Source organism: Salvelinus namaycush, chromosome 41, assembly GCF_016432855.1.
Source record: "Salvelinus namaycush isolate Seneca chromosome 41, SaNama_1.0, whole genome shotgun sequence".
Taxonomy (NCBI): Eukaryota; Metazoa; Chordata; class Actinopteri; order Salmoniformes; family Salmonidae; genus Salvelinus; species Salvelinus namaycush.
In genome coordinates, this window is record NC_052347.1 from 8,929,716 (window position 1) to 9,044,903 (window position 115,188).

General features: G+C 43.8%; 2 protein-coding genes across 2 annotated transcripts; both read left to right on the forward strand.

The window, feature by feature from the left end:
• Positions 1 to 8,477: 8,477 nt before the first annotated feature.
• Positions 8,478 to 76,165, forward strand: LOC120033985 (myoferlin-like). The gene is made up of 52 exons (XM_038980386.1): positions 8,478 to 8,608; positions 12,727 to 12,782; positions 13,135 to 13,226; positions 25,501 to 25,609; positions 26,317 to 26,413; positions 27,939 to 28,105; positions 28,650 to 28,778; positions 29,308 to 29,370; positions 36,112 to 36,142; positions 36,260 to 36,375; positions 38,141 to 38,267; positions 38,654 to 38,757; positions 38,871 to 38,939; positions 39,043 to 39,086; positions 39,283 to 39,365; positions 40,572 to 40,696; positions 41,940 to 42,053; positions 42,521 to 42,698; positions 43,683 to 43,807; positions 43,913 to 44,022; positions 44,441 to 44,633; positions 44,895 to 45,050; positions 46,227 to 46,358; positions 46,498 to 46,661; positions 48,360 to 48,474; positions 49,308 to 49,410; positions 49,704 to 49,843; positions 50,256 to 50,420; positions 52,028 to 52,115; positions 52,541 to 52,618; positions 52,927 to 53,108; positions 56,030 to 56,188; positions 58,023 to 58,124; positions 58,314 to 58,475; positions 59,830 to 59,992; positions 60,155 to 60,225; positions 60,463 to 60,477; positions 60,590 to 60,688; positions 62,215 to 62,343; positions 62,630 to 62,785; positions 63,039 to 63,130; positions 63,413 to 63,583; positions 65,216 to 65,364; positions 65,671 to 65,810; positions 66,320 to 66,408; positions 70,612 to 70,707; positions 71,377 to 71,518; positions 71,855 to 71,954; positions 72,243 to 72,436; positions 73,333 to 73,442; positions 73,651 to 73,798; positions 74,157 to 76,165. Exons 1-52 carry the CDS (start codon positions 8,521 to 8,523, stop codon positions 74,193 to 74,195), a joined length of 6,069 nt encoding a protein of 2,022 aa, XP_038836314.1. The 5' UTR covers positions 8,478 to 8,520; the 3' UTR covers positions 74,196 to 76,165.
• A 14,276-nt stretch (positions 76,166 to 90,441) lies between these two features.
• On the forward strand, positions 90,442 to 100,925 carry LOC120034062 (putative E3 ubiquitin-protein ligase UNKL). Its single transcript, XM_038980480.1, has 16 exons — positions 90,442 to 90,512; positions 91,332 to 91,541; positions 94,326 to 94,502; positions 95,465 to 95,598; positions 96,268 to 96,403; positions 96,501 to 96,618; positions 96,749 to 96,833; positions 96,923 to 97,083; positions 97,553 to 97,741; positions 98,295 to 98,348; positions 98,988 to 99,165; positions 99,271 to 99,360; positions 99,465 to 99,698; positions 99,862 to 100,055; positions 100,174 to 100,431; positions 100,603 to 100,925. Exons 1-16 carry the CDS (start codon positions 90,448 to 90,450, stop codon positions 100,756 to 100,758), a joined length of 2,439 nt encoding a protein of 812 aa, XP_038836408.1. The 5' UTR covers positions 90,442 to 90,447; the 3' UTR covers positions 100,759 to 100,925.
• The last annotated feature ends 14,263 nt before the right edge of the window (positions 100,926 to 115,188 follow it).

Genomic DNA, 115,188 nt, shown 5'->3' on the forward strand with positions numbered 1-115,188 from the left:
TTTTTGCCTAAGTACTTTACACCAGATAAGCCTATCACGTACATGCCCTTATGCCAATCATCAGTCAAAAAGAGGGTGTCTTGTCCTGCTCTTTAAATCAGCTTCTGCATTCATCCCAGTCATCCCACCGAATCCCACCGTACCTTCTCTGCTGTGCAATCCGGTTTCCGAGCTGGTCACGGGTGCACCTCAGCCACGCTCAAGGTATTAACCGATATCATAACCGGCATCGATAACAGACAGTACTGTGCAGCCGTATTCATCGACCTGGCCAAGGCTTTCGAATCACCGCATTCTTATCGGCAGACTCAACAGCCTTGGCTTCTCAAATGACTGCTTCGCCTGGTTCACCAACTACTTCTCAGATAGAGTTCAGTGTGTCAAATTGGAGGGCCGGTTGTCCGGCCCTCTGGCAGTCTCCATGGGGGTACCACAGGGTTCAATTCTCGGGCCGACTCTTTTCTCTGTATATATCAACGATGTCGCTCTTGCTGCGGGTGATTTCCTGATCCACCTCTACGCAGACGACACCATTCTGTATACATCTGGCCCTTCTTTGGACACTGTGTTAACTAGCCTGCAAACGAGCTTCAATGCCATACAACACTCTTTCCGTGACTTCCAACTGCTCTTAAACGCTAGTAAAACTAAATGCATGCTTTTAACCGATCGCTGCCCGCACCCGCCCGCCCGACAAGCATCACTACTCCGGACGGTTCTGACTTAGAATATGTGGACAACTACAAATACCTAGGTGTCTGGCTAGACTGTAAACTCTCCTTCCAGACTCATATTAAACATCTCCAATCCAAAATCAAATCTAGAATCGGCTTCCTATTTCGCAACAAAGCCTCCTTCACTCACACCGCCAAACATCCCCTCGTAAAACAGACTATCCTACTGATCCTCGACTTCGGTGATGTCATTTACAAAATAGCCTCCAACCCTCTACTCAGCAAACTGGATGCAGTCTATCACAGTGCCATCTGTTTTGTCACCAAAGCCCCACACACCACCCACCACTGCGACCTGTATGCTCTCGTTGGCTGGCCCTCGCTACATATTCGTCGCCAGACCCACTGGCTCTAGGTCATTATAAGTCTTTGCTAGGTAAAGCTCCGCCTTATCTCAGTTCACTGGTCACGATAACAACACCCACCCGTAGCACACGTTCCAGCAGGTATATCTCACAGATCATCCCCAAAGCCAACACCTCCTTTGGCCGCCTTTCCTTCCAGTTCTCTGCTGCCAATGACTGGAACAAATTGCAAAAATCGCTGAAGTTGGATCCTTATATCTCCCTCACTAACTTTAAGCATCAGCTATCTGAGCAGCTAACCGATCGCTGCAGCTGTACACAGCCCATCTGTAAATAGCCCAACCAATCTACCTAGCTCATCCCCATATTGTATTTATTTACTTTTTTGCACACCAGTATTTCTACTTGCACATCATCATCTGCACATCTATCACTCCAGTGTTAATTTGCTCAATTGTAAATGGGCTATTTATTGCCTTACCTCCTCACGCCATTTGCACACACTGTATATAGACTTTTTGTCTATTGTGTTCTTGACTGTACGTTTGTTTATTCCATGTGTAACTCTGTTGTTGTTTGTGTGCACTGCTGTGCTTTATCTTGGCCAGGTCGCAGTTGTAAATGAGAACTTGTTCTCAACTGGCCTACCTGGTTAAATAAATGTGAAATAAAATAAAAATCCGAAACAGAGCATTGGGGTTGACATCAATGTGTGCGCAATTACAAAAGGTATTTAATTGGTTAGGTTTCCCTCTCGAAAATTACAATTGAACGTAGGCCCTACACATACAGTAAGTGAACACATTTTAGAGCAGATAGTGTTAACAAACTGTAGCATATCCTACCTGTGTTTAGTGTCAATCAAAGCAGATAAGGCCTAGTTGTGCGTGCTGTTGAGTTGTGGCCGCATGAGAGAAACGAGACCATTCGCACAATCATCAGTGGCGTAGCGCAGTTTCGGGGGCCCCCTGCAAGAGAAGAGAGAAACACGTGCAGTTGTATAGGTAATCTCATGTTTTACCAGTGGCGATTCTAGCATGGAAATCTTGGTGGGGAAAACTCAACTCAACACGACACAACAGTAAACAATACATTAATTGCACTATAACGATAATGATAATTGCATTACAATGACAAACGGTGCCCACAAACTGTTAAAACCTACATAAAGTTGTCCGAACTGCAGAGCTTTCTTTTCAGCACCATGGAGTGAATCCTTACCACTGCTACACCTGGCTATCAGCGGAGCCTTGTCTGGCAGTGAAACAGTTCATTCAGCCTCATTTACTGCCTTTAAAAAAACATAGCTGATATGACTGACTTGCTTAACAAGTGTGGTTTCTACTGAAATCTCATTAGAAATGAAGTGTGTTTTTTGTCTTACAGTAACGTTTTACTATGCTATTATATTTGGTTCTGATATGTACAATACTATGATTTGTGATCTTGCAGACATTGATTCAGTGTAACGGCTGTCCTCGCTGACAGAAGGAGAGGACCAAAACGCAGAGTGGTTAGTGTTCATTATTTACTGAAAGTCAACAAAACACTTCAAAATACAAAACAACCAACAAACGTGACAAAACCGAAACAGTCCTGTGTGGCACAAAACCTGACACAGGAACAAACACCCACAAAACACACGTGAAACCCAGGCTGCCTAAGTATGATTCTCAATCAGGGACAACGATTGACAGCTGCCTCTGATTGAGAATCATACCCGGCCGAACACAAACATCCCAACATAGAAAATCACACATAGACAAACCTACCCAACTCACGCCCTGACCAACTAAATAAATACAAGACAAAAGAAAACAGGTCAGGAACGTGACATAACCCCCCCCTTAAGGTGCGAACTCCGGGCGCACCAGCATAAACTCTAGGGGAGGGTCTGGGTGGGCGTCTGTCCACGGTGGCGGCTCTGGCGCTGGTCGTGGTCCCCACCCCACCATAGTCAATCCCCTCCTCCGTAGCCTCCTCCAAATTAACCCCACTAGATTAAGGGGCAGCACCGGACTGAGGGGCAGCACCGGACTGAGGGGCAGCACCGGACTGAGGGGCAGCACCGGAATGAGGGGCAGCACCGGACTGAGGGGCAGCACCGGACTGAGGGGCAGCACCGGACTGAGGGACGGATCCTGGCTGGCTGGCTCTGGCGGATCCTGGCTGGCTGGCTCTGGCGGATCCTGGCTGGCTGGCTCTGGCGGATCCTGGCTGGCTGGCGGCCCTGGCGGATCCTGGCTGGCAGGCGGCCCTGGCGGATCCTGGCTGGCTGGCGGCCCTGGCGGATCCTGGCTGGCTGGCGGCCCTGGCGGATCCTGGCTGGCTGGCGGCCCTGGCGGATCCTGGCTGGACGGCGGCCCTGGCGGATCCTGGCTGGACGGCTCTGGCTGGTCCTGGCTGGACGGCTCTGGCTGGTCCTGGCTGGACGGCTCTGGCTGGTCCTGGCTGGACGGCTCTGGCTGCTCCTGTCTGGCGGAAGGCTCTGGCTGCTCCTGTCTGGCGGAAGGCTCTGGCTGCTCCTGTCTGGCGGAAGGCTCTGGCTGCTCCTGTCTGGCGGAAGGCTCTGGCTGCTCCTGTCTGGCGGAAGGCTCTGGCTGCTCCTGTCTGGCGGAAGGCTCTGGCTGCTCCTGTCTGGCGGAAGGCTCTGGCTGCTCCTGTCTGGCGGAAGGCTCTGGCTGCTCCTGTCTGGCGGAAGGCTCTGGCTGCTCCTGTCTGGCGGAAGGCTCTAGCTGCTCCTGTCTGGCGGAAGGCTCTAGCTGCTCCTGTCTGGCGGAAGGCTCTAGCTGCTCCTCTCTGGCGGAAGGCTCTAGCTGCTCCTCTCTGGCGGAAGGCTCTAGCTGCTCCTGTCTGGCGGAAGGCTCTAGCGGCTCCTGTCTGGCGGAAGGCTCTAGCGGCTCCTGTCTGGCGGAAGGCTCTAGCGGCTCCTGTCTGGCGGAAGGCTCTAGCGGCTCCTGTCTGGCGGAAGGCTCTAGCGGCTCCTGTCTGGCGGAAGGCTCTAGCGGCTCCTGTCTGGCGGAAGGCTCTAGCGGCTCCTGTCTGACGGAAGGCTCTAGCGGCTCCTGTCTGGCGGAAGGCTCTAGCGGCTCCTGTCTGGCAGACGGCTCTGAAGGCTCAGGACAGACGGGCGGCTTTGAAGGCTCAGTACAGACGGGCGGCTTTGAAGGCTCAGTACAGACGGGCGGCTTTGAAGGCTCAGTACAGACGGGCGGCTTTGAAGGCTCAGTACAGACGGGCAGCTCTGACGGCTCGAGACAGACGGACAGCGCTGGGCAGGCAGGCAGCTCAGACAGCGCTGGGCAGGCAGGCAGCTCAGACAGCGCTGGGCAGGCAGGCAGCTCAGACAGCGCTGGGCAGGCAGGCAGCTCAGACAGCGCTGGGCAGGCAGGCAGCTCAGACAGCGCTGGGCAGGCAGGCAGCTCAGACACTGGCTGCGCTGGAGAGGAGGAAGGCTCTGACAGCGCTGGACAGGTGGGAGCAACTGGAGAGAGAAGACGGAGAGACAGCCTGGTGCGGGGGGCTGCCACCGGAGGACTGGTACGTGGAGGTGGCACCGGAAAAACCGGACCGTGAAGGAGGACACGTGCTCTTGAGCACCGAGCACCGAGCCCACCCAACCTTACCTGGTTGAATGGCCCCCGTAGCCCTGCCAGTGCGGCGAGGTGGAATAGCCCGCACTGGGCTATGCTGGCGAACCGGGGACACCATTTGTAAGGCTGGTGCCATGTACGCCGGCCCGAGGAGACGCACTGGAGGCCAGATGCGTTGGGCCGGCTTCATGACACCCGGCTCGATTCCCAACCTAGCCCGGCCAGTGCGGCAAGGTGGAATAGCCCGCACTGGACTAAGCACGCGTACTGGGGACACCGTGCGCTTTACCGCATAACATGGTGTCTGACCATTACGACGCCCTCTCACTCCACGGTAAGCACGGGGAGTTGGCTCAGGTATCCTACCCGGCTTTGCCACACTCCGCGTGTGCCCCCCCCAATAAATTTTTGGGTCTGACTCTCGGGATTCCGTGCTAGCCGCGTACCTTCATACCGCCGGTTCCTCTCTCCGGTTGCCTCTGCTCTCCTCGCTGCCTCCAGCTGTTCCCATGGGAGGCGATCCTTTCCAGCCAGGATCTCCTCCCATGTGTAGCATCCCTTGCCGTCCAAGACGTCTTCCCATGTCCATTCCTGTGTCTGTCTCTGCTGCTGTCGCTGCCCTTTTCCACTCCGCTTGGTCCTTTGGTGGTGGGTGTTTCTGTAACAGCTGTCCTCGCTGACAGAAGGAGAGGACCAAAACGCAGAGTGGTTAGTGTTCATTATTTACTGAAAGTCAACAAAACACTTCAAAATACAAAACAACCAAGACAAAACCGAAACAGTCCTGTGTGGCACAAAACCTGACACAGGAACAAACACCCACGAAACCCAGGCTGCCTAAGTATGATTCTCAATCAGGGACAACGATTGACAGCTGCCTCTGATTGAGAATCATACCCGGCTGAACACAAACATCCCAACATAGAAAATCACACATAGACAAACCCACCCAACTCACCCCTGACCAACTAAATAAATACAAGAAAAAGAAAACAGGTCAGGAACGTGACATTCAGCATTGATCTCACTTTATTAAACAAGCACCTTTCCTCAGAGTAGCCTGTTCTCTAGGAGTAGAGCAGAGACTGCGTAAAGTAGAAGCTTCGGGGCCTTTAGCTGTCAGGAAGAAGGGTAGAGTAAAAGTCGAATCCACAGTAGGGTGACAATATGTTCCGGGACAGTCCTACATTTTGGCCCTTTGTCCCGCAACCAAACAATCATGTCCCGCATTTAATAAAACAATTCTAACACCACTTATTTACAAAAAAGTTGATTTATTACGTATTCCAGTTAGGCATTCAAATCTGTCTCTTTTGCAGCAGAGAGGAAGAGGCGAAGCAAGAGGATTCAATCGCCAAAATATGTCCAAAATAAGCCCAACGTGTTTCTTTGTGCTTATTTTGGACCTAAGGGGACAACGACTCCCATTGTTAGGACGCATACATGGGCATCTCGTCATTATATACTGATCTCTGTTTGCAGTCACGTTGCTCTTTAGACAAGATATACATAAAATAGATGTGGTACTGATGATGTTAAACACTTCTCCGATCCTTGTTGAGATCTGATATTCTGCGCAGCGCAAGGTGATGTCATATCGTCAAACCAATCACTTTTATAAAATCCTTTCGGGTCTAAATTCCAGCTAAACTTGGAGGGGACAGTTAAAAAAGCATGCGTCTGACAAAACGCTACAAAAGTAAATAAATAGCCGTATTTGAAAATATATATATTTTATAGGCTCTCCATGCTCATTAGTTGCTCATCTAACATATTCGCTGCTACCTCACTCAATCCGGTTGTCAAAGTCTCCCTTATTAACTGTCTTACATTCCCTGAGACCAACCAGAAATGTTTCCTTGGCCAAGTATTCCCAGATTTTCCCAAAACAGACAAACATTTGCTCTCTCATTTCTGCATGACCAAATTTTGCGTAAAACAAAGGAGTAGGCTATAGGCGCGCTACAGTTAGCTTGTGTGGTGAAGTGCGAGGGTGTTTTTTGTGTGTGTGGTGTGTGTGTGTGAAGTGAGACTTCCTATCACGAATGCCATTGGCTCCAGCCAGGGTTTCTGGTGGTCCCACCTTTGAAAAAAAATCTGTTTTAAAGCTCAGGTCACCTGACCTCTGTTTAATTTACAGGTCAGGTGTATTCAGGATTCTCTTAAAGTTGAATACAAACTAAAAACTTGATGACTTGGTTTGAAGTTACTGTGAGATTATTTTGGCATGGAATTTAGAGTATGCTTTTGCATAGGTTTTAGGTTAGAAAATGTTACTAATAATGGTCTAACCATAGGATGGATTGCAGTTTCTCCTTATCCATAAGGAACCAACATGTAAATATAAGGACTGTAAAAAGTCCTGCCTAGAGGTAGCTCTCCAAGGGGTTTGGCCAACGCTGGTCTATGTTTCCCAAATACTGGGGGTTTGAATATGTTCATGTGACATTTGACATTCTACAAATTATCCCACATTTAAGAAAAATCTAATGAAAATCAATCAGGTGGTTGAGGCTGATTTACAAAACCTTGCCATCATCTTACTCTACATAGGCAAGATATTTTGCAATTATGCCTACCGTTTCTGCCTAATAGCTTGTGCACAATACTAAAATGACAAATCAGGGTATTTGAGGCAGGGGCATTGCAATGTTGCCTATTCTTATTTTATGACTTAGACGACAGTGAGCTCCAAAGGTATTGGGACTGTGACACTTTCTTGTTGTTGTTTTGTCTCTGTACTCCAGTACACAATGACTATGAAGTTAAAGTCCAGACTGTCAGCTTTAATTTGAGGGTATTTTCATCCATGTCGGGTGAACCGTTTAGAAAGGACAGCACTTTTTGTACATAGTCCCACATTGATTAAATCAAGCTTGTGAGTCTACGAACTTGTTGGATGTATTTGCTGTTTGTTTTGGTAGTTACAGATTATTTTATTCCCAATAGAAATGTATGGTAAATAATTGATTGTGTCATTTTGGAGTCGAATAAAGGTTAAAAATAAACATAAAAATAATAAATATCATACCCTCAGGACATGCTAACCTCTCACCGTTATGATATTTGTACGTCTGTAACTTTCTCACTCATCATTATTCATGATTCATTCAGGACTATCCGACTATCTGTAAAACGTGTCACTGTCCCAATTCTTTTGGAGCTCACTCACTGTCCATAAATGCTTACAAAAGTGCAAAGCCCTCATTTAATTATTTTTTTCTTCGTTTTTTCCAAATACACATATCAGAATATCAGATTTCAAATAGCCGAATTAAACCAGCAAAATTACTTAGATGTGAAATAATAAAAGTATAGTAATAGCAGTATTGCTGTGATAAGGTTGGTCAAGAGACTTCTTTTTTTAAAGGAAAATCGCCGCGGTCACCTTAGGGTACCACACTTACCGTTGTTCAACCCCATCACCTCTGGGTGGCGCTGCGGTGTAGGCTACATTTGAACCACGGTAGACTGTAAAAAGCTGTTACAGATGCATGTAAATCACTCAACGTATGCTATGACGACTTGTAGCCTTTTTTGAGTAGCCTATAGTCAAACAATATTTTGACAACGTCAAGTTTGTTTATAAACTCATAACAATATCACAAGTAGTAGAAGTAGATGTAACAAGTAGGACGGCTAGTAACCTAACAGATTCTGACTATAGCCTACACGACGTGATGGAATACTTTTTAACACACATCCATAATATTTTTTTCCATTCTGACTCATACAGTGGATAGCCAAATAATTCGGGACTTCACTCCTCCTCTAACTAAGGGAGCATTTCCTCTGTTACAATGACCGCTGGGGAAGAGACGCCTTGGTAGAGGATCATGCTGTGATTCATAAGGGAGTTATAATACAGACTTTAAAAACTCTGTAATAATGTTGCGCGTCGTAGTGGAATCAGCCAAAGGCATCCCCAAAAAGAAACTCGGAAACCCAGATCCCATAGCAGCGGTAGTGTTCAAAGGTGAGTTATTGTTTTGTTGCCTCTTGCTGTGGCATTTAGCCTACATTTTCTCTTTGGTTTCAATGCCTTGATTGTTGGCTATTCTTGAGAAGTTCAAAACATCTGGATCAAAGACGTTCTCCAAATGTAGGCTAATATAAATCAAAGATGAAGACATGCAGAGTTGCTTTCAGGTTGTAGCCTACTGTTTAGTTAGGGTACTTTATAGTTCTCTTTATTTTAAAGGCACATTATCCTTTCTGCCCATTGCTGTCAATGTTGGGTTAGCTGAACCATTTTCTGTCTATCATTTATTCTTTGAACCAACAACTGCAAGATTCCACAATAAGATGATATTCTGATGGATTTTGTAGTCACCAAACATTTAACATGTTCAATAAACACAAACATGATGATCTTTGTATTCAAATTGGAGATACTGCATCATTAACTGTGAGCATGTAAAGGCACAAAACTACTATGAATTGCATTGAAGGTACAACAATGGTACTGTGCATTGGTTCTGAGATACCCGAACCTCATTTTGCCTGCTTTAAGGCAATGAGTCACATTAAATAATGTTGCCTCTATTGTGTTACACAGAGGGAAAACATATTCCCTTATAAGGGGTTGGAATCACCCATTCTCCCCTGTCATCAACAGCTCTGCAGCTGGGTCAATGTGCTTCATTTTTGCATGGATATTTTAGGATAAGAGTCAGTCCAAGATGCACATTCAACTTTTATGGTTCAATATGTTGCCACTGTAAGTTGGCTCACTATGTTACCAGCCCCAGGGATGTTGTAGTTATTACCCATTTTAAAACTACCTGTATATGTTAAAGGCCCAGTGCAGTTAAAAACGTGATATACCTGTGTTTTATATATATTTCCATTATGAGGGTGGAAATTGAAATTGTGAAAATTATGATAATGCCCTTTTAGTATAAGAGCTGTTTGAAAAGAACGCCGAAAATTTCAGCCTGTTTTGGTGGGATGGAAATTTTGGCCTACCTGGTGACATCACCAGGCAGTAAATTAGTTAAGAGACCAATAAGAAACAAACCTCTCTGCCAATAACAGCTAGTTTTCCCCTCCCCACTTAGGCCACTCCTAAACAGTCCTAGCAAAATGATTGATTGAGAACTTTGCATTTTTGCAAAGAAGCAATTTTTGTTTATTTTTGACCATTTAATTAAAAACAATCACAGTAACGTAATTGTTACCCAGAAAGGATTTGATATTGAAATAAAAACGTCTGCATTGGACCCAGAGAAATATATTCTACCCATACATATACTCCCGAGTGGTACAGCTGTCCGCTACGGGTCCGCGGTCAAACGACCACCCCTCATCACTGTCAAACGCTCCCTAAAACACTTCTGCGAGCAGGCCTTTCTAATCGACCTGGCCCGGGTACCCTGGAAGGATATTGACCTCATCCCGTCAGTTGAGGATGCCTGGTCATTCTTTAAAAGTTACTTCCTCACCATATTAGACAAGCATGCTCCGTTCAAAAAATGCAGAACTAAGAACAGATATAGCCCTTGGTTCACTCCAGACCTGACTGCCATCGACCAGCACAAAAACATCCTGTGGCGAACTGCAATAGCATCGAAGAGCCCCCGCGATATGCAACTGTTCAGGGAAGTCAGGAACCAATACACGCAGTCAGTCAGGAAAGCAAAGGCCAGCTTTTTCAAGCAGAAATTTGCATCCTGTAGCTCTAACTCCAAAAAGTTCTGGGATACTGTAAAGTCCATGGAGAACAAGAGCACCTCCTCCCAGCTGCCCACTGCACTGAGGCTAGGTAACACGGTCACCACCGATAAATCCGTGATAATCGAAAACTTCAACAAGCATTTCTCAATGGCTGGCCATGCCTTCCTCCTGGCGACTCCAACCTTGGCCAACAGCCCCGCCCCCCCCGCTGCTACTCGCCCAAGCCTCCCCAGCTTCTCCTTTACCCATATCCAGATAGCAGATGTTCTGAAAGAGCTGGAAAACCTGGACCCATACAAATCAGCTGGGCTTGACAATCTGGACCCCCTATTTCTGAAACTGTCTGCCGCCATTGTCGCACCCCCTATTACCAGCCTGTTCAACCTCTCCTTCGTATCATCTGAGATCCCCAAGGATTGGAAAGCTGCCGCGGTCATCTCCCTCTTCAAAGGGGGAGACACCCTGGACCCAAACTGTTACAGACCTATATCCATCCTGCCCTGCCTATCTAAGGTCTTCGAAAGCCAAGTCAACAAACAGATCACTGACCATCTCGAATCCCACCGTACCTTCTCCGCTGTGCAATCCGGTTTCCGAGCCGGTCACGGGTGCACCTCAGCCACGCTCAAGGTACTAAACGATATCATAACCGCCATCGATAAAAGACATTACTGTGCAGCCGTCTTCATCGACCTGGCCAAGGCTTTCGACTCTGTCAATCACCATATTCTTATCGGCAGACTCAGTAGCCTCGGTTTTTCTAATGACTGCCTTGCCTGGTTCACCAACTACTTTGCAGACAGAGTTCAGTGTGTCAAATCGGAGGGCATGTTGTCCGGTCCTCTGGCAGTCTCTATGGGGGTACCACAGGGTTCAATTCTCGGGCCGACTCTTTTCTCTGTATATATCAATGATGTTGCTCTTGCTGCGGGCGATTCCCTGATCCACCTCTACGCAGACGACACCATTCTGTATACTTCTGGCCCTTCCTTGGACACTGTGCTATCTAACCTCCAAACGAGCTTCAATGCCATACAACACTCCTTCCGTGGCCTCCAACTGCTCTTAAACGCTAGTAAAAACCAAATGCATGCTTTTCAACCGTTCGCTGCCTGCACCCGCACGCCCGACTAGCATCACCACCCTGGACGGTTCCGACCTAGAATATGTGGACATCTATAAGTACCTAGGTGTCTGGCTAGATTGCAAACTCTCCTTCCAGACTCATATCAAACATCTCCAATCCAAAATCAAATCTAGAGTCGGCTTTCTATTTCGCAACAAAGCCTCCTTCACTCACGCCGCCAAACTTACCCTAGTAAAACTGACTATCCTACCGATCCTCGACTTCGGCGATGTCATCTACAAAATAGCTTCCAATACTCTACTCAGCAAACTGGATGCAGTTTATCACAGTGCCATCCGTTTTGTTACTAAAGCACCTTATACGACCCACCACTGCGACCTGTATGCCCTAGTCGGCTGGCCCTCGCTACATGTTCGTCGTCAGACCCACTGGCTCCAGGTCATCTACAAGGCTATGCTAGGTAAAGTGCCGCCTTATCTCAGTTCACTGGTCACGATGGCTACACCCACCCGTAGCACGCGCTCCAGCAGGTGTATCTCACTGATCATCCCTAAAGCCAAAACCTCATTTGGACGCCTTTCCTTCCAGTTCTCTGCTGCCTGCGACTGGAACGAATTGCAAAAATCTCTGAAGTTGGAGACTTTTATCTCCCTCAACAACTTTAAACATCTGCTATCCGAGCAGCTAACCGATCGCTGCAGCTGTACATAGTCCATCGGTATATAGCCCACCTAATTTACTTACCTCACCCCCCATACTGCTTTTATTTATTTACTTTTCTGCTCTTTTGCACACCAGTATCTCTACTTGCACATGATCATCTGATGATTTATCACTCCAGTGTTAATCTGCTAAATTGTAATTATTCGATTTATTGCCTACCTCCTCATGCCTTTTGCACACATTGTATATAGATTCTCTTTTTTTCTACCATGTTATTGACTTGTTTATTGTTTACTCAATGTGTAACTCTGTGTTGTTGTCTGTTCACACTGCTATGCTTTATCTTGGCCAGGTTGCAGTTGCAAATGAGAACTTGTTCTCAACTAGCCTACCTGGTTAAATAAAGGTGAAATTAAAAAAAATAATTAAAAATAAGGCACTGCATGTCAATGCTTGAGGTGTCATTACAGACACCCTGGTTTGATTCCCAAGCTGTGTCACAACCGGCCGTGATTGGGAGTCCCGTAGGGCGGTGCACAATTGGCCAAGTGTCGGCCGTCATTGTAAATAAGAATTTGTTCTTAACTGACTTGCCTAGTTATATGAAGGGTTCATATAAAAACGTATATTCCATGTTTTAATCTTGCCACTTTGTGTAAACACTACAGGTGAAAAGAAGAAAACTAAGGCAATTGATAGTGAACTCAATCCCGTGTGGAATGAAGTAAGTATAAATATTTACATTACATTCCATCCTCTCTCTGGCAGTCTCTGGGAATGTTGAAAAAGGCCTCGAGAGGAATGTATTATGTGGAGGAGGGCCTCGAGAGGAATGTATTATGTGGAGGAGGGTATGAGAATGAATTAGGGAATGAGGCTAATATTTTGTCCGCTGTGCTTAATGTTTGTTGATGACTCAACATGGAGTAGTTATTTTTAGATAGAGGAATGATAACTGTTAACACTTCCCCTTTGATTTAAAACATTTGCAGCCCCCTCCATGTTTCATAGTTTCATAATTTAACTAACATTGGCAAAGTTGTGTTTTTATGAACTAACTCAATTTGTGGTTGCAGGTGCTTGAGTTCGACCTAAAGGGCTCCCCATTGGATGCCTCCTCCTTTTTGGACGTGATTGTGAAAGACTATGAGACTATTGGCAAAGACAAGTACGTACCTGGCATGTATCTACTGTATATGTCTCAAATGTTTTGTGAGAGAACGCACATCACACACACACGCACACACACCTCCTGCTAATCGGACACTGCTAGTGCTGCTAGGGAGGAGGAGGAACATGGTGTTTTACTCAGTTTGACCTCTGTCATTTCTCAGTCAAAGTGCCCCTCCATTAGTATGTGAACCTGGTCATTACAATACAGTGTCTGGTAAGCACAGGTTATACAGAGAGTGACTTAAAGGGAAAGTTCAAACCCTGAGGCCAGTGCTGAGTTTAAACTGAGTTGTAAAAAACTAGAGTAAGCACTTCTGCGGAGGGAGATCCATAATGTTCATTAAGGTCAAATCTTCAGGTTACTTGCGTAACCCCGGGTTGTCTGATAATATGAGTGAGCTATCTTACATATGGGGCATGCCCTTTGGGGCGAGATCATAAGGAAGCTCCAATCACACAACATCTGCCTTAAACAGACAGGAGGCGTGGCGAATAGTGGGCAACCCCACTTATTATAATGCGCCAAGTCCCGTACTCTAGCTCATTATCAGACATATGTTTTCCTCCTTATGCATATTGAGATACCCCAATCATATTATCAGAGAACAGGGGTTACGCAAGTAACCTTAAGATTTGACCTTAAGGAAGATTATGGATCTCTGACTGCAGAAGTGCTTACCCTAGTGCTTTTTCAAATACTTTTTTCGTTATCTCAAATATGGGTATCTCACATATAGTCAACTCCTATAGCGCTCATGTGCTCTCCGAAGCTAGATAGTCTTGACATAATCATCCCTCAGAGGCCCCAACACAGCACCGTATATGTCAGCGAGGGCGCAGTGACGTCTAGTTCGTAAATCCTCATAAACGTATGAGGGGTAGCCCAACATGCCGCATTGCACCGTCTGTTATGCAGATGAATGAGGACCCAAAAGCGACTTAACAAAAACAGAGTCTTTATTCCAAACATAAACAAAACGGTACTCCTGGATATATCTTAGATGACACCTGCTCACACGCAGCATCTGATGAAGGCAAAAACACGACAGGGCGGAACCAGGACACGGAACAGCAAACATCAAACAAAGATCCGACAAGGACAGAAGCGGAAAACAGAGGGAGAAATAGGAACTCTAATCAGAGGGCAAAATAGGGGACAGGTGTGAAAGATTAAATGAGGTAGTTAGGAGAATGAGGAACAGCTGGGAGCAGGAACGGAACGATAGAGAGAGAGCGAGAGAGGAAGAGAGGGAGGGGAAGAGAGAGGGAAAGAACCTACTAAGACCAGCAGAGGGAGACAAATGGAAGGGAAGCACAGGGACAAGACATGATAATCAAAAGACAAAACATGACAGTACCCCCCCACTCACCGAGCGCCTCCTGGCGCACTCGAGGAGGAACCCTGGCGGCAACGGAGGAAATCATTAATCAACGAACGGTCCAGCACGTCCCGAGATGGAACCCAACTCCTCTCCTCAGGACCGTAACCCTCCCAATCCACTAAGTACTGGTGACCACGTCCCCGAGAACGCATGTCCATGATCTTCCGTACCTTGTAAATAGGTGCGCCCTCGACAAGGACGGGAGGGGGGGAGGGAAGACGAACGGGAGCGCGAAGAAAAGGCTTGACACAAGAGACATGGAAGACAGGGTGGACGCGACGAAGATGTCGCGGAAGAAGCAGTCGCACAGCGACAGGATTGACGACCTGAGAGACACGGAACGGACCAATGAACCGCGGAGTCAACTTGCGAGAAGCTGTCGTAAGGGGAAGGTTACGAGTGGAAAGCCACACTCTCTGACCGCGACAATACCTAGGACTCTTAATCCTACGTTTATTGGCGGCTCTCACAGTCTGCGCCCTGTAACGGCAAAGTGCAGACCTGACCCTCCTCCAAGTGCGCTCACAACGTTGGACAAAAGCCTGAGCGGAGGGAACGCTGGACTCGGCGAGCTGGGACGAGAACAGAGGAGGCTGGTAACCAAGACTACTCTGAAACGGAGATAGCCCTGTAGCAGACGAAGGAAGCGAGTTGTGAGCGTACTCAGCCCAGGGGAGCTGTTCTGCCCAAGACGCAGGGTTTCGAAACGAAAGGCTGCGTAAAATGCGACCAATCGACTGATTGGCCCTTTCTGCTTGACCGTTAGACTGGGGATGAAACCCGGAAGAGAGACTGACGGAAGCACCGATCAAACGACAGAACTCCCTCCAAAACTGTGACGTGAATTGCGGACCTCTGTCTGAAACGGCGTCTAACGGGAGGCCATGAATTCTGAACACATTCTCAATGATGATTTGTGCCGTCTCCTTAGCGGAAGGAAGCTTAGCGAGGGGAATGAAATGTGCCGCCTTAGAGAACCTATCGATAACCGTAAGAATCACAGTCTTCCCCGCAGACGAAGGCAGACCGGTAATAAAGTCTAAGGCGATGTGAGACCATGGTCGAGAAGGAATGGGAAGCGGTCTGAGACGACCGGCAGGAGGAGAGTTACCTGACTTAGTCTGCGCGCAGTCCGAACAAGCAGCCACGAAACGGCGCGTGTCCCGCTCCTGAGTAGGCCACCAAAACCGCTGGCGAATAGAAGCAAGCGTACCCCGAACACCGGGGTGGCCAGCTAACTTGGCAGAATGAGCCCACTGAAGAACAGCCAGACGAGTAGGGACAGGAACAAACAGAAGGTTACTAGGACAAGCGCGCGGCGACGCAGTGTGAGTGAGCGCTTGCTTTACCTGTCTCTCAATTCCCCAGACAGTCAACCCGACAACACGCCCTTCAGGGAGAATCCCCTCGGGGTCGGTAGAAACCACAGAAGAACTAAAGAGACGGGATAAGGCATCAGGCTTGGTGTTCTTATTCCCCGGGCGATAGGAAATCACGAACTCGAAACGAGCGAAAAACAACGCCCAACGAGCTTGACGTGCATTAAGTCGTTTGGCAGAACGGATGTACTCAAGGTTCTTATGGTCAGTCCAAACGACAAAAGGAACGGTCGCCCCCTCCAACCACTGTCGCCATTCGCCTATGGCTAAGCGGATAGCGAGCAGTTCGCGGTTACCCACATCATAGTTGCGTTCCGATGGCGACAGGCGATGAGAAAAGTAAGCGCAAGGATGAACCTTATCGTCAGACTGGAAGCGCTGGGACAGAATGGCTCCCACGCCCACCTCTGAAGCGTCAACCTCGACAATAAATTGTTTAGTGACGTCAGGAGTAACAAGGATAGGAGCGGATGTAAAACGCTTCTTGAGGAGATCAAAAGCTCCCTGGGCGGAACCGGACCACTTAAAGCAAGTCTTGACAGAAGTCAGAGCTGTGAGAGGGGCAGCCACTTGACCGAAATTACGAATGAAACGCCGATAGAAATTAGCGAAACCGAGAAAGCGCTGCAACTCGACACGTGACTTAGGGACGGGCCAATCGCTGACAGCCTGGACCTTAGCGGGATCCATCTGAATGCCTTCAGCGGAAATAACAGAACCAAGAAAAGTGACAGAGGAGACATGAAAGGCGCACTTCTCAGCCTTCACGTAGAGACAATTCTCTAAAAGGCGCTGGAGTACACGTCGAACGTGCTGAACATGAATCTCGAGTGACGGTGAAAAAATCAGGATATCGTCAAGGTAAACGAAAACAAAGATGTTCAGCATGTCTCTCAGTACATCATTGACTAATGCCTGAAAGACCGCTGGAGCATTAGAGAGACCGAACGGCAGAACCCGGTATTCAAAATGCCCTAACGGAGTGTTAAACGCCGTTTTCCACTCGTCCCCCTCTCTGATGCGTACGAGATGGTAAGCGTTACGAAGGTCCAACTTAGTAAAGAACCTGGCTCCCTGCAGCATCTCGAAGGCTGACGACATAAGGGGAAGCGGATAACGATTCTTAACCGTTATGTCATTCAGCCCTCGATAATCCACGCAGGGGCGCAGAGTACCGTCCTTCTTCTTAACAAAGAAAAACCCCGCTCCGGCGGGAGAGGAAGAAGGCACCACGGTACCGGCGTTGAGAGAAACAGACAGATAATCCTCGAGAGCCTTACGTTCGGGAGCCGACAGAGAGTAAAGTCTACCCCGAGGGGGAGTGGTCCCCGGAAGGAGATCAATACAACAATCATACGACCGGTGAGGAGGAAGGGAGCTGGCTCTGGACCGACTGAAGACCGTGCGCAGATCATGATATTCCTCCGGCACTCCTGTCAAGTCACCAGGTTCCTCCTGAGTAGAGGGGACAGAAGACACAGGAGGGATAGCAGACATTAAACACTTCACATGACAAGAAACGTTCCAGGATAGGATAGAATTACTAGACCAATTAATAGAAGGATTATGACATACTAGCCAGGGATGACCCAAAACAACAGGTGTAAAAGGTGAACGAAAAATCTAAAAGGAAATGGTCTCACTGTGGTTACCAGATACTGTGAGGGTTAAAGGTAGTGTCTCACATCTGATACTGGGGAGAAGACTACCATCTAAGGCGAACATGGGCGTGGGCTTCCCTAACTGTCTGAGAGGAATGTCATGTTTCCGAGCCCATGCTTCGTCCATAAAACAACCCTCAGCCCCAGAGTCTATCAAGGCACTGCAGGAAGCAGCCGAACCGGTCCAGCGTAGATGGACCGACAAGGTAGTACAGGATCTTGATGGAGAGACCTGAGTAGTAGCGCTCACCAGTAGCCCTCCGCTTACTGATGAGCTCTGGCCTTTTACTGGACATGACATGACAAAATGTCCAGCAGAACCGCAATAGAGACAAAGGCGGTTGGTGATTCTCCGTTCCCTCTCCTTAGTCGAGATGCGAATACCTCCCAGCTGCATGGGCTCAGTCTCTGAGCTGATGGGAGAAGATGGTTGAGATGCGGAGAGGGGAAACACCGTTAACGCGAGCTCTCTTCCACGAGCTCGGTGACGAAGATCTACCCGTCGTTCTATGCGGATGGCGAGTGCAATCAAAGAGTCCACGCTGGAAGGAACCTCCCGGGAGAGAATCTCATCCTTAACCTCAGCGTGAAGTCCCTCCAGAAAACGAGCGAGCAACGCCGGCTCGTTCCAGTCACTGGATGCAGCAAGAGTGCGAAACTCTATAGAGTAATCCGTTATGGATCGATCACCTTGACATAGGGAAGCCAGGACCCTGGAAGCCTCCTTCCCAAAAACTGAACGATCAAAAACCCGTATCATCTCCTCTTTAAAGCTCTGATAATCGTTAGTACACTCAGCCCTTGCCTCCCAGATAGCTGTGCCCCACTCCCGAGCCCGACCAGTAAGGAGTGATATGACGTAGGCGATCCGAGCTCTCTCTCGTGAGTATGTGTTGGGCTGGAGAGAAAACACAATATCACACTGGGTCAGAAAGGAGCGGCACTCAGTGGGTTGCCCAGAGTAACATGGTGGGTTATTAACCCTAGGTTCCGAAGACTCGGAAGACCAGGAAGTAACAGGTGGCACGAGACGAAGACTCTGAAACTGTCCTGAGAGGTTGGAAACCTGAGCGGCCAGGGTCTCAACGGCATGACGAGCAGCAGACAATTCCTGCTCGTGTCTGCCGAGCATTGCTCCCTGGATCTCGATGGCAGTGTTGCGAGAATCCGTAGTCGCTGGGTCCATACTGGTCGGATCTTTCTGTTATGCAGATGAATGAGGACCCAAAAGCGACTTAACAAAAACAGAGTCTTTATTCCAAACATAAACAAAACGGTACTCCTGGATATATCTTAGATGACACCTGCTCACACGCAGCATCTGATGAAGGCAAAAACACGACAGGGCGGAACCAGGACACGGAACAGCAAACATCAAACAAAGATCCGACAAGGACAGAAGCGGAAAACAGAGGGAGAAATAGGAACTCTAATCAGAGGGCAAAATAGGGGACAGGTGTGAAAGATTAAATGAGGTAGTTAGGAGAATGAGGAACAGCTGGGAGCAGGAACGGAACGATAGAGAGAGAGCGAGAGAGGAAGAGAGGGAGGGGAAGAGAGAGGGAAAGAACCTACTAAGACCAGCAGAGGGAGACAAATGGAAGGGAAGCACAGGGACAAGACATGATAATCAAAAGACAAAACATGACACCGTCACCTCTTGCTAGTTCAAAAAACAGCGGGCAGTGTGTGTCTTTGCGCATGCGTAGAGATCTATGGATGTTTGTCCGTATTTTTCCACCACACTTGAGCCACCACTTCGGGATGGAGTCTCCAGTCCCCCATACAGGGGGTTCCCTCTGGACTACAAGTCCGTTCCGGACATGAGTCACATGTAAAGAGTGATGTGCGCTGCTCCACAGAATCATTTTCTGGGCTGGTCTGCACAAACACAGAGATCAGGTGCCACCTTGGTGATTGATGTATGCCACTACAGTCGTTTGTCCATTCTGACCAGGATGTGACAATTCCGAAGAAAAGGCAGAAAATGCTTTAGTGCAAGGAGCACTGTAAGCAACTCAAGGTAATTTATGTGAGCATGACGTAGTTGTGGGGACTACAATCCATTCAATGCTCTCCCCTCACCCTGTGAGAGATGCGTCTGTTATCACTACTTTCCTCACAGACTACCTCTAGGGGAATACCCTTGGTGAAAATCGAGGGGTCCCGTCAGTGGCGGAGAGACGCTATGCTTGGTGAGGACTCCGTTATCCTCCGATGGAGGTGACTAAGGTAACACAGGCATAGGGCAGACACCCAGCACTGAAAATATCTCATCCTCAATAGTCCCAACAGAACTATTGAGATGGTGGAGGCCATCAACCCCAACATACAGAGACACGTCTTGAGTGTGACCATATGACCCCATTGGAACATGGAGAGACATGATTCACCCGAAGCAACATGATTCGCCCGTCTGATAGTGCGGCCTGGAAAGAGATAGAATTCAGAACTACGCCTAGATATTCTGTTCTCTATGTGGGCACTAAACAGCTGTTTATCTGATTCATCCTGAAGTCTACAAGGGCAGCTGTCTCTCACTGCCTGCTTCTGTTAATGGGAGCAGAGCAGGTAGTGGTCTATGTACGTGGAGATCCTGTATCCTCTGCATCTCAGGGGAGTTAGGGCCACCTCCACACACTTGCTGAATGTCCGAGGGGTTAGTGATATCCTGAAGGGAACTGCGAGATACTCGAAACCCTGATAGGCAAACTTGAGAAATCTCCTATGTGCTGGCAGAATGCTTATGTGAAAATGCTGCAAATTGACTCGTGAACCAATCGCCTCGACTCGACAATCAAAGCAAGACAGCACTTTGTGTGTAAGCATATGGAATGTGAACTTTTTCAGATAGCTGTTGAGGATCTGTTGGTCCAAGATGGGGCGCTGGAGAATGGATGAAAATAAATGTTCCGTCTTGCCAGGGAGAGACGTGTCGGTGAGGGAGGCACAGTGTTCGGGGTGGAGGTGGTTAGCGAGAGATTGTTCCACTGCTCCTCCATACCTTGCATGTCCATGGCAGTGAAAGTCCCTCGGTGGGACCTTACTGGAAAGGGGTTTGTCCCAGTTGTGTTTAGCCTCCACCAAGCATGCTGGGATCATGGGGACACGCTGTCTCCCAGGGACGGTACGGGATGAGAGTCTCTTCCCATCGAACCAGTCTCTTTCGCCGTTTTCGCACAAATGGATTAGCCTGTACTGCAGGCTGGGAGAGGAGGGCCCTCCACTCAGGGTGCTGGAAGGTCTTGAGGCCTGAGCCTTGGGGTCTTCTTCCCCTTCCTCATCCTCATTGCAGAAGAGTCACACAATACTGTTGTCCTCCTCATCATAAACCCCTATACCTCCTTTCCCTGCTGCTAGCTTGTCGAACAGAGACTGGATATCTGGGGGGAGACCACCCATAACCTTGGCCCAGCTCGGGGTTGTTGGGCTGCTTCTTCGCCCGAAGGCTGGGAGGAAGAGGAGCCTCAAGGGGGGCTGCTCTGCACACCCTCCAGCTGAGGCTGGACTCCGGCAACTCCTTGCAATGCTCGCAGGGTCTGGGTTAGCAAGAGCCGCCAGAACATGCTCCAGTCCCAAGCAGGCAACACAGATAGGATGTGTGTCCTTCACTGACATCATGGACCCACACAGGCATGGGTGAGCCTGTTGGGGAACAGGAGGCCAGCTGGGTACACACTGTGAAGGGGTAGTAGTATCCATAGCTCTGGATAGTGGAGGGTTAAAGGCTATGCATGTACTGGCCGATGCTTAGCTGTGTAGCAAGTCCTGACATTAGCTAGCTAGCTTTCACCCCGTGGGCTATTAGCCTAGCTTTTGCTAACATGTTGCTAGCTGAAGACAAAGTGGATAGCATTCATTTTTGATGAGCTAGCTGGTTAGCTTTACCTTGCAGCGTGGGCTAACTGGGTAGAAAGGGCTAGTTGAATGAGCTATCTCTAAGCTTGTGCTGACCGACATTTAGCTGTGAAGCTAGTCCTGGTGTTAGCTAGCTAGCATTCACCTTGTGGCCTAATAGTCTAGCTATTGCTAGTGTAACGGATGTGAAATGGCTAGCTAGTTAGCGGGTACGCGCTAATAGCGTTTCAATCGGTTACGTCACTTGCTCTGAGACTTGAAGCAGAGCCGCGGCTTTTGTGGAGCGATGGGTGACGACGCTTCGTGGGTGTCAGTTGTTGATGTGTGCAGAGGGTCCCTGGTTCGCGCCCGGGTCGGGGCGAGGGGACGGTCTAAAGTTATACTGTTACATTGATGCTGTTGACCCGGATCACTGGTTGCTGCGGAAAAGGAGGAGGTCGAAAGGGGGGTGAGTGTAACGGATGTGAAATGGCTAGCTAGTTAGCGGGTACGCGCTAATAGCGTTTCAATTGGTTACGTCACTTGCTCTGAGACTTGAAGTAGGGTTTCCCCTTGCTCTGCAAGGGCCGCGGCCTTTGTGGAGCGATGGGTAACGATGCTTCGTAGGCGACCGTTGTTGATGTGTGCAGAAGGTCCCTGGTTCGCGCCCGTGTCGGGGCGAGGGGACGGTTTAAAGTTAAACTGTTACACTAGCACACTGCTGAAGAAAAAGCGTGTGGTGTATGAGCTAGCTAGGTTAGCTTTGCCTTGCACCGTGGGATATCCCCTTTTAAAAAAGATTGCCGTTGTGAAACTACAGTAAAAGTGCAGTAACTGCAGTCGACTGTGATATTTCAGACGCAGTAATTGCAGAATAAATGCAGAATAAATGCAGTGTACTGCAGTTAGTAAAAAAAACTTATTTTGGATGCAGATTTGCAACATACTGCAGTTATACTGCACTCTAACTGCAGTTATACTGCAGTGTATTGCATTTATACTGTACTCTGACTGCAAACTTTTTTTGTAAGGGACTGAATCTCAAAATTCTAATTTTTCCCTTCCACCGTGGTGGGAATTAGCAGCACGAAGCAGGTACTGCTAAGTGGGCAAGTGGGGCAAAAGTTAGCCATGTTAGTTTTGACTGGAGACTGAGAAGAACCCAAATTTTCCTTTCGGTAAAAGTACTTAACACTCTATACGAGAAGCAGTATCCTATCCTCAGTGGCGAGTTCACAATTAAGTCGGAAAACAATGAGACAAGTCGTGCTGAGGAGAGTGTAGAGAGAGCTTGTGATCTCCGTAAGGAAGAAAACGATAATGAGCTAGCGGGCGGGACGTAGCGTCTTATAATAGGTTGTGTGATTAGAGTGTCCTTGTGATCCCGTCCCGAAGGGCTTACCCCATACGTGAGATACAGAAAGAAGTATTTGAAAGAGAACTTAGTTGATCTACAATTACATAAAAAAGCTCAAGTTTTTCCATTGCAATGGGCCACATAACGTTTACAGGAACTCCTCTTGCCATGACAACATGTGTTGAGGAAAATTGTGTTACGCAGAGCTTCCATGATTACCACGTTGGTAAGTGAAAAGTGAGGGGGAATTTGAAGTAGCACAACCCCTTACAGCTCCTCTACCACACCCTGTACCTGCCTCCGTGTTCAGACTCGCTGTGCTATGTGAGGAGGATTTGTCTCTCTATGATGAAACAGTTTTCTCTCTCCAAAAGGCTATTGTTTCACCATGAGCACAAATCACTTCAAACTCAATAGATTCAAAATGGCCTCTCATGTGTCTTCTCTATATCAAGAGAAACAGGTATCAAAATGCTTTTTACTTCACATATTAGTGATTTTAGATTGATGAAACATATCTAAGCTCTATTGATGCTTCATTGTTGTTCCATCTCCATTGTGACATTTTTAAGTCACGTAATGAGCAGCCTCTATTTAGCAACATGCTTTTCACCACTTCTCAGCAGGAACTCTAATCTAGATGTTGAGGGGGAGAGAGAAAGCAGGCTATGGTAATGAGAGTGACTTACGTCTTTGATCTTCTATAATGTCTGGGGGGGGGGGGGGGGGGGGGGGGGGGGGCACTGGCAGAGTCCAGACTCAAACACAAGCAAACTTACAGAGCTTGCACAGGCTTGTCACTGGCAGATGGGTGGTTGATCTTGAGTATGTTTGAGAATCCTTGGCAGATGTGTGTGTGTATATGGGTGAGGTTGACTCATTCAGTATAAACACACACTCAATAAGGGGGGGGGGGGTGTTTTGGATATAAGGACATCTCCTAGTGACCACCATATACAATCATTTGTCCTGTTGAGGCATTTCGAATCCTCCATATCCAACGTCAGAATTCTAAAAAGTCCAAAATGATATACAAACATGGATACATACAGTATGTTTTTTCTGCCAGACACTAGACAGTAAACTATAGCCTGCTCTTGCCAACTCCATTACTCATTGTCAATCCAAACATGGCATGACATTGAGTGACAAGGAGTTGACATGATAGCATAAATAGACTGGCACAGTTAGCAGCAGGGCCTTTGATATCAGCAAAAGAAAGAACTCCATATTATGCTGTATTATTTAACTTCATGGTGTGGAACTGCTTTAGACTCATAAAAGAGGAACTAGCCACTACCCAGTGCATAAATATAGCCAACTAGTGTGCTGGCAGGTAGTGTGTGTTCCATATCATTTCAACTCATTTCCTCAGGGGGAAAATATTCAAAAATGGGTATTTTGCATGTGTCTGCTCGCCTATGAAAAGTCAAGTGCCAACTAACTGAGTGAAGAAAAAATGTGAAAAGTGTAAAATTCCAAGAGGAATAAAAACAAAAGACTCAAAGAGCATTCCTCTCTCAGCTTCAGAGTAGCCTGCTTCCAATGCCAAGGCGTGATCTCTACCGCTGACCCTGTAGTTCAACTTCATTTCCAGGATGTGTTTTAATGCATGATTGTTTATCTTTCTGTGTGTGATGACAAATTACTTCAACACTGAGGTGACATAGCCAAGAGGGGAGAGGCATGACAACATCCCACCTTCCTCTCTCTCTCTCTCTCTCCTCCCCCACCCTCTTCTCTCTCCCTCTCTCTCCCCTTCTCCCGTCTGTCTCACTCTCTCTTTCTCCTGTCTCTCTCCTCCCCTCAGCCTGATATACAAGGCCAGACTACAGGCATGCCTGTGGTAGATGCTAATTGCTCCCAGCGGCTAGTCTTTCCTCGTCCTCCCTTTCATGATTCTTTGCCCTCGTCTGTGGGATCGAGTGTTGTTCCTCACTACAGAGCACATATGACATTTTTCCCAGTGTTCTCCGGGGAAGGCTCTAATGATTGCCAAAATAAGCTAGGCTGATGTTTATCATTGTGACAGCTCATGAAGATCACTCAGTTACAGGAAAGTCGTCTTCTCGCCACCATCCTATCACTTTTCTTTCTTGAGTCCCTCCAGTCCAGTACAAGCAAAGTGCCTCAATGGTATCAACAATATGTTGACATATACACACTTCTTTAACTTGTGGCTGCATGGAACAGTGGTGGCTATGTATACATAACAGGAATAACTGATATTAAGCAATGCAACGTGACTCTTAATCATGGTTGATTGCGTAATAAAGAACCCTTGGTACCTTCCTAGTTAGTCCTCAGTTCCCCCGTAAGGGACTTTCATCAGATCTGTGTGGCAAATATAACTGCTCTATAGGACTTGTTGCTAGGTTTGTCAATTCTGAAAGAAGTACAAATGAGAACTGGATACTGCCTGTGATTAGTCAAAAAAACAAATATATTCATACATATAAAATGACATACATCATTGTACACAAACAACAGAGGAAATCTACACCTCTTTATGCAGTAGACCAGCAAGCAAAATACATACATTTGTTTAAGTGATCTGTGTATGATATTATTATGTTACTGTATGCGTTTACGCAAGAAAGATTCATATCACATAAATACAGTAGGTGCTCATTACCTTTTACCTGTATTCCAGATTTATTGGCTCAGCTAAGATCGCTCTCCTAGACCTGGCTCATGGTCACACCAAGTCCCTCCCAGCAAAGAACCTGTCCCTGGTCAATGAGAAGAAACAGGACACTGGGGTGAGTTTCTCTATGGCTACACACTTGATTCACAAAGAATGAACAGCTTCAAGAATGAACAAGATTTATAAACATGAATAAGCATTTATAATTGGCTTATTCTTAACAGTAAATGAAGTGTAACCAATAATACACTTTATTGTAGTGACATTGTCAAGAGGTTCGGTGCTTTTGGCTTAACGGCTAATGTGTTGGGTTGACAATCGCTGGACCCGGGTTCGAGTCCTGGTCAGAACAAACACACAAATTCCCTACATTGGTGTAAGAGGTGGGATGGCGCCCATAAGGTCATCGGAAAGGCGTGTACACATGAAGAACTTGGAATAAAGAAGCTTGGGGAAATGTTCTCTTGAAGGGAGGGGCTAGTGTAGCGAATATTTCGCTACACTCGCATTAACATCTGCTAACCATGTGTATGTGACCAATAAAATTTGATTTGATTGGAGTAGCGACCTCAACCCAACACCTAGGGGCCTCGTCAAGAGGTTCGGGTCTCTTGGCGTAACTGCTAAGGTGTTGGGTTGACAGTTGCTGGACCCAGGCCTGAATCCCAGTCAGAACTACTCCATGCATATAATAACTAGGTTAAAACTTCTTGATCATTGGCCATATCATGTCAATGTAAAATAATGTAAGTTAAAGTTGTCAGTACATTGAGACATTGTCTTCAAGCAGCATGTTGACAATTAATCCCATCTGTTTTTTAGGCGACCATTAATTTGATGATAGGTTATGAGCCGCCAGCTAACACAACTCCTAACCCTAACAATCAAACTGATGAAGACCAGTCATATGGGGACACAGGTCAGTTTAACATAACAAATATGTGGCACACCATCTTTTGTTTTGATTAAGCAAAATGGTGTCCTTCTCTCATGAGATCGTTCCAATGTCTTTGTTATGCCGGTAATGTAAATCAACTCTTATACATGTAGTTTGGGAAAAGTATGCAGCTATCGCAGTGGTATATTTGGGTTTGGTATTGCAGTGGTAGCCTGGTTCCCAGATTTGTTTGTGTGTTAGCCAACTCCTCTGTTGTTCAATGTCATGTAACGAGCATAAAGTACAAACAGATGTGGTAGCCAGGGTTGTGTTCATTAGGGCACACAACAGGAAACGTTTGAAAACGGAAAACAAAAGCTTGCATTTCAGGTAGTCCCTACTTGTTTCAGAGTTTTTTTTCTCACCATTTGGTCTCTAATGAATGCAACCCAGAACCAGGCTAATGAGGTGATGTTGTGGTTTTAGGCTTTGGTTGGTAGGAAGTATTGGAGTGGTACTGGCTTGTCTGGTTTCATTACACAAGTGAAAGGCTGCTTGCTGTTTATGGAAATGGAGGATGCAAATTGAAAAGAAAAACAACACTCACAGCCTTTTGCAGACTCTGCCACAAGGAAAGACAATCAATAGAACATACTTTGTAGTACGTTCCATCTGTGGCTCGCTTTTGGAGTCAGGTCCAGGAATGGTTGTTATGTCATAATATCAGGTTACAGATGGACCTGCAAACTGTATTGTTAGGTGATCTGAAAAACCACGATCAGTCAATGGGAAATATAATTTTACTCCTGGGTAAAGTATTTATTTTTGGGGCAATATTGTTAGAAATGTTACAAATAGGGAGGTTCAGGACTCATAAGACATCATAGGAAAATGGATGGATATATTGCAAAAGGAAATAGCAAAATGCCATTATACTGGGAAAGATGGGTGAATCTGTGGACATCGGAGGGTTGGAGTTCAGATTGAATGGTGGATTGGCGCTGTGGGTAAAAATCCAGCACTTGAAGAAAGAGGAAATTAGGGATATGTCTGTGTGTCTAATTCTTTAACTACAGGCACTGTAGATGTGAGTGAAAATAGCTGTAAGTAGCAGTAGAAGCAATGTTGTCTGTTAATTTACTCGAATCAGGGTAGGGATGGTAGCGTATATATTTTTTAAAATATACACATGACACAAGTACTCTCAGCAGACAATATGCTGAACACAGGTCACCTGGACCAGAAGTCCCCACAAGAATAGTAAACTAAAATGTTTTTACCAACTGGGGACATTTTGTTGGTCCCCACAAGGTCAGATTCTACTTCTATAGGGTTTAGGGTTTAGGTTAGAATTAGGTTTAGGGTTAGGAGCTAGGGTTAGTTTTAGGGTTATGGTTAGGAGCTAGGGTTAGGTTTAGGGTTAAGGTTAGGGTACAGGTCAGGGTTAGGTTTAGGTTTAGGGTTAGGGCAAATAGTATTTTGAATGGGACTGAATTGTGTGTCCCCACAAGGTTAGTTGTACAAGACTGTGTGTGTGTGTGTGTGTGTGTGTGTTCTGGCTTCCCAGGTGGGGGTGAGGAAGGGGAGGATGGGGAGGAGGGATCCCTTGGGGGTCAGGTGGGGACCCCTGGAGTTCCACCCACACCTGGCCAGCCTGGTAACCCCAACCAGAGGCCTGTCCGGACCAGCCGCAAGAGACACCGGGCCCTGGCCAACAAGCCGCAGGACTTCCAGGTAGAGTACATAGCTTGCACATGAAGTGCATGTCAAAAGTTTAAAGTATCCTCCCCTCCTCATCTCTCTTCCTTCATTTGCACTGATCTGAAACCACAGGAGAGATGAAAGCAGTATGGTGGATGGTGGCTTTCACCCTCCAGTTCTTTCAGATCAGTGGGAGAGAAGATGAGCAAAGGACTATTGAGATGCAGCCCTGGATGGTAGTGTGGGGCCCTGTTTAAATACTTATGAAATGTGTCCTTCATCCCATTTTATCTTACTTGAGGTAATCACTCATCTGTATAGGTGTGAGAGGTGACAGCAATATGATAACTATGCATTCATCACTCCAATCACGAACAGATCAGTGATTGCCTCAAGGAAGGAAGGAAAAAAGGAAGGAGATGTGCATTTTGTAGTAGAACAGCACCCGCGGGTTCTCTTTGACCTCTCCTATTATTGACTAATTAAATTTAAAAAAGGCATAATTAAGGAATTTTGTGTTTGTTGAAGTCACTCAGTGTTAGTTAAACTCTCTTACACTGTTGTCTTCAATGACCAGATTCGTGTTCGAGTTATCGAGGGCCGACAGTTGCCGGGAAACAACGTCAAACCGGTTGTCAAAGTGAATGTGTGCGGACAGACCCACAGAACCAGGATCAGACGAGGAAACAATCCCTTCTTTGATGAGGTAATCTCTTCATAACTCTATGGTTTTAAACTGCCCTTACACTCCAAAATCAAAACCCCTAGGGCAAAGTTACACTTCTCTGATTGCACTGAAGGGAATCTTTGTTTCAGTATTTCATCTTTTGATTGACTGTCTTTTTCACCTCTTTAAACGCTTGTCTATTTGACACCTGCTCCTCTTTTATCTTGTCCTGCTGATCCCTCTCTCAATGCACTCCTCCTTCTCCTGCTTCAGTGAGTTCCATTCGGATCTTCTCTCTCTGCAACAGTGATGTGTTTGAGTAAATCTAAAACGGAATCCTCCGTTAGATACATTATCAATCACCCTTGACCTCTCACATGCATTTTCTCAACCTTTCCTAGTCAATTACTATACAATTGCGACCGTATGTCTGTATGAATTTCCTTCAAAATCAAGAGTATAGAAAGCTATGGAAAATGGTCATGGTTATGCCTAACTCTCTACTATGTAGCTAAAAAAACTATGAAAATACTGTATATATCAACATATTTATAAACCCTCTCCACAGATGTTCTTCTTCAATGTCAACATGCTGCCTTCAGAGCTTTTAGACGACTATATCAGTATTCGGGTAAGTACAACACTCCCTCTCAGGCTGAGTATTGTCTATATACAGTGTGTTCACGAGTTCGGCTTCTCTCCATCTGACGATCATGTCAGAAGAGGTAGTAGTTGGAGTATGGTAAGAGGGTTTTGGCATGGATGGTGGACGGGGAGGCTAGGATCGGGGTTGGTAGCTATCCTCCCTGCAGGATCAGCCCCCAGTCATGGACTGAGGTTGTGCTGAGCCTGCTGGCAGTGCCAACTCACGGCTGTAAGCCAAGGTTGTGTGAGCATGGATCTGATGAACATGCAGGAAGGTGTTGAGCTGGCCCACCATTGTGCAGGAAGCCTGGAGGTGATGGCGAGGCCAGACCCTTGTCGGTGATCGGGTTGGTAGCTGCCCCCCCAGAAGGATCAGCCCCGAGCCATAAGCCAAGGTTGTGCTGCCCCCCCCCCCCCCCCCCCCCCCCCCCCCCCGCCCTTATACAAGAGTGAGAAAGACTTTCTGACAACGAGGTCGCTACTGGTACAAGTCTGAGTCACCACTGGTCAGAGTGGAGTCGGTGCGTGAAGACACTGCATGGGAGAAAAGATGGGCACCCGTGGGTGGCTCAGACCCATCCTGGGGTGTGCGAAGCATGTGGTGAAGGACATGTGATGGAGTACAGTGGAAGCCGGAGGCTCTGTTGCGTCTCTGCGCGAACACGTGTGGGAAAGTCCATGTGATGGATGTATGGTGGAAGCGGGAGGCTCTTTCTATCTCGCCGTGGCAAGACGCTGTGGGGAAGACCATTTGATGACCTTACAGTGACAGCAAGAGGCTCTGTTCCATCTGGGTCTGAGTAGTAGGCTGTGAGAAGGGAACCTGGTGTTGTGGAGTGCAGGGAGGAAGTTCAGGAGGTCCAGAGTTTAGCCCAGGTGAGGTGCCAGAGCTCCAGGAGGGCGCCAAGTTGAACTGAGCAAGTTGCACTTCGGTGAATAAGCTTTGTCACCTACTCGACCTGGTTGAAGTACTTGCTGTAGACGTGCTCTAGAGTGGAGCACATTGAGTGTCAGATGGTGTGTTTAGCACAGAGGAGGCGACATGAGCCAAAGGGAATGGAAGGGGTGAGAAGGTAGTGTAAGGAATGCCCAGCCCCTGATCGTGTACCAAGGTTGTGCTGATCCCCCTTCCTGGTAGGGCCAACCCTCCGTTGTTGACTAGGTTTGACTGGACTTCCCAGTGCAGGGAAAGGCCCTGGTCATGGACCAAAGTGTGATCTGGACTGTCCATTATAGGGAAAGATAGAAATGGCGAGAGAGAGATGGTAGTTGTTCTCTTATGGCAGTTCTTCCAGGAGCCGGTGAATATCCTCCAAGTCTTTAGCCAGGTAGTTCTTTGGAGCTAGGTCTGTAGCTTTAGCATCATCTTGATCTGAGGTTACCTTCGTGACAGTGGGCTTATTTTCCAAGTCTTGGTGCATCTTTCAATGGATTACCATGTTGGTCGAATGAGTGTTTTGAAACTTGCACGAAGGGTTAAAGTTGGTTGCCCCCAAAAGGAATGCTGCCCTTGATGGGAATAACACTCTAGGGAGTGAGAAGGCTAGCAAGCCCAGGAGTTGTTGAGTGGCGGCCACCATGACTGGCCAAGAGTGCATGCAGAAGCTAGTCCCGGCTAGTAAGGGTCGGGTGGGGTAGGGATTTGGGCACAGAGCAGTTGTGGGAAGTCACACGAAGGGTTAAAGTTGGTTGCCCCCAAAAGGAATGCTGCCCTTGATGGGAATAACACTCTGGGGAGTGAGAAGGCTAGCAAGCCCAGGAGTTGTTGAGTGGCGGCCACCATGACTGGCCAAGAGTGCATGCAGCAAGCTAGTCCTGGCTAGTAGGGGTCGGGTGGGGTAGGGATTTGAGCACAGAGCAGTTGTAGGAAGGCACAGGGGAAGCAAACCTGAACAGGTCATGAGGGAGCCACGTCAACCTGAGCAGGTCAAGAGGGAGCCACGTCAACCTGAGCAGGTCAAGAGGGAGCCACGTCAACCTGAGCAGGTCAAGAGGGAGCCACGTCAACCTGAGCAGGTCAAGAGGGAGCCACGTCAACCTGAGCAAGTCAAGAGGGAGCCACGTCAACCTGAGCAGGTCAAGAGGGAGCCACGTCAACCTGAGCAGGTCAAGAGGGAGCCACGTCAACCTGAGCAGGTCAAGAGGGAGCCACGTCAACCTGAGCAGGTCAAGAGGGAGCCACGTCAACCTGAGCAGGTCAAGAGGGAGCCACGTCAACCTGAGCAGATCAAGAGGGAGCCACGTCAACCTGAGCAGGTCAAGAGGGAGCCACGTCGTCGTCACTCTGAGAACTGGAGGTGGGTTGAAGGATGGCAAGGCAACTAGGACGAGGGTAGACCACCCCCAGCCCGGTGTAAAGAACTCCATGGTTCAGGCGGATGAGGGATACAGGTCCCAGGTGCCGGAATGGCGCATCTGGAAAAGCCGGAAATGCCGGGAAGGCAAGAGAGGCCGCAAGATGGCGGGAAGGGCGCGGTGGAGGTGTGAGGTGCACTGTGGAGGCAACAGTTCCAGATGTGGATTAGATGTGTTGTCTGAAGCTTAAAGCTCTCCTCCTGAAACGATGTCATCAACTAGGATTAATATAAAACATGTCCTGAATGCCTACATACACTCACATGCACATACATAGAGACAGACAGACAGAACGAGAGAGACGCACATGTATGTACACACCAGAGGAGGCTGGTGGAAGGAGCGATTGGAGTATGGGCTCATTGCAATGGCTGGAATGAAATAATTTGAATGTAGTCAAACATGTGGTTTCCATATGGTTGATGTTTTTGATACTGTTCCATTAATTCCATTCCAGTCTTTAGAATGAACCCGTCCTCCTATAGCTCCTCCCACCAGCTTCCTCTGGCACACACACACAAGCACGCACACATTTACACACACATGCACACATTCACACACGCACACGCGTCATCTGCTCCAAGATCCTCCACTTGATCTATATGGTGTGTATCTGACTGTTGGGAGGTCATCCAGAGTATGGTTTAAATAGAATGATATACACTGAGTCTACAAAACATTAAGAACACCTTCCTAATATTGAGTTGCACCCTCTTTTGCCCTCAGAACAGCCTCAATTCGTTGGGGCATGGAATCTAGGTGTCGAAAGCTTTCCACAGGGATGCTGGCCCATGTCGACTCCAAAGCTTCCCACAGTTGTGTTAAGATAGGCTAGAGTGTTAGAGTGTTGGGCTAGTAACCAAAAGGTTGCAAGTTCAAATCCCTGAGCTGACAAGGTACAAATCTGTCATTCTGCCCCTGAACAAGGCAGTTAACCCACTGTTCCTAGGCTGTCATTGAACATAAGAATTATTTCTTAACTGACTTACCTAGTTAAGTAAAGGTAGAAAAAGAAACAAAAGATGGCTGGATGTCTTTTGGGTGGTGGACTATTCTTGATACACATGGGAAACTGTTGAGCATGAAAAACCCAACAGTGTCACAGTTCTTGATACAAACCGGTGCGCCTGGCACCCACTATTAAACCCCTTTCAAAGGCACTTTTGTCTTTCCCATTCACCCTCAATCTACGTCTCAATTGTCTGAAGGCTTAAAAATCCTCCTTCAACCTGTCTCCTCCCCTTCATCTACACTGATTGAAGTGGATTTAACAAGTGACATCAAAAAGGGATCATAACTTTAACCTGGATTCACCCGGTCAGTCTGTTAGTCTATGTCACTTCTGTGTTGTCTCCGTACTGCTGTACTTTTTGTTGCTACTTGGCTACCTGCCAAACTTTTTAACTATTTTATCAAACTCTGTATTTAACAAATGTACCAATGTCTTAGTTTTGTATTCACACAACTTTTTATTTGAACTTTTTCACCCCGGATGCTTTATTTGGACATAGATCTGCATTACCTCCTCCGGCCGAAAAAAGACAGGAGAACCATTGCCTTTTGGTGAGATTAGCCAAGTTGCAAGCTCGGCTTCAGATGCAATCGTTAGGCAAGGGCAATTTAAGTGTAGGAAATCACTGATCATAACCTTGATGTGATTGGCCTGACTGAAACATGGCTCAAGCCTGGTGAATTTATTGTGTTAAATGAGGCCACTCATCCTGGTTACACTAGTGACCATATCCCCTGCGTATCCGGGAAAGGCGGTGGTGTTGCTAACACTTACAACAGAACATTTCAATTTACAAAAAAAAATGGCTGCACTTTCTTCGTTTGAGCTTCTAGTCATGAAATCTATGCAGCCCACTCAATCCCGTTGTATAGCTACTGTTTACAGGCCCCCTGTGGCATATAAACTTCGGTTAGTGCTAAATACGTCTGCTACAATCTTGACTAGATCCCCAAAATTTGATTATATTAGTCCAGTGCTAGCCTCTCTACACTGGCTTCCTATTAAGACTACGGCTGATTTCAAGGTTTTACTGCTAACCTACAAAGCATTACATGGTCTTGCTCCTACCTATCTCTCTGATTTGGTTCTGCCGTACATACCTACACGTACGCTACGGTCACAAGACGCAGACCTCCTTATTGTCCCTAGAATTTCTAAACAAACAGCTGGAGGCAGGGCTTTCTCCTATAGAGCTCCATTTTTATGGAAAGGTCTGCCTATCCATGTGAGAGACGCCGACTTGGTCTCGATCTTTAAGTCCTTACTAAAGACTCATCGCTTCAGTAGGTCCTATGATTGAGTGTAGTCTGGCCCAGGGTTGCGAAGGTGAATGACAAGGCACTGGAGTAACAAACCGCCCTTGCTGTCTCTGCCTGGCTGGCTCCTCTCTCTCCACTGTCTCTGACCCTATTACGGGGGCTGAGTCACTGGCTTACTAATGCTCTTCCATGCCATCCCTATGATGGGTGCATCATGTTGTGCCAGGCTTATTCTGCTAGACTTGACTTGAGTGGGTTGAGTCACTGAAGTGATCTTCCTCTTGCTGGTCTTGCGCCACTTCGGGCTCATGCGGTGGAGGAGATCTTCGTGGGCTATAATCAGCCTTGTCTCAGGGTAGTAAGTTGGTGGTGTGTTGAATTCCCTCTAGTGGTGTGGGGGCTGTGCTTTGTGGGGGTTATATCCTGCCTGGTTGGCCCTGTCTGGTATTGTTGGACAGTGCCACAGTGTCCCCCCCCCCCCCCCCCCCCGTCTCAGCCTCCAGTATCTATGCTGCAACAGAGTGTGCCGGGTGGCTAGGGTCAGTCTGTCCTATCTGGTGAAATTCTCCTGTCTTATCTGGTGTCCTGTGTGAACTTAAGTATGCCCGCCCCACTACCTGTTGTTTTTGACCCGCTTTCTCCCTCCCTCCCTCCCTCTCTCTTTCTTTCGCTCTCTCTACTGCTTCTGCTGTCTTGACCTTTGAATGCTCGGCTATGAAATGCCAACTGACATTTACTCCTGAGGTGCTGACCTGTTGCACCCTCTACAGCCACTGTGATTATTATTTGACCCTGCTGGTCATCTATGAACGTTTGAACATCTTGAAGAACAATCTGACCTTAATGGCCATGTACTATTATAATCTCCACCCGACATAGCCAGAAGAGGGCTGGCCACCACTCAGAGCCTGGTTCCTCTCTAGGTTTCTTCCTAGGTTCCTGCCTTTTCTAGGGAGTTATTCCTAGCCAGTGTGCTTCTACATCTGCATTGCTTGCTGTTTGGGCTTTTAGGCTGGGTTTCTGTAAAAGCACTTTGTGACATCTGCTGATGTAAAAAGGACTTTATAAATACATTTGATTTGATGTCATGGAAAGAGCAGGTGTTCTTAATGTTTTGAACACTCAGTGTAAATCAATCATTTTAAAACTCCTTGATTGTGGTAAACTATGAAGCAGTTTAGAACTAAGGGCTGGGTTTGTTTCAACATCACTAATCCTCTATCTCTGTCTGTCTATGTCTGTCTGTCTGTCTGTCTGTCTGTCTGTCTGTCTGTCTGTCTGTCTGTCTGTCTGTCTGTCTGTCTGTCTGTCTGTCTGTCTGTCTGTCTGTCTGTCTGTCTGTCTGTCTGTCTGTCTGTCTGTCTGTCTGTCTGTCTGTCTGTCTGTCTGTCTGTCTGTCTGTCTGTCTGTCTGTCTGTCTGTCTGTCTGTCTGTCTCTCTCTCTCTCTCTCTCTCTCTCTCTCTCTCTCTCTCTCTCTCTCTCTCTCTCTCTCTCTCTCTCTCTCTCTCTCTCTCTCTCTCTCTCTCTCTCTCTCTCTCTCTCTCTCTCTCTCTCTCTCTCTCTCTCTCTCTCTCTCTCTCTCTCTCTCTCTCTCTCTCTCTCTCTCTCTCTCTCTCTCTCTCTCTCTCTCTCTCTCTCTCTCTCTCTCTCTCTCTCTCTCTCTCTCAGGTCTATGATTCCTACTCCCTCAGAGCAGACAGTCTAATGGGGGAGTTCAAGGTGACATATACATTTAAATATCCTTACATCCTAATTTACAAAAAGGGCATTTCATTTAGTTATTTACAGAGCAATACATCAATTACATCCAATCTATTATGTTTGCCTTTCATAACAATTACAGAAAACATTGGATAAATCACAGGAATCCTTTGTTCAAACATGGATTGGCTACAATGCACACTACCACACTGTGTTTATACAGTATTGAATATATTACTGTTATCATCCTTCCAGGCAATAACCTCAATATCTGTATTTGGTTGATATTTAATTGAGTTGTCAACAAATATGCATTTTTATTAAAATAAAAGTAAAATGGTTGAAATCTGGTTAAAATCAGATGTGTAGTGTAACCAGACTTTATTTTTATTTTAACAGTTGGATGTTGGGTACATATATGACGAACCTGGTAAGTTCATCTTTACAAAAGAGTGACACAGGAAACAAACTATTATCTTGATCTTCAATTATCTTCAAAGACATCCTTTGTCTGTGTCTGGAATGTGTATATTCTTATGGTCAACAGCCCACGCCATAATGAGGAAGTGGCTTCTCCTGAGTGACCCTGATGACTCTAGCTCGGGGGCCAAAGGTTACCTGAAGGTCAGCCTGGTCATCGTGGGGACAGGAGACGAGCCACCGGTACGACTGCTGTGTCACTATGCTATGTCACCACACACCTCACCTGTCTTTCTCTACATTCTCTACCATTGTACTTAATGTAATATTGATTATATAGTTTATAAACTCAGCAAAAAAATAAACGTCCTCTCACTGTTAACTGTGTTTATTTTCAGCAAACTTAACATGTCTAAATATTTGAATGAACATAACAAGATTCAACAACTGAGATATAAACTGAACAAGTTCCACAGACATGTGACTAACAGTCAGTATCTGGTGTGGCCACCAGCTGCATTAAGTACTGCAGTGCATTTCCTCCTCATGGACTGCACCAGATTTGCCAGTTCTTGCTGTGAGATGTTACCCCACTCTTCCACCAAGGCACCTGCAAGTTCCCGGACATTTCTGGGGGGAATGGCCCTAGCCCTCACCCTCCGATCCAACAGGTCCCAGACGTGCTCGATGGGATTGAGATCCAGGCTCTTCGCTGGCCATGGCAGAACACTGACATTCCTGTCTTGCAGGAAATCACGCACAGAATGAGCAGTATGGCTGGTGGCATTGTCATGCTGGAGGGTCATGTCAGGATGAGCCTGCAGGAAGGGTACCACATGAGGGAGGAGGATGTCTTCCCTGTGATGCACAGTGTTGAGATTGCCTGCAATGACGACAAGCTCAGTCCGATGATGCTGTGACACACCGCCCCAGACCATAGGGGAACCTCCACCTTCAAATCGATCCCGCTCCAGAGCAAAGGCCCCTGTGTAACGCTCATTCCTTCGATGATAAACGTGAATCCGACCATCACCCCTGGTGAGACAAAACCGCGACTCATCAGTGAAGAGCACTTTTTGCCAGTCCTGTCTGGTCTAGCGATGGTGGGTTTGTGCCCGTAGGCGACGTTGTTGCTGGTGATGTCTGGTGAGGACCTGCCTTACAACAGGCCTACAAGCCCTCAGTCCAGCCTCTCTCAGCCTATTGCGGACAGTCTGAGCACTGATGGAGGGATTGTGTGTTCCTGGTGTAACTCGGGAAGTTGTTGTTGCCATCCTGATACCTGTCCCGCAAGTGTGATGTTCGGATGTACCGATCCTGTGCAGGTGTTGTTACACGTGGTCTGCCACTGCGAGGACGATCAGCTGGCCGTCCTATCTCCCTGTAGCACTGTCTTAGGCGTCTCACAGTACGTACATTGCAATTTATTGCCCTGGCCACATCTGCAGTCCTCATGCCTCCTTGCAGCATGCCTAAGGCACGTTCACGCAGATGAGCAGGGACCCTGGGCATCATTCTTTTGGTGTTTTTCAGAGTCAGTAGAAAGGCCTCTTTAGTGTCCTATGTTTTCATAACTGTGACCTTAATTGCCTACCATCTGTAAGCTGTTAGTGTCTTAACGACCGTTCCACAAGTGCATGTTCATGAATTGTTTATGGTTCATTGAACAAGCATGGGAAACAGTGTTTAAACCCTTTACAATGAAGATCTGGGAAGTTATTTGGATTTTTACGAATTATCTTTGAAAGACAGGGTCCTGAAAAAGGGAGGTTTATTTTTTTGCTAAGTTTAGTAGAATGTGTATACAATATCAAAATGTTATACAACTACATACAACATACCATATTTCATCAAGGCTCTCCCCTCCCCTCCTCTCCTCTCCTCTCCTCTCCTCTCCTCTCCTCTCCTCTCCTCTCCTCTCCTCTCCTCTCCTCTCCTCTCCTCTCCTCTCCTCTCCTCTCCTCTCCTCTCCTCTCCTCTCCTCTCCTCTCCTTTCCTGTGTGTTCAGACTGAGAAGAGAGAGCGGAACGAGGAGCAAGATGACATAGAGACTAATCTGTTGGTGCCGGCTGGGGTAACACTCAGATTGGTCACTCTCAACCTGAAGGTGTACCGTGCAGAGGACATGCCTCAGAGTACGTGTATATTCCTTCTTCCTCCATCAGCAGCAAAGTATCATTTAGTCCAGTCCAAAAACAACCTCTTGCCCCTGTCCTTATCCCTAAACCTCTTGTTTCTTCCACCTATCACTTGCCCCTTACCCCCTACCCCATTGGGTATGCATATTTCTAGGTAAAGGAAACGTGTAAGCAATATGGCAGAAGTTAGTATGAACAGCCAACACCATATTGATTGCACGTATCTGCAAACACCAAGTGGTTAAGTGTTCTTTTTGAATCTGGAAATGTATTTAAAGTAATCCAACATTGTTATCAGTGGGCCTATTCTTTCAAAACGTTGACTGAACGTCTGTTATATTCTATGTGGGTGTATGTTAATATCCTTTCACTCCGTCTTACAGTGGATGATGCGTTTGTACAGACTGTGAAACAAGTATTTGGAGGGGAAGGCGATAAGAAAAACTTAGTTGATCCATTTCTGGAGGTCAGCTTCGCTGGCAGGAAGGTAAAGCTCAGAACTCCTAGAATGCAAGAGAAAGACAAAACGCAAGTCGTTAGGCAAATATTTTCAGATCTTTGGTTAGATGTTGCTTAATGATGACATTGCTTTGGTTTCAGCTGTGCACCAAAATTATTGAGAAAAATGCCAATCCTGAGTGGAACCAGCTGATCAACCTTCAGGTCAAGGTATGAACTAGCTCTCTCGTATTACATGTAGTACACCACAACACAATTGGATGATATGAATGGACGCCAGACAAACACAACATGCTCTCATTTCCCTCTTTAGTTCCCATCCATGTGTGAAAGCATCAAGTTGACTATATTCGACTGGTAAGACTTTGGTTATCTTCCCTGGAAGACAGATACAGTACATGTTTGGATTTTCAAACAATTGTTATAATGGTTTACTGTGTATTACACTATCCCCATTCATGTATACCTTCACTTTTAAATTCTGCTACTTTGAGTTTGAAAACATGGATCTCGTTTGAACGTTTATTAACAACGTATTGAACTTTTCACACAGGGATCGTCTGACCAGGAATGATGTGATAGGAACCACATTTCTAAATCTGACCAAAATAGCCTCATCTGGTGGTGAGATTGAAGGTATGGTATCGCTCTTTCTCACTCTCTCTCACTGTTTGTGTGTGTGTGTGAGTGTGTGTGTGTGTGTGTGTGTGTGTGTGAGTGAGTGTTCCCTGTCTCATCCACATTGCATCTGTCCCTTCAAACAGATACACCTGCAGAAAATTGCACCAATCTGTCATCTGAAGGTAAAGAACCATCATCTTTTTGTATAAAGCCTCCCTATAGGGTGGCAGGTAGCCTAGCGGTTAGAGTCTTGGGCCAGTAACCGAAAGGTCCCTTGTTGAATACCAGAGCTGACAAGGTGAAACATCTGTCTATGTGCCTTTGAGCAAGGCACGTAATCCTAATTTGCTCCAGGGGTGCCTTACTGCTATGGCTGACCCTATAAAACAACACATTTCACTGCACCGATCTGGTGTGTGACAATAAAATGTTTTATTTCTATTGCTTTTGTCAAACAGGGACAGCATTTGTAAATACTAAAGTTTGACTACAGTTGTAGCATAGGCACCAGACCACGTTGTATTACCATGTAAAAAAACAAACAAAAAAAACGGGGGGATATAACGGAAAAACAGCTTCTATCTCCACACCATCAGATTGTTAAATAGTCACCCCTAGCCGGCCTCTGCCCAGTAGCCTGCCCTGAACTTAATCACTGTTACTAGCCGGCTACCACTCTGTACTCTAGCCTGCACCTTAGAGACTGCTGGCCTACTGTATGTACATAGTCATTGAACACTGGTCACTTGAACACTGTTTTACTCACTTCATATGTATATACTGTATTCTAGTCAAGGCTCATCCTATATAACTACTGCTGTACACACCTTTTCTATTCATATACTGTCCATACTGTCTATACACACCATTATATACATACATACATACAGTATATACAGTATATTTATATTCCAGACTCATTCTGATATTTCTAAATGTCTTTCTTTAAATTGTTTTGGATTTGTCTGTATTGTTTTGTATTGTTAGATATTACTGCACTGTTGGAGCTAGAAACATAAGCATTTCACTGCTTCTTCGATAACTTCTGCAAATTATGTGTACGCGACCAATAACGTTTGACTTGGTTTGTTAACACTATCGCTCAGTCTGGTCGCCAGGCTAATTACACTGTACTTGGCAATGGACTGGAGTAAATATTACATTAATTCAAAATATCTGTAGCAAACCATTTCACAAAGAGAACCTGCCTTTTTATTACAGTGAACAGTGGGGAGGCGGAGGTGGGTTTCCTCCCAGCGTTTGGGCCTTGCTACCTAAACCTGTACGGCAGTCCCAGGGAGTTCACTGGCCTCCCAGACCCGTACGAGGAACTCAACTTTGGCAAGGTAAGACCATCCCTGGGGTTGAGGACAAGTGCTTCTGCTCTGGCAGGATGTTTTGTTATTCCTTTTTCTTATTGTAAATATTTGCATATCTAACATGCACTTCTCTCTCACAGAAACATGTCATTATTAAGATTCAGAACTCAAATTGGTGTAGAAAATCAGCTCTTGTAGTCGAGAAAACTATGAAGCATTTACCCAGGGTTTATTCAATAGTGACCTGTGCAGGGGTGTAACGGTTGTCCTCTTCCTCTTCGTCCGAAGAGGAGGAGTAGGGATTGGACCAAAGCGCAGCGTTGTTATATGACATAATGATATTTATTAAAGTAAAAACGAAACACGAAAATACTTCAACAAACTACAAAACAAATAAACGATGTAGACAGACCTGAACTAGAGAACTTACATAAACACGAAGAACGCATGAACAGGTACAGACTACACAAACAAACGAACGAACAAACGAAACAGTCCCGTGTGGTGCACAGACACAAACACGGAAGACAACCACCCACAAACAAACAGTGTGAACAACCTACCTTAATATGGTTCTCAATCAGAGGAAACGTAAAACACCTGTCCCTGATTGAGAACCATATCAGGCTAAATGACAATGAACCTAAACATAGAAACACATAACATAGAATGCCCACCCCAACTCAAGCCCTGACCAACTAAACACATACAAAAACAAGAGAAAACAGGTCAGGAACGTGACAAGGGGAAACCTTTTCTGGACGCAGCCAGCATTGGACTCTCTTAGACAAAAATACATTTTAGCTTATATAGGCAAGGAACATCTGGTTTAGATCAGGCTTCTCTTTTCTGCTGAGTTTCTTGGCAAGCGTATCTAATCTATAAAACATACAGGTGTCCAATTTATATATACCCCCCCTTCAATGTATAACACATGTGGGATTGCCACATTTCATACTTCGATTCCTCAAATCCAGATAGTCCGGTTCTAGTTCCACTTGGATAATAGCTTTAAAGCACACAGTACAGTTGTCTAACACAATTGTCATACATTTTTCCTTCACAAAAATAAATATTTTTTCTCAAGTTATTTCCTGTGTTGATAGGAACATCTTGTGTAGCAACACGATTACAGTATCACTGTGTTGTCTCTGTCTGTCTGTCTGTCTGTCTGTCTGTCTGTCTGTCTGTCTGTCTGTCTGTCTGTCTGTCTGTCTGTCTGTCTGTCTGTCTGTGTCTGTCTGTCTGTCTGTCTGTGTCTGTCTGTCAGGGTGAAGGGGTGGCCTACAGGGGCAGAGTCCTCATCGAGCTCTCCACTCAGCTGGAGGGCAAAGCTGACAGGAAGCTGGACGACATCTCCAGTGATGACATCCTGGTGGCCCAGGTACACAGAGAGGGTGGGACCCTGTCATAGCTGGGATATTGTTGCTTCATGTATTAATAAAGGTCTGAAACAGGGTTGGTGTCAATTCCAATTGAAGGCAGTCAATTTAAAAAGTAATTTGAAATTCCAGTTCAATCATTTAAAAAAGGGCATCTATTTTACATGACTTCTCAATAAACTGGAAGGTAGAAGCTATTTACTTCAAAAGTAATTCAAATTACTTCCGGAATTGACTTCCTTCAATTCGAATTGACCCCGACCCTGGTACGAAACTTGCAAAACTTAGAGAAGAACTGATGAGAAATGGATACAGAGAAAGCTAGAAGGGAAAAGTTTACTCTCCATCCAGATGTCTTGTGTGTAGACCAGTGTTTCCAAATCCAATTTTGATTTAGTCAGGCAATAACGCACCTTTAATGAATGTACACTGGAATTAAGCACCCCTGACCTCTTGTTTGTGCTTTCAGAAGTACCAGCGGAGGAGGAAGTTCTCGCTGTGTGCTGTGTTCCACAGCTCCTGCATGCTCCAGGAGCCCGGTGAGCCAATCCAGTTCGAGGTCAGCATCGGTAACTACGGCAACAAGCTGGACTCCACCTGCATGCCGCTGGCATCCACAACCCAATACAGCTGTGCTGTGTTTGACGGTGAGAAAACCTAGACTACACCAGTGTTCTTCAATCCTGATGGGTAGCCTCCTGGTGTGCTAGCTATTGTTCCAGCCCAGTGCCAACACATTAGACCTTGATTAGACCTGATATCTGAATGTTTACAAAATCTAGCTTTTTTAACAACCATGCTTCGGGAGCATGTGTTTATTTAGCTGTCAATTCTAAAGGCACAAGGCAGACAAACTATACACAGTCATGCATATAAAAACTGGAAAACATACAGGGCCTTCAGAAGGTATTGAAACCCTTTGACTTCTTCCACATTTTGTTACTTTACAACCTTATTCTAAAATGGATGAAATAAAGCAAATTCCTCAGCAATCTACACACAGTACCCCATAATGACAAAGCGAAAACAGGTTTTTAGGAATGTTTGCCTGTTTATTAAAAAAAATGAAAAAGGAAATATCACATTTACATAAGTATTCAGAACCTTTACTCAGTACTTTGCTGAAGCACCTTTGTCAGCGATTACAGCCTTGAGGCTTCTTGGGTAGGACACTACAAGGTTGGCTTAGCTGTATTTGGGGAGTTTTTCCCATTCTTCTCTGCAGATCCTCTCAAGCTCTGTCAGGTTGGAAGGGGAGTGTTGCTATTACAGCTATTTTCAGATCTCTTCAGGGATGTTCGATCGGGTTCAAGTCCGGGCTCTGGCTGGGGCACTCAAGGACATTCAGAAACCTGTTTTTGCTTTGTCATTATGGGGTATTGTGTGTAGATTGATGAGGGAAAAAAACAATTTAATCAATGTTAGAATAAGGCTGTAACCAAACAAAATGTGGGAAAAGTAAAGGGGTCTGAATACTTTCCGAGGGCACCATTCATGCCTATCAAAACTGCATTGCTGTTCCCAATGCAGTAGAGACATCCCTATACAGCAGGATTAAATTGTCAAGTTGTACAGTTATATACCACTCTGCAGCTTGACCTGGATATGACTTAGTTCTGTTTCTCCTGTAGGTAACCACTACTATTACCTGCCCTGGGCTGACACCAAACCTGTTGTCATCCTCACATCCTTCTGGGAAGACATTAGCCACCGATTGGATTCAGTCAACATCATCCTCTACATCGCAGATAGACTGGTGAGAAACACTTCCAACAAATCGACCAATCTAATAATCAATCAACCAATCATGGGATAATTCTCAGTTGTTGCAACTTTATTATTTTGCTGTCATTTCTTCCAGGAATCCAACCTCACTTCTTTGAGAACAGCCATCCTTGCCAAAGCCTCAGAGGTGCGCTTGGCTGAGATCTGGCTCAAACTCATCAACCACATGATTGAGGATCTGAGCAAGTAAGACATTCATCGATCGTATCTCAGCTTATGATTGTTTCTTGCTAGGTTCTGTTAGCTTCCTTCTAACTTATCCTAGCTTCATGCTAGATTCAGATCACTTCATGATATGTTCTGATAACTTAATGCTTGGTTGTGATAATTTCATGCTAGGTTCTGGTAGCTTTGTGCTTGGTTGTGATAGCTTCACCCTAGCTTCACATTCGTTAGTTAATGTGAGGTTGTGATAGTTTCATGCTAGGTTGTGATAGCTTCATGATACGTTTTGATAGATGAACACTAGCTTCTGATAGCTTAATGCTAGGTTTTGATTGCTTAATTAATGCTAGGTTCTTATAGCGTCATATAGGTTCTTAACGCTTTAAAGCTTCTGATAGCTTGAGTGTAGTCTCTGTAGCCTCATTATAGCTTCTGATAGCTTTCAGGTACCAGAGCTTGAGGGCAGGCCCAACCTGACGGCGCTGGACGTCCAGATTAAGAAGCTGCGTGATTCGGCGGTGGCCAGCATCAGAGAGATGGCCAAACACTTGAAGGAGGAGGCCACTGACGTTATAGCCACTCTGACAGACATCGAGGACTGGCTGGAGAGACTGAAACAGCTTGCAGAGGAGGTCAGGAGCAACAAGACATTGACATTCTCACAACATTCAGGGTTCAATAGCACATTGAATATTGGAATGTCCTTAAAGTAAGGGCGTGCCCTTATTTTGAGGGTGCCATGACTTGTTATGGGAGTGCCAACCCCACTCAATTTGAACCAGCTTGTGAATTGAATTGTCTCTCTCTCTCTCTTCTACTGTCAACGGAAAACTCTCTCTCTCCCCATCTCTTAATAATCTCTCTTTCATACCTGTCTTTCACTCTTCCCTCAGCCCCAGAACAGTATGCCTGACGTGGTGATCTGGATGCTGCGTGGAGAGAGGAGGGTGGCGTACGCCCGTCTCCCAGCCAATCAGATCCTCTACTCCACCTACAGTGAGCAGGCCTGTGGAAAATACTGTGGCAGGACCCAGACCATCTTCATGCAGGTACTAGGATGGAGAACAGACTGATACTAGTGATAATAGTAGTAGTAGTAGTAAGTGTAGCAGTAAGATAATGGTAGGGAAATTCTATGGCAGGACCCATACAATCTTAATGCAGGTATTATGATGGAGAACAGAGACTTCTGATCATGCTACTACTATTATCACAAGTATTAGTAATATTAGTGCTAATAGGTAGTAGTACTTGTTTAAGTAGTAGTAGTAGTAGTAGTATTAGTAGTGGTATAATTAAGCAATAAAGCCCAAGGGGGTGTGGTATATTGCCAATATACCATGGTTAAGGGGTGTATATATATATATAAATAAATAGGATTTTTCTTCTTTTTTTTTGCAGTAAAAAAAAGTATTAATTTAGGTATTCTGTACCCAAGTATTCACACAAAAAAAAAAAAAATAGACGTGATCATGTCTCAATGTAATCAAGGTATAAAAGTATTATTTTCAAATACAATCTCTTTTTGGAATTAGTTGTGGTCAATTTGCAGTGTTCAAATTATGTTCCGGCTCCCAACCATCCGATCCGACAAAAATCAGCCTGCTGCTGAATCTAATTGCCAACCCCTGGAATAGTGGTATGATAATAGTACAGGAGTACTGCAGCAGGACCAAGACAGTCTTCATGCAGTTACTAAGGTGTACAGAGAGTTAAAACTGATGCCACAGACATTGTTAGTGGATATTGAAACGAAACTGGTTGAAATGACGTCATTATAATCAGAAACTGATGTCTTTTCAAGTAGTTTTTCTCAGATTTGGCTGCTGGGAAGAGGCTCATAATCAATCAGTTTTGTGTCAATGTCCAATGACAATGTCTGTCAGAGTGCGAAGAGAGGAAAAGTCCAGGGGGCTGATCTGTTTAAACGCAGGTGCGTTGGTTTAAACCTCAGATATGGCATAAATATTCGGAGATAACATGCAGTTAGCTACTTGGCGTTTTCATAGGTGATGTACAGTAGGGTTGGATGATACACTGGTATTCGGTATATACGGTATATTTCGAAATAACCCAGGTAGGATTTTCAATACCGTCAATATAATTTAAACATTAGCCGGTTAGCTAAGGGTAGCTAACGCCGATTAGTGCTAGATATGAAAATCTGTATACCGCTCAACCCCGATGTATAGTATTTACTTTTGTTGTTTGTTTGTTTCGGCCAGTACCCCATGGACAAAAACAAAGGTGTGAAGATCCCTGTCCAGCTCCGTGTCAACATGTGGCTGGGCCTCTCTGCCCACGAGAAGAAGTACAACAGCTTCTCAGAGGGAACCTTCAGTGTGTTCGCAGAAATGGTATTCTTGTTATTCACATGGGTTTTGTGGCAATGCTTTGTTTTACAGTCCTAAAGTTGGTATTTTAGCTGGTCTTTACTATGCTGATGAACCTCTTTTCCCTCACCCCCTCGTTCTCGCTCTCCCTCTTCACCCTCAGTATGAGAACCAGGCCCAGGTGTTTGGGAAGTGGGGCACCACAGGGTTGGTGTGCCGGCATAAGTTCTCTGACGTGACGGGGAAGGTGAAGCTGAAACAGGAGCGCTTCATGCCCCCCAGGGCGTGGGAGTGGGAAGGCGAGTGGTTCGTCGACCCCGAGAGAGGGTGAGAGTGACCTGTTGGCATGCTTAAACACACCCACGAACACATACACACTCATACTCACTCACTCACACACTCATACTTATACTCATATCCACACACACTCACACAAACTAACTCACAAACACACACACACACACACACACACACACACACACACACACACAACACAGAGAAGTTTGTGGACCCTGATAGATGGTGAGCGGGAGATCTATAAATAACTGAATTTAAGTAGAAACTTCCTGTTTTCATTGTTTGTTTTCAGTAGTTTACATTTCAGTTGGACTACCCCACCCACACAAATCTAGCTTGGTCTGGCATTGCCTGTGCTTGTGGTTAGGGAATCATCCTCTTTCCGTCTCTATAGATGTGCAGGGAGTCATAGTACTGTGAGTACTCAGTACACAATAGTCCCACTTCCACCTCATCCACCCCTCCTAAGTCCTCATTGTTTGCCTCTGAGTCAGCAGTGCGCAACACCAGCCCCCTCATAGTACTCCTATAGAAACACTTCCCCAGACAGTCATCTCATTGATTTGGTTCATTTGACCTTTCCCCAGACAGTTACCTCATTGATTATGTTGATTTGACCTTTCCCCAGACAGTTACCTCATTGATTTGGTCGATTTGACCTTTCCCCAGACACAGTTACCTCATTGATTTGGTCGATTTGACCTTTCCCCAGACACAGTTACCTCATTGATTTGGTTGATTTGATCTTTTTCAAGACATTTCTTCAGTGGTTCTGTAATCCCACCTTCTTTCCACTAGAGGTGAGCATTCCTGGTCTTAGCTCCAGCTGACAGTACTCTATAGGTTAGTGGGATCAAGCCCGCTATTTGTGATGTGTATGTCTGTGTTTGGTTTTACTATCCTTGTGGGGACCAGAAGTTGTGGTGGTTAATTTCTTTACTTCAAATGAGGAGAGACACACTTATCACACAAGTCAGAGTTATACTTAAACTACATCTTTAATAGTGAGAGCTTTGCAATAGCGATGGCTTGTCGACGAATCACCATCTCTAATGTTCCGTTGAGAGCGGCGAGACAAAAGTACAAAGGTCTTTTATAGCCAAGATACACTCCTTTCAACCTACATGACGAACAACAGATATATAGAATGGGTCACAAGGTTAAGATTTGTATGAAAGATATCTATAATACATAGCAGACAGCATCTGCTGTGTCAACAGTTGTCATTGTATAGACCAGTGTCTGGCCCTCTGACTCCAAACTGGAACCATCTCTCTCTGGTACGGTATCGAACAGAAACATTAACTCATGCTCTGGAATGCTCTTTAGGTTTTATCACCCAAAAGACATCGTAAATCTCCTCTGTCAGTGTCATCACCCAGAGGCCCATCCTCAGTAGAACACACACACAATAGCTATAAGAATACTCTATTCTGTCGAATAAAACAACCATTTGATGCAATAAAGTATTATAACAAAATCTTGCAATTTTTCTCCTCACAGAGATAGTAAAACCAGGAACATTTTGACAAGTGGGGACATTTCGCCGATCCCCACAAGGAAAAAGGCTATCTTAGGCTTATAGGTTAGGTTTAGGGTTAGGGTTAGGTTTAGGAGTTAGGGTTAGGGTTTGGGTTAGGGGTTAAGGAAAATAGGATTTTGAATGGGAATGAATTGTTTGGTCCCCACAAGGATAGTCAAACAAACGTGTGTGTCTGTGTGATTCAGCCTGCTAACAGAAGCAGACGCGGGGCACACAGAGTTCACAGACGAGGTCTTCCAGAACGAGACACGTTTCATTGGCGGGGAGTGGAAGCCTGCTGCCGACCCCTTCACAGACGTGGTGAGACAGAGCAACACACACAGACACACACACTGTTGCTAGAGACAACCCTGTCGCCTGTACTCAGACCCCTCTATCTACAAGAGGGAATAGATATGTAACACTGAGAAGTAAAGCTGAGACCCCTCAGTGTCACATTAATTCTCCTTTTAGGATGAAATTGTATGTTCTCTTTTTCTTACAAAAAGAGGCCAACGAAACTGAAGCCATTTCGTCTGTTTCCCTTGCAATTTGATTAGACTACGTAGCGACAGGTGCTCTTCCCTGGATTCATTTTATGCACATATCACTCACTGTCACTGTCATGTTTCCACTTTTTGTCTCTCCTTGTCATGCTAAGAATTGTATCTAAAAATAAAATAAAAGTTGTTTCTTAACAACAGTATTTATAGTTGTTCTTAAAATTCTGCATATTGAACGTTGAAATGGCCAAATGTCCAGACTGTTTGGCATATGACACCGAGTACAAGGAATGAAAACAGGTCTGGATTTCAGGCTAAGCTGCGTAGCCTTGATGTTTTCAAACTGTGACGCTTATTGTTTTGATGTCGGGGAGTTTACACAGCCAGCTACCTTTTTCCACGATGGTGCTTGTTTCAGTGAATCCCATAAATATAGAGGCTTAGTTAAATACTTGATAGGAGACTAGAAACCAATGTGAATCAATCCCTCCCCACACAGAATACCCAGATGGGAAAATAGAGTGCTACTTCCCTACTTTTATAAACAGTGTCTCTGTATTGTTTTGATGTTGTATGTGGTATCATTGTCACATGTTGATATACAGCCATTGTGTAATGTTGGAAGTGACTGACTGTGACTGTTCTGTGTAGAATGGGCAGAAGAGCCAGAGTCCAGGGGAGATAGAGTGTCCTGCTGGCTGGACGTGGGAGGATGACTGGAGCTTCGACAGCAACAGGGCTGTGGATGAGAAAGGTAAAGAAGCAGTGGAATTATTCTCCTTCATATCCATAACCCAGATGCTAACACTGGGATTGATTTTATGGTGTACTGCTGTATACTTGTTTCAATCAAACAATCAATATTGTTTAAGGATTAAATTATCATATGTAGAACAATATGGCACTGTATAGTATACAATTTAATTGATACACCTCTTCTGTACTGTATTTTGACTTTACCTATTATAACCAATATGATACTACAGTATAAAGCTGAATGTCCTCTGACTCTGTATACTGTTTGTCACTGTGTGTGTTGTGTACCAGGTTGGGAGTATGGCGTCACTATTCCCCCCGATGACAAGCCCAAGTCCTGGGGAGCAGCAGAGAAGATGTACCACATCCACCGCAGGAAGAGACTCTTACGACCACGCAGGAAAATAGCAGACACTAAAGCAGCACCTGAGGTGAGCGGAGGAGGAAGAAGAGAAGCGGAGGGAGGAGGAGGAGGAGGAAGGGGAGGGGAGGGAGGGAGAAGGAAGAGGAGGAGGAAATGAATGAGGAGAAGGAAGAGGAGGAGAAGGAAGATGGGGAGGTAAGGGAGGAAGAGCAGGAAGAGGAGGAGGGTAAGAGGAAGAGGAGGGGAAGGAGGAAGAGAAGGAAGAGGAAAATGAGGAAGAGGAGAAGGAAGAGGAAGGGGAAGGAGGAGGAGAAGAAGGGAAAGGAGGATGGAGGAGAAGGAAGTGGTTATAGAAGAAGAGAGGAGGAAAATGTTTAGTGTGCAGGGTAGAGTGGAAGCATGTGTGTCTGTATGTCAATTTCAAGGGCTAAAGTTCTAGTTCTTACACACTGTCCACTGCCTCTCCGTTGACTCTACAGAGGCGGGATCCCGGCGAAGGCTGGGAATACTCGTCCTTGATTGGCTGGAAGTTCCACAGGAAGGAGCGTTCGTCTGACACATTCCGCCGTCGCCGCTGGAGACGCAAGATGGCTCCGTCAGATGGAATAGGAGCGTCAGCCATCTTCAAACTGGAGGGGGCGCTGGTCAGTAACGTCTTCTGAGTTCAAAAACAATTGACTACACAGGAAGGCTAGACTTAAACTAGACTCATACCACACATCAAAGTACATCAAAAGTGCTTCATTTTACAAATGTTGTTTTTTTCACTCGCAGAAGATGGACTATCAATCATCATTTTTATAAGTGTTGCTCTCTCCCAGCTGTGTGACTGTGTTGGAGAGAAATAAAATACTACTTTAGCTACAAAGTGTTAGGTTCTAGTTAAAGAGAGTAAAAAACTCACGCACGCTTATTCAAGTTTATTATTCACCCACTGGGTCATACAGCTGCATAAGACAAGGAACATATTCACACAAGCACTGGTATTTAACCATTTCTCCTATGCTGAGTCCCTTGTTACACATCTGAACAGCCAATACACCTCTGTTGCTATCAAGAAGATTAGTAATATATGTTCTTCCTCACTTCATCTAACCAGACCTCTGTCCCAAAGGACTCACTCCTCCCCAACTCACGGCTGTCATGTTGACTTGTACCAGACTATGTCTCTTCTCCCATAGGATCCCTGATGGCTAACAATAACATATCCTGACAGAATGTAAACGTTATACATTCCCCTCTCTCCCTCAGTGACATGAATAAGTGTATTTCATATCTAAAAGTCAGAACCCATCAAAAGGCTTTGGGAAACCCAGTCCATGATAATACAATGGAATTTGGCCAAGTGCCTTTTAGTGTGTTATCTTGATTATAATATCCTCTCAGCATTCTCCTCCATCTGCCCCTTCCTGCCCAGTGATCCTGGTTGGCAAAGCACTCAAAAGGCACAGATTAGACCAGAGTTGACTCATGCCCTATTTATTTAAAATCAAATCAAATCAAATTTTATTCACAGTGTTGTGCTATTTGTGCTGCTGTACCATCATGGGCCCAATCCAGAAACAAACCCAAACCCCTAGTCCCTGGACACTTATGGAGATTCAAGAGGATTGGATAGATTTAAGCAATATCGTTATAGCTCCAGCAGGGTCCAATAGTCTAAAATCTTGTGTCTAGGGGGTAGGATCTAGGGTTAATTTTTCTGGGACTGGGCCGTGGTTGTGTTGGTTGTGTTATTATGTCCTGATGTCATGTCATGATGAGCTTAATCAATGCACATATTTTCCTAATGGATGATCATAATAAAGTAATAACTATTAAATAAAGACAAATGTATTCAGGCGGCAGGTAGCCTAGTGGTTAGAGCGTTGGACTAGTAACCGAAGGGTTGCAAGATTGAATCCCCGAGCTGACAAGGTAAAAATCTGTTGTTCAGCCCCTGAACCCACTGTTCCTAGGCTGTCATTGAAAATAAGAATTTGTTCTTAACTGACTTGCCTAGTTAAATAAAGGTAAAATAAAATAAAAATTCAACATTCACCACTCTGGAATTACCTGTCTCTCTAATGAAGGCATTGCTAGCCCTGTTCTGAACTGGTCTCTCTGGCTGCGTTTACACAGGCAGCCCAATTCTGATCTTTTTCCCACTTATTGGCAAAAGAGCTGATCTGATTGGTCAAAAGACCAATTAGTGGGAAAAGATCAGACTGGGGGTGTCTTTGTAAACACAGCCTCTGTGTTTTGTCTACAGGGGGTAGATGTTGATGAGAAGGCCAGTAAGAAGGACGCAGCCAGACTGTTTGGTGCCAACACACCCACCGTTTCCTGTAACTTTGACCGTGAGTAACATTGACCCATGCCAGTTGATTGCAGACACTGATTAAGTGATTAAGGCTCTGGCCACACAGAGGTAGATGAAAGAGTATGAAAAACACATATGCATTGGTCACAGTCCGGTTTGTCCATCAAAAAAGTGAACTAATTTACACATTTTGCATACGAGTTGCATACTTAACAAGATGGACAACATCCGCATTTTTGTTGATAGATATACATTCATCATCTCCTTTGTTCGTGAAGGTATGCCTCCACTAGAAAAAACACTGGGCCAAATGTTGTTGTTTTTTTACGGAGAATCTCTGTCTGGCCGCAGCCTAAATGTTGATTTCTCCTCAGATTCCTCCACTCCACTGCTCTTCCTCTCAGGAAGTCTGGGACCACACTTTGCAGATTACATTAAATCACTATCACTCTCTCTCTTCAGGGTCGTATATGTACCATCTGAGGGTGTATGTCTATCAGGCCAGGAATCTCATCGCCATGGACAGGGACAGCTTCTCAGGTGAGGAACATCATAAAATGTAGATAAATGGATAGCTCACTTTTTTTTTCTTCAACTTACCAAGCGGGTTGTTACATCCAAACCATTTGTTTGTTAGCTAGTTATTGAGCACCGTCCACAATCTCCTGGCTAGCACTTTAAGCAATGATAGTGGGAAAAGACTGGGTTGCTTCCACTAACATTGCATGCGGAAAGAGAGAGTTGGAGGTGGAAGCGTAACCCGATCCTCACAGCAGTTGTAATTGAACCACTAGCTGATTAAATCCGTTTTATCAATACAATGACTGTGCTCTGGTCTCCTGCTTCAGATCCCTACGCCCATGTGTCCTTCCTCCATGTGAGTAAGACCACAGAGGTCATCAGGGCCACTCTGAACCCCACCTGGGACCAGACCCTCATCTTTAATGACATCGAGATCTATGGAGACCCCCAGACCATTGCACACAACCCCCCCAATGTGGTGCTGGAGCTCTACGACAGTGACCAGGTGGTATGTACCCTATCCTACCCTCACTTACCCTACCAGTTGTAGTGTGTTAGCAATACTTAGTGGTGCAATACCAGCCGAGCACTGTACATACATGTGATACACTTATGTACATGTATGTGGTCAATGTGTGCGACCACCACTAAGTACATTTCAATGAATCCTGTGAGTCCAAGTCAAGTCAATACATTACACCCGTCAATTTCCATCCACTGCCTGTTCACCTGGACTTATTCACCTGTGCCCTGATAAAACTTCTTAAGGATCGGCATTCAGTCAACGGGACAGTTGTAAATCATGCAGCACGTTATGTCAAGATCGCAGATTTTAGAGAAACAACAAATGTCGGTACATAAAAGTGTCTTTTATCGGCTGAAAGCTTAAATTATTGTTAATATAACTGCACTGTCCAATTTACGGTAGCTATTACTGCGAAAAAATGCCATGCTATTGTTTGAGGAGAGCTCCTAACAGCAAAAACTTTTTCCACCGCGATAGGTTTGATAAATTCACCTCTGAAGGTGACATGTGTACTTAAAACCTGATGAGGATAGAGGGCGCTATTTACACTTTGGGGAAAAAACGTGCCCAATTTAAACGGCCTCGTACTCTATTCTTGCTCGTACAATATGCATATTATTATTACTATTGGATAGAAAACACTCTCTAGTTTCTAAAACCGTTTGAATTTTGTCTGTGAGTAAAACAGAACTCATTTGGCAGCACACTTTCTGACCAGGAAGTGGAAAGTCTGAAAATTATGCTCTGTTCAAGGGCCTGCCTATAAATGGGCATGACACGTATGAGTATACATGCACGTCATACACCTTCCCCTAGATGTCAAGAGGACGTGAGAGAAGAAAGGAAGTGTTTATCTTGGTCTGAGGTGGAATAAATCATCTTGGCACGACGAGTCATTCATTTTTTTTTTTCTGGAGAGCGCGCAGATGGACCTGGAATTGCCTTTTGAAAAGCCGTCGTTATAGGCGAATACTTTCTCCGGCTTTGATTTTATTTGATACATGTCACAATATCATCGTAAAGTATGTTTTTTCAATATAGTTTTAATAGATTATTGAAATTTTTTCGGGACGTTAGGCGTGTTGCGTTGTCTGTGTTTGTTGACGATGGGGAGCTTCGCGCCACTTGGCCAGTGTGCTGGCTAAATCAAGAGGGAAAAACGATGTTCTAAATCCAAACAACGACTGTTCTGGACAAAGGACCCCTTGTCCAACATTCTGATGGAAGATCAGCAAAAGTAGGACCCATTTTGTGATGCTATTTCATATATGTGTCGAACTGTGTACTAGTAGTTTTGCGCCCAGGTTTTGGCCACTCCTCGCTATAACATAAGCCTTATGTCGTAATGAAGATATTTTTTGAATTCTAACACTGCGATTGCATTAAGAACTAGTGTTACTATCATTTCCTATACAACATGTATTTTTTTGTAATGTTTATGAATTGCTATTTGGTCAGAATAGGTGAGAGTCTAATAGAAATATCCGCACATTCTGGGAAATAGAAGCTACGTTAGCATAATGGATAACCACTGATTTCAGCTCTAAATATGCACATTTTCGAACAAAACATAAGTGTATGTATAACCTGATGTTATAGGACTGTCATCTGAGGAAGGTTTATGAAGGTTAGTGAAAATTGATATCTTTTGCTGGTTTATTCGCTAACGCTAACGTGCCTATTGCTATCGCTAACGTGCCTTGATGAATGAATGCGGTTGTGTGTAGGCTATTGTAGTAAGCTAATATAATGCTATATTGTGTTTTCGCTGTAAAACACTTAAACAATCTGAAATATTGGCTGGATTCACAAGATGCTTGTCTTTCATTTCTGTACACGATGCATTTTTCAGAAATGTTTTATGATGAGTATTTAGGTATTCCACGTTGGTCTCTATATTTACTCTGGCTGCTTCGGTGCTATTGTTGACGGTAGCTGTGATGGTAGCTGCAATGTAAAACTGATTTATAGCTCAAATATGCACATTTTTCGAACAAAACATAGATTTATTGTGTAACATGTTATAAGACTGTCATCTGATGAAGTTGTTTCTTGGTTAGTTTGGTTGGTTCTTGGTTAGTTAGGTTGGCTTTGTGCATGCTACCTGTGCTGTGAAAAATGTCTGTCCTTCTTTGTATTTGGTGGTGAGCTAACATAAATATATGTGGTGTTTTCGCTGTAAAACATTTAAAAAATCGGACATGTTGACTGGATTCACAAGATGTGTATCTTTCATTTGCTGTATTGGACTTGTTAATGTGTGAAAGTTAAATATTTCTAAAAAATACTTTTTGAATTTCGCGCTCTGCCTTTTCAGTGGAATGTGGGAGGAGTTCCGCTAGCGGAACGCTGGGGCTAGACAGGTTAAATCAGAGCAAGATTTCAGAATGTATCATCCAAAGGGTCCCAGAGATAACATGAAGTGTCGTTTTGTTAGATAGAAATCCTTTTTCATATCCTAAAAAGGTCCATATAGCATGCACGATCGATTTTGTATTTCTACACGTTCAATTTGCAAAGAAAGGAATCTGTGAAAATCTCATCCTAAACGTTGTAAGTATTGTAAGTATATATTGTAAGTTCAAGAATATTTCGGTACCATTGTTTTTGACTAGTGCAAGCAGTTGATACTTATCTAGCTATCTGTTATTATTTTTCTTTTAAGCATGTATGTTGGAAGCATCTTCGTCCTTGTAGACAAAAAATAACTGTTGTGTTTGTGTTTTTCTTTACTGTTACTCTTGTACTATTAGCTAATTATTTTTTAAGGTTTTACTTGAAATTATCTGGATATGTGGTTGTTTTGCCTACTTTAGTTGAATGCACTGAGTGCAAGTGTCTGCTAAATGTACTAAAATGTAAATGTAGATGCTACATATCCCTGTGCTGTGTCCGACTCTCAGGGTAAAGACGAGGCCATGGGTCGCTGTACGTGTCCCCCTGTGGTGAAGCTGAACCTCGGCACAGTGGTCTCCCCCAAACTGCTGTGGTTCCCCGTCACCAAGAAAGGCCGCAGCGCAGGAGAGATGCTGGTGGCTGCCGAGCTATTGCTGAAAGACAAGGTAAAGTACTACCCAGCTAGCACAAAATGTTCTGAGAACCGTATGTTTCTTAGAGCTTGGTGAAAGCTTCGTGATCCTATGGTTATTTTGCATAAAACCTTCCCGTAACTTTCTGGGAATGGTGCTGGATAGTGGCTTGGTCTTGGAACATTCTCAGCACATTTAAGGAACCTGACAAAAAACGTTATTTTCTTGGTATTTCATTACTTTAACAGAACGTTTCCAAAAGTTAAAAGATGGTTACATTCAATTAAAATGCTGGTAATGTTCTAGGAACGTTCTCCAATTTGTTTGACATTGGGAATGTTCTGCAATATTTCCGAGAACGTTAAGAAACAACATTCTTCTGTGGGAATTTCAGTACTTCAGAATAACTTTTCTTACAGGTTTCCTCATGGTTCTATTTAAAGTCATGTTGTCAAATTGTTCGGAGAACATTAACGAAACGTTTGTTTGCAACGCTCAGAGAAAGTTTTTAGAATGTATGTTAAAAACATATACATTCCATTCTTCTCAGCATCAACAAAACTCTCTCTATCCTCTGTCTTGTTAAGTGTGTTCAGGTGTGTTGGCTATGCCCACTAATTGGCCACACCTGATCTTAATGTGTACTTGTTTCCTTTGAAATGGGGTCTGTTTGTAGACTAAAATTAACACCTTTGTATGAATTAAAAATAATATGGCATGCTAGCTCCAACCTGGTGGTGCAGTGGGCTAATTCCATGGATAGAGAACAGAAGCTCATAGGTTTGCATCTCACTGATGCTGTGCCACAATAAATGCATGATTAATGCCTAAGCAAATTCATTTTCATGTGTCCTATCTGTGCTTGGAGTTCAAAACAGTTAACCCAAACTAAGCTAGCAGTTTTATTAAAAGTCTCAGAAGGTTTTTTAATTGTCTTCAAATAACCTAGAATTTCTATTCTCTGAAAGTTTAGAAAACCTGCCAGGGAAACTTTCAGAGAACCATAATAAAACATTCTCAGAACCTCCCTGCAACTTAAGAATGTGCGTTCCCAGAACAGGTGAAATTTTCACTTACGTTCTAAGAACGTGGCTTCTCTTATGGCTTCTCTACCAGAACACATGTGAAACCAAAAAAAGTACGTTCCCACAACTTCCAATGAAGCAAATACTTCCCCGGATCTGTCCTCTTCTTTAAAGTGGTACTGCAACTTCCCTTCAAACTCAGTGTACTGTATAACAGTTCTCTCCGTGAGATATACTATTAATATCAGGGACTGGAAGGAAGAGACAAATGCTCTCGATGTCAACAAAGTGACTGAATGAACGTGACATAAATGTACTATATTTGAGTGGTATTTACTGGTATTTTAACTGTACACCATATGTACTGTAGATTTGTAGGTGATACTTAACTAGTTTGGTCTCAGATATGTTTGTGTTTGACATTGACAATGACCATAGGAGCTATCAAGACAACACAAACAGATCTAGGACCAGGCTAATCTTTAAAGCTGAAATCCACGAAAGGCGTCACTGGTCGCCTCGCAGGTTGACATTTGTTGTCCTGGAGGCAGAACTGAGCAATTTCCCCTTAGATAGGAAAGGGAAACTTCCAATGAAGCAAATATGCTAGCTGGGTAGTGCCCAGTGTTGCAGTGTTGTTACGGTGAAAGTTGCTCCTAACCAAAGATTTCTCTACCCCTAACCTCACGTGCTAGGCGGGTGAAAAATATCTGACTGTGTGTCAGTGGTTGGTGCAACTTCCACCAACTCCAGTCCAGGTCGAGTTACTGTAGAGCACTTTTTTTGTGAAAATCACGATATAAAATACATTTAATTGATTGATTGATGTGTATTACTTTTAGGCCAATGAGAGTGACTTGCCCCTGGTGCCCCCCAGACGAGGAGCAACACTCTACATGGTTCCCCAGGGAATCAGGCCTGTCGTACAGCTTACCGCCATCGAGGTGAGGCCTCAGGCAGCCCGCAACACCATCACACACACACACACACACACACACACACACAACTACACCTTCGTGCACATGAAGACACACACACATTCTCCTCTGTGTGCCCGCGTGCGCCCGCGCGTGTGTGTGTGTACATGCACACTCGTGCTTATGTGTATGCGGTGTGTGTGTGTTGTGTCCTAGGTCTTAGCCTGGGGTCTGAGGAACATGAAGACCTACCAGTTGGCCACAGTCACCTCTCCCAGTCTCATGGTGGAGTGTGGGGGGGAGGTCGTCCAGACGGCCGTCATCAAGAACATCAAGAAGAACCCCAACTTCCCCGGATCTGTCCTCTTCTTTAAAGTGGTACTGCAACTTCCCTTCAAACTCAGTGTACTGTATAACAGTTCTCTCCATGAGATATACTATTAATATCAGGGACTGGAAGGAAGAGACAAATGCTCTCGATGTCAACAAAGTGACTGAATGAACGTGACATAAATGTACTATATTTGAGTGGTATTTACTGGTATTTTAACTGTACACCATATGTACTGTCGATTTGTAGGTGATACTTAACTAGTTTGGTCTCAGATATGTTTGTGTTTGACATTGACAGTGACCATAGGAGCTATCAAGACAACACAAACAGATCTAGGACCAGGCTAATCTTTAAAGCTGAAATCCACGAAAGGCGTCACTGGTCGCCTCGCAGGTTGACGTTTATTGTCCTGGAGGCAGAACTGAGCAATTTCCCCTTAGATAGGAAAGGGAAATGCATAGTCAGTTGTACAACTGAATGCATTCAACTGAAATGTGTCTTCTGCATTTATTCCAACCCCTCTGAATCAGAGAGGTGCGGAGGGCTGCCTTAATTGACATCCACGTCTTCAGCGCCTGGGGAACAGTGGATTAAGTGCCTTGCTCAGGGGCAGAACGACAGATTTTTACCTTGTCAGCTCAGGGATTCGATCCAGCAACCTTTCGGCAAGCTGCAAAGTCAAAATTGGCTCTATTGTAAAAATTCATGAAAACTAAAATGAGCTTTTTGGTCTTAATTTAAGGTTAGGGTTAGGCATTAGGGTTAGCAGTGTGGTTAATGTTAAGGTTAGGTTTAAAATGAGATTTTATGACTGTGACTGTGCCAGCTAGTGACCACGCTGCAGAGCTGCCTCCAGAAAATTATTAATGACAAAAAATGCTAACCTGCGGTCTCCCCAGGCCCCTGTTAATGTTTTTGTAACAGAGGAGATGAGCATCCATCATCATGGTAAAAAAAAAATTCTAGTACATACTCTGATGTTCTATCATTCCTGCAATGATGTCAGAACCAAGTAAACAGCGTTCGTTGTTGGAAATAACGTCTTTGTTGTTGTAATATCTCAAACGGACGTGGAAGTATCACCACTACAGATTCCAGCCTGAAGGACCCCAATTATTGATGCATTTTCCATCCCAATAAATAATTACTTAGGTTGAAATGTTTGACAACCATTAAGATAAACCAGTTTAAATGTCTCTGCATTTAAGCTGATTGATTATGCTTTCTGTTTAATTGATTGATTGTCTTTGATTTGATCCTATAGTTCATGCACTAACTGTAAGTCGCTAAGACCGTCTGCTCAATGTCTAATATGGATATGTAAAATGTTGTTTCTGTATCACTGTGTAACACTGTGAGTTGTCTGAGCCAGGTTAACCCTAACCCCCCTCCCCCCAGCTCCTACCCAAAGAGGAGATGTACACCCCTCCCATCGTTCTGAAGGTGATCGACCACCGGCCGTTCGGCAGGAAGCCCATTGTGGGCCAGTGTACCCTCTCCCTGGAGGAGTTCCGCTGTGACCCTTACGTCACCAATGCTGAGGTGGCCATGTCTTCCAAAGGTACACACATACAAACAGAACCACGTATGCACGCACACAAATACGCATGAACGTATGCACGAATGTGCACACAGATACACACAACATTGCTAAAGTACTGTACTGTATGTGTCACATCTATTTACTACCCCATTTCTTTTCTGTTGTGTATTATTGTAATAGTGGCCATGATGGCAGCAACTCAAGGAGACATCATCATTAACATGGAGGATAGGCCCATCCTTAATACTGAGGTAGCTACTGTAAAACTTAAAAAGGACTTTACAGTAGTAGCTTGTGTTGTGTTGTTTTATCAGAAATGTACCAGCACTGTAGCCTGGGTGCCATGCTGTTTCTGCTGTCTTGTAAAAATAGCTTGGCATGATAATGAGTGACAAAGAGTTGACAAGATGGTACAAACAGATCTGGGATCAGGCTAATGTGTTGTGTGGTTACACATTCTGATGATTGTATTCTGTTTTTCTTCTTAGCTCCACAAAGAGAAGGTGAGATTTTTCCTTTTGTGAATACATATGATCAAGGATGGAAAGAATCAAGGATTTGACAGAGTCAAAATGTGCTGTTATTGAGGCTTATTTGAGTCTGCCTGTTTTGCAGGAGGAGGAGGCAGTTGACTGGTGGAGTAAGTTCTATGCCTCTGTGGGAGAGCACGAGAAGTGTGGGCCGTACCTCAAAAAAGGATACGACACCCTAAAGGTACAGTGAGAACGTTCTACCACTTCTGTCTCCATGACTGAAAGGTTTGAGTTGACCTGTTTTTTTTTTGGAAATCTCTTTTGTCTTACAATGGTCACAAGGACTGTTCATAGGACTTTTCCATCAATATTTAACACCCACCTGGGTTTTACACGACAACCAGTATAATGGTGATGCTGTGAGAAATGTGTGTTTTCTTATATGTATGATGGTGTGAATTGTGTGTATCGCCTCAGGTGTATCAGGATTGTACATACAGTCAGGTCCCAAATTATTGACACCCTTGATAAAGATTAGCAATAAAGACTGTATAAAATTCATAATACAAGTGCTGTATTGTATGCTCAAAGATATTGCTCAATTATATTATTTTATACTAATACAATTGATCAGAGAAAGAGATTTTGTTAACAATAGACCTTAGACCATTCCTCCATACAGAATATTTCCAGATCCTTGATATCCTTCCTCTACGCTTATGGACTGCCCTCTTCAAGTCAAACCACAGGTTTTCAATGGCGTTCAAGTCTGGAGACTGAAATGGCCATTGTAAAATGTTGATTTTGTGGCCAATTAAACATTTCTTTGTGGATTTTGATGTGTGCTTGGGGTTATTGTCTTGCTAGAAGATTTACTTGCAGCCAAATTTCAGCCTCCTGGCAGAGGAAACCAGGTTTTTGGCTAAAATATCCTGGTACTTGGTAAAGTTCATGATGCCGTTGACCTTAACAAGGGTCCCAGGACCAGTGGAAACAAAATAGCCACATAACATCAAAGATCCACCACCATATATTACGGTAGCTATAAGGTTATTTTCTGCATATGCATCCTTCTTTCGATTCCAAATCCACCACTGGTGTACATGGCCAAAGAGCTCTATTTTCATGCCATCTGACCATAGCACCGCCTGGAGTTTGCTAAATGGTATTGGCACTTGGATTGGAACCGGTGCTATGGTCAGATGACATGAAAATAGAGCTCTTTGGCCACAAAATCATCATCTTGCTATGGCCATCTCAGTCTCCGGTCTTGAACCCCATTGAAAACCTGTGGTTTGACTTGAAGAGGGCAGTCCATAAGCGTAGAGGAAGGACATCAAGGATCTGGAAAGATTCTGTATGGAGGAATGGTCTAAGATCCCTCCCAATGTGTTCTCCAATGGCTTAGTGTTGTTATCCTCGCAAGGGGAGGGTGCTGGAGTATTGAAAACGGGTGCCAATAATTTTGACCCCTATCTTTTTTAGATTTTTTGTTATTACTTGTTTAACAATGTCTCTTTCCCTGAGCAATTGTATTATAATAAATAACAATATAGCTCAGTGTTTGTATTATTTATTTTATACTGGGTTTTTTTGTTAACTTTATCGAGGGAGCCAATCATTTTGATTTGTGTGGGTGTGTGTATGTGTGTGTCTGTGTATCTGTGTGTGTCTTAAGGTGTTTCAGGTTGCGTGATGTGTGTTTGTCCTCAACATATTAAGGTATGTGTCCTCATGTGTATAACAGTGTGATGTGTGTTTTCTCAGGTGTATGAAGGGGAGCTGGAGGAGGTCCCAGATTTCCGAGGGCTGACAGATTTCTGTAAAACGTTCCGACTGCAGCGGGGGAAGACTGAGGATGAGGACGACGACCCCTCAGTGGTCGGAGAGTTCAAGGTGATCGCAGACCTCTTTTTCTTTTAGGAATGTATGATCCTTCATGCATACAATTCATCCTGTTAAGATATATTTTCAAGGGAGTTCTGTCCAGAGCCTGTTTTCAATAACAAGGAGACATGGACTAAAGCCCTGCACATACAGCTGGTCGGGGGGAAAACAACGTTACATAGAACCAATGATAAAACGTCCTTATTTTCTCCACTTTGTATGTGAACCCAGCCTAAGTATTGACACCTAGCCTGACTTTTGACCCCTGACCCTGCTGGTGTCTCCTGTGCTGTAGGGCTCGTTCCGGGTGTACCCCCTATCTGATGACCCAGGGGTGCCAGCCCCACCACGCCAGTTCAGAGAGCTGCCTGAGAGCGGGTTGCAGGAGTGCCTGGTCAGGATCTACGTGGTGCGATGCATGGACCTGCAGCCTAAAGACAACAACGGCATGGTGAGTGGACGCCAAACACAGTCTAACAGACTCTACACACCGAGAACACTTCCGACGCCATCCTGGATCAGGCGTATGTCAAAAGCTGAATTAATTTCAACTTTCAGCTGAGCGTTTTTGCAGCGCATATACATAAGTTTGCCCCTCCCCCTCACCAACCAACAGTTCTCATTAAAATACATGACTTATATAGCCTTTTCTCACACAAACACCATACAATATTTCAACATTTGTGTTTGTTTTTGGTTTTTAGTGTGACCCTTACATCAAGATCTCTTTGGGGAAGAAAACAAAAGATGACAGGGATGACTACAAACCAAACACCCTCAATCCAGAGTTTGGCAGGTAAACATTTTTATTTAACCTTATTTAACTAGGCAAGTCAGTTAAGAACAAATTCTTATTTTACAATGATGGCCTACAGGAGTAGTTTTAACTAAAACCTTCACTTACAGAAAACTGTCAAAATGCCACTGAAACTGTTGAATGAATGAAGGACTTAATGAATGGATGGATGGATGAATGAGTTATTTTGAAATGTATAAAGTTGTTTCAGCCAAGTGAAATCAATAATACACACAGAAGTGCACCTGACCAAGTTAACCTCATCTCTTCCTCTTGTGTCAGGATGTTTGAGATGTCCTGTTTCCTCCCTCAAGACAAAGACCTGAAGATAGCCGTGTACGACTATGACTTGCTCAGCCGAGATGAGAAAGTGGGAGAGACGGTCATTGACCTGGAGAACAGACTCCTCTCTCGCTTCGGCGCCTACTGTGGCCTGCCACAGTCCTACTGCATGTGAGTGTACATGTGTGCGTGTGTCTGTCTGTCTGCACGACTGTCAGTTATAAAGGTCTCTCATTCCAACTTTCCCACTGTGTCTCTGATCTGTTGAATTTATGATTCATGACTTTTAATTGCCTGTAGTTGCCCAACTTTTATTCTGGCCTAATCCAGCCCCCACTAGAGAATGCTATTGTATTACACTATCGTTCAAAAGTTTGGCGTCACTTCGAAATGTCCTTGTTTCTGAAAGAAAAGCAAATGTTTTTGTCCATTAAAATAACATGAAATTGATCAGAAATACAGTGTAGACATTGTTAATGTTGTAAATGACTATTGTAGCTGGAAACGGCAGATTTTTTATGGAATATCTACATAGGCGTACAGAGGCCCATTATCAGCAACCATCACTCCTGTGTTCCAATGGCACATTGTGTTAGCTAATCCAAGTTTATCATTTTAAAAAGGCTAATTGATCATTAGAAAACCCTTTTGCAATTATGTTAGCACAGCTGAAAACTGTTGTGCTGATTAAAGAAGCAATAAAACTGGCCTTCTTTAGACTAGTTAAGGCTGGGGCCTCCCACTCCTCTTTCTATTCTGGTTAGAGCCAGTTTGTGCTTTTCAGTGAAGGGAGTAGTACACAGCATTGTACGAGATCTTCAGTTACTTGGCAATTACTTGCATGGAATAGCCTTCATTTCTCAGAACAAGAATAGACTGAGGAGTTTCTGTCACACCCTGGCCTTTGTTATATTGATTTTCTTTATTAGTTTAGTTAGGTCCGGGTGTGACATGGGGGATGTTTGTGTGTTTTGTCTAGTTTAGGGTGTGTGTATTGTTTAGGGGGGTTTTGTAGAAATGTATGGGGTTGTGTTCAGTGTAGGTGTTTAGGAAAGTCTATGGTTGCCTGGTTTGGTTCTCAATCAGAGACAGCTGTTTATTGTTGTCTCTGATTGGGAGCCATATTTAAGGCAGCCATAGACAATTACCCACAAACACCTAAAGCCTATGTTCTATGTTGCATGTGTGCACTTAGTTCGTTTTAGCTTCACAATCGTTTGTTTTTGTTCGTTTAGTAAGTGTTTGTTTTTCTTCATTAAAAGAAGATGTATTTTTTCCACGCTGCGCCTTGGTCCACTCATTCGTCTCATAACGATCGTGACAGTTTCAGAAGAAAGTTCTTTGTTTCTGGCCATTTTGAGCCTGTAATCGAACCCACAAATGCTGATGCTCCAGATACTCAACTAGTCTAAAGAAGGCAAGTTTTATTGCTTCTTTAATCAGTACAACAGTTATCAGCTGTGCTAACATAATTGCAAAAGGGTTTTCTAATGATCCATTAGCCTTTTAAAATTATAAACTTGGATTAGCTAACACAACGTGCCATTGGAACACAGGAGTGATGGTTGCTGATAATGGGCCTCTGTACACCTATGTAGATATTCCATAAAAAATCTGCTGTTTCCAGCTACAATAGTCATTTACAACATTAACAATGTCTACACTGTATTTCTGATCAATTTGATGTTATTTTAATGGACAGAAAATGTGCTTTTCTTTCAAAAACAAGGACATTTCTAAGTGACCCCAAACTTTTGAACGGTGGTGTATACGATATAACAATTATATAACATTACAAAACAGCTCAGGGACCAACCAGTGGAGGGATCAGCTGAAGCCCTCCCAGATCCTGGAGAACCTGGCCAGACTGAGAGGGATCCCTTCACCCCGCACCTCTGCTGACAGCAGCACTCTCTCCTTCGAGGGGAGAGACTACAGCCTGCAGGACTTTGGTACAGAACACCACTAAGTAGCAAACCACACGTTGTTAACTTGAGGGATCACTTTAGACCTCCATGTAAACCATCCATTTCAATGGGAGATTTGCCCAATAAGTTAGTATTCAACCATCTGAGGTACATACAGTTCTATTAGAGGAGTTCCACAGATAAAGCAGAAAGAATATTACTTCTTTAAAAAAAAAAAAATACATTTGGCATTTGGCGTTTTACTTCAACCACAACATAGTGAATGTGTTAGTCATCAGAACGTCAATCCAAACTTCTGTCTCCTGACTGAGTTGTGTGTCCTGTCGCTAGAGGCCAACAAAGTCATCCACCAGCACCTGGGTCCAGCCAGGGAGAGGATGGCCCTGCATGTCCTCAGTAAACAGGGTCTGGTGCCAGAGCATGTGGAAACCAGGACTCTCTACAGTACTTACCAACCTACACTGTCCCAGGTTAGTACCTTTTCCCCTTTTTCCTGATAACATGTTTTAATAGCCTTCATTGTAAGCCATTGTAAATGTTTATAAGTGCTTCATAAAGTTTATAAGCATGTCAAAAAATGCATTTAGAAATAATGAAATGCTTATAGTTTATAATAGTCATTATAAAGTGTTTCCTTATTGCCCTCATGAAACGTCCAAACATTGTACTGCATTATCAGGCCACATTATCCAAGAAAAAAAGAATAAATGTCTACATGAAGTGTTTGTTTGTTGTGTGACAACATGACATTGTCTAGAGCAGTGCTTCTCAAAGCTCTCCTCGGGGACCCCCAGACGTTTCACCATTTTGTTGTAGCTCTGAACTAGCACACCTGATTCAAGCAGTAAGGGCTGGATGTTGATGTTGACAAGTTGAATCAGCTTTGCTAGCTCTGGGGGGTCCCCAAGGAGAGATTTGAGAAAGGCTGGTCTAGAGAATACTTACCAATTGTATTGGCTCTCACTCTCCCCATCGTTAGGGAAAGATTCAGATGTGGGTGGACATCTTCCCCAAGAGCCTGGGTTTACTGGGACCTCCCTGCCACATTACTCCACGCCAAGCCAAGAAGTGAGGGCCTTTATTACATTCATTAAAAAATAAAGACCCTGCACAGTCAAAATCCTATTTTTCATATTTGGATGAAACCAGATCAAAGTAGGATGACCAAAGTATGAGAATGACTGGTGCTGGTACATTAATGAAGTTTGATCATACACTTACTGGCTTCCTCCTCTGTGTTAAAAACTTGAACTCAGGAGGCGGGGTTAATTGAGGCTTTATGTGACTGTCACGGTTGTCGTAAGAACTGGACCAAGGCGCAGCGTACGTAGAGTTCCACATCTTTATTTCCAAGTGAAACTTCCGCAAAACACAAACAATAAACGAACCAAGAATCGTGACTAAGTGGTGCACAAACACAAAACAAACAATCAATATCCCACAAAACACAGGTGGGGAAATAGCTACCTAAATATGATCCCCAATCAGAGGCAACGATAAACAGCTGCCTCTAATTGGGAACCACATTAGCACCAACATAGAAATTAATATACTAGATCACCCCCTAGTCACGCCCTGACCTACTACACCATAGAGAACCAAGGGCTCTCTATGGTCAGGGTGTGACATCACATACATTTTTATTCACCTCCTTTTAATAGACCAATGGTAACGTCTTATTCTCTTACCTAATTTAAATAAGTACCACCTTGCAACCATCATCGCGGAGGGGAGCAGTTTACATAGCTAGCTAGCTAGTCTATTGGTGCCAAAATTTGACTGCAGGGTGTCAGCAAATATAATTACTGTTTTCCCCTATTTATCTACAGCAACGTTACTTACAGGTTTCCTCTTTCATTTGTGTCTGGTGTTAGCTAGTTAATGGCTAGCTAGGTCATCAGCTAGCATGGGGAAAAAAGGTGGAATGGTCGTTCAAAACTCCTACGCAGTTGTCATGTCAACACATCTGTCAGTGCTGCTGCGAACTGCAACAGAAGAGGCATGCCAAATAGGAGATGTGACTTGTAAAACAATTACTTGGTCCTAAGTAAGTCTCAAGTCTTAGCACTCAAGTCCCAAGTCAAGTCCCAAGTCAAGACAGGCAAGTCCGAGTCAAGTCTCAAGTCCTAAACGTTGAGTTTCGAGTCCTAAACAAGTCATAATGTGCTCTTCACCAAATGTAATACCATTTCATATTTTTAACAAGAGTAATAGTTAGTATATTACATTTACGCAACTCATGAATGCTTTAAAAAAATATGAATTTATTGCTTTCCAAATAAACCTTATATTTCCATGGCGATCGACTATCGAGGATCACTATGGGGCGCAATCGGGCGATGTAGGCTTGTACACAATCGCCCAACCTTAACACATACACACACACCCTCTCTGTGTATGGTTACAGTAGACTTACGTATGTCAATGGTTTTAGGAACAGCAGTTACATCAGGCAGGATTTAGGCTACCAACTGCCTAGCCAGTTGAAGCTCAATCTTGGGTGCAATGATCACGTTCCCGCACTGACTGACTGTGTGGAGGCTCATTGATTTAACGTTACATTAGCCTACATGCTACACTAGCAAAGTTATAAATTATATAGCTGTCGGCTATATTAGCCACGACTTACCGTTCTTTGTGCAGCTTCAAATGTCGAACAAAGTTGGAAGTTGTTGCGCCTCCGTCTGTAATTTTCTTCCCACATGTTTTGGAAGTTGCAATCCGTTTTTTGTTGATACAGCATAGTCTTTATATCTGAAAATAATAATTTGGGGTATCGTCTTTCCAAGGGCTTCATCTGAATTTACCCACCAACGTTCCTCTCCACTGCCCCGCACAACTTTTTCTCAGCTGGCACAATTTGATTGGCTGCTGTCCGATTCAAACTGTAATCCGTTAAATGAAGAGTTGATGCGCTGCACACATTTTTTTATAGCATCATTTTTAATATTTGGGCTTGGGGAAGTTATCAAGTAAGTTCGAGTCAAAGGGCTCAAGTTAAGTCACGAGTTATTGGTGTCAAAGTCGAGTTGCAAGTCATCATATTTGTGACTCGAGTCTGATTCGAGTCCAAGTCATGTGACTCGAGTCCACACCTCTGCAAGATAATAATTGATAGTCATGGTTTATGAACATGGTCTCGCAGTCAAGGTGCCTTCGGGAGGTATTCAGACCCCTTTACTTTTTCTACATTTTGTTACGTTACAGCCTTGTTCTAAAATGTATTTAATAAAACAAACTATTTCCTTAGCAATCTACATACAATACCCGATAAGGACAAAGCCAAAACAGGTATTACATTTTTTGGGCAAATGTATTAAAAATAAAAAAACAGATACTTATTTACATAAGTATTCTGACCACTTGCTATGAGACTTGATATTGAGCTCAGGTGCATCCTATTTCCATTGATCATCCTTGAGATGTTTCTACAACTTGATTGGAGTCCACCTGTGGTAAATTCAATTGATTGGACATGATTTGGAAAGGCATGTCAGAGCAAAAACCAAGCCATGAGGTCCAAGGAATTGTCCATAGAGCTCTGACACAGGACTGTGTCGAGGCACAGATCTGGGGAAGGGTACCAAAACATTTCTGCAACATTGAAGGTCCCTAAGAACACAGTGGTCTCCATCATTCTTAAATGGAAGAAGTTTGGAACCACAAAGACTCTTCCTAGAGCTGGACTCGGTCAGGGAGGTGGTCACTGACAGAGCTCTAGAGTTCCTCTGTGGAGATTGGAGAACCTTCCAGAAGGACAACCATCTCTGCAGCACTCCACCAATCAGGCCTTTATGGTAGAGTGGCCAGACAGAAGCCACTCCTCAGTAAAAGGCACATGGCAGCCCGTTTGGGAGTTTGCCAAAAGGCACCTAAAGACTCTCAGACCATGAGAAACAAGATTCTCTGTTCTGATGAAACCAAGTTTGAACTCTTTGGCCTGAATGCCAAGCGTCACGTCTGGAGGAAACCTGGCACCATCCCTACGGTGAAGCATGGTGGTGGCAGCATCATGCTGTGGGGATGTTTTTCTGCGGCAGGGTCTGAGAGACTAGTCAGGATCGAGGCAAAGATGAACGGAGTAAAGTAAAGAGAGATCCTTGAAGAAAAGCGCTCAGGACCTCAGATTGGGGCGACGGTTCACCTTCCAACAGGACAACGAGCCTAAGCACACAGCCAAGACAATGCAGGATTGGCTTCGGGACAAGTCTCTGAATGTCTTTGAGTGGCCCAGCCAGAGCCCGGAGTTCAACCCGATCTAACATCTCTGGAGAGACCTGAAAATAGCTGTGTACCAACGCTCCCCATCCAACCTGACAGAGCTTGAGAGGATCTGCAGAGAAGAATGTGAGAAACTCCCCAAATACAGGTGTGCCAAGCTTGTAGCATCATCCCAAGAAGACACAAGGCTGTAGTTGCTGCCAAAAGTGCTTCAACAAAGTACTCAGTAAAGGGTCTGAATACTTAGTTAAATGTGATATTTCTGTTTTTTATTTGTAATAAATTAGCAAAAACTTCAACAACAAAAAAGTATTTGTCATTATGGGTTATTGGGGGGTATTATCAATTTTAGAACAAGGCTGTAACCTAACAAAAAGTGAAGGGGTCTGAATACTTTCCGAAGGTACTGTTTATATATATATATATATATTCTATGAGGTGTACCCAGACCTCACCCCGTCCAGTTTCAAATGAAATATGAACTATATAGCTAGCTTGATAAATCAGTGCTGACAATTCCATCTTGGCTAGCTAACTCAATTATACAGGCATCATTATGTATATATATTGATGCTGTTACAATAACCAAACAGTTGGAAAAACAAATCATTTGTGAAACCATCATGTGATGTATGACAGGATTGGATGTTGCATACAACTTCAATGCTGTTTGAGTTGCTTGGATGATCTCACTGCAACACTGCTCACTGTGTCCAAGTTTCATGACATAGGTGTTTCAAAGAACTGTCAGTCAAGGTGAGCTCCCTATCCACTCCGGCTATTAGCTCTCCACCCACTCAGCCTGTCTTTTCACCATTACTGATCGTTAGACACGAGAGAACATATATTTTGGCTATTTTAAATGGGAATCAGGATGACTGTGCGTGAATTGTGTCAATCTCATAGACTGTCAGTTCTTGCATTCTCAGCTCTGCTTATGAATTTGCGTAGTTACATCCCCATCTCATACCTTTACATTTACCAAAGAAAGTGGCAGTGTTAGGTTGTTTATTGAAATTGAGCCTTTAAGTGTATGATATTTTTCAACAGGTACTTCATGCGGGCTATCGTCTGGAACACCACTGATGTCATACTAGATGAGACCAGCATCACCGGAGAGAGTATGAGTGACATTTACGTCAAAGGGTACGGCAGAGCATGATTGGCTACTCAATGGTACAGTATTGAGTGATTGGCTACTCATACGGATCATACTGTATTACTGATCAAGCTAGGGTTGTAAACCCTACATTTTAAGTGTGCAAAAAAGAAGTGAAAACAATGTGCACAGCTGTCCATCTACTTTAGATCTAGGTGCTGGTTCTAGCAGGAAAACCTAGGTGTCCAAAACAAATGTAAAAAAATACACACAAGTAAAGACACAACCAACTTTGACTTCATAATTATGTTGAAATGTTTTCATTGCAGAGTGCATGAGAGTGTACCCCATTGCCGACTCGACTGGTGGCGTACACAACAGTAAACAGGGAATTGATAGAGAAATAATGATGTATGGTTGATCGAGTTAATAGGCGCTAGAACAGTGGTGTCAAACTCATTTTGCCCTGAAGGCCACATATGAGGTCTGGAGGGACGCACTGAATATTTGTTATATTTCCTTGCCGTCAAAATTAGCAAAAAATAGTGCTCTATCCATTGTTTGGGAATTTGTGATGCTCCCTGACTGTCTAGCTTTCATTTTGGTGATTATAAGCGAGCTGGAAACAGTCAAGAAACTGTATGAATGTAGGCCCATTATCATTACTACACTGTTTCAATTTGGTTTTAGTCATTTTAAAGTATATTTATTTACAGATGGATGCCTGGTATGGAACAGGACAAGCAGAAGACAGACGTCCATTACAGATCCCTGGATGGTGACGGCAACTTCAATTGGCGATTCGTCTTTGGCTTTGACTACCTGCCCGCAGAGCAACTGTGTCTCGTTTCCAGGAAAGTGCGTTTGAAGAGATTTATTGTATTATTTATTGCCTTTATTTGACTATAATAATGATATACCCCATTTAGCAGACACTTTTATCCAAAGCGATTTAGTCAAGTGTGTTGTGCATACATTTAATGTATGGGTGGTACCAGGAATCAAACCCACTATTCTGGTGTTGCAAGTGCCATGCCCTACCAACTGAGCTAACACATTCTCTTTTACAGTTACGACCTAAAGTGAAGCATTTTGACAAATTAAGTTGACCGTAAACAATAGTTTCAGAAATGTATATGTTGGGCAGATGTTGAGCTCCAGACTTCCAAATGTGTTTGTTTGGTTTGTTGTCAGGAGCATTTTTGGAATCTGGACCAAACCGAGTTTCGGACCCCCCCAAAGTTGATCGTCCAGATTTGGGACAATGACAAATTCTCACTGGATGACTACCTGGGTAAGATACATTTATTTCCTCTGATCTAAACTAACTGATACAAAGTGTTTCTCTTTTTCTCATCACCGGATGTCTCCAAAAATCTGACTGACTGACTGGTTAACTCATTGAATTAATTTATGTTTATTGTCCATCAAAACAATAACAAGAAACATCCATCAGCATCTGAAAACCAATCTTCAACCCAGGTCTGCAGTACATAACATATAATGGTGAATAGGAAATGTGGGAAGGAAACAGTGATATAAAGGGATTGCTAATGCAGTTTGTGTTGTATTTGGGACACAGGCACAGTCGAGCTGGACCTGCTTCATCTGATCCCCCCTGCCAAGACCCCTGAGAAATGCAGTCTGAAAATGTTACCAGGGGTTACAGGCTCCACACCTTCCAAACAACCAACGCCCAACTCTCTGTTCTCCCAGAAGTCTGTGCGGGGCTGGTGGCCCTGTATGATTGAGCAGGACGGGAAGCACATCCTGGGTGTAAGTCCTGTTGTAGTGAAACTGAGAGAAAAAATAGCAAATTCTAAGTTAATTTTCCCATTTTGCCATGAATACAGAAAATATTTCAATTCTGCCATGGGGCAGAGAGAATATTTTGCAGTTTTCAAGCTAATTTACCACAATTCTAAACAAAATTTTGCCATGTTCATACGATACCTGGATTAGAGCGACTAACAAAATTGTAATTTAGCAGACGTTTTTTAACCAGAGCGACTTACAGGAGCTCAACTCAAGGGCATGTCAGATTTTTCGCCTAGTCAGCTCTGGTATTTGAAACAGCGACCTTTCGGATACTGGCCACTCTCTTAACCGCTAGACTACCTTTGTGCCCCCAAAATCAATGGAGGAACACAACCAAATTAAAAAATTGCACCTTGTGTTTTCTACTATTTTAATTCACAACGTAAGTTGAGACCCTGACACCGACCTAGCGTCCGCTTATGTTGATTATCGGTAGGGCCGGCCCTGTGGACAACACACACACATGGACAGGACGCACCACACACACCAACCTTTCCCTTTGGGAATTTACTGTAACTGTGGTATGTGGTTGTCATACCTAGCTACCTTAAGATGAAGGAAAGCCTCTCTGGATAAGACTAAGATGTAAATGTAAAATAAGTTAATACAGATTTCCTCAAAATAAATTCTTATGGTGGATCATGTGTCATTGTGGATGAATTTATAACCAGAAATGCCTGCTCATAGGTGACAGTATTTAGTCACTTTGATCCTTTGCACAGTATTGATAAACATAATGACGTGAAATGGATGTCTGAAGTCACAAGCTTTAGGGCTAAATATGTCTATAGATCACAGAGAAGATGGATGAGAAAGTCTGTGGAGTGTTTATGACTGTCTCTGTGTTCCCATAGGGGAAAGTGGAGATGACCCTGGAAATAGTGGAAGAGGGGGAGGTAGAAGAGAGGCCTGCTGGGAAGGGCCGGGACGAACCCAACATGAACCCCAAACTAGACTTTCCCAAGTAAGACAACATCCACAAGTCACCTTTCAACCACCTATGACAATAACATTGTAGCTTGTACATTGTAAGTAGAATGTTTTAACATACAAACTACATAGCGCTATAACATTCACTAACAACACGGCACCCAATAAGAGTCTACATTTCAAACTGGGCTTGCCTAGGCTTACCCCCTAAAAAAATGTGTTTTGTTTCTCTCCCCATACAGTCGCCCCGACACTTCCTTCTTCTGGTTCACCAGTCCATGCAAGACCATGAGGTTCATCATATGGCGCAGATTCAAATGGATCTTCATTGGTTTGATAGTCCTCCTGCTTGTGCTCTTGTTCCTTGGGATCCTGCTGTACTCCCTACCAGTAAGATATATGTCCTTGTAATCTATAATACGAATATGTCTATGCCACTTAGAAGACACACTCATCCATAGCAACTATAGTGAGTACATAGTGCATACATTTGTTGTGTTTGTATGTGATTCACTCATATAGTGTAAACAGGCAACGTGCATCATTCCTTTGATATGATGAATTGCAACATAATATGGTCGAATTAATCATAACTGCATTTATTTTATCTGATAATAGAGTGCAATATTGCAATAATTCCACTCCATAAATGCATCCTGCATATGAATATAACAGAGGATTTAAGCTTACTTTAAATAAAAGTCAAAGATGTGTTTTATTAATTAAATCTTTTCTCTTGCCTCTCCAGAACTACATCTCGATGAAAATTGTGAAGCCTTTCTCTTAGGAGTTACTCTACGGGGCAGATGAGTACTATGCCCGTCTTCGTCCAAGGGATAAGGCGACAGAAGTCTTGACACTCAGGCCCTCACAAACTCTATGCAATGTATTCCTATCAGCGTTGTCTTCAGAGTTGCATGCATTATTTACATTTTTACACTTTATCAATCAAGGCTACACTTCACTTGCATTAAATACTGTAGCTACACAGCCCTTTTAATTGTACTGTACTTGTACTGTTCTTATCTGTCTGTATTTCCCTGAAATACCGAAAGCAAAAGGAAAGGGAAAGGGGGTACCTAGTTAGTCGCAAAACTGAATGCATTCAACCGATAATGTGTCTTCTGCATTTAATCAAATGCTATTTTGTATGCATGCTTTACTAACCCTAATATAGAGATTTTGTCATCACTGACAGAACGAACTACTAACAACAAACACTGTTGTTGTGGCTTCAAACAATGTCCCAACATTCTAATAAGCCACTTCCTTAGACACCGTACAAACAATGTCCCAACATTCTAATAAGCCACTTCCTTAGACACCGTACAAACAATGTCCCAACATTCTAATAAGCCACTTCCTTAGACACCGTACAAACAATGTCCCAACATTCTAATAAGCCACTTCCTTAGACACCGTACAAAGAAGGTCCCAACATTCTAATAAGCCACTTCCTTAGACACCGTACAAAGAAGGTCCCAACATTCTAATAAGCCACTTCCTTAGACACCATACAAACAATGTCCCAACATTCTAATAAGCCACTTCCTTAGACACCGTACAAAGAAGGTCCCAACGCATTTCCAAGAAAGGGCATGAGATAATGTCTTGGTTGCAACAAAAATCCCATTTAATTTACACACAGATTGTCTAGGTATGTCATACAGTCCGGGTAAGTCCAGGTATGTCACACATAAAAAATTAAGCATGGTTTCCATGTAAGCATAGACAGTTTTACTATAAATATTAATTGGGATCTAACTCAAAAAGGTACACAAAATGATTAAGGTAAAATAGATGATTGTTTTGACATCAAAAGGTAAATCCAAAGGTATTAATCCACAAATGAAACAGTATTAATCACTCTAGTTTTTGGAAGGCATTTTTCTAGCGGGCTTCTATCCCGTTCTAATTCGGTTCCACCATAGAGGTAAAAAGAAGGCTCATCATTGTATCTGTGCTATAATGGCTTCTGAGACAGGATGGGCAGTGCAATTGAGGGGTATCTCCATTTTAAAGTAACTGTCCAGTGATACTCTCACTTTTAAAATGTAATGTTCTGATAACTCATACCCAAATAATGTTGTTGGCTCATCCTATACTCTTTTGTGGCCAAAGCAGAAATTGGAGAAAAAACACTTAAAAATCCCAACCTCAAACTTGTATCTCAAACAGAAAAAAATGCTTGCTATTTCCTCATAGAGGATGATGACATCCTCCTGACGAGGATGAGCTGGCCAATCAGTGGTCTACTCACATTAATATTGGACAGTTACTTTAAAGTAGTCAATTTCTTATTCTACATTTATGAGTCAGTAAACAAACTAAAAGGGTGCGTACTGCCACCTGGAGTGTGTTGTCTGAACAGGTATAAAGCCAAGGTTGGTGATTTACTGCCAGCTGCAGTTCTGGAATGTTTCCTCAGGAGTATAATTCATTGGCTGATCCTTCCTTAATTTAACCCATAGGAAGTCCCAAACAGTTGACTACTTTAAAATGGTGAAAGCCCTCAATGGCAATGTTCATGCTGAAACAGGTTCTATCCATCCAGAGTCCTCTTTCTACCTCTATGGGTTCCACTGACACATCTTCGCTTTAACCCATTATATTTCCATATAAACAGTTTCCATACTGTGAATAATAACTTTAACATATTTTCTTTTCACATAGAAAATGGCTCTAACAACTGTTGTGTTAATATTTCATTCATATCAATAGGCTTTTCTATGTTTTAATAAAGAACAATGATTATGTACAACAGTGGCGGTTGCGGATTTACTGTAAATGTTTCTCTCCACACTGATCCTGAAGGCAGCGTTTTAGATCACTTACTGACACCTGGCTGGTGTAGCGGTAGTTCCACAGCCCTGCGGCACACATGGCTAAAAGTGTTCATATAGGTTTGAATCTGGCCTACTGCCCTTTGTCACTACCATAGATTGTGTTTGTATACTGTGTCAGTACTCAATCAATCAGTAGACAATTCCACCAATTTATCGATTGGCTGAATGATCTATTGGCTGACTTTCAGCAAACTCAAGTCAGGCAAAGCACATTAATTTGTATTGGTGATTCTACAGAAGTGGTTTAAATTGCTGTCCCCTATCAAAGTACTATTAAAAAAAAACAGATAAGTCTTCAAACATTTATTTATTTACTTTGAAATGTATTTATATCATAATATATTCAAATTAATTCCAGGGCAATTACAAACATTGTTAAATTAATATAGTACAAAGTCATTGTTTAAATACCCATTCCTATTGAGAGGTGGCTGTTCCACACCCTGACTCCTAAAATTCATGTTTGAAAATAAAGCAATTAAAGATTTTTGTAACACTTTTATCAAATCTTGAGTTAGTTAGTATTATTACATTGAAAGATACTGATCTAATTAGTACACTCTTAGAAAAAAGGGTTCCAAAGGGGTTATTTGCGGAGGGACATGGTTGTACCAAGAACCATTTACATCTGAAGAACCCTTTTGGAAGAACCTAGAACCTTTTTCATCCTAAGAACCGCTTTTCGAAAGAAAGGGTTCTTTAATGATTTTTTTGGTCTTTGGAAGGCAAGAGGGTTCTACTGTACATAGAACCCTTCTGAACTAAATAAGCTTTTAAATAGTGCCTAAGCATTAGTGTTTACCTCAGGGTTTAAACTTTAACATCAGGAGTTTGAGTTATCTGATAGGGGTGGGAATGTTTTAAACTGTACCTACAGTATACTCCCAGTCGGTATTAGATAGAATGTTTCGGCCCCACCCGCTATGTGGTTACCCCATTGTCTCACCTCAAAAACACCACCTTTTTGCTACCGACCAGAACATGAATATAGCCAAGACCAACTAACACAAACAAACTGACTATATGAAACGAGTTAAATACTTTACCTGTGATTAAATGTGTTCCACACACATAGCTACGTGTAGACTACTTGGACACCGAGTTCTCACATTTTCCCACTCTCCCACACTGAATAGCCTGAAGCCACAGCGCTCTTCTCGCAGTATCTATTTCCCTACATGGGAGCATTGCGAACTGTTTGTCATAATTTTTGACATAGTTACCTGTACAACAACACAGCATCTTTTCGGCATGTTTTGTTATTTCTGTATAACAGAAAATTGATGATGAAGTTGGCTCTTTTACAATGGGGGTCAATGGGAAATAATTTTTGTTTCCCCCAATTTGTGGGTGTGATCGAGGGGAATGACTTCTTATGGCGTGAATATCGACCATTGAGTATATGGGAATATTTGTACATGTATCTGGTATACCTGATGTGTCTGGTATTCCTTTCTGTCAGGTAGTTTTTAAACCAATTACATGCAGCCTGATCCAGGCCTATGATCTGGTCTAAAGCCAGATTGATGAACATTTACACTACATTTCTTAGATAAGAAAGTTCTTAGTTGAGAGTTACCGGTCTAACAGAACACGGAGGGTGTTCTTTAATAGTAGCCTCTCCAACAAAATCCAGGTAGAATCAGGCATTCCCCAGGGCAGCTGTCTAGGCCCCTTAATCTTTACTAATGACCTGCCACTGGCTGAGTAAAGCCTGTGTCTTTATGTATGTGGATGACTCAACACTATGCACGTCAGCAAGTTAAATCACTGCAACACTTAAAGAGCTGCAGTCAGTTTCAGAATGGGTGGAAGTAATAAGCTAGTCCTAAATATTTCAAAAACTAAAAGCATTGTATTTGGGACAAATCATTCACTAAACCCTAAACCTCAACTAAATCTTGCAATGAATAATGTGGAAATTGAGCAAGTTGAGGAGACTAAACTGCTTGGAGTAACCCTGGATTGTAAACTTATGGTCAAAACATATTGATGCAACAGTAGCTAAGAAGGGAGGTCTGTCCATAAGAGGTCTGTCCATAATAAAGCGCTGCTCTGCCTTCTTAACAACAAGGCCAGCAGCAGGCCGTGCAACTCAGTCACCCTCAAAAACTAAGGGAATGCAGGTGACAAGTTTAGATCTGCATATTATGCACATTGAAACGCATTGGGCTTATTCAGGACAGATTTTTGGCGACAGTGAGCCCTCTCGCCTCGCCTCTTCCTCTCTGCTGAAACTAGTGAGCGAAACAGCGCCCCTCTGTCTTACTATATGTAGCCCATGTATCTGAAGCTGTCTGCCCAGAAACAGTATGACATGCCATACTCCTTCTGTCCAGACAGCATCAGATACATGGTCTACACATACGGAGACAGAGGGGGGCTGTTTCGCTCGCTCGGATGCTTTATCTGAGATCATAAATCCGGCCCTAGCTATTCGGTGGCACAAGTGGGGACACTTCAGGCTGAGGAGTAAGTTTCACACATCCCCATGTGCAACGTTCATCCCTTGAAATTTACCGAACAGCGACCCCCAGGCAACAGCGACCCCCAACCACTGTAAAGGACATCACGCTGCTTGCTTAGCAAGTACCACTTCCTCTTGATTCCAGTTATGGGTAGCTGCAGCCCAATATGGCGACCGGAGTATTGGCGGGTGGGTGTGTCAGAAGGAGTGGGTTTATGGAAAGCAAATCAGCTAATTGTGCAGATTTGTTGACATTCAAGAACGTTTTGCTTCGAGTCGATAAGCCGGCGAGCGACCAGTGTTGATACACGCTTGTGTCGCCGGCGGTAGCTAACGTGCCCATTTCTTCACTCACATGATTTTATTTCAAGTAGGATAGCAGCCTACACAAGAAATAACTAATATTGATAACCATCTAGTTGTCACCTTGATACCTAACCTACATGCAGTCTACTACTCAACGAGGAGAGTATAAACGGCAACACCAGGACACAACTACTCTTCGCTCTCTCTTGACAAGCACTACTGTCTGGCAACGGCGTGGGCATCGGCATGGGATATCATGGTGACAGTCACAGAAGCACATGCATGCAGTAACAATACAGTCACCATACCAGTCACACACCCCCCTCAGAGCATTATGTATTATTCTGTATGTAAATCCTAGACACTCAATTTAGTATGTTATGTTACGTTTGCAATGGTTACATAAGACAGATGGCAAAAACGAAAGTAGGGTGGGTGGTCAGATTTCCATACAGAATAAAAGGAAATGCTCTGAGACCAGGTTGTGGAGAGCTACCCTTGTGTAGGTTGTCACTGCCACCCAGGGCTGTAGGGTTGCAGAAGTGCTGCCATAGCTTGATGCTGCTCCCTCACTTTTTTTGATTTGAGAATACGCAGAGCTGCATGGTAAAATAATTTGTGGAAAATATATTCTGATAAATTCTAATTAGGCCTAACTACCACCAAAATTCCATGAAAACGATAGAATGACAAACCAAATATATATGTAGGCAATAGCAGCCTATGAGTATGTAGCCTAAATGGTGGTTTCTTCCCTGAATGCTTTCTCTATGGCGGTGGCACGAATGATGAACTGTAGGCGTGTGTGCAGAGACAAGTCGGTCAGAGGCTTGACCACTTTCAGTGGGCCAAATCCGACATAACAAGAACAGCCATAGACAGAAAACTGCTCAAACAGACTTGTACAACACACATGAACTCGCCCTACTGTCCAAGTGCTTAGCTTACAGAAACGTACCACCTCTATTGCATATGCTGACAAACAGCCTGGTCTCAGAGCATTTCGATTATTCTGTGCGGAAATCCGTGACACTCCATTTAGTATGACATTACGTTTGGTATGGTTACATAAGACAGATGATTGCTTAAGGCTAAAGTAGGGTGTTGGTCGGAGTAGATGGGTGGGTGTATAGCGCGAACGTCTAGCAACCCAAAGATTGCGAGTTCGAATCTCATCACGGTCAAGTTAAGCATTTTAGCAACTTTTCAACTATTTACAACTTTTTAGCTCACTTTTCAACTACTTAGCATGTTAACTAACCGTAACCCCAACCATTTAACCCAACTCCTAAACTTAACCCTCACCCTAAATCCTATCCTAGCTAAAGTGAGCCACCAAGCTAGAATTCATAACAGATCATACGTTTTGAAAATTGATAACATATTATACGTTTTGCAAATTTGTAACATATTGTACATTTTGCAAATTCGCAACATATAATACGAATGTTAATTCATAACATATCATACAAAATGGGGGATTTACATCCACAACTTAATGCATACTATACTAAATGTATGTATTTCTTTAACGAGTCGAACACGAAGGATTTACTTCAGACACCCGACAAGGCCCAAATTCTCGTAATTCGCATGAAGAAGAGACGGAGATGTCGGGGAGCCTTGTAAGGATCCGACGGTGAGTGAGTAATCTGTCTTTACCATCAGTCCTATTAGCCAACGCGCAATCATTGGATAATACAAATGGATGAGCTCCGATCAAGACTATCCTACCATAAAACATAAAAAACTGTAATATCATATGTTTCATCGAGTTGTGGCTGAATGACGACATGGATAACATACAGCTGGCTGGGTTTTCGGTCCCTCTGCAAGATAGAACAGCTGCCTCCAGTAAGACAAGGAGTGATGGTCTGTGTCTATTTGTAAATAACAGCTGGTGCACAAAATCTAATATTAAGGAAATCTCAAGGTTTTGCTCGCCTGAGGTAGAGTGTCTCATGATAAGCTGTAGACCACACTATTTACGTATCTGTCTATTTACCACCACAAACCAATGCTAGCACTAAGACGGCATTGAACGAGCTGTACAAGGCCATAAGCAAACAAGAAAAGGCTCATCCAGAGGCAGCGCTCCTACTGGCCGGGGACTTTAATGCAGGGAAACTTAAATCAGGTTTTACATCATTTCTACCAACATGTTACATGTGCAACCAGAGGAAAAAATCTCTAGACCACCTTTAGAGACTAGTATAAAGCTCTCCCTCGCCCTCCATTTGGCAAATCTGACCATAACTCTATCCTCCTGATTCATGCTTACAAGCACAAACTAAAGCAGGAAGTACCAGTGACTCGCTCAATAAGGAAGTGGTCAGATGACGCAGATGCTAAGGTACAGGACTGTTTTGCTAGCACAGACTGGAATATATTCCGGGATTCTTCCGATGGCATTGAGGAGTACAGCGCTGGCTACATCAATAAGTTTATTGATGAAGTCGTCCCAACAGTGACCGTACGTACATACCCCATCCAGATGCCATGGATTACAGGCAACATGCCCATTGAGCTAAAGGTTAGAGCGGGACTCTAACCCAGACGCTTAATAGAAATCCCGCTATGCCCTTTGACGAACCATCAAACAGGCAAAGCGTCAATACAGGACTAAGACTGAACTCTACTACACCGGCTCCGACGCTCGTCGGATGTGGCTGGGCTTGCAAACTATTACGGACTACAAAAGAAAGCACAGCTGTGAGCTGCCCTGTGACATGAGCTTACCAGACGAGCTACATAACGTCTATGCTTGCTTCGAGGCAAGCAACACTGAAGCACGCATGAGAGCATCAGCTGTTCCGGACGACTGCGTGATCACGCTCTCCGTAGCCGATGTGAGTAAGACCTTTAAACAGGTCAACAGACCTTTAAACCAGGACGTGTACTCCGAGCATGCGCTGACCAACTGACAAGTGTCTTCACTGACATTTTCACCCTGTCCCTGACCGAGTCTGTAATACCAACATGTTTCAAGCAGACCACCATAGTCCCTGTGCCCATAAACACCAAGGTAACCTGCCTAAGTGACTACCGACCCGTAGCACTCACGTCTGTAGCCATGAAGTGCTTTGAAAGGCTGGTCATGGCTCACATCAACACCATTATCCCAGAAACCCTAGACCCACTCCAATTTTCATACCGCCCCAACAGATTCACAGATGGTGCAATCTCTATTGAACTCCACACTTCCCTTTCCCACCTGCACAAAAGGAACACCTATGTGAGAATGCTATTCATTGACTAAAGCTCAGCGTTCAACACCATAGTGCCCTCAAAGCTCATCACTAAGCAAAGGGCCCTCGGAGTAAACACCTCTCTCTGCAACTGGATCCTGGACTTCCTAACGGGCCGCCCCCAGGTGGTAAGGGTAGATAACAACACATCTGCCACGCTGATCCTCAACACGGGGGCCCATTAGGGGTGCATGCTCAGTCTCCTCCTGTACTCCCTGTTCACCTATGACTGCATGGCCAAGCAAGACTCTAACACCATCATTAAGTTTGCAGACGACACAACAGTGGTAGGCCTGATCACCGACAATGATGAGACAGCCTATAGGGAGGAGGTCAGAGACCTGGCAGTGTGGTGCCAGGATAACAACCTCTCCCTCAACGTGATCAAGACAAAGGAGATGATTGTGGACTACAGGAAAAGGAGGACCGAGCACGTCCCCATTCTCATCAACGGGACTGTAGTGGAGCAGGTTGAGAGCTTCAAGTTCCTTGGTGTCCACATCACCAACAAACTATCATGGTCCAAACACACTAAGACAGTCGTGAAGAGGGAAAGACAACGTCTATTCCCCCTCAGGACACTGAAAAGAGCATCCTGACTGGCTGCATCACTGCCTGGTATGGCAACCGCTCGGCCTCCGACCGCAAGGCACCACAGAGGGTAATATGCGTACGGCCCAGTACATCACTGGGGCCAAACTTCCTGCCATCCAGGACCTCTATACCAGGCGGTGTCAGTGGAAGGCCCTAAAAATTGGTAACGACTTCAGCCACCCTGGTCATAGACTGTTCTCTCTGCTACCGCACGTCAAGCTGTACCGGAGCGCCAAGTCTAGGTCCAAAATGCTTCTTAACAGCTTCTATGCCCAAGCCATAAGACTCCTGAACAGCTAATCAAATGGCTACCCAGACTATTTGCATTTCCCCCCCCTCTTTTACGCTGCTGCTACTCTCTGTTTATTATCTATGCATAGTCACTTTAACTCTTCCTACATGTACATATAACATCAAATACCTCGACTAACCGGTGCCTCCCCACATTGACTCTGTACCGGTACCCCCTGTATATAGCCTCGCTATTGTTATTTTACTGCTGCTTTTGAATTATTTGTTACTTTTATTTTCAATTTTTTACTTATCTATTTTTTACTTAACACTTATTTTCTTAAAACTGCATTGTTGTTTAAGGGATTGGACGTAAGCATTTCACTGTAATGTCTACACCTGTTGTAATTCAGCGCATTTGACAAATACAATTTGATTTGATTACTCGGCTCTCAGCTGAGTCATTGTTTTGCAGGCCAGGAATGTCAGTATAACCTCTCCCTGCTAACTATTTGTTTAATTTAAACAACATTGCTCCATAATGTTACAGTATTAGCTAAACCAGTTCAGTTTATTAGTAGTATACAAATGTTTGTTGGCACCGAAAGAAAGGAAAATGTTGTGAGTCTGGTAAAATAATCTGTAGTATTGTGTAGGCTGTAGCAATATTTTATGAGTTAGCTATGATTTGAAGTAAGTTGATCTAGCTGTCTTATTTTGTATTTGTTCAATGCCTCTGTCACGCCCTGACCATAGATTGCTTTCTATGTTTCTATGTTTTGTTTGGTCAGGGTGTGATGTTGGTGGGCATTCTATGTTGTATGTCTAGATTCTCTGTTTCTATGTGTTTGGTCTAGTATGGTTCTCAATCAGAGGCAGGTGTCAGTTGTTGTCTCTGATTGGGAGCCATATTAAGGTAGCCTGTTTTTCATTTTTGTTTTGTGGGTGGTTGTTTCCTGTGTTAGTGTTTTCACCATACGGGACTGTTTCGGGTTTTTCAGTATTTTGCACTTTGTTATTTTGTATTGTTTAGTGTTCAGTTTTATAATAATTAAAATGGACACTTACCACGCTGCACATTGGTCCGACATTTCATACTCCTCTTCAGACCAGGACGAAACCCGTTACAGAACCACCCACCACAACCGGACCAAGCAGCGTGGTACCCAGGAGCAGAGGGTTCAAGACTCCTGGACTTGAGAGGAGATCTTGGATGGCAAGGGACCCTGGGTACAGCCGGGAAAATATCGCCGCCCCAAGGCAGAGCTGGAGGCAGCGAAAGCCGAGAGGCGGCATTATGAGGAGCTAGCACGGGGGGAGGGGGGAGGCACACGGGGAGTGTGGCTAAGCCAGGTAGGAGACCTGCGCCAACTCCCCGCGCTTACCGTGGAGAGAGGTGGACCGGGCAGGCACCGTGTTATGCCGTGAGGCGCACGGTGTCCCCGGTGCGCAGGCATAGCCCGGTGCGTTACATCGCAGCGCCTCGTATCGGCCGAGCTAGAGTGGGCATCGAGCCAGGTGCCATGAAGCCGGCTCAGCGAATCTGGTCTCCAGTGCGTCTCCTCGGGCCGGGGTACATGGCACCAGCCCTACGCATGGTGTCTCCGGTTCGCCAGCACAGCCCAGTGTGGTCTATTCCACCTCGCCGCACTGGCATGGCTACGGGGAGTATCCAGCCAGGTAGGGTTGTGCAGGCTCGGTGCTCGAGACCTCCAGTGCGCCTCCACGGTCCGGTCTATCCGGTGCCTCCTCCACGTACCAGGCATCCGGTGGCAGCCCCACGCACCAGGCTGTCTCTCCGTCTCTTTCCTCCAGGTGCTCCCGTCTGTCCAGCGCCGTCAGAGTCTCCCTCCTGTCCAGCGCCGCCTGAGCCGCCCTCCTGTCCAGCGCCGCCTGAGCCGCCCTCCTGTCCAGCGCCGCCTGAGCCGCCCTCCTGTCCAGCGCCGCCTGAGCCGCCCTCCTGTCCAGCGCCGCCTGAGCCGCCCTCCTGTCCTGAGCCGCCTGAGCCGCCCGTCTGTCCTGAGCCGCCTGAGCCGCCCGTCTGTCCTGAGCCGCCTGAGCCGCCCGTCTGTCCTGAGCCGCCTGAGCCGCCCTTCAGTCCGGAGGCGCCTGAGCCTCCCTTCAGTCCGGAGGCGCCTGAGCCGCCCCTCAGTCCGGAGGCGCCCCTCAGTCCGGAGGCGCCCCTCAGTCCGGAGGCGCCCCTCAGTCCGGTGGTGCCCTTTATTAGGGACCCCAGTCCAAGGTCGGCGGCGAGGGTCGCCGCGCCAAAGACGCCTCTTAAGCGGGCTAAGACGATGGTGGGGTGGGGTCCACGTCCCGCGCCAGAGCCGCCACCGCGAACAGATGCCCACCCAGACCCTCCCCTATAGGTTCAGGTTTTGCGGCCGGAGTCCGCACCTTTGGGGGGGTACTGTCACGCCCTGACCATAGATTGCTTTGTATGTTTCTATGTTTTGTTTGGTCAGGGTGTGATGTGGGTGGCCATTCTATGTTGTATGTCTAGGTTGTCTGTTTCTATGCGTTTGGCCTAGTATGGTTCTCAATCAGAGGCAGGTGTCAGTCGTTGTCTCTGATTGGGAGCCATATTTAGGTAGCCTGTTTTTCTTTGTGTTTTGTGGGTGGTTATTTTCTGTGTCTGTGTTTCACCATACGGAACTGTCTCGGTCGTTTGTCAGTTTATTGTTTTTGTTCATTGTTCAAGTATTCTTATTAAAATTGATACTTACCACGCTGCGCATTGGTCCTCCTCTTCTCATTCCAACGACGAGCGTAACAGCCTCAATTGATTTCAGAAGTTATATTGGATATACCGTATGGCTGTACAGATTCCTGGTTCGAATCAACCCAAGATCATGAACCCTAAAGATGGGACAAAGTGCATGACAAGGTGGCCCAGAGGAATCCAGCTGTTCTGAACGAAGACCTCTAGTGAGGTAAGTACACACACATACACACACGCGATACCAGCTTGATATGTCCCTTGTCACCTGTGTTTTTACCCACAGAGTAACAGCTCTGGTGCTCTCTGTCTCATTCTATTATTTCTTGCTCAATGCTTGACCTAGGGTTTGAGAAGAGCTGACAAATCAGAACTGAGTAAGATTGTTAGTGAGCCCCATGAGGAGCACCTGATACTGCGCTGACTTCTCTGTCCTGGATGCTCTCCTGCCCAAACTGTCCCATTGTGTTTCCCCACCTCTGAACCCCCTTACCCCAAATAGAGTTGCCCCTGATCCTAGATCTATGATCAATCTCAATTTGAACTCCCTCTCTTTGTCGCTCTCTTCCCATTAAATGTGTGTTGTAATGAGGTTCTTATGAGGTTCTTATTTGGTTAACTGTTGTTACTTATATTGTCAATTTTGTTGTTTCATTTGTTTTTAATGTTGTTACCACTTTGAGTAAATGTATTTTATCATAAAACTTTTCCCTGTAAATCTACAGCATTATACTGCCACCAGAATTGCAAGCTTAATACTGTAATTATGCTTTGCAGCAGAGATGATGCAAAATATTTCACAGTACTATTTTCCTTACTGTAAAACATTACAGCATCCCTCTAAATTTACAGCAGGGATGCTGTGATATGTTTTACAATAAGGAAAATAGTACTGTAAAATATATTACAGCATCTCTGCTGTAAACAATTACAGTATTAAGCTTGCAACTCTGGTGGCAGTATAATGCTGTAGATTTACAGGGAAAAGTTTTATGGTGTAACACAAATAAACCATGACCTGTAAATATGTAAAAATATTTCACAAATATTGACCATGAGTCACTTAAGCAATAAGGCACGAAGGGTTGTGGTATATGGTCAATATACCACGGCTAAGGGCTGTTCTTATGCAAGACGCATCGCGGATATTGGCCATATACCACAAACCCCTGAGGTGCCTTATTGCTATTAAAAACTGGTTACCAACGTAAAGAGCAGTAAAAATAAATGTTTTGTCATACCCGTGGTATACGGTCTGATATACCACGGCTGTCAGCCAATCAGCATTCAGGGCTCAAATCACCCAGTTTATAAAAATAAATATATGATTTGTAAATATATTCAACATAGCTCACACATAAAACTACAATTTGAACAAATATAGAACGATTTGTGAGCAAATGTTCAGAAATCCCTGACATTTAAAACTGTGGAATGTGCATTTGCACATTCAAAAAGTGCCTGTGGATCTGTATTCTGTGTTTATAGAATTCTTTGATTCCCCCCCCCCCCCCCCCCCCCCCCCCCCCACCTGTCCATGTATTGCAATCCACAAATGTAGCTTCAGATGAGAGTCGGCTATCTCCATGCATTGGGATAATCTTTATGTCACGTGACGAAATTACATCACGACTGTGTACTTCTTGTCCTTAGCTAGAAGAAAGAACAGCTTCATGAAATGTGAGTACAACGTTTATTTATTCAACAAATTATGTTAAAATGTTCAACAAATGACTTTCGTATGAATATTAAATTTGACCATTGGTGCATGCAATACCGAGTGTGTGTACCGGTAGCTAGCAGGCGATCTCGTCACCTGTTTAGACAAACCACCTAAATTAAACTTACTAGCAGTGGTTGAAAAAGTACCCAATTGTCATACTTGATTTGAAGTAAAGATACCTTAATAGAAATGAGTCAAGTAAAAGTCATCCAGTAAAATACTACTTGAGTAAAAGTCTAAAGTATTTGGTTTTAAATATACTTAAGTATCAAAGTAAATGTAATTGCTAAAATATACTTATGTATCAAAAGTAAAAGTATAAATCATTTCAAATTCCTTCTATCAATAAACGGCACCATTTTATTTATTTTATACGCCAGAGGTATACTCCAACACACATAATTTACAAATGAAGCATTTGTGTTTTTAGTGAGTCCATCAGATCAGAGGCAGTACTTAACTCAATGATGCAACACAATACAGAAATGTATTGAACTGACAGTACTCAGACACAGAATGCATGTATTGACTAGGAAACAACATATTAATACATTTATCTAAGCATGCACAACAAATGACTTGGCTAGCTAGTAAGCCTATACGGAGCAGAAAACAGTAGCTGAATTTCTAACATTTCTAATCAGATAATGTTACAATTTCTTAATACCTCCACACCAGTCGGGAAAGAGTGATTTGTCCTGCCAAAGCATCAATTGCCCTGTTAAGTCCCTGAAAGACAACAGATTGAAAAAGATGATTTGCAACATTTCTCCGATTTTTTTTACTGAGTAGTTCTTCATAATTGACACATTCCTGAATTAACAATTAACTATTAAGCTGTGTTGTAAACTACTTAAGTAAAAATACTTTAAAGTACTACTTAAGTAGTGTTTTGAGGTATCTGTACTTGATAAGTTTTACTTCACTACATTCCTAAAGAAAAGAATGTACTTTTTACTCCATACATTTTCCCTGACATCCAAAAGCACTCATTACACTTTGAATGCTTAGCAGCACAGAACAATGGTCCAATTCACACACTTATCAAGAGAACATCCCTGGTCATCTCTACTGCAAGGGGCTGGGCAATGGTGCCTGTTCAATAAAAGGCAAAGTTGTAAAAATTATTAACCTGACAATAACACTTGACCAGCTGCTTTTGGACCCTACTGCAACTCCCCACTAGTCAATCTCCCATTTATGGGAGGGAGAGAGAGAGAGATATGGGGGAGGGACAGAGAGATGGGGGAGGGACAGAGAGAGGGGGGGAGGGAGAGAGAGGGGGAGGGTGGGAGGGAGAGAGAGGGGGGGTGGAGAGAGAGGGGGGAGGGACAGAGAGATGGGGGAGGGACAGAGAGAGGGGGGAGGGACAGAGAGAGGGGGAGGGAGATGGGGGTGGAGAGAGAGGGGGGATGGAGAGAGAGAGGGGAGGGAGAGAGGGGGGTGGGAGGGAGAGAGAGAGGGGTGGAGAGAGAGAGAGATGGGGGGGTGAGAGGAAGAGAGAGGGGGGGTGGGAGGGAGAGAATGGGGGAGAGAGAGGGGGGAGGGAGATGGGGGGGTGGGAGAGAGAGAGAGGGGGAGGGAGATGGGGGGGTTGGGAGGGAGAGAGAGAAGGGGGGGTGGGAGAGAGAGAATGGGGGAGAGAGAGGGGGGAGGGAGGGAGAGAGAGAGGGGGAGGGAGATGGGGGGGTTGGGAGGGAGAGAGAGAAGGGGGGGTGGGAGAGAGAGAAAAGGGGGAGGGACAGAGAGAGGGGGGAGGGAGAGAGAGGGGGAGGGTGGGAGGGAGAGAGAGGGGGGGTGGAGAGAGAGGGGGGAGGGACAGAGAGATGGGGGAGGGACAGAGAGAGGGGGGAGGGACAGAGAGAGGGGGAGGGAGATGGGGGTGGAGAGAGAGGGGGGATGGAGAGAGAGAGGGGGGGAGGGAGAGAGGGGGGTGGGAGGGAGAGAGAGAGGGGTGGAGAGAGAGAGAGATGGGGGGGTGAGAGGAAGAGAGAGGGGGGGTGGGAGGGAGAGAATGGGGGAGAGAGAGGGGGGAGGGAGATGGGGGGGTGGGAGAGAGAGAGAGGGGGAGGGAGATGGGGGGGTTGGGAGGGAGAGAGAGAAGGGGGGGGTGGGAGAGAGAGAATGGGGGAGAGAGAGGGGGGAGGGAGGGAGAGAGAGAGGGGGAGGGAGATGGGGGGGTTGGGAGGGAGAGAGAGAAGGGGGGGTGGGAGAGAGAGAAAAGGGGGGGGAGAGAGAGAGAGAAGGGGGGTGGGAGAGAGAGGAGGGGGGAGGGAGAGAGAGGGGGGGAGAGGGGGGGGGGGGGGAGAGGGAAGTCTGTCTGTCTGAACAGGAACTGGTATCATTGTCCTTGGTCATCATAACATGGTGAGGTTGATGGTGATGCTGACGTTGCTGATGATTTTGGTCAGCATATTTTTGATGTGATTCGAGGATGTGCACAGTGCGCTTTGCTTGTTATGTAACTTTGTACTATTGATATTATTACAGATCCACAAGCACCTTTTGAATGCGCAAATACACTTTCCAAAGTTGTAAATGTTAGGGATTTCTGAATATTTGCATGCAAATATTTCTACATTTGTTCAAATTGTAGTTTTATTTGTGAGCTATATTGAATATATTTACAGATCATAGTTATTTTTGATTTATGGTGAATATCTGAAATATTTATACATATTCACGGATTATGGTTTAATTTGTGAAATATTTGTTTTACATATTTCCGGACTATAGTTTTATTTTAATATATTCACACATCAAAGTTTTATTTGTGAGTTATGTTGAATATACGCACGGATCGTGGTAGACACATTTACAGAATAAAGAAACAAATCTCACTTCGTACGCAAATGGCACGAAACTGGACAGTTCGCGCAGGCGTGTTTCATTGTTTTGACTGAAAATGCCGTCGGTTTCGAAAACGGCGGCGAACGCTTCTCCTCAAACCGAGAAACCAACCCACTATACGTAAGTAAAGCAAACGTTAAATGGACAAAGATGTATTTGTTAAAATACCGTGCTTCTTTTATGTACAGAATATTGTTTTATAGTTGGACTGCTTGATATTCCTTCACTCGTAGTGCAGTAAAACATGGTGCTTTTCCTTTTGTAAATTCTTCCCAATGCACGCAGCTAGCCCAGCGCTAACTTGCTAGCTACATATTCAAATTGATACAGTAACTGAATTTTAACAAATACATTTGTATAATTGTATTGTGTGACCGTGAAAATGTTCCACATAAAAAAGAGGCGTAACATTAAAAAGCGGAATTCGCAGAAACTTGGATGGTGATTAACGTTTGCTAGCCAGTCAGCGTGCTATCGTGGACTGGGTAACGTTAGCGAAGTTGAATGGTTTGCCATCCAGCAGTGTTATCCTTTTCCTCTTTCCACCTCGGCCTTATTTGCTGTCTGTCTACGCATGTGTTTTGACGTACGTTCTGGTTGTTTGATAGAGTGCAACGCCGAACATCTTGCGTGGATTGTATGTGAATGGTCAAAGTAGATAGCTACTAGCTTTCACTACCAAGTAGTTCTAGCAGTTCGAGTGTAAAATTCAGCTACATAGCTAGCTAGTGTCAATCAAATATTAGTTGTAGATGGTGTAAACGTTTATCTCCTTACCTTTAGCATAGATAGTGTTTAGTTTTAATTTCAAATAGCGAAGCTGTAACATTTCTATCAAAGTTAATGTGATATTTCCCCTGAGCTTTGGACTCAATACCTTTTTACACGATGTCTGGTGGTGTCTGTCATAAACACCGCCTTTGTCTTTCCATTTTGCAGATATTTGAAGGAGTTTAGGACCGAACAGTGCCCTCTCTTCTTGCAGCACAAGTGCACACAACATAGACCCTTTACATGTTTTCATTGGCATTTCCTCAACCAGAGGCGAAGACGACCGATTAGAAGAAGAGATGGAACTTTTAACTACAGCCCTGACGTTTATTGCACAAAATATGACGAGACTACGGGCATTTGCCCAGATGGAGAGGAGTAAGTGTGAAGCTTAATTTTCCCCCTGTGAATTATGTTTTGGTTAGATCGTTGCTACTGTATCATGCTTATCAATATTGTGTTGTGGCTGTTCCGGTTGAGAATTCACTCAAATTGGGCAGGTTGCCAGTTTAGTGAGCACACTTATAACGGTGTTGCTAATATTTTATGGATGCTGTATTGTTTCAGTAGGAAGTCAGATTCATGCGAATTCCTGAAGTGAAAATTCCTCGTTGCACAGAATTCAGCTCGCACCACGAGCTTGGTGATGACCTAGCTTGCACATGGTGTTGTTAACTTGTCTATTGTTCGAGCTAATGTCGATCCGCATGGCCCCGAGTGGGACGACAGCCGTTCTCAATAATGCGGAACCAACTGAATTATTTAACCACATTCATTGTCATTTCATGGATGTTTTTTTGTAATTCTTGCTGCACACGTCTGTTTGGAGCTGCAGAGTGGGGTTGAGCTTCTTCCTCCAGCTTGCAAGGAAACGATGAACACACCCCCTGTTTTCTTGCTCGTGATTGAACCGCCTTTGCACATAGCCTTCTCCCATTGGTCGAGCAAGCGATGTTTATTGTTCCCGAGTCGTTGAAAATGAGGTCGCTTTGAACGAGTTCCTGCTTTGTATTTGTATCCTTAATGTTGTCACAAGTAGTTATACATGGACGTGTCTGGTTTTTACCACTTGCACTGTATCATTATGTTAATTGAAACCTAAGTAGCATGAATTGATACGTTTCCATGTGAATTCATGCAAGTACAATACAAGAGGGATTTCCTAATTCAAGTATCAGCTCAGCCTAAGCATAACTACTCCTTTGTGATAATTAATATAGATGTACTGAGGGGAGAAATGGAGTATGTAAGTCTTTATATATTCTTGCTCTATTGTTTAATGGCTACTGCACCATTTTTAGGCCCAACCCTCAATGCATCAGCTATTTTCACTTTATTTTTGTAACAAAATCAGAGGAACATATTTTGAATGTTTGGGGTATGCCACTTCAGCTCATTCTTAGAACTGTAGTTATCACTACTGGTGTGACACCAATCTACTGAATATGAAAGTAACAAAGAATAGGCCTAAATGAGCCTACACATTTGTAAAGACACAATCATAATAATGATAGCATGTACAAATGGTAATAGATGTAGCCTAAAATATGATATAGCAAGTCAAATTGTGCGGATACAGTTTGTCACTTGAGATTACATATGAGAAGGCTTGTGGTGGTGCGGATAGACACCAAAGGAAGGATGAATAAATTCATAAATTAGCAGTTCATCTGCATCTACCTAAAATAAAAGCTACATTATTCAGTTCCCAGGTGTAACAAAGTCACAGGGTTATTGTAAAAAACAGAATGCTACCCTGTAGTGAAGGGGGAACTTACATATCAGGATATTATATGACGAAATATCGTATTCATAATATCATAATATTATTTCTGCTCTAGTTGAGGATACCTGCACCAAAACTCCAGTATTTTTCCTTCATATAAAACAAGCTATCTTTTTCAATAGGGAACCAATCACAACACGTATCGGCACCTAAGTATCGTGAAGTCCCAGGCATTTCCCAGGACTACTAACCTGTCCTGAGTAATATTACAAAATGCCCATACTTGGCCTACTGGAACATATGTACTTGTTAGTATACTTACTGGCAGCGCTATCAGTTAAAGTAAAAATATGGAAATGTTAATATTGTATGTGTTGGTTGGGGATTTTACAAGTCTCCCTACAAAATTAACAGAATTAAAGGTTCACTGAAAGGAGCAGGCTATACAGCTAATAACCTAGCCTATTTATCTTGAGAAAGATGCTGTTCAACACTAAGAAGAACAGCTCTGAAACATGATATTCAAGCCACTCCTATAAGTTGGGCCTATTTGTGTCAGAGCACCATAAAGAAATGGAGTAACTTGAAACGTCTCACTCACTAGTTCAATGACAAGACTCAATGGCACGGGTCTGGTTAAAGTGCTTTGGTCAGATCCACAGTTTAGTGATATGTAGAGGTAGAGACTAGATGCGATGTTAAAGGTATTTGTGGCAAATATGTAGCATACTGAATACTTTTTTATAGAGGGGTTGGTTAATCATTGAGAGGTTGAGTTCCTGTATCAGTGTATTTGGAATTTCACAGCAGTAAGTAAACAATGTTCCTCAATTCAACCAGCTGTCATATTGAAAGTTCAATACAATTTTTGAACTCTGCCTGAGAGCCAGCACTTGCACACTCTATTCCGCATTCTACCAGTGGCTGCTCTCTTCTCGTGACATCACATCCGTTGCCATGGTTACTGTTGCTGAGTCAGACGCTTTTGCTGTATTTTAGAAAATGATTGGTTATCTAGCATTTTCAATGTGAATTTGAGCACGTTAATAGCGACGTTGCTATTATTTCTGTTAAATTCCTCACCATACATCAAAGCATGTGAGAGCGCTGCATCTATAAAAGGCGTTGCATTCCTCTGACTCCCACTGTGGGCATTGGCTACATTTTTGTTTGTCTGATGTGCATATTAAGCACCAAGAAGAACGGTTGCCACTAATACAGGGAGGAAGACCGATGTAACTCATTCCTTTAGCATCGGTCTGTTTCCTTTCAATTAAAATCTGTGGAATGACTTCTTAGGATAAGCACAGCATAGAATTCTAGAAACATAGGGTAGAGACCGATTTTATGCAGATTGTATCTCTGTCACATCAAATCCTGATCATTTTAATGTGGAAGTCTGCATTTGTCTAATCATCGTTTCCTTTCCTGTCTAGCTGTCCTTACTTGCACCGGACCACTGGTGACACAGAGCGGAAGTACCATCTTCGCTATTACAAGACTGGTACCTGTATCCATGAAACTGATGCCCGCGGGCACTGCGTGAAGAACGGCCTACACTGCGCCTTTGCCCATGGCCCACATGATCTCCGCCCCCCTGTCTACGATATCAGGTGATCTATCATGCCTTTAGTAACCACTCTGTTCTCAAGGTGTCATACCTTCACGAACATGTGAATAGGCTTGTTAAGCCAGTTAGCTGAGTACACAAGCATAAATCATGCAAGGTCTGACCATGCACTGACAAAATGTACCAACTGATTCCATTCGTACATCATCGTTTTAATGAAATTCTTAAATTTACCCGTAGACTATATTTTTGAGGCTGGCTGTCAACCCCGTCTCTACCATTGTTAGTGTTACTTTGATTCGACATGGTAGGCCTAGCTGTCTCCGCTGAAGTGATACGTCTGTATCCACTCCAGTACATGCCCATACATGGCAGTGGGAGAATGAAGCGTGTTAATCTATTTTCCTAGCTCAATTAGTCTCCCTGATGCCTCTCGAATTGGCCGGGGCTAAGAGCAGATGAAAGCACCATTTTTATCTTCATAGACATCAGTCATAGTGTACTTATTGCCAGGGTTGATGTTGGTTTTGTTGAGTACCAATACTGTGCAAACAATGAAAGTGTTAAATGATGGTGATTTCTTTAATGGGATGAAAGATTCAGTGGTATATTTGAAGTAATAACCCCACATATCTCAGAGTTGGATACAAAAACTAGGCCCATATCTGTAATGCAAGCAATGGACTTAAGCTTAACAATAACATACATTTGCTCTTTTACTATGAACCATGTGTTCACATTTTAAATTCTTGTCACTCGAAAATAGCAATACCCTGTCCAACGTTCCATGAATGACGTCACATTAAGGAATGGGAGCTTGAAATAATTCAACAAAAACAACATTAAATGTGGTATCAGAGGCACGCTCAAGCGTTGCCTAGCAACTGTTGAGCAGAACAAGTCTAAGAGCAAGGCATTGCCTGAATATTCTACATTTGTCTCTTCCTCTTTTTTTGTTTTTGTTTTGTGTAGTAGCTCTCTCACTGATCTTCTTCATGTGCACAGAGAGATCCAGGCACAGGAAGCCCTCCAGAATGGCCAGTTGGGATCTGGAGAGGGTATCCCTGATCTACAGCCTGGAGTACTGGCCAGCCAAGCCATGATAGAGAAGACTCTTACAGAGGACCCCCGGTGGCAGGGTGAGCAGCAGACGCATCGATTCTGGTGTTGATGTCACCCAGTGCCACATTATTTTTCTAATGATTGGATTTCCTTGACCTGTTGTGTTATAATTTGGCATTAGGTCAAGAACAGAATGTCTTACAATGAGTATGTTTATATGCACATTAATAAATCAATATAAGACTGATTATGGTAGAAGGCAGAGTATGGCATTAGTCATGTAAACACCTTACTCTGCTTATTTGGTGTAAGATCATAATGGTAGTAAGCATACGCCGATTAAAACACATCATTATTAGGACATGTAAATGATTTAATCAGAGTTCAGAGGTGTGCACGAGCTTCCTCTTGTGCGAGTGAAGTGAGTTCGGAAAAACTGAAGTATGCATAGTATAAATAGTTTTCACCATACAAACTTTGTCTAAGAATCTAAATGTTTTCGCAAAAATAACATGTGGTAGAACGTTTATTTTCATTAGCGTATTATTATTATTACATTTTTTTTATGCATTCATCAAAGTCCCGTCAGCTAGCCTGATTTCAGATGTCTATGTAAACAGGATTATTAGGGGACTCGTTCTTGAAAAGCATGTAAACGTTTGAAGTCAAACGATTATATTAATCTGACTATCCACAATAATTGTTTTATTGTGTGCATGCAACAAACTCGTGTGCTTTCCTTCCAGACACCAATTTTGTTTTAGCGAACTACAAAACAGAGCAGTGCACCAAGCCTCCACGACTATGCAGACAGGGCTATGCCTGCCCTCACTACCACAATAGTAGAGACAGAAGACGAAATCCACGCAAGTTCAAATACAGGTAGGCGATTAGGACTGTCTAACGACAAAGAGAATGCCTTTTGACAACTGTGTAATTATTCTGTAATATGTAGTTAACCTCTTAAATGATGTGTCAGGTCAACTCCGTGTCCCAATGTGAAACATGGGGATGAGTGGGGAGAGCCATCGAAGTGTGACAGCGGAGACAGCTGTCAATACTGTCACTCACGCACTGAACAGCAGTTCCACCCAGAGGTAAGTGGGACATTGGAGACTTTATAAACGCTTAGCACATTTTGTCTCTTGCAATGGGGAATCTGTCAAACCTTGATTTGGGAAAATGCCACACAGTTATGAGCAGAGAAACCTGTCTTTCTCACTTCAGATCTACAAATCCACCAAATGCAATGACATGAGGCAAACTGGTTATTGTCCTAGAGGGCCCTTCTGTGCGTTTGCGCATGTAGAAAGTAAGTGAAGCTCTTCAAAATAAGTCACCGCTGTCTTTCTTGTTGGCAACCTTTCAAAGTTAAAACCTCCTGTCTGTGTACTTTTTCAGGAATTCCATCCACGGAAGAGACCATGAACTCGTTGCTAACAGCGATGCAGTCTGGCTCCCAGGCCAAGCTGGGCTCTCAGCAGTATTCAGAGTGTCCGGTCAGCGAGTGGGGCAGCAGTGCACACTCCATCAGCAGCATCAACAACGGCGAAGTGGGGAATGTATGTGATCTGATTACTACTCCCTCTCTGCTTCTCTCCACGGTCTTTTACAAAGGCATCTCTGTTTGTATGGAAAAACATGCTGTCAATAGATTAGATACAATTATAGATTAGACCCTGAATAGATATTTAAGCTGCTAACTTATGTCACACCTTTGTTTTGTATATTCTTGTCATTTTCTGTTTCCGTTCTTCTGTTTTCTGTACTTGCCTTGTATTTCACTAGTTTGTAACATCATTTTGTTTCTGGTAGTACTAGTGCACCAAGAAACATACAACATAATTCAAATTAATACAGGATTCAACAGAAACCAAACCTTAAAAATTCAGTGTCATTTTCTCTCTCTGAAGCCAATATTCCATCTAAACATCTTCAGTTATCATCTGCTCTCTGGCCTCGTTAGGAAAGCTGGGTTTGTTTGGCTGGCTCTAAAACCCTATTAAGTCCATGTGTACTTCTCTCCCTCAGGTTTCATATTCTAATAGTCCGACTGTAACGCCATGCTCAGGAAGCAACAGTTCATTGTCCCCAATCGGACCCATCGGCAGGTCCAAATGCTTAACTAATGGTAGCTTATGTTCAGAGTCCACCACGTCAAGTGTGTCATCTCTGACGTCTAACTATCCCAAAGCGCCCGGCTTTGAACGCGAGGATCAGGTACTACAATAAGACTGCTCTCTCTCTTTCCCCGTCCTTACGGGAAGACCCCTGTACTCAGCTTAGTGTAGGGCCTGACCCACTGCTATACACACTTTGGTCATACTTTCCATTCTTTTGATTCAGAATTTTGATTTATTTCCATATTAAATTATTTGTCAGTCACTTTTTTTTATGTTACGTCATTTTCTATAAATTTGCGATGACTTGGTGAATACTGAAATTAACAACCAAGGCAAAATAAATAATAGTTTACCCGTTCCAGGTCAAATTCAGTGTTGTGCTTAACATTTTATGAACGTAGATTAGACATTGTTTGGATATGGAACATGTTATCTATTAGTTATAAAACAAATGTCTGCTTATTTAGTTTTAGACTGTCTTAATGGGTTGTGGTGATGACATTAGACATTTTCTCTCTTTTGATAGGGCTGCAGATGACCGATTTATTAACTGAATTTTCTTTACTTTTAAGAAAGGTGTTGGCTTTCTAAGACCCAGCCAATTGCTGGGTTTAAGTGTTGAGTCATGTGAATGTGCTGTCTGTTTTCAGATAAAGAACTATAAGGGACATAGTGATCAAAAGATGATGGACCGAGACAAGCAGGTGAATAACTAAAGCATTTGCCACTGCCTTTGTATTCCTAGAAGCTAGTCCCCCATAATATTAATTTACCGCCGATTGTTATGGAGAATCATTTTAAGTGTAAACTTAAATGACTAAAACCAGATATAAAGTATGTAGAAAAGATAATGGAGCTATATATTTTTTTAACCAAGTTCATCTTTGAGAACTAACAATCACCAAAATAAAAACTATAGTCAGGGAGAATCTAAAATTCCAAAAATGGCATGGGACATGTTAATGTTTGAGTCACTGATAGCATAAGCCATAGCAAAATGTGTAGAATTGCAGGAACTTAGATTTAAAACTGCAATTTTGCCCCCTCTGCCTGAAAAATATCATAGGGGAAACACTGCTAGTGATATGTAGAACAATTTATATTTAAAGGTATTCATGTAGAGGCAAAAGGGTTTTGCTGTTATAATTTCAAAGTCATTGGGACCCGTCCAATCGACTTGATAAAAATGCCTATTCATGGTCTCCCATCTAAAGCATATGACCAGGCACGGTATCTGTGGCTTGTCTTACTTCTTAACCAAGCACCAATGTAGTAAAGCTAAGTATTGCTCAAATTGACACTATTAATGAAACAATGCCTTACTATGTACGCCTGTTTTACAGACACACAATAGTGTATTCTCTGGGATGAACCCTCTGGCATCCAGCATAACGTCCAGTATAGAATCTAGCCTGGCCTCCAGTATTGGATCGGATAGTTCCTCACCCACCACCTTATCAACAATGAATGCAAAAGCAACCCCATTCTATCCTGGGAGCAATACTGTGGAGTCAGTTATAGGTAAGTATACTTGTATTGTACAAACTTGTTTGAGGGGTGAATGTATTTCTTCATACAAGGAATACTTATTTTCCTAATAAAAAAACGACTTGCCTTTTCTTTCAGGTTCTGCTCTTGACCTGAATTTTTGTGACATCAATGTTGCCTCTCTTGATAAAGAGTTTGAGGAGCAAGAAAACAACAGTCTTGGTTTAAGTAAGCAAACCTTGTTTGAAACATTGAACACAATTGACTTAACAGTCTGTTCTGCGTTTTTAAATTATTGCGAAATTGATTTACGCTTCCTGTTGCCCTCTTAGGTCAAAGGATGCTGGGAGGATCCGCTCCGGTCAACATTCCTGGCTCCCTTGCACGGTCTTCTTCGTTGAATTCCAACTCCTCGCTCTCTGCCTCCCCTCTGAGCTCCCTCTCCCAGTCCCTGTCCCAGTGCCTGTTGTCAGGAATGGCTCCACAGCAAACTCAGCCTCAGGGCCTGCTAACCAAACCTGAGCATGGCCTTCTGGGAACACCTACCTCCTCTCAGAACTCTCTGGGTAAGTTAACAATAGAATATTTACTAGCAATCTTGACAAACATGCAAGAGTAAGCATTATTATTTTACCTGTGAGGCATCATCAACAATTCATAAATACATCACTCTACTGTTTTTTTTTTTGTTGTGCTTTGACAAACAATTGTCCTGATCCCACCTTGTAGGTTTGAATGGGGGAGCTAGCAGCATATGGGACTTTGTGAGTGGCAACTTCTCTCCCAGCCCATCACCAGTGTTCAGCAGCCTGGGATCCACCACTGTGAGCAGCAGCGCTGACCTGAACCGGCTCTTCAGGGAGCTGGATGAGGCAAAGAGGAAGATCAAGCAATGGGAAGACGCCTGGCACCAGGTCAAGCAGGTCAGACACTAGTCCCATGCAAGAACTATGACATGAACTAAAGGCACTGCCTCAGTTAGCAATACATCCTGACCCTTGTTAAACCAATTTATATATTTGACATGTCTGTCTGTTCCAGGCATGTGAGGCCTGGCAGAAAGACTCCCATGATGCAAAAGAACAAGCAAAGTCGGCCGAGGCGGAGCGGCAGCTGGCAGAGCAGAAGCGAGAGGACACGGAGCGCAAGCTGAAGGAGCTCCAGGGGGACTTTGACGTGCTGTGTCGCTCCCCTAGCACACCCCTGCTTAGAAGCTATGGAGACCTGGACCAGCTCCCTCTACCAAAGCTCCACTCCATCCAGAGCCAGCTGCGCACTGACCTAGACCTTATAGACGGGGTAAGACGGGCCAGATACTAAGCAAATTCTTATTTATAGTGATCAGGATATACATTATGGCAGACTATTTAGCCTAGTGAAACATGTGTTTAAGATCTTGCTTGGAATCATTGTATTGAGTTATTCTGTTGCGAGTAGTTTCTGATACAACCTCTTCTCTTCCCAACACAGGTAATATATCAGCTTCAGTCAAAGAAATGTATAGTTTGCCAAACGCATGATCGTTGCATAGTCCTGCAGCCTTGCCAACATTATGTACTTTGTAAGAACTGTGCACCTAGTAAATCAGAATGTCCATACTGTAAGACAAAAATATTGAAGTGGTGATGTACAATTATTCAAGGTACTACTTAAGGAATTTGCCCTTTGAAGAACTACTAATACATATAGTATGCTTACATTTTCTAAATAGCATTTTGTGTTTCAGTATTCATATAGTAATTCAATTAATAGTTTGATTTGAACTACATAAATGGTGTTTGATAAATCAAGTACTTAAATGTAGTGTGTAATTTTGTATTGTAATGGATCACTTACATTTTCCCAAAAGTTTGGGCATCCATAGTTCAAGTGGGCCTAATTTGACTTTATCACTGAAACACATAAGTCAGACAATATTATTAGTATTGCAACCATCTTTGTGAAGATTGATTTCTCGTAAAGCACTTTGTTGACCTGGGAATTTGTTAAAGGGTATTTTTAAAATTAGCTTTGAGCTGTTTTTGTTTCTTAGATTTACATATTATTTTTCTTAATATGCTAATGTATCGAGCTTTTGTGTGTACTGTGAAACATACTAGAATATTTCATGTTTCCTATTGTTAAATCATGGTATAGTTCTATATATCTTGTTAGTTTTCATAGAAACTATAGTTTCTACTTTTCATTCTTTAATTTACACATTTCCATCAAATAAGTACACACGTTTGAATGCATTTTAGGCATAACCAGCAGCTGTAATGTCAGTAAGGCACATTTATGCTAAAGCAGTTAGGAAATCAATTGTCTTTTTAATGATTTACTGAATTGTTCATGATGTAGTTGTTAGAGGAGCATGTCTTGATGTACATAAGTCTGACATGGTGAATTTTATAGGATTCCTACTAGCTTTCAAACATGTCTAGAACATATCTGATACTTGGCCTCTACTCTAGTCTCAAGTGCCTTGCCTTAGATGATAACCATGAGCATCGATGCTTAGAGGATTGTTGTAAAAGCAGACACAGGTAGTCAAAGCTTCTGCACACATTTCTGCATATATGTCTACTTAATTTAGTTACTTTGCATCATATGTATATGCCATAGTGTATTGCTCAATCCTATGTCAAATGATTTCCTCAGATTATAGTTGTATGAAGATATAAATCTTGTCAGTGCCTGTGTCCTGACTTCACACTTACAAACAATATATTTTCCTTGTCTAAACAGGCAATGGTGCGGCTTTGATTTAGTGGTTGAGAGTATGCAAGCAAGGAAACAACTCTGGTCTTGTTTGTAAACAAGATAAAAACAGGCTCTGCTATACATTTTAGACTGGTGTTTGTTGTAAGATGCATCATTGGTGTTGAACCTGTAAGTTGTGTTTTCAAATACGACAGTGTAATGTGCTTAGCTAGGTTAATCTAATTGAAATGACCTTCTACTGTGTTCTAAATATGTATTTTTCCTCGCTCTATATCTCGGTCCTTTTAATATTTACAGCAATTAGTATGTTCAGTAGAAAACCATATATATATTCCCAGGTACACGATTTGTAACTTAGTTATAAGAATTGAGAAATAAAATTGTTTACATTTACATGGATGGTAATTCAGAAACTCAGAGAAAAACTAAACTTGTGTTTCTCCTAAAATCAAAAAGGTATTGTGTTAAAATGGCAGGCGAAACAATTTTATTGCATGTCTTATACGCGTCATACGTTAACCAGCTACAAATCTAGATCACTGCCAGATATATTTGTATTGTCAGTCTAGCATACTGTAGAGTCGATCACTTCACTTTTGCAAGCTTTGCTGCTCCTGAGAGAAAGATGTATACATATAGTTGTAATGCATTTACATTCTTGAATGTTATTGTGCATACACAGTTCAGATTTCAGACATCAGTAGCCTAAATTGTCACACATGTTAAGCAGTAACACGTTTTACTTAATATATATCAAAATGGCATCATAACAATTGTTACCTAACATTCAGAGACATATGTCATGGTGTCTAACATTTAGTATACCAAGTTTATAACTTCTATAATGTTATAGTTCAAGTAAAGTACCACTTAAACAAAGACTCTTTTGATTAAATTGTGCATTTTTTTTAGTCAGTCACACGTTCGGGTACTTTTGTGAATCTTCTAAACATTGTTACAGGCCATTCAATGTACTGCTGTAGAATGTCTCGATTCTTAAATTGGTTGTTGGAGAATCCTAATAAAGCTACGGGGCAACAGTAAATGCTCACCCCAATTTTTAATATACCACAGGTTTTTTATTTTTTCTGTGATGCCAACTAAGTTGATGTGGACTTGACTCAAATGAACCAAAGTGGTGTTGTAGTTTGTTCTTGTAGTTACATTTAAAAATATGTATTGAAATGTACAATTAGTATAACATTCTCTTCAATGGTTCAATGACAGAAAGAACTATGTCAACTGCTTTTGCTGACAATAGTAATGGACTTGAAGCCCATTTGTAGTTTTACCAAAGATCTTTATTGTTATGTTTCCTTTTTTATTTTTACAACTTAATTTCAGTAATCTAAGCAAATCGTTAAAAACCCGATTTGAAACAAACCAAACCAAACACCTTATGTAGATTGGTGTGCATTTACAGAAACTAATGGCATCCTTTTTTGGTAAAACAAATGACTGGTTAGCAGCATACACAATTCTAGTTGTCTACAAGTTAGTGACATGTTCATATTCTTAAGTGGCCATATAGACGAGTGAGTACCAGTGGAGGCTGCTGAGGGAAGGACGGCTCATAATAATGTCTGGAACGGCACGAATGGAATTTGATACCATTCCGCTCCAGCCAATACCACAAGCCCGTCCTCCCCAATTTAAGGTGCCACCAACCACCTGTGATGAGTACGATTTTGAAGTATGTTTATCTTTTCACTTTACAGCTAAAATCTCTTAATCCGTTTTAAATATTGATGGTTGTGCAGTACTTGTATGCTGTCAGGAGTATAGAGTACACTTTGACTAATGTGCTTTCTTTCATTTGACTGGTGTTTTCTTCACGTTTTAATTCACAATTTACTGCAGTCATTGGAAAGATGGCGATAGTGTATCATTTGTTTATTGGTTAGATATTTGAGTGAGTCATTGACGGGTGAAATGACAGAACTTGATTTATTTAAACCAGCATCAATGGCAGATACAGACGTGAGTAAGTTTTAAGGAGCAACTCTTATCACTCATTCGTTCTTGGTCCTTAACCCCTCTTCAATGTGGCATACTAAGTATACATCTCCCTTTTACATTGAAAAAGAAAAAAACTTAATCTTCATATTTTATAAATATATCTCTAAATCATTCAATGTTATGGCCATGTTAAACTAATGTTCTTTTACTATGGACCAATTTATTTTTTATAAATCGGTGCCTTATGTTAAAATGTCATATTTTAACTGGCATTTGAAGAGTATTGCTCTTAATGAGGGGTGACTTCATTGAGGGTAAATTGTTATATTACAGTAAAACTGAAAAATAATCCAAATTCTAGTGCCTTTAGATAATTGTATGTACCATAATCTCCCCAATTAAAATCTGTGGTGGATACCACTCAGATGATTTAGATTTTTTCGATAATATCACTTAATGATTCGAGTGGTAAAATTTGCTTTGTCGTTCTGAAAAGTTACGAATTCTATGTAAAGAGCTAGCATTCGTAAGTGATCAGAGAAGGGCCGTTTTGAACCAGACTACATGTTTCGTAAGGGAGGCTTAGGGCAACCTTAGAATGATGAATACTGCTTCTTCATCTGTCTGTATTTGCCATATCAGTCTTCATAACATGCCACAATACCTACCACCAATAAATATGATTCCTTCTGTACTCAACTTTATTGGCACAAGAAAAAACAGACATTTACTGTTAAAGAAAAGCACCAACTATGACTCTTTGTTTTGTAAATGTAATTGAGATGTAACAATGCTCTGCAGTGGATTAGCATAATCTATTTTGAATTCTTGTGAAGTGTTTGTTTCTTTGTTTTATTAAATATTGTGATCATGGAACCTGAAGATTTTATGCAATCTTGTACATACATAAATTTATGACGCTGTTCCAATTTAGTATGGAGAGAGAAAATGCATATTGCAGCATAGAACTTTTGTAAAAACATTTAATTGTTCCCAATAGTTCATTTCAAAATGTTCATTTAACATAGAAACCCTGATATATTGAATGTACCGTTCTAAATTAGATATTTAATAGGTCACTGGACTAATACGGAGAGCAGTTCATCCATTAGCTATGATGTAGCATCTAGTTTTGTGAATTGCTATACAATGAAATAAATGTAATACTTAAACACTCTGTATTTATCAGTGTAATGATTAAGGGGAGGGGGAAATACATTTTATTTTCTCAGGGTTTCAGTTATGACTGTAGGATAAAAGGTTCTTAAATTGTGAACTGTAGTTCATATATGTATTTACGCTGATGTCGATGGAAGTAGACATTTGTATTACGAATGAGAAACATGTCCCTTTGTTACAATAAAGTATGGACAAATAGGACATTGTATATTGAATTAGTATTCAACTACCCCATAGAAATGATCAATGGGAGTTCCCCTGTGTTAAAGTTGATCCTCTTTATGGAATCAAAGAAAGGATTTGGCTTTTTACTCAAAATTAAGTAGGAGGTATTGAATCTTTTGCTTGTAGAGTATCATTAACTTGTTCAATTGTACTGCAACATTATGCAATGGTTTACAGAATTCACAATTTGTATCATCTTGGGAATTAAAACCATTTTTGATCTTAAATGTGTTGAGTATTTGTTTCATGGATTTAAAACAAGGTAGTAATGAAAATATGTACTTCTAGATCACTAAACTCCAACAATTAATGCCCCTTGACAAGTATAATCTTGCAATAACTGAAACATGAACCAGCATTTTAAGTATTTATTTTCTTCACATGAAAATACCATTGTTTTTACTTTTTGGGAGGGGGTTACATAAAAAGGTTTCTTACCACAACCAATTAAATATTTTCTTTATACAGTATTGGAATGTATCAAATCGATTATAATCAAAGATTGGTACAGAATTCCAGAAAATAGGTTGGCCCTCTTGGTAATGCTCTATAGCATTAAGGTTCACTCAGATTGCTGTGGTACAATGGCATGATGACTATCAGGAGACAGGACATCAAATAGATAGCACAGCAGCTGCAATGCCTAGAGCCAAAACAGACAAGAGATGTTCTCAGACATGATTGTTATCAATGGTGCTTTCTTCATAGACATTCACTCACAATCTGTTTTTATCGAGGTCAGTTGATCCTGTTAACTAAACATAAGGGTCCATTTTGCCATTATTTTGGTACTACAACACAATGTTTCTGCAGTTAGAACAAGCTTACTTTTTTTTCAGTGCTGGGATAAATCAGCATTTTCCCCACTTTGGCAAGGTTAGACCTCTCTCTGTAAATACTATAGTGCAAAAGAAATAAGCCATAGCATATTAATCTATGCATTCCATTATGATGCAAAGAAGAATAAATTCAAAACACTAACTGGTACATGTTTTTGAGTAGCCCATTTCCTTACCTTTCAAGCATGGAGTCAAAGCAGGTCACAGCGTTATCTTTCTGTAGAACAACGATAAGACAAGGGCCCTCGAGTAGAGCACAAATCTAGAGAGGAGATAGTCAATGCCACAGGCAGAGTGTTACAGTGAGTGACCACAGTTGCGCAATAGCAGCATGCAATCAAACTCCTACATGGGAGATAGCCACTCCTCACCTTCCCATCCCTCTCAGAGGGTAGCATCAGTGTCTCAGCTATGTGACATCTCTGGGTCTCGTCCAGGACAGTCATCCTCCCGGCCACCAGGTGGCAGCCTGTCCTCAGCAGTTGCTCAAGCAGGTCCAGGTGGATGGGGGCTGGGCCCAGTACACTGGTGGGCAGCAGCAGGCAGGTGGTTTGGCAGAGAGCACTGCGGACCAAGAGCCCTGCTGCCACCCACACACAAACAGCCACGTTTACAAAGTTCAACTGCTGTTGATACCTCATCAACTAAACACAACAACAGTTGCCCCAGACCGATCATAGGCAATGTCCCAATAAAAAGTCAATGATTAAGGGACCTCTTTTGTATCACACATAAAAGTAGTAAATAAGCGATTCAACAACAAAGATTCAGCTAGGCTAAAACATTCAAAACTAGACCTCACCTCCATTCAGTCCAGAAGCCATAAGGTGTGATAAAGATGGCTTGTTCGCAGCAGCAAGAGTGTGGCTCTGTTCACGGGCCAGACAAGCCAAATGGTCTGAGTGTACACTGGGTATCTGTGAACAGTGAGTGACAACAGACACAACATGTGTTCCTTATTAAACACAGGGCATATGAGATGGCTATACATCTAGGAATAGTAAATCATGTCTACTGTAGTGTGATGTACCTGCTCCTGTCTCATGGTGTTGGTCTCTGTGCAGCATAGGCCCTGAGGGAACAGCCTCTTCACATCCTGAACAGCTCTCTGATAGCTTCTCGATCCTACAACATAGTATTATATCATTCATCATGAGCTACTAACATTACATCTGAAACATTAAAGCCTTGTTCCAAAGCCAGTCTCAGCCACTCTGTAACTGATTGATCTATGGTGTCTGGCAGGGCCTGGAAGGTGGCCCAGTATGGTGCGGGGGCGAGGGCCACTGACTGACCATAGATGCCGCTGTGTAGCTGGTCCGAGCTGTAATAGGCCCTCCAGAGGAATTGGTCCTGAGCGCGGGCCTGGGCAGGGTCCTCAGGTCCCAGCACGTCCAGTAGCCTCTTCACAGCGTTCTCCCTCTGCAGGCACAGAGCCAGGGAAGGCCCAGAGCTCAAGTACTGGACATGGGCTTCTACAGCAGAGGGGTCCTAGAGGAAAACACAAGAGGAAAACTGAGCTGAGCCAATGCATTTAAAACAATATAACAATCTGTCCACTGGCCTGGTTTAGGTAGGTAGGAATATGTGAGTTGCCTGATGCTCTGCAGTAGACACCAGTGACACAGCTGTGCTATTGTCCAGAACCAGCACATGCAGGCCCACCACAGTGAAGCCACTCCGCTGGACTTTGCTGAGGATTTTCCCCAGAGCATGGCTCCACACTCCAGGCTTGAACAGACACAGTGTGACCAGTGGCTGGGGGCCTGATGGAAACAGACAAGAGTGGCAAACAGGGTGCTTACACATTTTCAACTTTTGTATATATTTGTAACCATTGTTGAAGTAATCGACTTTGCAAGTAACCAATGTTTAATAAAACATCCTACATTACATCATGCTATTTAACGGTCAAAGTTCATCCAAATAAACCCGTTTCCAAACTCACCCTGCACCATGCAGTTTAACAATGACTCACACTGGGAACCTGTAAGGAACATTAAACACAAGTCAGAAGGGAGGTGGGTGAGAGAGTCGTTTGAATGTGCTGATGACCCGGTGACACATACCAGCTACATTAATGCGTGGTGGGGGTAGGAACTTCAGTAATGGGCGCACACTGTGATCTGAAGATGAGAGAAAATCCACATAGATCCAGCTATCCTTGACATGATTACCCCAGATATAGGGTATAGTGAAATAGTACCGAGCTTGCACTGGCTAGTTTTTTACCAGGGATCATGTCTCCCAGGGAGAAGAAGAGGGATGCTTGTCTGAAGGCCAGTTCAGGAGTGGGAGACAACAGTATGTTCAGGTTCCCGGGGTAGTCCCGTGGCAGGAGCCGCCGTAGGGTGGCGAAGGCGTCCACCCTCCTCAGTGCACACACCAGGGCAGGGGAGGAGGCCAGGCCCACCAGGCTGCTCTGCCACAGCCGGTCTCCTACCTCATAGGGGCTCACCTCCCGCGCCTGCTGCCGGGACAATGTGGGCAGCCACTTCAGGGCCAGCAGCTCGAATCCATCCTCCCCGACATCGCCTGATGGAGAAACAGGGTAGAAAGGAGAGAAATGCAGAGCAAGGTTAGGTAGGTGAGGAGTTCAGTGCTACAGCTGAATTGCAAGTACAATATTGGTATTATGAATAACATTATGCATTTTAAATACATTTCATAACATGGGCTGTGTTGTAGGAATGGTTAATGTGGGGTAAAGTACCTGTTGTGTCCCTTGTCCAGAGCTTGTGTAGCAGGCTCAGGCCCTGACTGATGTCCCTTCCAGCCAGAGTAAGCACCACCACCTGCTCCAGCTCTGGGTTGGATGGACACCTGTGATTGGACAGCACCACATTGCAGGGGTTGGGTACGGCCCACATTCGCCCACCTGAGAACCAAGCATGAACATAAACTCAATTAGACCAGGAAGCCAAGGAGGGGGTCATCATTGACAGACTGTGTTAACTCTTCCCTTACCAAAGCTATGGAGCAGGCTCTCTCTGTAGGGCAACATGTGAAAGCAGCTGCTCGGGTCCAGCTTTCCTTCATCTGACAGTCTGATGTGGATACATCCCAACAACCTCTGCTTCTCCAACTCTTTCACAAGGGCTGACAAAAAGAGGAATCAGTGTCAATAGACGGAACATTGATGTCACAAGCTCAAATGCCTCTACAGTACCTATCAGCATCAAATGGGATACATGTTCTTTATACGCTGAGCGTACAAAACATTAGGAACACCTGCTCTTTCCATGACAGACTGACCAGGTGAATCCAGGTGAAAGCTGTGATCTCTTATTGATGTCACCTGTTCAATCATTGTAGATGAAGGTGTATGTGTGCTATTCAGAGGGTGAATGGGCAAGACAAAAAAATTAAGTTCCTTTCAACGGGGGATGGTAGTAGGTGCCAGGCTTGAGTGTGTCAAGAACTGCAACGCTGCTGGGTTTTTCAAGCTCAACAGTTTCCCGTGTGTATCAATGGTTCACCACCCAAAGGACGTCCAGCCAACTTGACACAACATTGGCGTAAACATCGGCCAGCATCCCTGTGGAACACTTTCAACACCTTGTAGTCCATGCGCCAACGAATTGAGGCTGTTCTGAGGGCAAAAGGGCGTACAACTCAATACTAGGAAGGTGTTCCTAATGTTTTGTACACTCAGTGTACTTTTAAGGTGATAGAAGGAGAGATATTAGGTATTACAGGGTTAAGTGCTATACCTGCAGGCAGGCTGGCACAGTGACGCAGGCCACTCTCTCTCCTCAGAAGTAAGACCAGGCAGTGGGACGACAGCTCAACCTTCTTCTCATCCACAGTAACAGTGGGCGGACTGCAGAACACTGACACCTTGTCAAAGAGAAAGACAAGTTTTTAAGGGCATAGTCAACATTGATCTCACCGGCTCCTCTAAGGCGCTATGCTGTCAGTTCAGTGTGGTGTGACTGATCTGGGGACAGTGTGGTGGAGGTGGGGTCGTTACCTGCTGACTGGTGAGTCCCAGTGCCTGGGTTCGTTTGGTGGGGAGCTGCAGCCTCTGGACCCCTCTCAGACTGAACCCTCTGCCCTCACACACAGACAGAACCTGGCTGTAGCAGCATGGTGCCACCGCTGGAGACACTATCAAGAACACGTCCACTATGAGGTGGGAAGGGAAGAGTCAGATCCACAGTAAGACATTTTGAAACTTCCAACTACTGTACTTGGGATCTAGATTAGAGTAAAGCATTAAGCCATAACTCTGACATTGTTGACCTCAAGTGTGTACTTGTTTCTGAGTTACCTTTAACAGTAGCACACAGGGTGGTAGAGGACCTGGTTAAATACAAGGGGCTGCTTCCCTCTCCATCACCAGGGGCAGAGCTGAGAGTGTTGGAGGAAAATCGTGTTTTTTGTGAAATACTTTAACTACTGTATGTGTTGTGTTGTGTGTGTTTAAGATGAAAACAAATGTATCAATCAATGTTTACTGAGTAAACCTTCAGTCTCTTGACCTTCCATCTACTCATGATGATTAATGATGTTGTTTTACAACGCTTTGAGATTCTTTATATAAGGTATAGTGCTATAAAAGTTCAATAAATTATTATTAGTAGTAGTAATATGTTTGTTTTTCTACTTGTAATGTTTGAGTGATGGTTGTGAGACATCAGGATGGCTCTGGACTACAAACACACCTGTCAGTTGGAGCCTGGTCAGGGTTCTGGGAATTATTTCCTGGAACTCTCCCTGCGAACCACGTGACCAGTTCCCTGTGCACACTGCTGGCCAGGCGAGGGGAGTAGAGGAGGGGCAAGTTCTTGCTGCTGTAGTGCAGGGCGTTGATGGATGCCGGGTCTGTCTTCCTAGCCAGCAGGGGGTCTGAAGGGCCTGTTACATCCTGCCACACGGTGCGGGCGTGAGGCCCTCGGACAGCCAGGGCAAGGACGGGCTGATCGGCCCCATCATCTCCCTGCCCGTAGGATACCATGCCTGAATCAGAGACAGACTTACTATAACTTACTGAATCATTCCAGTCTAAGCCACTGAAGATCTGCAGACTAGATAAGAATATAACAGAATAGAAGTTTATTAGTTGATAGACGTTTTACCGGTGCTGTTGGTCAGAAGGCCAGGAGGAGGGTAAAGGAGGCGGAGGCCACACACATCCAGGCCTGAGTTGTGGAGAAGCTGGAGGGTGTGGTGAACCACCAGGGGATGCAGGAACAAAGACGTGTATCCCAGAGCAACAGCTATCTGTGAGGAGAAGAAGAAATAAACTGTATGGTTGATTTCCTCATCCTATACCAACAGTCATGACCATGGGGTATTAACACTGAGGTTAGACGATACCAAGGAGCTTTGGAACAGCTGAGACAAGATGTTCTTACCTCTGTGTGTAGCTGCTGAGTGCACATGGTCTCAGGCCTCTGACAGCTGAGTTCCTGAGTCTCAACAGTCTGCCAGTAGAAGCCTGGGTTCAGACCAAAGGTCCTCTTCACAGCCTGAGACACAGGACAAAGATACAGCACATTACAGGGAACACATCCACATCATCAAGCCAATCTCAGATTCTAAGCATTCACCTGTACCTACTACCTACCATTTTGTCTGAGCTGACAGAGATAAAGCTGTCCAGGCAGGAGGCAGGTATGTGGACGGTTGGGGGATAGGCCTGTTGGTCCAATAGGCTCCTGAGCTGCGGCAGCCAATGGGTGATGGCTCTGAGGGAGGTCTGAGAGAGGAACCTGCAGACACGCTGCTGGAACACACTATGACCCTTATCCACACCCCGTTTCTATGAAGAAAAAGGAAAATCACTTAACTGCAGAAAAGGTGGTGGAGGAACAGAGGAAATGTTTGGGTGCATTCACATAGAATTGGGAATTAGAATACTAATAATAATAAGTAATTTACAAGGATCTCCATGTTCATTCCTCTCACCCGGGGTTTTCGGACAAGTTGTAGGCTCTCTCCGTGGCACACAGCACAGATGTGTAGAGCCAGTCCATCCTCTGTCCACAGCTGCTGTAGGCCAGCCACCCAGAAAGGTACAGCAGCCCTATCATCCCCACCTTGAGGGCCTGGTGCTCCAACCTACAACACACAAGTTAGAGGCCTCAGTAAGACATGGACTCCATCTCAAACAGAGTAAAAATAATCAGATGATCTCAGTTGAATGACGTTGTCAAGAACTAGTCAAATAAATATTCACCAAAGACAGAAACCAAGCAACCAGAGCATTGTATATATGGGATTTGGTTGTGGCTGACTCCACTGTTGGTGCTTTCCAATGATGACTGCTGCTGGCTACCAGGCCTGGACTGGAGAGACATACAGTCAGCAGCAAGCACTCCTTATCCTCCATATCAGCAGGCAGAGTATTAACTGATTGTAGGTGAGAGGCCTCCTGAAAAAAAGAACGAAAAATATTATATATGTAGGGGTAACGCTGAGGAAATGACAATGACAAAGAAGACTGAGTGGAGAGCTATTGAATTGTGAGCACCGAGTCTCTGTTCCAGATGAACTTACAGTGTCATAAAGAACATCAGTCTTCTCAGCGGCAGGCTCCCTGTCTCCGGCAGACCTTGTTGGTCTAAAGCTTTCCAGCTGTTTCTGGAGCTGTTGCTCTCTCTGCTCTCGGTCACTGACAGGTCACAAAACAGGTGTTCAGCCACCAGTGGAGGCTGCTGAGGGGAGGACGGCTCATAATAATGGCTGGAACGGAGCGAATGGAATGGCATCAAACCATGTGTTTGATATACAGTATTTGATACTATTCCACTCCAGCCTTTAGCACGAGCCCGTCCTCCCAAATTAAGGTGCCACCAACCTCCTGTGTGAGCCACTGTGACTAAGATTCAAGATACAGTATATGAGATAAAGTCCCCTAAAATGAATATCTTATCTACCTTTGTTTCTTTGGCTGCCCGGTAGTAGCACTCTGCTGAATAGCAGGTGTTCTCTCAACTGGCGGCCTGTTTTGGTCAAGCTTCATTGTGGGAGATGTGGTTTGGTTGTCCACCTCTGGAAGCAGAGATGTTATCTCATTGTTAGCCTCAGGCAGCTTGTCCTTCAAGGCCACTCTTCTGGGGGTTCTGCATGTAGAATCTGCTGGAACTGGATCTTTCCTGTCCGGCTCTCTCCTGTTTCTGTTCGCCTCGCGTAACATTCTGAGTAACAGGCTCTTTCCAGTTACTTCCCTGGGAGAAGGGGGGAAAAAAACAGTAACTCAGGAAGGAGTAAAACTGAATTCATAGTTCACAGACACAGAGCCATTATAGTACTGTATATTTACAAACCTATGTAATAATGTTTAGAGCTTTACAATGGGTCAGTTATTCAAGGCAATATTTACTCTTTTCCATTCAGTAAACCAGACCGTATATTACTGTCTGTTTTCTCATCAGATTGGTTTTCGTCGTGTAGGTTGGGGTTGGTCAGTTTCATGGATTGTGATGAAGTGATGTTACATGGTCTGGTTGTGATCGTGGGAGGCTCAGGGTTACGTAAATCAATATAAACGGTGGGCGCTTCCTGGCGGCCTGGCTGCAACTCAAATGCCATCCTTTTGAAAGACTTTCTCCATCCACCATTTTGTCTGCAGTAAACAAAACGTTCATGTTAATTAATTACATTATTCATAATCATGTGAAACCCACACTACTTGATCATATATTTTACCTGAAATTGGTAGGATGTTGGACAGGTGCTTTCTGAGGCACACCAGAAGTTTTATCTGGCACAGTTTCCCTTTCCTCTTCAGCATCTCCACATGACTGTGTCCCACAGAAAGCAGCCAGCCTCTCCAATATAGTATCCTGTGACCTTACATTGTTTCCATCTGTGACCAAATTGAGAATGAATTGATTACATCATTATGATAATAGCATTGAGTGTGAATGACATGCTAGGTGCACACTGGTTACTCTACATCTACTAGTTGTTCAGCAGTAGCTATACAGTTGAAGTCGGAAGTTTACATACACCTTAGCCAAATACATTTAAATTCAGTTTTTCACAATTCCTGACATTTAATCCTAGTAAAAATTCCCTGTCTTAGGTCAGTTAGGATCACCACTTTATTTTACGAATGTGAAATATCAGAATAATAGTAGAGAGAATTATTTATTTCAGCTTTAATTTCTTTCATCACATACCCAGTGGGTCAGTAGTTTACATACACTCAATTAGTACTTGGTAGCATTGCCTTTAAATTGTTTAACTTGGGTCAAACGTTTTGGGTAGCCTTCCACAAGCTTCCCACAATAAGTTGGGTGAATTTTGGCCCATTCCTCCTGACAGAGCTGGTGTAACTGAGTCAGGTTTGTAGGCCTCCTTGCTCGCACACGCTTTTTCAGTTCTGCCCACAAATTTTCTATAGGATTGAGGTCAGGGTTTTGTGATGGCCACTCCAATACCTTGACTTTGTTGTCCTTAAGCCCTTTTGTCACAACTTTGGAAGTATGCTTGGGGTAATTGTCCATTTGGAAGACCCATTTGCGAGCAAGCTTTAACTTCCTGACTGATGTCTTGAGATGTTGCTTCAATATATCCACATAATTTTCCATCCTTATGATGCCATCTATTTTGTGAAGTACACCAGTCCCTCCTGCAGCAAAGCACCTCCACAACATGATGCTGCCACCCCCGTGCTTAACAGTTGGGATGGTGTTCTTCGGCTTGCAAGCCTCCTACTTTTTACTCCAAACATAACGATGGTCATTATGGCCAAACAGTTCCATTTTTGTTTCATCAGACCATAGGACATTTCTCCAAAAAGTACGATCTTTGTCCCCATGTGCAGTTGCAAACCGTAGTCTGGCTTTTTTATGGCGGTTTGGGAGCAGTGGCTTCTTCGTTGCTGAGCGGCCTTTCAGGTTATGTCGATATAGGACTCGTTTTACTGTGGATATAGATACTTTTATACCGGTTTCCTCTAGCATCTTCACAAGGTCCTTTGCTGTTGTCCTGGGATTGATTTGCACTTTTCGCACCAAAGTATGTTCATCTCTAGGAGACAGAACGCGTCTCCTTCCTGAGCGGTATGACGGCTGCGTGGTCCCATGGTGTTTATACTTGCGTACTATTGTTGGTACAGATGAACGTGGTACCTTCAGGCGTTTGAAAATTGTTCCAAAGGATGAACCAGACTTGTGGAGGTCTACAAATTTTTTTC

What these genes read in the sequence shown, in the direction of transcription:
- LOC120033985 (XM_038980386.1), top strand. Translation starts at nt 8,521, where the DNA reads ATGTTGCGCGTCGTAGTGGAATCAGCCAAAGGCATCCCCAAAAAGAAA. An exon ending in CCCAGACCATCTTCATGCAG is followed by an intron (nt 45,051 to 46,226) that starts GTACTAGGATGG and finishes TGTTTCGGCCAG; the next exon opens with TACCCCATGGACAAAAACAA. An exon ending in TACAGCTTACCGCCATCGAG is followed by an intron (nt 58,125 to 58,313) that starts GTGAGGCCTCAG and finishes GTTGTGTCCTAG; the next exon opens with GTCTTAGCCTGGGGTCTGAG.
- LOC120034062 (XM_038980480.1), top strand. Translation starts at nt 90,448, where the DNA reads ATGCCGTCGGTTTCGAAAACGGCGGCGAACGCTTCTCCTCAAACCGAG. An exon ending in CCCCCTGTCTACGATATCAG is followed by an intron (nt 94,503 to 95,464) that starts GTGATCTATCAT and finishes TCATGTGCACAG; the next exon opens with AGAGATCCAGGCACAGGAAG. An exon ending in CTCCTCTCAGAACTCTCTGG is followed by an intron (nt 99,699 to 99,861) that starts GTAAGTTAACAA and finishes CCCACCTTGTAG; the next exon opens with GTTTGAATGGGGGAGCTAGC.